Source organism: Prionailurus bengalensis, chromosome A1 (assembly GCF_016509475.1).
Source record: "Prionailurus bengalensis isolate Pbe53 chromosome A1, Fcat_Pben_1.1_paternal_pri, whole genome shotgun sequence".
NCBI lineage: Eukaryota > Metazoa > Chordata > Mammalia > Carnivora > Felidae > Prionailurus > Prionailurus bengalensis.
This window is the reverse complement of record NC_057343.1, coordinates 193655317-193798218: the sequence shown is the minus strand read 5'-3', so window position 1 is coordinate 193798218 and position 142902 is coordinate 193655317. Positions and strand designations below refer to the sequence as shown.

Sequence of the window (142902 nt, the reverse complement as noted above, 5' to 3'; positions counted from 1 at the left end):
CCCATTCTGGGAAAAATTTTAAATGGACATCCCTGTTCCCATTTTTTTGCCTGCAATTTCATTGGTCTGTGAAGTCCTGTTATCTGATACCCATCCACTGTTCTAGATGAACTACCTTATTTTAGAGATGGGGAAACTGAGACCTAGCAAGATGAGCCTTCTAAAAACACAAGCTTGCATTCTAAAAACACACAAAAAATACAAACAGTAATATTACAAACATCCAAGTCTCCTCCTCAGAATTGACAACTGTTAAGAATTAGTTATATTTGCTTAATCCTGTGTTTTTATTTTTTTAATTACAAATAGACTCAACGCCCCATTTGCCCCCATCTCTGCCCCGTCCCTCCTCCCCACGGCCCCTCAGCCAGCCCACTATCCACTATCGACTATCGTATGCAAAACACAATATGGGCAGTATTGTTTAGCACATGTATTTCAAAATTACATAAATGGCATCAAACTGCACATAACATATCATTCCACCACTTCCTTTTTTCCCTCCCTTCTCAGCATTATGTTTTCTAGGTATATCTGCATACATATATACTCGGAATCATTTCTCTTTAGTATTTAGTATTCTAGCTGGTATATCCATTCCCCTTTGAGGTCCATGTAGGTTGTTTCCAGATGACATTTCCAAGGTCACAGAGGAGTCAAATGCCCTTTCTACTACCCAACAGCACAGACCCATAGTCACTCTGACAAATACAGTTCAGAATTCAGAGCTCCACCACCGTACCCCTGGTCACGGGTGGGATCCAACTGTGTCCCTGGACCCAGACTCCTCTGTTCTCCTTATATCCTGGGGCCCCAGAGATTCAAGGCAGCTGGGCTTCACAGTATGGGCAAGAGGGGGTTTACAGGCAAGGGTCTTTCCTCAGGGACAGAATGCTGAGAGACCCCTGGGCACTCCTGGCCTGGACTTCGTTATTCCAAAATGTGGTTAGGATTGCCAGACTGTTTTCAATGATCAACAGAGGACAAGGCCTGTGGCAGTCATCCGTGCTGTTCACCAAATATTCCAGTTCTCTCCACTTGGGGCACACGGGAGAACACATGTCACTTCCCCTTTAGAGTTAAGCCTATAGGATTTGCTTCATCAAAAAAAAAAAAAAAAGTGAGAGGAAGTAACAAGTCACTTCCAGGTGAAGCTTGAGGAGCCAGTGTGCCTTTGACTACATTCTCTCTTGCCTCCTGGAACGGCAACCGGCAGTGTTCAGGTTGGGGACAACACACAACAGAACCTATGGCGACCCCATGACCAATGCCTTAAGCCCTTATCTCGGGGTTGTTTGTCACTGCAGCATAACCTGGCCTATCCTGCCTGCTACAGGGCCATGTCTGGTGGGCCCTACCTACTGTGAGCCTAGTGATAAGCTGTCCTTTTTATTATTATTATTATTGTTTATTTATTTTTGAGACAGAGAGACAGAGTGCAACTGGGGGAGAGGCAGAGAGAGAGAGAGGGAGACACAGAACCTGAAGCAGGCTCTGAGCTGTCAGCCCAGAGCCCAACGCGGGGCTCAAACTCACAAACCATAACATCATGACCTGAGCCGAAGTCAGATGCTTAACCGATTGAGCCACCCAGGCGCCCCAGGACCTGTCCTTTTTTTAAACACAGGTTTGCAGAGTGCAAGATAAGTACTCCTCAGGGGTCCTAGTAGAATAAAGAACTTTAGGGCTGAGAAAACAAGGAATTCTCCATCCTTAAAAAGCACTCTGAGTTAGACAAAAGCCTGAAAGTGTCGTTGTCTGGCTGAGTTTCCTTTGTCTGGTGAAGGATTAAATGAGGTACACAAACAATAGGTACCTAGGACAGCCCTCGGCACGTGATGAGCTCCAGGCTCCAAAGATGTTCACTGAAACCTCATTGGTAACAAGAAAAACTTAGAAGCCGAGTACACAACAATAGGGGAAATAGTTAACTAATCGTATGTCCATATACAGTCGTCCCTTACTTTTGGAAAGGTTGCATTATGCCACTTTGCTTTTACAAAAGATCTATGCTAGCACCTACCTTAGTACTCCATGAGCGACTACAAGCCAGAGCCTGTGCAGCTAACTCACTCCTGAATTCCTGATCCACAGGAACTTGGGAGATAATAAATAATTGTTTTAAGCCACTAAGGTTTGGGATCGTTTGCTACATAGCAATAGGTAACTAATACAATTACACAATCACAGCACAAGGAAAAATGATACCTTGGATATCTTTAAAGGAAAACAAAACAATTGCCACATGACTCTCTTGGTCCCCGAGAGTTGGAAGAACACTTCGGCACAGACCATCCTCTCTTATACGCTCACCTGACCGCGTTCTCACAGCTCCTGATAAGCACACCATCTTTCTCTGGCATCAGCTCTAAAACGGGCCTCCCGTCTGTCCCTGTGATGGCGTTCTGTACCTTTCCTACAACCCAATTCAAACAAAAAGCACCAGAACAATATATACCCTGGCTCGGAATAAAAATAAACTTCATACACTGATAAAAACTTGGCACCACCCCTCGGAGGTCATGAGACCACAGTCCACTGTGCTAGGGATTTCATCAAAAGCTGAAAAAGGGCAACTTTTAAGCTGACCCCCTCCTTCTGCCCAGGCACCTCCCTGCCTTCTCCATGCCTCCCATATTTCCTCTGCACACCCCAGCTGGAGAGAAGCCCCCCTTCCTATGGAGAAATCTGCTTTAAGCGGAGAAGATCAGGGTGGTTAGACTTTGCAGTGACAACACTCAGGTTCAGATTCATCTTAGCTCTGTCACCCTGAGTAAGTCACTTAGCATCATGGTATCTGAGCTTCCTTTCTCTGCTGTGAGGCTAATAATAGCACTTTCCTTCCAGAGCTGTTGAAGGGATCCAATGAGAAAAAAAATTGTCCGGGGCTTAGCACAGGGCCCGGCAAATAAATAAGTGCTCATTTGCATTCATTGTTCATCAAGAATCACAGCAATAGTGGTAGCTGCTATTTATTCAGGGCTCAGTAGATATCTTGTATCCTTTACGTGTACTGTCTCATTTAGCCCTACCAGATAGGGCCTCTCAGTATCCCCACTCTAGACATGAGGAAGCTGAGGCACAGAGAGGTGAAGCGCCTTGCCCAAGGTCACACAGACTCAGGTAATGAGGTGCCAGAACCTCCGTCTTTAACCACCTTGCTCTACAGCCCCCCCAAGAGGAAATGGACAGAGGCCCTGTGAACATAGAACACCGCGGGGATTGCAGGAGAATAGGAGTGCAGGGAGAGATAGCACAGTACAGGAACACACAGGCAAGAGATGAAAGTTTCCGGAGTGCCAGAGACAGGAGTGGTGTGAAAGTCGTCTGCGGGTGTTGTCGCCTCTGTCTTGTCTGTAGCAGGAGCCTGAGGCCTCCTGCTTGCCTGGCACTGCTACGGCTCTCCCCTCCAGCTGCCATCCAGGCCCTTGCCCAGCAGCATGGATGCCCTGCCCAGGCCTGGACAGGCCGAGAGCCCTGCTAATGGCTCCACCTTGCCCTTCCTGAGCACCTGCTCTGACTGTAACGTACTCTTGTAACGTGGCTCTTGCTCGTTAAAACCAGGCTCTGCTGGTGGGGAGAGTCAGGCTGTTTTATTTGCAAAAATGAAACTGCATAATGATGATAGCGTCAAACGGGACCAGTTTTGGCTCAACACTATAGCATTGTATTCTCACTGAACCAGGAAAGCAAACTCGCAGAAGCAGCAGCAGCGTCTATAGCTCTGGGCCAGAGAGAGCTGGCTGGCGTGGGGCCTTCTTTCTCCACATTCGCACCCCAGGAAACCCCTGTGACTTGAACGATAATAATAAGGGCTGTAGAGGTATCACTGAAGTGCCAAGCTTTCTGTGGCTGGGGTGCATAGAGGTTCAGTTGCTGAACAAGGTGGCCCAGCTGGTAAACCTTCTGTTTGTGGCAAAGGGAAGGGGCTACCTGCATGAAAATGAGGGTCGCCGTGACAGCTGCAGCCACTGGACCTGGTGGAGACAGTGCAGCCCCTCAGGAAATATTTATCCAGGGGGGCAGTGGTTCTCAGTCAGGGGGGAGGGGTGATTCTGTCCCCAGGGGACATTTGGAACTATCTAATGTTGATTTGTTTTTGAGAGAGACAGAGACAGAATGCAAGTGGATTAGGGGCAGAGAGAGAGGGAGACACAGAAGCAGAAGCAGGCTCCCGTCTCCAGGCTCTGAGATGTCAGCACAGAGCCTGACACGGGGCTCGAACTCACAGACCGCGAGATCATGACCTGAGCCGAAGTCGGACGCTCAACCGACTGAGCCACCCAGATGTCCCGACATTTGGAACTATCTGGAGACATCTTGCTTGTCACAACTGGGGAGGGAGCTGCTAATGGCATCCAGTGTGTAGAGACTGACGATGCTGCTGGACATCCCACAGTGCCCAGCGCAGCCCCGCATCACTGGATTATCTGGCCTCAAATGTTAATAATGCCGAGCTTGCAAGGCCCTGGTCTAGCAGTTGAGAAGGAGGCGGCCTCTGGAGTCCGAGGCACCAGAGGCACCTTCTTAGCTGTGTAAACAGGAATAGGCACTTGACCAACTCAGTTTCCCCTCTGTAGAACTGGGGATATTAGATTTCTGCCTCACAGAGCTGAACCAATGCCCATTCATGACTTTGGGGGTCTAGCATACAGTGAGTGCACCATAATGTTGCTATTGTTAATTACCAAGGACGAGCACTCTGCAGAAGAGCACTGGCAAGATAAACAGTGAGGAGGCCACTAGAGAAACAGACCAAGCACCTGGGAGGGCCCAAGGAGGCCGCAAAGAATCATTTTGGCATTCAAGGTCTTGCTTTAGCCTACATTGTTGGCCCAACCTGTCACTACTCTGGATGGTCACTGGGCTGGCACAACCAGATCTTTTTCCTACTTCCACGGTCCCCACCCCATGCCCGCCAAGGGCCTCTTCCTCCAAGAAGCACCTCCACTAGCCCAACCCTTAAGAATCACATGGCCATGGGGCGCCTGGGTAGCTCAGTCTGTTCGGTGTCTGCCCTTGGCTCAGGTCACAATCTCAAGGCTTGTGGGTTCGAGCCCCACATCAGGCTCTGTGCTGACAGCTGAGAGCCTGCTTTGGATCCTCTGTCCCCCTCCCTCCCTGTCCCTTCCCCCCTCAAAATAAAGATGTAAACTTAAAGAGTTACCCGTGGGGCACCTAGGTGGCTCAGTTGGTTAAGCATCTGACTTCCACTCAGTTCATGATTTCACAGCTCGTGGGTTTGAGCCTCTCATGGGGCTCTGTGCTGACAGCTCAGAGCCTGGAGCCTGCTTCAGATTCTGTGTCTCCCTCTCTCTCTGCCCCTCCCCTGCTCACGCTCCGTCTTTCAAAAATAAATAAACAGGTAAAAAAAAAAAAATCACATGATCCTTAAAAAAAACAAGGAAATCCTATCATTTGCCACAACCTGGCTGGATCTTGAAGACATTATGCTAAGTGAAATAAGTCAAAGAAACATAAATACTGTATAATCTCACTTAAATGTGGACTCTAAAAACAAAAATAAAAAACAAGAGATAGAAAAAGAGATCAGACTTGTGGTTACCAAAGTGGGGGGCAGAGGGGGAAATGGAGGAAGGTGGTCCAAAAAATACAAACTTCCAGTTAGACTAGGGATATAATGTACCACATGATGACTATAGCTAACACTCCTGTATGATACCTCAGAACATTGTTACGAGTAAATCCTAAGAGTTTTCACCACAAGGAGAAAATTTTTTTCCTTTTTTCTTCTTTCTTTTCTTTTAATTGTATCTACGTAAGAAGATGGATGTTAGCTGAACCTATTGTGGTAATCATTTCACAATATATGTAAATCAAGCCATCATGCTGCACACCTTCAACTTACACAATAATGTGTGTTAATTATTTTTCAATAAAACTGGAAACAAAGAATCCCATGCTCCTTATCTCAGACGGAATCCGCAGGATAGCTACAGAGATACATCAAGACACACACATAGTCACATCCATACAGACTCCGAAAAACACATACGTTCTCATTCATACACACAGACACACACTTGCAGCCTCAAGACATACTGGAGCCCTGGTCAGACTCGAAATGTATTCTCATACACACAGACACATCACCATAACACAGTCTCACCAAGACACATGCTCTCCTGCTCCCTGGCCCTGCCCAGATATGACATTGACACATAAAAGCAATACACACCCAAGGAGTACGTAGTCACATACACAAATATATAAATTCTTGTACATATATATATTTACATACAAACTCAGGCGTGCCCCTAGATCTCACCGACACACAAGTTTAATATTAAGGCACATAAACACCTATACATATACACAAAGACACATTCTGGGCACACAGATGCATACGCAGCTATCAATGCACTTACATGCATAAACATACGAGTACATACATCACCCAAGACACACACACACTCCTATACATCCTCCCAAACACACATGAACACACATAAAGACATTTAAAAAAAAATTAGCCCCTCATAGACACACAAGTATGTTCCCACAGCACGTTTTATTCATTCATAGATTCATTTATATTATCAGAAAGTTGCTAAGGAAACTTCCTTAGGGCACCTTCCAAATCCCACCTTGTGTTTCCAGCTACTTACTTGTGTAAGCCCAGCACAATGTGCCACTAGATCATTCCTCCCTTTAAATTTGCACTTGTGGATAGGCGACGTGGGTTTTCTCTCACCCGCAAGGCCCCAGGATGCAGGGCTCCGGCTCCTTCATCTCGGTCTCTAACTGCCCAGGACCCAAGGCCCCCACCTGAAGGTGCTCACTTTTAAAAGGTCCGTGGCTAAAGGTGCATTCCCTGGCACTGCTCCAGCAAGGGCAAGGGTGGCCTGTGGGTGTGGCTAGGGGGTGTACTTCCACAAGAGCTTTCGAGAGAGGGGATCAATGGGGGGTAGCATACGACCCTCCCTTCTCCTCCCAGCCGCGCCCCTCCACTATTCTCCACCCCGCTTTCCGCACCCTGCTAGCCAGCTGTCCGCAGGCCCCCAGCAGCGGGGGGGCGGGGCTTCGGCCTCCCGGAGCCCCGCCCCTTTCTCTCCTCTCGCCCCTCCTCTCCGCCCTCCCACTCCTTCCCCTCTGCTCCGCCCCTCTCCTCCCCCCCTCCCTCCTCTGCCGCCTCTCAGCCCCCTCCCTTTCCCGTCTACCCTCCTTCCTCCTCCCTCCCCTCCCCACCCTCGCCCTCGCCCCTCCCCCGCCGCGCCAGGGCCGCCAGAGGCTGAGTCATCGCTGCGGCGTACGGCGGCAGAGGGCGAGCAGGTAGGGAGAGTGAGAAGAAAGCGACGTCGTGCGCCCCATCACCGCCACCGCGAACGGGTCGGAGTCCCCGTGCAAGCCCCTCTGCCGGAGAGGCCTGGGAGGGGGCACCGATGGGGGCCGGGGCCGCGGTGGGGAGGGGCGGCCAGCCCCGGAGGGCGCGGATTCGGCCGCTCTTGAAGCAGCCGCTTTGCGGCTTTCTAAAAGAGCTACACGTAGAATGGAGTCCTAAGCTTACCACATTAGGGTGGCATCCAGGCCAGGCATCTAAAGCTGGCGGCCCACGGGCAGATGTGCCGTGCTCCTGATCTCTTATGTGACCCACAGAGTGTCTAATTTTTAGCCAGATGCCAGCATTGAAAAACCATATGATATTTCAGAGTGGGAAAATCAGATTCGCAACACTTGAGAAATTAGAATCCATAACAACACTGGACCCCTATTTCCCAGGACAACAGTTGCCTAATGCTAGGTGTAGCTGCCTTTTTTAGTCAGGGCATTGCCTTCAGTCATTGCCACAGTCCCCACTATTTCGGTTTCATCTCCTTCTATCCTTTTCTATTTCACCTAGGCCACTCAACTTCCTTTATGTTACCTGCCAAACCCTTGATCTAGCGACTCCTAGTTCTGTCCAAGCTACCCATTTCTCAGATGCCGGTGAGGAAGTGGAGGTGGAAGTTTCCCAGAGTCACACAACATGTGGCCTTAATGCTAAAGAGATTCCAGCTTTTTCTCGCCCATTAATCTTTTCTGACAAGCCATTTTGCCTCCTCAGATATGCAGACAGAGAAAGGGAATTGTCTTGTGAAAGGTGGGTCCCAGAACATGATCTGGGGGTCAGAGTGGGCCCCCAATGGAAGATGATTCAGAGCAGAAATTAGCCCAGAGAAGGGTCAAACAGCTTTATATTTATTCCTGGGTGAGATCATAGTAAGAAATTGAGCAGAAACCCCTCCCTGGAGTTGATGGTATATTCTAATAGTCTTTCTTTTGGAGTCACAACAGAAGGCAAAACTGGGGCAGGTGGATGGATGGAACAGTTGGCAATTCTGACAAATTTGGTTATAATAAGCTGTTTTCAAGTCACAGGAGACCTGGCCTGCGAGACACTAGGCTGTTGTGGAAGGGTTATTATTGCTTGGACTGCTTTCTAGTGCTTCTCAGCCTGTGATGTGTACAGGGGTCTTGTAAAATGCAGATTCTAAGTCAGTGGTACTGGGATAGAACTTGCAAAGCCTACACTTCTGACAAGTTTCCAGGTGATTCCAATACTGCAAGCCCCGAGTCCCCACCCTGACCGGCAAAGGCTCTGGACTCCTTGTGCCTTCTGTTTATTCATGAGGGTCATTGCTACATGGTAACCCAAAGGAGGGGCTCAGAATCCCGCAGACCTGGGCGTAGATCCCTGCCCACCCCTGAGTTGCCAGGTAATGTTGGGCAGACAGCTCATCCTCTGTGGGCCTCAGTTTTCTTCATCTGTGCAATTGGAATCAGAGAATACTGAGAATACTTACTTCCTTAGGAGGCTAGGAAAGGAAGAATGGACTGGACACGTGGCCCCAGCATAGTGTACGGTTCATGATGGATGCTCTTTAAAGGTAGTTTCTGGTATCGTGCACTCTATGGGCCTGCCCATGAGCGGTGACACCCATCAGTAGCATGGTTCGAGAGGGGGAGTATATAAGACATTTCAGGATAAAAATCAACCCCCCTAATATGGCCTTCTAGGCCATGCATGGTATGATCACTACCCAGCCCACCCCTTGCTGTCCTTCCCCTCTCTGTCTCATGCTGGACATTTATTAGGTGTCTGCCACAGTACTTTCCTCAGAGGCCTGGCACATGCTGTTGTTCCTCATACTTCTACCTGCCTGGCCTCTTATCCTGCAGCCTCAGTTCCAATGTCACTTCCTCAGAGATGCCCTCCTTGACCCCCAGAATCTTTCAAGTAAGGGTTTCAGGGGTATATTCTGGTAGAAAGGGAGAACGGTTCCATCTCTTGAGGCTGCACATAAATAGGGAAGTCACCATTTTTACTTAGATTCTACATTTATTTAGAGCAGCTTTTGGCTGGGTGAGGGAGGGAGGTCGGGGGGTCAGAGGAACTAAACACTGTCCCCTGCCTTTCTGCAAATTAGAAAAGGGCATGGCTTGGGCAAGCAAGCAGCTCTCGCCTGCCCTCTCAGCTGGTTACCTTTGTGCAGTATACAAACTATGCAACCTTATGTAGCAGCCCGAGTGCTAATGCTTCCTTCCCCCAAGCTGCCTCGTGACCTGCTTAATCCTCCTGCCTGGATTAAGCTCCTTTATAAACTTTCTTAACTTCATAAAACTCATCACAATTGGAATTAGGTATCTTGGGAATGGTTTATTTAAAATCTTCCCCCTGTAGTAGACTCTATATTCCATCAAGGCAACGTCTATCCATCTAGTTCTGGATTCCCAGTGCTTAGCCTGGTGCCTGCAACAAAGCAGGTGCTCCATAAATATTTGTTGAATATTTCAGGAGCTCATTATCTACCAGGGGAGATCGGACTCGTGGAAATAGCTATGGCATGAGATGGACAGGCACAGACCTGAATGACTGGTGCAGCCCCAAGGAGGGAGGTGTCCCTTCCAGCAGAGGTCATCCAGGGGTGCTCATGGAAGAGGTGTTTTAGCTGGACCTGACAGAATAGGTGGAGTTCACCAGATTCAGATGAGTGGGACGGTGTTCTTGGCAGTGGGAACAGCAAAAGCAAAGGTATAGAGAGAGAGAAGAGTTCAGTGTGTTCCTATGACCAGTCACAAATTACCATCAGCAGACTGACTAAATGTGTTTTGTGAATTAGCTGCCAATATTTTTTTAAAAATGATGAGATTTCACATAAAGATCCGGATTTCCTGATCTTCTTTAAAAAACTGGAAGATGCCACCAACGAACAATTGACTGGCACTGAAAAGTGACAGTCCCTTTGGAAAGTCTGTGCTTGCTGGAGTTCACCACAGCCCCTACCTTTCCCCAGTGCGTTCTTACACCCAGCTTTCCTTGCTCATTACTCTTCCTTCGTGGCCCACTGTGCAGCTGGCTAGAAGACCATTTGATTGACCCACTGGAGATGTAAGGAAACTTGGTTCAGAGGGTACAGGCATTGAAATGCCAGACTAAGGAAGTTGGCAAATACCAACTGAGGGAAATGAGAAGCCATTGAAGGTTTTTGAGCTGTAAACCTTTAGCTGTAAATCACAGTAAAGCTGTGGGGGGACTCAGAAGTTCCTCATGGCCTGTAAAGAACACCCAGAAAAGGCATAATAACCCAAAGTGAGGGAGCACGAATGCCCCAGCTCTTTTTTTGAACTGGTAAATAACAGGCCTCCTCAGTTAACTAAGTGAGCTGGTAATGGCCGGGATTTCAGGGTCTTCTACGGCTCCACAGAGCACAGCCCACAGCTGCCCTGGCCAAGCCAGGCCTGACTTCATAAGCAGGAACTCTGGGCCAAGGAGGCTGGTGAAGTTCTGGAAGCCAAAAGAGTGGGGAGCTCTGCATGGGGCTTTCAAAGAAGATAAAACATGGACTGACCCATGGTCGGGAGACAGGGTGCTTCCTAAAGGCAGAATATTAATCTTAAAAGGTTTCTGATTACTCACACATAGGTGACCTCTAACTTGCTTTTGCTTGGCCTTAATTGTTTTCAAACACATTAAAAAAAAAAAAACTGTAGTTTTCTTCTGTTTACAAAAATCGTATACTTATTAGAAAAAGGAAAATTTAGAAAAATAGAGGTGAAGGTAATCATCAGTAATCCTGCCACCCAGAGGTAACTCTGTTAATATGTTGGTGGATTTCCTTACCTTTATTTTTATTTTTATTTTTTTAAATTTTTTTAATGTTTATTTATTCTTTGAAAGAGAGAGAGAGAGCACGAGCAGGGGAGGGGCAGAGAGAGGGAGCCACAGAATCTGAAGCAGTCTCCAGGCTCCGAGCTGTCAGCACAGAGCCAGATGAGGGACTCGAACTCCCGAGACCACAACCTGAGCTGAAGTCGGATGCTTAACGGACTGAGCCACCCAGGCGCCCCACCTTTATTATTTTTTTCAGTGTATTTATACTTTTAAAAAATGAAGTAGGGGTCACATTTCATATACAGTTGATTGCCCTTTTTTGATGAACACTATCCCATGAATGTTTTACCGTGAGAATATAATAATGCATCTTTCTGTAAAAAATTTAAATAAGAAATTTACAATGGAGAAGTAAACATTGCATGTTGGCATCATTTTTCTGGGTTATTAAATATGCTTTGAAAAAAACATTTTATATGCTTGTTTCCTTCCATTCTCAAAGTAGTCAGGAATCTGAATTTTTTGTCTTGCAAGACAGATAAAGGAGGAATTATTACCCCCAATTGAAAGAGGATACTGAATCACAAAGATGAAGTGAGTTATCGGAGTAAGTAGCTAGTGGGGGGCTGCACTACAACCCCCAAGCCTTCTGAGTCTAGGTTAGTGCTGTGGGGAAGGGGGTAACCAGGCTGCTCTTCCCCACCCCAGTTATAGTTAGTTTAGATCATGTCAGCTGTGCTTTAGATTCTGTGAATCAAGGAAGGCTTTAAACAGTGCAGTTAATCTGGGTGGACTTTGTGGAGGAGGCAGGTTTTATTCAGGATCTGGAATGTTTGTCCTATTCATAGGTAAATGAGTGCCAGGCATCCAAGCCTCCCGACTCCCAGATTAATAATAATAACCAGCTTGGGGAACCTTGGGTGGCTCAGTCTGTTAAGCGTGGGACAAATGATTTCAGCTCAGGTCATGATCTCATGGGTTAGATCAGATGGAGCCTGGTTTGGGGTTCTGCATGGAGCTTGCTTGGGATTTTCTCTCTCCCTCACTCTGTGCCCCCCCCCCCCCATGCACTAAATAAATAAACATTTAAAAAATAAAAATAATAACCAGCCTTTATCATGTGGCAAGCACCTTGCTAGGCTCTTGAATACTTATGTTACTTAATCCTCATACCAAACCCTAGGAAGCACTGTTATTTTCACCAATTTAAAAATGAAAAAATAGGGGACGCCTGGGTGGCTCTGTCGGTCAAGCGTCCGACTTTGGCTCAGGTCCTGATCTTCCAGTTTGTGACTTCAAGCCCTGCAGTGGGGCTCTGTGCTGACAGCTCAGAGCCTGGAGCCTGCTTCAGATTCTGTGTCCCCCTCTCTCTCCGCCCCACGCCTGCTTGTGCTCTCTCTCTGTCTTTCCAAAATAAACATTAAAAATATTTTCAAAAAAAATTTGAAAAAATAGAAGCACAGAGAGGGGAAGTGCTCAGCTCAAGGTTGCATGGCTGGTGAGTGAGGACAGAGATTTGAACCAGGCAGCCTGGCCCCAGAGCAGTTCCACTCCATCCCTGCACCTTCCCTGCCTAGGCTGAAGGGAGAACAGCCAGAGCCCAGACAGCTGGGAGTCCCCAACACGGTGGGCACCCCCACCTCCCCGACTGGTCGTGCCCCTCGGGACACGCAGGCCAGGAGGGGATGACAGACGCACTGGCTGAGGGGCTGTGCCACAGGAGCCAGCCAGGGGTCTGCCCGGAACCCCCGCTTCTGTGGCCGCCCCGTCCCTCAGAGAGGCTTCCCCGTCCCTCAGAGAGGCTTCCCCAAATGGGGAGATAATAAATTTTAAAAAGGAGGTAGTCCCCAGAGTGTTTGGCATTCCCAGTGGCTAGTCCAAAGCGGTTTTGTCTTGATCCCTCTTTGATTCTGAAATAGACTCCATCCTGAAAAAGAATTGGATTTAGAATTAAGAAGCACCACGCAACTTCTAGTCCTTCCTCTGCTGAGATCTGACTGATCCTGGGCCCGTCGCTCCCCCCGCCCGCTGGCTCTCGGAGGTTGAAGCTGGTCCCTCCACCCGGTCTTTGCCACTCACGACTCACCGCGATGTGGCCGACCAGTTGCTGGGACGCGGAGTCGATGCGGTGGAAACCGGGGCGGCTCGCAGGGCGCTGGGGTCCCGGAGTGCCGCGCCCAGCCAGCTCCAGCCCGCCCCGGTGGCTGCGTGCGCACGGGAAGGCTGCAGGTGTCCCGCAGAACCTAGCCCACCCCACCCCCTCTTCCCACCTCTAATCCCTTCCCCCAACCCTCCGACGCCCGCCAGGGAGAGTTGAGGATCCGCGCACAGGTCCGGGAGACACTTGAATTCCTCCCTCGATCTCTGTTCACCAGGGTCCCGCTCGCCTGAAGGGACGCCCACCCTTCCCCCTAACAGCTCACCCCAGCAGCTGTCCACTCATCCTTCACAGGGCCGAGTTCCAGGGTGTGCGTTCCCAGACACAGCCATGCCCAAACCCAGAAACCTTCACTGGCTCCCCACTGCGGCGGGAAGAACACCCAAACTCAGAGTGACTAGAAGGTCTGTCTCCACCTGCCCCCAACCTGCCTCCCCAGCTGCTTTGCCCTGTCACCTCAACACAGAGCTTGGTGATTTTTAAATGCAGAGGCCCAGGAGTCAGGCACCCAGATTCAAATCCCGAGTCTGTTTCTAGCTATGTGACCTTAGGCAAGTTACCACATATCACTCAACTGTGACTCCACACCCTTAAAATGGGGGTGGTAGCACCCATTCCATAGGACTGTGTGAAGAATTAAATGAGTCACTTAGCATAGTTCCTGGAACATGGTAAACTCACCCTAAGTGCTTGGTGTTGTTATGACAGCTCTCAACCACATTTGGCTACCACCTCCTACTTCCTAAAGCCAATCATTCTCTTTCCCAACACTGTGCCTGCATGTATACCTGGAAAACCCTTCCTCTTCCCTTTTCTCCACCCGGTAGGCTCCTACACACCCTTTAAAGCCCTATTCAAATGTCACTGTGAGGGCGCCTGGGTGGCTTAGTCAGTTAAGCACCAGACTTCAGCTCAAGGCATTGACCTCACGGTTCGTGGGTTCGAGCCCTGCATTGGCTCTGTGCTGACAGCTAGAGCCTGGTGCCTGCTTCCGATTTTGTGTCTCCTTCTCTCTCGCTGCCCCTCCTTGGCTCACACTCTGTCTCTCTCTTTCTCAAAAATAAATAAACATTTAAAAAAAAAATTTTAAACATCACTGTGAAGACTTAACCATCCTTCCCAGTTGCTTCCTCCTCTACCTGCCTGTCACCACCTTAACCCAGGGACCACACAGTATCCCCAGTGGTGGGACAACCAGCATTTCATGCCTCCCAATAGGATGCAGTAGACTTCACAGTTCTACTTTTTTGGCTCTTGCCGAAAATGTTGAGCGTAAATATAATCAGGTCTTTAGAGCTGGCTGCAGTTTACTGGAATTTCAGGGGTAGAGGAACACATTAAATAACACCCAGAAAAGCAACCAGACAAATCCAGAATGTGGGACAATTTATAAGACAACTGGCATGATCTCTTAAAAGTCAATGTCGTGAAAACAAAGCAAAAGCAAGGAGAGGAGGTTCTAGATTTAAAGAGATGTAAGAGTCCAACAACTAAATATGAGATGTGATTCTTTTTAAAGTTTTTATTTTAACGTTTATTTATTTTTGAGAGAGAGAGAGAGAGCGAGTGCAAGCGGGAGAGGGGCAGAGAGGGAGACACAGAATCCAAAGCAGGCTCTAGGCTCTGAGTTGTCAGCACAGAGACTGACAAGGGGCTCAAACCCACAAACTGAGGTCATGACCTGAGCCAAAGTCTGACGCTTAACTGACTGATCCATCTAGGCCCCCCGTGTGATTCTTGATTGTATCTTGGTTCACTTTTCTTTTAAAGCTATAAAGACCATGTTTTTACACAATGGGGGGAATTTGACTATGAATTGGGTATTAGATGATGTAAGGAAATTATTGTTAATTTTGTGAGTTGAGATAAGTCTACTGTGGTTATGGAAGGAGAATTCCTATAGCTTTTGGAAATGCATGCTAAGTGTTTAGGGCTCAAGTGTTAGAATATCTGTAATTCACTTTAAAATGGTTTAGCCACTAATTTGACATATAGTGAGATGAGGTAAATATGGTGAAATGTTTACAACTGTTGAATCTACATGATCAATATGTATTCAGTTTACAATTCTTTCTACTTTTCTGTATGTTTCAACATTTCCTTAAAAAGGGTTTTTTAATACTGAAATATAATTGACATGTAACAGTATATTATTTCAGGTGTACAACCCATGATTCGGTCCATGTATATATTGCAGAATGATCACCACAGTAAGTCTAATTACCATCCATCACCATGCATAGTTACAATTTTTTTTCTTGTGATGAGAACTTTTAACATATACTCTCTTAGCAACTTCCTAATATACAATATTATAACTATAGTCACCATGCTGTATGGTATAGCCCCAGGACTTATTTATTTTATAAATATATATTATGTATATAAATACACACACACACACTCACACACACACACACACACACACACACATACAGGTATATACCTTTTTATAAATACATAAAGGTTTTTAAAAAGCTCCTTCCCCTGGGCTCCTATAGCAGGTTTCTGGGCCTTCATTAAAACACGAATCACAATATTTGGAGGTGATGTTTGCCAGTGGGTCTTGCCATTCAGATTACAGACTATGAGCTCCCCGGGGTAGGATCCAGATGAACTGTATTTCTCTCGTGGTGCCACATTCATAATAAACAGGCAATAAACAGGTGTTGAATGAATGAAGACTGTACTATTGCCATAGTGCATGATTCCTCAGTAAACTTACTCTTAGGAATCTCCCAGAATGAAAAATGATAATGCAAACTTTTATTGAGAACTATATACCAAGCTTGGTGCTAAGTTCCTAATTTTGTTCATCATGGATTTTTTGCATTCATTTTGGTTTTTAAAATATTGTGTTCAAGTATTATTTACCTAGGTTACTAACTTTGGGGGGCCTCCCCTATTTTAGTGCCTGAAGCAAGTGAGGCACCCTGATATGATCCCTATAAAACAGGGTTTGGGGCACATGTCTGAGTAATGCCCCATTGCCCTCTGGGAATCCTTCCAGATCCTATCACTTTATTTGTCTGACAGAATTGACATTTGTTTGGTCTCACTGTACCATTGCTCTTGTCATCTGACCTAAAGAGAGGGTTTGCAATCTGCAGTGCATATTTATTTTGCTGCCCCAGCAACATTCTCCCTGCTCTGGCAACAACAACTCTATGTTGCTTGGGGACCCTCCCCTCCCCATCCACCGAACTGACTCCAGCCTATTGCCTAGAGGTGGGCATGTGACTCAGCTCTGCCATCAGAGCCTTGCAACCACTGGCCATAGTCGTGGCTTCAGAGTAGTCATATGACTCAATTACAGCCAATGAGACTCAATTCTGGGGGTTTGATCTCAACTTTGGAGAAGGGATACTTTCTCTTTTCTGGTACTTGAGATGGGATGTAAGCCACATGGGGTGTTGAGCCTCTCTGAGACTGGAGCTCGTACAGAAGACAGCAGTATGGAGTGATGGAGTCAGGGAGGAGACATCCTGATAGTATTGGAGCTCCTGGATCCAGCTGTACATGAAGTAAGACTGCTATCTGGACTTAAGGGATGTGTTGGCCAACTTTTGCCTAAGTCAGTTTGAGTTGTCTTTCTATCACTTACATGATTCACTCCCTCTTGCCTGCTGTGTGGTCAGGTTGGTCCCAGGAGATGCTTTGGTGAAGCCCGGCACCTATCACCAGACTTCCACTGTGAAGTTCTCCATCCAAGGTGCCCTTCATCACAGGGCAGCTGTGGGAGGCAGAGGATTGAGAGCAACAACAGTAGCCCCACATAGCATTCCTGAGCACTGGTGCACTGTTAGGTCCTGTGGTTAAGATTTCCACATCTATTTACTCCTTTTGTCCTATAACAACTCTGCGAAGTAGATTCCGTGAACTCCAGGCTGAAATCGTCCATCTACTTCTATGCCAACTGTCCCAAATTGCCAACCAGAGGCAAAGAGAAGGCTCCAGTTAAACAGCAGGCAAAGGCTGCTTCCCACTCCATTTTGTCTCTCTTGTAAATGGGTAGACTTCCTAGGGGGCAGGCTCTTCTGAGCCTGGGTATTAGCAAACCCCTCTCTCTATGCTTTTTTTTTTTTAATTTTTAAAAATTGTTTATTTATTTTTGAGAGAGAGAGAGACAGAGCGCAAGCTGGAAAGGGGCAGAGAGAGAGAGAGACACAGAATCTGAAGCAGGCTTTGGGCTCTGAGCCTTTAGCACAGAGCCCGATGCGGGGCTCGAACCCACAAACTGTGAGATCAGGACCCGAGCCCAAGTCAGACGCTCAACGGACTGAGCCACCCAGGCGCCCCTCCCTACGCTTTCTCATAACACTGTCAGCATCTTGAAATAAAGGGCCTAAGGGCAGCTTCCTTTGGCCTGGTAGTGGACTCCGCACCTTCGGCAGTGTTGGCCCTCAAGATTGACAGATGGGTTGACCCACTGGCTGTGGCCATCTTTGCCATCTGTGTTCATTTATTCATTCAACAAATACTCATTGAGTGCCAGGTATATGCCACATCCCATTCCAAGCACTGGGGATACAATAGTGAACAACACTGGGGGCAGTCCCTGCCTCCAGGTTGCTGACAGTCTTGTCAGGGAGGCACACATTAAACAAATAATTGCACATGTAATTATTTAATTACAAGCATGATAAGCCCTGAGAAGGAACAGTTCAGGCTGTTGTGAAAGTGTGCAACAGAGACATCTAAACCCGTCGGCTAACTGTCTGACCAAGCAACTTCATTCGCTTCCTAGGTATTTTTTGATTGACCATTCGGTGCTAGGCACTGTGTTGGGGGCTGAGTGCTGGGCAGAGTGGGGAAGCAGACATAGCCCCTGCCCACGAAGAGATCGCTGTGCATAGCAAATACACCATCTGACCGGCTGTGTCTCCAGCCTGCAGCCTGTGAGCAGCTACAAGTCGACAGCTTTGATACCGGCTTAAAAGAACAACTTCGCTCCTGCTTCTACAGGAGAACCAAATACATTTAACTGGTTTCATTCATCTCGCAATCCTTTCTCTGATCCTTAATGGTTTTCATTCTCTAGGATTGGGGAAATTGGGACCGATGGTCACGGGGCCAAGTGGGAACATGTTTTGTTAGGCTCTGTAAAAATAGGGTCTTGGGTGAAAAATATGCGTGGTTTCATTGAGAGGAGAAGGCATCAGGAAAAGGAAGGAACTGGATATTGAAACTCCCTGTGCCCCATGGCTCCAGCATACCGGGGACAGGAGCTCGGCTTTGAGGGCAGGCCTTTTATGATATTTTTGGCTGCCTGGCCCCAAGGGTGCAGACCAGAGTGTGGTGCCCAGATCGCCGCAGGGAACTTTCTGGATGGCCTTATTATTCAGAGCATGTGATGCTTTGGCTCCAGCAGCCTGAGGTAGTCAGGGATTCTGCAGCGCTGGGAATGGGGTTCTCACTAAAAGAGGTGAAAGTGTGTGTGGGTTCAGACCTAGCAGGTCTGGCCTGGTCATTTTTAGAGCCAGCTTCCCTGCAGGATCAAACAGTCAGAATCACTTGGCCCCCTGGGCCCCAATCCGGGCCTGAAATGTGACAGCATGGGGAAAAATAGAAAGGAAGGCGTGGCCTCTGACTATCCCCCACTGGACTGAAGCACCCTGTCGGCGAAAAACGCAGCTGATTCTTTTTTGTGTCTCCTGACACCCTGGGATAGATGGCTTGCCTGGTCAACATCATAGCTCCTATATCTTGAGGGCTTACTCTGCAGTAGGGATTTGTTCATTTAACCCTCACAACAACCCCATGAGGTAGGTTCTACTGTTACCCTCATCTCACAGGGAGCTGGGGCTCCAGTTAGTGGAGCAGGATTGACAGAAATCACAGAGCTGTCATGTCTCAGCCAGAACCTCCGAGAGCAGAGACAGCAGAGTGAGAGGGTGGTGCAGAGTCCTTTACATGTGCCTTCTGTGGGGAGGGCCTGGAGCACAGAGCAGCTAACTGACCTGGGACAAGTCTGCAACTTGGTACAGAGCCTTGGCCATCCTGGCTGTAACAAGTGTGGATTTAATCATTTGAGAGCAACATAGAATGTAGCATTTTGTCCTTTTTGCTAAGGCTTTTCCTCGTATCAACAATAGTAAAAGCAAATAACCTATCCATTGAGGTTTTATTCCTTTACAGTCACTGGGTCAAGTGCTTTATGTATATCATTTCATTTAATCCTCCTATTGACCTAGGAAGTATTTATTGTTATACTTCTAAGGAAAGAGAATAACTTTGCCAAGGTTACAGCTAGTAAGTTGCAGAGCTGGGATTCAACTTAAGAATGTATGGCTCCAAGATCTGTATTCTGCTGAGCATCAGAGACCTGGTTCAATTCCCGCTTCCTCCACAAACCAACATTGTGCCTTGGCAAGTCATTTAATTTCTCTGGGCCTCATTTTCCACATCTGTAATATAGGTAGATTGGACTCAATGATATGTCAGGGTCAGGCCCTCTCTAGCTCTGATATCTAGACTTTAAACCCTTTGAGGGATATCGCGTCTATATCCTCAGCACTCAGAAAAGGGCCTGGCCCAGAGTGGGTAACAGGTCAACATAGGTTGAGCTTAATCTATCCTGATGGGACCCTGGCTCCTATCTCCACATGTAGTTGCTATTTCCAAATCTCTACATTTCATAGCCTCCCCCTACCTCTTATGGTCCAAAGATACCATAATTTATCCATTTGGGTTGTTTCCCATTTTTCCTATTAAAAAATGCTTCCATATATCTCTTAATGGGCTGAAGTTTCCTTGGAATGAATATATATATATATATATATATATATATATATATATATCTATCCAGATGGGGAATTTTTAGATCATGGGATGTATACAAAACCCTCTCAAAAATTATAGGAATTTATATTCCCACCAGCTGTGAGAGTTTACCTTTTCCCCTGTATCCTTTCCAAACTTAGAGTTTGTCAGATTTTTAAAAATTTGTCAACTGGTTAAGTGTGAAATAGTATAAATATATTTTAACTTTTCATAGTGAAAAGTTTCAAGTACCAGTAAAAACTCATTCCGGAAACATACTTATAATCCAAAGCACTTGTATATCAGAGCAAATTTCAAGAAACATCGGGTCAGTTGAGATCATGTGACATTTGGCTTCATGTGCTACTCGTATTGCAAGACATCACTCGTTTATCAAGTTAAAATTTATTAAAAATGTTTGCTCGTCTGGCAGACCGCTCTCAGAACAAGTTAGTCACAATCCAAAGTTTTACTGTATTTATAAAATAATAGAATCGGGTAATAAATTTATGTACCTGTCACCCACCATCCAAATCCTCACCAATTTTGTTTCTTTATATTTCACCACCCATTATTTAAAAAAAATTTTTTTAAATGTTTATTTGTTTTTGAGAAACAGATAGATCATGAGCACGACAGGGGAAGAGAGAGGGGGAGACACAGAATCTGAAGCAGGCTCCAGGCTCCGAGCTGTCAGCACAGAGCCCGACACGGGGCTCGAACCCACAAACCATGAGATCATGACCTGAGCTGAAGTCGGACGCTTAACTGACTGAGCCACCCAGGTGCCCCATCACCACCCATTATTTTTAACCAAACCTGAGATATTATTCCATTTTATCTTTAAATATTTCAGCAAATATCTCTAAAAGATAAGGATTTCCTCTTTTAAACATAACCACAATGTATCATCAAACATCTCCAAATGTCAACAATAATTCCTTCATATTACCAAATATTCGAGTCCATGTTCACATTTATCAAATTACTCTCTATATTTTTTTTCTTTTTATGCTTGCTTGAATTAAGATTCAAACAAGATCCATACAATGTGATTGGCTAACATTTCTTAAGTTTCTTTTAATCTAGAGGTGCTCCCCTCTCTCTCTACCATTCATTTGTTAAAGAAATCAGGTTGATTTTCCTGTTAGACTTTCCCCCAGTCTGGCTTTTGTTCATTATGTCCCCATGGTGTCATTTCACGTGTTCCTCAGTCCCTCTATTTCCTGTACACTGTAGTGTGGTCAGGATCAGTTGGGAAACCCATGGTCCGTGGGCCAAATCTAGCATCTACCTTTTTTTGTAAACAGGATTTTGTTGGAACACAACTCTGCCCGTTTGTTTAGCTATTGTCGGTGGCTGCCTTTTGTGTTCCAACAGCAGGCTTAAGTACTTGCAACAGACTCTAGACACTGTATAGCCTGTAAAATTTAAATTACCTGGCCCATTGGAGACGAAGTTTGCCAACACCTACTCTAAAGGCTTGTTCAGATTCCTGCTTGATTCTTGGGCCATGCTTTCTTCATAGGATATGGTGTTTAATTAGATCAACTAATTCATAAGGAGTTGCAAAATGGTGATATTCCAAGTTAATCCTTCTTCATTCCTGTTTCCTTTTCTTTATTGGAATGCTTACATAAAAAGCACCTTCTTCTCATCTACTACTTGGTTGCCTGAAGCACAGTTCGTACAGGAAAGACAGAATAAATGCTTAATTGTCTCTCTTGATTTTCAAAATAATGAATTGATTTCCTAATATCCTCCAAAGATGATCGCTGAGGTTTTTTGTTTATTTTTAAAATATCATTATGAACTCATGGATTTAAATGTGTTTGATATTTTCAATTCATTGCAGTTAATTAGACTGAAATTGTCTGGACTTTGGCAAGTGGGACTCCAGAGTCCCTTTGCCACGACTCTGGTTTCCTTGATTTGCGTTAAAAGTCTATGAACATGTACATTTTCTGCCCCAAAGCTGGAATCAACTATTTATTTATTTATTTATTTATTTATTTATTTATTTATTGGAGGAACCTGGGTTCCTTTAAGGGGAAATAGTATTTAGAGACCACAGTCTGGGCACTAAAGATGCTCACTCAAGTGTTGGTTGTTGTTGCTAGACCTGAAAACGATAGGCAGAGCTAGGAATATGGTGTGTGCTTTCAAATCAGTTACATCAGAAATTCATACTGGAACTTCCAATTTAAATCCAGGATTATAAAGTTTTTACTTAACCCCTGTTGTCTTTCACTTGTATCTCCTTTCTCTCACACCAAAAGTCCTGGTTCTCAACACCACCAGCATGAAACTCACTGGCTACCCCACACTACCTATCCAACAGTTTCAGAATAACAATCCCAGAGTTACCACCACAATACGATGACTGAAAACAGGCAGCCCTTTTTTTCAAAATCAGAGTAAAAAATTCTGAAAGTGGAAGTGGAAAGGAATTCACTGGGAAGGGTCTGTGCTGACCCCATGTCACTGTATGGCAGTTTGCATTGCTGCTGGGATTTTTAGTACTATATTCTGTTGGTGAGGATTTGGTTCCTCACTGTGGGAAACTCTTAAAATCGTAGCCCTTGCCCTTTGGGAACTGACACATGTCTACAGAGTTGGGGAAGCATGAGGTTAAAGTAGTGTAGGCTCATAGAATGATTGTTTTATTGGTAAATTAAGTGTGCTGATGAACTCCAGACTTCAGTTTCCGTCCATAATGAATGAGAATAAAGAAAGGAAGGAGAAATTTGCAAGAGGGAATCTTGGGCAAGCCATTGCTCTGAGTCATTTCCTTATTTACTAAAAAGGGAGTGCAAGGATTGGGCTATACTCTAGCAATGGCAGCGTCTTTCTCTTCTCCTAATACACCTGCCTCAGGGCCTTTGCACTTGCAGCTCCCAATGCCTAGAATACTCTTGCTCCAGCCTTCTAATGACTGGTTCCTTGTTATTATTCAAGTCTCAGCTTCAATATCACCTCCTCAGAGAGGGCCTTGCTGACTAGATAATCCAAAATACCCCTCCATTACTTTATCATATCAGCCTATTTTATTTCTTCATGGTACTTTTACCTATCTAATCTGTTTACTGGTTTATGTCTATCTTTCCTCTTCTAGAATGCAAACCCAATAAGGCCCTTGACTTTCTTGTTCACTGGTGTATCCCTAGGATCTAAAACAGGCCTGGCACATAATAGGAATGAATGCCTGCTATATGAATGGATGAGCTAGATAATCTCCCAAGTCCTTTTTAGCTCTAATATACACTCAATATATTGAGTGTAGACAACATGCAAGCATGACTGTACCGTCTTACAGATGTGGAAACTGAGACAGTGAGTGGCTTGCCAAAGGCCTCACAGGGAAGAGGGTGGTGTGGTCCAGAGGCACTGTATGGAAAGTCAAAAGCAACAGACTCAGGTTTGGGTCCTCATACCATCCTCCCCTGTCAACATTCCTTCCAAGAGCCGTGTGAGCTGAACAAGCCATTTCATCCCTCCAAAGACAGTTTCTCCATCAAAAGAGAAGACCTACAAATAACTCTGGTCTAGGGCTACCGTGAGATAGTGAAGCTTTGTGGACTGAATGGCCCTAGGCACTTTGCAGAACGTTTATCCGGTCTTTACCTCCAGCCGGTCCTGGGGTTGGGGCGGGGATAAGGAAGGAAGCCCGGGAAGAAAGCGCTGTGGAAGAAGGGAGAGCCAGCTAGTCACCATGGTTTGTTTTCTCACCTGAGTCCCCAGCCCTCCCCTAGCCTGGCTTCTCTCACCTGCTCAGGTAAAGAGGTAGGGGGAGCCTCGCTCAGCCAATGAACGGCAATTATTCTCTTAAAGGCACCCAGCAGCTGGCAGGGAAACCAGCCATGCCACCTGGAGAGCTCCCTGCTGGGGCCCAGAGGCAGCTGTGCCATTTAGGTGTACTTAAGCCCTCCATGGCCACTCTGTGACCCCAGGGCCTGGTCGTTTCATGTCCGGGAGAGTGCTTTCTTCAGAGACGCCTCCTTCGCCTGGCCCAGAGCTGGCTTTCCAGAAGGCTCCCATGCCTAGCTGCCCTGGCAGATGCCCAGGGAGGAAAGACAGCGTGGCCTTTGGCAACTGCTCGGCAGGAAGGAGCCCAGAGGTGTGAGGGAGAAGCCATTTCCCTGTCCTGACCCCCTTCGACAAACCCTGGTGAGTCCTGACGGTCTGGGTTTCTCGAACCTCAACAGAGCAGGGCCTGGTAGGAAAATGCTCCCGCCTGAGGGGCGGAAACCTCGGGTGCTGGTTCCAGCCCTGCTGTGTGACCTTGAGCAAGTCACTCCAGCTTTCTGAGCCTCATGTTCCCCATCTGGGAAAATGTGGAGCTCAGATCTCCATGTCAGCTTTCTCCTTTTCTTATTCCCACCCCCCTTACACCCATTGTTTTGCAAGATTTTTGTCTGCCAGGCTGTACCTGTTACATAATGTCATTAATTGTTTTTCCCCTTCTTTGTTAATTGGGACCATGTAATAGCCAATCAGTGTTTTCTGGTCAGCAGGAACAAACCGCAGTGATACCATTGAGCTGATATAAGTTAAACCAAAAGAAAAGAAATGTGGTGTTTTGGTCTGCCTGTGTGAGCTTATCTAGAGTCAATGTTTGCTTTCCATTTGGCCTTTTGAAATATGAGAAATAGGGCAATTTTCAGAGAATGGGGAGCCTTAGGTGGGATCTGGCTTGCGTGGTTTATGAGGGCACCAGGCAGAAACACTGCCATCACACCCCAAGCCCGGCTCTGGCCTCTACAATACATGAGATCCATTGTTGAAAATGGGCCTGCAAACTTCCTATTTGGGGTTGGACCACTCCTAGGAGACCCCACACTGGGTTCATTCCCCCTCTGACAGGCTGGACAACCCTGGGAGAGCTGAGGTGTCCCTCAGGCCTCTGCTAGGGGTCGGCCAGCGGGGTGATGGAAACAGGCAGGTGTGAGCACAGAGCCTGGAGTCCAGGAGCATAGGGTGGACACAGCTTGTGCTGGGAATCAGGGCACAGGGCTAATCTGCATTGACTAGCTCTGTAACCTCAGGCAAGTTGCCTAACCCCTTTGAACCTCCGTTTTCCCAGCTGTAAAATGGGGATTATAATCTTGACAATGCTTGCCTATCAGGATGATTCCTAGGGCCAAATAAAATAGTGTATATCCTGGAAGCTCAGAGTCCACAGAGTTTTAAATGCATCCCAAATTCAAAAACTGAAAAAAACCCCACAGACATGCATTTTAGAATTGACGAAATAGAGTAATGGATGTTTTATAAAATGTGACCTGCGTGATAGAGAATTATTCTGAGTATGATGGATTATGGTTGCTTGTTAAGTTCTTTTACTTTTTTTTACAATACCATTTATTGGGACTTTTTGAAATACAGACTCATATAAACAAAAAGCAGGTGGAAACAGCTCACTGAGTCATGGTATTTTCTAATGACTCCTGGAACTGAAACCCAGGCCGGGAATGTGGCCCTCATGTATGAGGCAGTCTAATAGGTGGTCGGAGCACGTGCTTCAGAGTCAGACGATCTTGTGTTCACATTCAGACTTTAACACCTACTGGTGACCTTGGGTGTAAGTCACTTTTCTCTACCTCAGTGTCTTCTAAATTCTAGAATGAGGTGGGAGTGGAGAAAAATCAAAAGAGTTGGCTGGCTAAGTGGTAGTGGTGGTGGTGGTAAGTTGGGGTGCAGCTTACAACAGGGACTCAGAACCCACACACTTGTTCCCTTAGAGTCCCAGGTCGGGAGGGCTCCCGATCCTTAGAGAGGACTGAATAAACGGATTCAGTGCAAGACATTTGGGTCTGTCTCCCCATCCGTAAAATGGAACACCTCCCAGCCCTGCCATCATCCAGGGCAGCAGGAAACTCCTGGAGACGCCGGAGGAGCGGGTCTTTGGAACCAGTCCATGCCCCTGAGTGCAGGGGTGGGGGTGGGGGGTGTTGTTGTTCCTTGCTTCGGGGGCCCAGTCAAGGGATAAGCCCCTCCAGTTCGGTCATTTGAACTTCTTTTGCCCTGTCCGTCTCCCGAGTCTCCCTGCTGAGCAAATCCGGCTCAGGGAATGCTGGTTCAAGGGTTGTGACAGTACCTCCCCTCCCAGTGAGCCTGCAGGAGAATGAGAGAATAGAAGCTTCCCAGGAGCAGGAAAAGCAGCCACTCTGGCCCAGGCTTGGGACAGATGGTGTGTGGCAGTGTGTATGTGTGTGCCTATTTGTACACATGAGCTAACAAAATTCAAGGTGAAAAATTCTAAGGCTATGAAGGCCCCCATCAGGTTTCATTAGCCAGCCCCCTGCACTGGGCAGGCCTCTCTTCTCAACAACACTAGAAGGTTGTAGCTGCACCCCAGGGAAGCCTCCTAAACATCTTTCCTTGGTAACCAATCTTGGCATCTCAAAATCCTCCCGAGGGTGAATGCAGGTTGTGTGTGAGCACGTTTGAGGGCCTTGGGTGTCTATGTTAGTTGCATGGACACTGAGCACCATGACCTTGCAGAAAAATAAGTCTGAGGTGGATAGACTGGGTGCTTTGGGGTTGGGGGTCCATCTGATCCATCACCATGAAGCTTAGAGGCACTTTGGTAGAGGAGCTACATCTACTGAGCACCTACTCTGGTCGAATGATTGTGCTAAGTGTTTAAAATTCATTACCTCATTTAATCCTCATGGTGTTCCACTTTAGTATTCCCATTTTACAGAAGAAAGCACCAAGACTCAGGGAGGCTACACATCTTGCATAAGATTGCTCAGCTAACAAATGGCAGAACCGTGATTCAGGTCTGTGTACAGCTAAATCTAGAGCCTGTCCCACCCAGAGGTGCAAATCAGGCCAAATACTAACGCCCCCAGATATAATTTGTTTGGTCTACACAGTGTTTTACTTTGTTTTAGCCCTTTAAATTTTTTTTAATGTTTGTTTATTTTTGAGAGAGAGAGAGAGCAGGGGAGGGGCAAAGAGAGAGGGAGACAGAGTCTGAAGCAGGCTCCAGGCTCCAAGCTGTCAGCACAGAGTCCAACGTGGGGCTTGAACGCACATACCGGGAGATCATGACCTGACCTGAAGTCAGATGCTTAACCGACTGAGCCACCCAGGCGCCCCCTGTTTTAGCCTTTTTAAAATTTAGATGACCACATGTGAAAATGGGGCTATTTAATATCAAAATCTCGATTCTGACTTCTCTTTAGAAATCAGGGGAATGTGGGGCTCCTGGGTGGCTCAGTCGGTTGAGCATCCAACTTCAGCTCAGGTCAGGGGATCTCACAGTCCGTGAGTTCAAGTCCTACATCGGGCTCTGTGCTGACAGCTCAGAGCCTGGAGCCTGTTTCAGATTCTGTGTCTCCCTCTCTCTGCCCCTTCCCCACTCATGCCCTGTCTCTCTCTGTCTCTCAAACATGAATAAAAATGTTAAAAAAAAGAAAAAAAAATCAGGAGAATGTGGCACTATAGATCCACACCCTTCCATGCCAACAATCAACTTAAACTGATTATCAGCTGCTGCCTTTCTTTTTTTTTTTTTTTAATTTTTTTTTCAACGTTTTTAATTTATTTTTGGGACAGAGAGAGACAGAGCATGAACGGGGGAGGGGCAGAGAGAGAGGGAGACACAGAATCGGAAACAGGCTCCAGGCTCTGAGCCATCAGCCCAGAGCCCGACACGGGGCTCGAACCCACGGACCGCGAGATCGTGACCTGGCTGAAGTCGGACGCTTAACCGACTGCACCACCCAGGCGCCCACAGCTGCTGCCTTTCAATAGAACATGCGACCTCTGGCTTGCTGCAATCCCCATCTACCCAACCCACTGTCTCATTTATGATACCAGCCCGGCCCCACAGGCCTGGAGAGACCTGGGCCCCAGTCCTAACACTTGAACTGGCTATGACCTTAAGTAAACTATAACATTTGTCTAGGCTTTAGCTGTAACCTGGGATAGTTAACACTCTGAAATAACTTTCTAAGTGGCTTTCTGTGCTGTTTGGGAGAGAAGCCACAAGTCTCCAGCATATCGACATCTTGCCCACCTGGCTGTGTGCATGAGTCCATGTAAATTACACTAGGAGCTGTGGGTGGTGTTCACTCTTTGTCACCATCACTCGGCTGCACTACATGTCTGATCTTAATTTTGTGACACGAGACATTTGGGGACAGGTAGGGCCTGGCGGTACTGATCCTGGAGTGACGCCCATTCCCGACACTGCTCAGAGTTTGACTTCCATGTGCCTCTGCTCATCTCTTCCAGGAAGTCTGACTGAGATTTCACCATCCAAGTGTCCTATTCTGACCCCATTTTTGCTATAGAGTGCATAAGAGAAAATCCACAGCCCATCTTTGTCTGTTACACACACACACACACACACACACACACAGGCCTATGAGTGAGAAATAGTCATGATTTAGGTGTCTGAACGTCTATCTAGGGTCTTACTTGGGTTCCTGGGATTAAATCTTTAGAGGCACAGACTAGTACAGATAGAAATGTGTAGATCATCTTGTCCAATAATAGCAAATATGCTTCACTTCATTTGCTAATTCCAATTGATCAGTAGAGTGTCGAAAAAGCTTCTGAAGCTGCATGGAATGATCGCACGCTGATACCTATCAGCAATGTCTACTGTGGGCATGGCAGGACTTACGCCAGCACTCATACCTGGGGAAGGGAGGTGACCTGCCCAGAGTCCCTCAGCAAGGCAAGGAAGAGTCAGATCCAGAAGCAGGGTCGCTCTTCCCCTCAAGGCCACTGTTGCTTCCACTATAGTAGCTCAGAGAAGAAAATGGAGACTGGGCAGAGAAATGAGAAACGAGATGAGGGCCCACAAGTCCTGGCTCCCCCAGAAGCCTGGCTGGGACTGGGGCTGAGGAATTCAGTTTTGTCCCACTAGACCGAGTCCTGCCAGCCTGGCCTGTTGGCTTCTGCTCCACTTCTCAGAGTCCCTTTGCTCCTGCCCCAATTTCCTGTCTCATTTTCCTCAGGCTCAGAGTGTGCACATCGGAGCACAAGGCCTCCGGAGATCCTAGGTCCTACATGCCCTCTTTTGGCAGCCTTCATCAAGCTCCCCAGCCCCCTCCATTCTGAAAGAGAAGTCCCAGGACAGGGACTCTTAACCTACTGATGCCATGGACTCCTCTGGCAATCTGTGAAGTCTGAAGGACCCCTTTTTCACGATGTTTTTAAATGCATCAAAGAAAATACTCAGGACTGTAAAGAAAACGAATCATATTGAAATATGGTTATCAAGGTATTTTTTTAAAATTGTATGGCATAATAATGTATACTTCTTTATTAACTTACAAATGAGATCTGGCAGCAGATATAATAACTATTGTCATTTTAAAGTAATGATGAGCATAAATGATAGTTTGTGAGATCTATGACAACTATAATGTGATAGGAAAATATCTGATTTCTCTTAGTGACATGGTCACAGGAACTGTCAATATTACTCTAGTCACTGTCAACATTTGTAATGGAATAAAGCGTTTAACTTGAGTTGGAGGTTAGTGAAAATGAATACAGAATTTTTCATTTTAAGTTCAGAGACCCCAGAATTCTATTTGTGGACCCAGGCGGAGAATTCCTCACTCTAGGATGTTCAAGTAGGAGTTCTCCAGTCCTGTGGTTTACAAACTCTGGGCCATGGAACCCTGGGGATTCTGAAAGTGTCACGGAGGTTGCCAGATGGTGGGAGCAGTCAAGACCTCTGCTTCAGCCTCAGCAGGTTCTTTTTTATTTGAGTTCACGTTAGCAATTCATGTAAGTTTCCTTTGTAAATAAGGGATCGCCTGTTTGTGTCTGAATGTTGAGAACCTGCACTTGGCCCCACCCACCTCTTCATAGGACATTAAAGAAAGCCCAAGTGGGGGTGTGAAGGTGCTAGAGGCAGGCTTGGGGCTGCGGAGCCCAGGGGAGGCAATGGGAAGCAGCTGGGCGGAGGCAAACTTCCCACCACCTCTGCCTGCCCATCAGTTCAGGAAAGACATCTTCTCTGGCCAAGTGCGGGGCCAATGATTAGGAGATCTGAGTTGGAGGTTCTAATTGTGCCACAATCTTAAGCTTCCCATCTACAAAACAGACAAGTGTTGGGAGGACCAAGTGAGAAAACATTTTAAGAAGCATAAAGAACTATTGAAGAGATTTTAATATATTTGTCTCTAAGCCTGAGACCCTTTTCTCAACTCTTCCTTGAGGTCTTGTTTCCCATACTAACAAAGCAGATAGTCCCTCGGGCCCATGACAGTGTAACTCCAGTCACCCAGCCCACGATACAGTTAGATTTGTGGTGGAACAACCGGGCACCCAGTCTGCCAACTCACCCCCTTAATTCCTCCTCTTTGCTCTCCCTACTGCCATGTCATGATCTCTGGCCTGCGTTCTCTAACAGCCCCCAGGCTCTCTCTCTCTCTCTGCTCCAGTCTGCCTTCCATGGAGCCCAAACACATTGTGACCTTAAGTTTTGGCCATGTCCTTCTTCTGCTTCAAGGCCCATGGTGTCCCTTCCCTGCACACCAGTCCTAATCCAGCCTCCAGAGTATTGTACCCCAGATTCCTCAGGGGATCTGCCTCTAGCCTCCCCACACTCTTCCTTTCCCTAGCATCCCTACCTCCTCTTACAGGGAGGCTGTTGTGCTTCTGCTGCTGGTCTTCCCTGCCTTCTCCATGAGCCCAGATGATAGTGCAAGCCCTGGGAGCTGTGGGGAGAAGAGATGATTTGGGACACTAGGAATGCTCCCGGAGGCTGAGCTAGCGGGCAGGGGGAAGCTGAACATGCACGGGACTCAGAGGAGTTCCGTTGACGGGGGCACCGGGTAGGTGTGGCTCTGCCCTCTGTCAAGGCCAGGCAGGGGTTAATTTCAGAGACCAGCCTGTAACATGTGGGGAAAGCTGGGAGCACCTGCACAGTCGGAGAGAGTCTACTATTTGCTACACTAATCTGAACCAGAGACAGGAACTAGGTCACCAGGAACAGAATACTGCTGAGTGATGGGGAATTCATAGAATCCCTGATTCTTAGAATGTCAGAGCCAAAAGGGACCATGTAGATCTTTCCTCTAGTCTAATTCCTTTCTGCTTCAGACAGAAAAGTAAAGCCCAGAAAAGGGTCATGGCTTGCCCAAGGTCACATGAGTTGAGGCAGAGCCTAGACTGGAGCCAACGCCTGATTTCTTCCCAATCTCCATGCTCTGGGCTCTGGCCTCTGGACTCCTACCCGGAGACTGAATTAGCTGGTCCAGGACTGATTTACCAACAATGGGTTAATGTGTCACTTTTGGGCAGTGCAATGTTGGCTCTTACTGGAGACTGTCAACATCTTAACCAAAAGATTCTCAGCTGGGGGACAGTGATAGGTTACAAGTATGCTGAAATATAGAGTCCTCAGTTCTCAAGTGGCCAGGTGGAGCCTGGGGCAGCCAGAGCCCCCAAATCTGATGAGATGGTCCCCTGCAGGCCTCAAGCAGCCTCATTATTATAGTCCAGAGGATGTCCAAATGCTATTATGTACTGTGATAGGAAAAGTTGGGAAATACTGCCTCAACCCCAGAGCAGGAAAATTTTAGGGGTGGTGTGGGCAAAGTGGGGAAAGGGAGAGTCTAAAGACACAGGTTCCAGTTGTAGCTATACTATCTCCTTCTGACTAGTATATTTTGGAGGAAAAATAAAAGGAGAAAAAATAAGAGATGCTATTTATTGTGCCACATTTAATCTTTCAAATAGTTCTGTAAGTAGGTACTGTTATCAACTCCATTATACAGACGAGGAAACTGAGTCAGAAAAATTAAGGGTTTTGAATAAGATCCCAAAGTTAGGAAATGACGAAGCTAAGACGTGAACCCAATCTGTTTCTCTTTGGATTCTGTGCTCTTAACTGCTCTGCCATAGGGACTTGTTGGGGGACTAGTGGAAGAGAAAGATTTGGAGTCTTTCAGCCCTGCTGCCCTGATTTCTGAACTGCTGATTCTCCATCCACCCCAGACTACCAGGCTTCAGGGAGGCCTTCAGCATGGGGGAAGCCGGCAGTAAGGTCCTGAAGACACCTAAGAAGACTACCCCCCCCCCCCAGCCTTCATGGGTTTGAGCTTATCAGCAGGACTTGGGGGTGGGTATTTTGCATGATTCCTCTGGGAGTAAAGCCCCCAGCCCTTGGGGAGGGAAAAGTGGTGAGATATCATTGGTTGCTGCACTACCCGTGAAACTCATAGAATTAAGGCACCTTGTTTATCATGCTGACACCCCCTAAAGAATAATTCCTATTTACAGACCCAGTGACCCTGCCAAGTACTTTACACACATTGGCTCACTTTAATTTTCACAGTAGCACTTTCTTGAGTAGCTCCTATTATCATCTCCACTCTACCAGATGAGGAATCTAAAAAGGTCCAAGAGTTCATGTAACTTGGCCAAGGCTGGACAGTTGGTAAGTGGCAGAACCAGGATTTAAACTCTGGTCTATTTGACATCCAAACTCATGATGGTCTTGACCATCACATTACAGAACAATCTGGTAGAGTGGGGGAAAGCACTGTTCTGGTTCTGTATTCAAGACCCAGGTAGGCCACTCACTTCTTAGTAGACCTTAGTCAGGGAACCTTTGGGCAAGTCTTCTCTGGGTCCAATACCTAGGACTATAGAAGGGTCATTTCTTTTCTGTCCACAGGTTAAAATTACATAAGTAAAAGCAATATATAACTGTTATCCATTTGTTCAAATGGTGCTATTAAGAACTTAAAGCAAGGGGGCCCTGGCACTATGGAGAGGGGTAAGGTATGGTTTTTGTCCACTTAAAAATATAACATAAATGTTAGATGAGCAAGGGTTTTGTATTTCCAACAGTAATGGAATAGCTTATTGAAGACCAACCTTCCCACTGAGAATTGTTAAAAGAGGTGGACAAAATAAATGTCTGTGTGTGTGTGTGTGTGTGTGTGTGTGTATGTGTGTATTTGAAGGTATTAGAGTGTTACCAAAGCAACATGGACCTGAGGGCTCAAGATTCCAGAGATAAGAGAAATGCAGGGAGGTAAGGCCCATATTCAGCTGCTACTTTGCCCTTCAAGGCATATGCCATTTCTCAAGATGATTAAGAAGGTAAGCAGAGACTGAAAATCTGAAGGTGTTATGAAGCTGAGATATAAAAAAATGGATTTCAGGGTCCACCAAGTAGGATTGTCCCTAATAAACACCCCAAGCTTTCAAATGGAACCCTACAAAGATTCTACCCTAGGAATAGAGGCGAATCAGAAACAGACTAGCTCCACAAAACTGAAGACTAGCATATAATCAATTAAACCCCTTACAAGACCTACAAGACTCTTGCTTGCCAAAAGTAAAGGTAAAAAATTCTCTGAAGGAAGATAATACCATTTGGGGTCTCAAATTTTCCTATAGTTTTTTCACACACAATATCTAGCATTCAATAAAAAAATCACCTGACATCTCAGTAGGCAAGACTAAACGGCTGAAAACCAAGACTAAAAGTAGATAATAGAAATAGGTCCACAGAAGATTCAGCTGTTGGCATTATAAGACATGGACTTTAAAACATGTGACTTACATATTCAAGAAATTAACTGACAGGATGGAGAATTTCAGCAGAGAACTAGAATCTACCAAGGAAAATCAGATGAAAATTCTAAGCCTGAAATACAGTAACTGAAATTAAGAAGCCAAGGGGTGCCTGGGTAGCTCAGTCGGTTAAGCATCTGACTTCGGCTCAGGTCATGATCTCATAGTTTGTGAGTTCAAGCCCCGCATTGTGCTCTGTGCCAACAGCTCAGAGACTGGAGCCTGCTTTGGATTCTGTGTCTCCCTCTCTTTCTCTGCCCCTTCCCTGATTGTGCTCTGTCTCTCTCTCTCTCTCAAAAATAAATAAACATTAAAACATAATTTTTTAAGAAGCTAATAGATGGAGGGGTGTCTGGGTGGCTCAGTCAGTTGAGCATCTGACTCTTGATTTTGACTCAGGTTATGATTTCATGGTTCATGGGATTGAGCCCTGCCTTGGGCTCTATACTGACAGAATGGAACCTGCTTGGGATTCTCTGTCTCACCCCTTCTCTGCCTCTACCCCCACCTCTCTCTCTCACTCTCAAAATAAATAAATAAATTGTTTAAAAGTCTATTTTTAAAAGATGGATATAACAGCAAAGTATATTAGCACAGCTGAAGATAAAATTAGTGAACTGAAAGACAAGTCAGTAGAAAGTACCCAGACTACAGCACATGTAATACAGAAGAGAGTCATATAAAACATGGTGAAAATGTCTAAATATGTGTAATTGAAGTCCCAAAGGAGAGTGGGAGAAAAAGAGGAGTAGGAAAAAAAAGGAGGAAGACGGAAGGAAGTGAAGGGAGGGAGAAGGAGAAGAGAGACCCAAAGAGAAATGAAGTGATACTGAAAACAGTATGTTTTGATGGTCAGTAATTTTCCAAACCTGCTGAAACACATCAGGCCACAGATTTAAGAATCACTTTAAACCCCAAGCAGAATAAATAAAGAGAAAACTGAACTAGGGTCTACTATGGTATAAATGCTGAAAAACAAAAATAAGGGGGATATCTTGAAGGTAGCAATAATGAAATTGACAGATTCTCAACAGAACTAATGAAAGCCAGGAGGCAATGGAATAACATCTTTAAAGTGATGAATGAGGGGCGCCTGGGTGGCGCAGTCGGTTAAGCGTCCGACTTCAGCCAGGTCACGATCTCGTGGTCCGTGAGTTCGAGCCCTGCGTCAGGCTCTGGGCTGATGGCTCAGAGCCTGGAGCCTGTTTCCGATTCTGTGTCTCCCTCTCTCTCTGCCCCTCCCCCGTTCATGCTCTGTCTCTCTCTGTCCCAAAAATAAATAAACGTTGAAAAAAAAAATAAAGTGATGAATGAGAACAGATACCGTATGAGCATAAATGAATGGTTCTCAAGTTTTATTGTGGGTATGAATCACCTGGCCTGGGGCTGGGAGAGGAAGGGTGTTAAAATTTTAGACTGCCAAATCCCACCCCAGATATTTGGATTTGGCAGCTCTGGAGTAGAGTCAAGGAATAGACTTTCAAAAAGTATTCTGCTGTTTCTGATGCTGTTGAACTATGGTAGGTTGTTTGCAATGATGGCTGCCATGTTCCTCCCATTCCTGTGCCCGTGCCCATTTGCAATGTGACTTTGCCACTTTTCTGATCAAGAGATAGAGTTTATTTTTCCTCCTTTTGAATCTAGGCTTGCTCTATGGCTTATTTTGACCGATAGATATCAGTTAAAGTGATGTTATGGGACATCTGAGCCTTGGCCTCCAGAGTCCTTACATTTTCAGCATTCACCTTTTGGAACCCAGCTGCCATGTTAAAAAAAAAAAAAAATCAAGACTATCCTGCTGGAGACATTTGGAGAGAAAGCCACAGACAATAGCCAGCATCAACAACCAATCTCACAGTTGGAGGGTTTGAGCCCCATGTCGGGCTCTGTGCTGACAGCTCAGAGCCTGGATCCTGCTTCAGATTCTGTGTCTCCCTCTCTCTCTGCCCTTCCCCCATTCACGCTCTGTCTCTCAGGAATGAATGTTTAAAAAATTAAAAAATAAAGAATTATTAATTATAACAGGGGGCTGGAGTAACAAGGGACTGACTAATAAGAAGTAAGAGAACTCTAAAGAATTTCTACAACAATAGCAAATATAAGAAGCAGCCACTATCCCTCGGGTGGACATAGAGCACCTGAAGAAGAGCCTCCCCAAGGCCAAAATCCAGATCTCATTGCAGAGGACATGGCTGTGGCCCACACAATGGCAGATAAGTCACTGTGGTACCACACCAGGCCAGTGGACATGGCAGAAATCATTCTTTTAAAGTTGCTGAAATTGTGTCCTGTTGGGTTTCAGAAAAGCCATTCATAGGGAAATGTCTCATCAGAGACACTTTGATACAAAATCACTTAAGAGAGATTCCTGGGGAAGCCTCGGGCTGCCAGGTACTGCTGGCCACGTGCACTCTCGGAGCCTGATGCTGGAGAAGCCATGCCCGGCAGGAGCTGGGCATGGGAGACCCACACATGCCTCAGGGAGGGTGATGAGCTGGCGACTAAAACTAGGAAGCAAAACACTTTCTAACTCTAATATCTCCCCAGCACCCTCTACTGTCAAAACTCAGCATCCCGCCAGCTGGCAAAATAAACAGATATTTAAGGGCCCAGATTCGTTTTCCCTGAGCAGGCAAAAAGGATGAAGTGCACAGGCCATCTTGGGCTATATAGCCCAAGTCAATCTCTCTGACTACAATCTCTTCAGTGACCTTAGAAAAGATGGCACTATCTAGCTAAGCCCAACCCAAACCACCAGCTTTCAGAATTATGAGCAAATAAGTGTGATTGTTTTTAATGCCTAAGTTTTGGGATCATTCGCTTATTCAAAATATTGTAATACCAATGTTGCAAGAAAGCTGCCTTGTTTTCCACTTCCCACTCTTGCAACTTTCTTTGTGCTATTTCCTCTGCTCAAAGTGACATCCTCGGCCCTCTCTACCTGACGGATTTATTTGCCTACAACCACTTCATTAATTAATGTTTTATTGATGTATAGCACATATGTAGAAAAGTACACAGTAATAAATGTACAGCTTGATACATTTCGCCAGGAGCTTATACTGTGTTACCTGCAGAGAGATGCCTCCCGCTATGGTCCCTCCCACTCACTAGCCCTGCCCCCAAACGTAAACAGTGTTCTGATGGCTTACACCATGGTTAGTTTTGCCTGGTTTTGCACTTTGTATCAGTGGGTCATTGTGTCTCTCTTGTGTCCAGCTTCTTCTGCTCAACATTATGTTTGTGGATGTATCCATGTTGTTGTGTGTAGTGATAGTTCATTTTCATCACTGTATACTTTCCATTTTGGGGAATTCAGCATAATTTATTGGTCCATTCTATTGATAGATACGCAGGTTGTTTCCAGTTTGGGGCTATTTTGGAAAATGATGCTTGCACAATGCCTTTGGGTGAACATATGGACGTATACATTTCTGTTGGTTATTCTTAGTAGAACTACTGGGTTGTGGGGCACTCTCATAGTATATTAAAACTTCTAAAAATCAAAATATAAATGACACACACAGATCAACAACCATGTGAGCAGAGAAAAAAACCAAATATCTGTGCATAGAATAAAGATATAAGAAGAGAAAAATAAAACAAAACGTTGACATAGCTTATGGGTAAAGGGAACAGGAGTGATTTTGCCTCTTGACATTCTGTCTTTTCCAATAATTGTGTAATGACCATGTATTACTTTTTTAATTAAAGAAACATTCAGTCCATTTGATCTCCGAAGTCTTGTTCAAATGCCACCTCCTTCCAAGTTGCCTTACCATGGCCAGATGACTGTAGCTAGCCCATGTCCTACTTCATTTTTATACTCTCTGGAGCAAAACCACATCACAGCAGGAGCACATTACCTTGCCTAGGGAAGGTGCTCTCAAAATATCTGACCCTTTCCCTACAGTCAGAGAAATTTTAGCAACGGCTCACATTCCTCAAAAGAGCACACCAGCGTGCCAGTAGAAGAGGCAGGAACATGAATCCAGATTGCTGTCTCCCTTTTCAACTTGAAAACACCCAACACACAAAGATTTTAAGCAATAGGCCTGGTGTCGCTCAGCAAATCATTGGTAGGGGCATTCTACACAGGTCATCCAAGAAAGAGGAATCTGCTGCACAACATACAATCTACCAACTATATTTTGAACAGAGCAAAAAGGCAGGGGTGGGAGGTTAAGAAAAAAGCGAAAATTTGGAAACCTCAGCTTTGCATTACCGGCTGTGTAGCTTTGAGCAAGTTAATTTACCTCTCTGAACTCCAGTCCCCTCTCTATCAGATTGGAGGGATGAGAGTGAACTAATTTCCAGGATGGCAAATAGGGTTTGACACTGATTAGGTGGTGGTAGCTGCCTAGAATGCTATGTTGAAAACGATTCTGAGGATAAGTCCAGGCTTAGTGAGAAAGAATGCTGTCATTGATTAATTTCTGCCATGAGCAGGGGGTTTTAAATTGGTTAGTACCAATATGTTTATTACATGTTTATTTGTCCTTTTTAAACAAATGGCTCTTCAAGATCCTTTCTAGGCCCTGTGTTCACAGTTCCTGGGTTTAGATCTGTTCGTGTGTCTGGTGGGCATCATATTGTTCCCATAGGCAATTCTCTTGATTCCAAAGGCAAAGGAATTTTAATTATCTTCTAAAACCTTAGACTTTTCTCCAGTAATGTATGTGGTATATATTTAAACAATCTGTAAGACTCTCAGAGATCCTTAGAGATGAAAATGTTTTAATAAAAAGTGTTAATTACATAATCACAATCATTCTTTTGAGATAAATCATATTATTACAGTTACCATATTTGACAGCCTTTCCTGTCTGCCCATTGCCCTCCCCTCAGGTTGGAGATGGCCCTGGGAGGTGGGTGGGTGTCCTTCTTGGTTGTAGTGGGCAGTGGAGTTAGTATCTAAGTGGATAAGGTGAATGCCCTGGATATAGTCCCACAATCCCAAACCACTCAGAATCCCTAGGATTGGCTCTGTCTGGACCCATCTGGAACATAATGTGGCCTGGAAATTCTGGAGGGAGGTCGACCTTTGTCTTATCTGTGAAACAAATATCCTACAACCATCAGGAGAGTGATAGGGGTGCTGACCGAACAATTTAACACATAAATTATATGTTCATGGCTGCTGAAGGGGCCCATGCACAGGTTAGTGCATCATGTGGGTCTAGCAGAATACCCAGGCTGTCAGAAACACGGGCTTTGGAATCAGACTGCTGTGGGTTTCAACACAGCCCTGACATTTATTTATTTATTTATTTATTTGTTTTTTGTTTTTTTTTTAATTTTTTTTTCACGTTTATTTACTTTTGAGACAGAGAGAGAGACAAAGCATGAATGGGGGAGACTCAGAGAGAGAGGGAGACACAGAATCTGAAACAGGCTCCAGGCTCTGAGCTGTCAGCACAGAGCCCAACGCAGGGCTCGAACTCACGGACCGCAAGATCATGACCTGAGCCGAAGTCAGCCGCTTAACTGACTGAGCCACCCAGGCGCCCCAGCCCTGACATTTATAAATGAGTTTGTACCAGCTACTTAACTCTGTTTCCTCATCTGCAGAATGGGCTTAATAGTGGTACCTATTTCGAAGAGTTATTGTATAGAATAATTCATAAAAAGCACAGATTAAGTTTTCCCTACATAGGAAATATCACTATTGCTATTATTATCTTAAAATTAATTATTAGCAGTGATTTCTAATTATATATACAATAAAACCTCAGAAATGTGAGTTCCACTTTTGTAAATTTTGTGGATAAACAGAGGGACTGGAATGGGATGAAGCTTTCATTATTGTTTTAATAAATAATATAACACTTCCTTTAAAAAAAAGTTAGAGGGGCGCCTGGGTGGCTCAGTCAGTTAAGCGTCTGACTTCGGCTCAGGTCATGATCTCACAGTTAGTGAGTTCGAGCCCCACATCAGGCTCCGTGCTCATAGCTTGGAGCCTGGAGCCTGCTTCGGATTCTGTGTCTCCCTCTCTCTCTGCTCCTCCCCTGCTTGCACTCTGTCTCTGTCTCTCTCTCTCAAAAATAAATAAACATTTAAAAAATTTTTAAAAAAAGTTAGAAAATACAAATGGTAGAAAAAACAAAATCAGTACTCAGAAATAGCCTATTGTTCATCTTCCAGTGTGTATTCTAATGATAATATATATATTAAAGTGGAAAAGGATATTTGATAAAAATAGGATCATACTGAACAGGCTGTTTTATAACCACTATTTTTCAGTGAGTAAAGGAAGGTCTACAGGCAAATGTATCGGTTTCTTGTTTGTTTTTTGTTGTTGTAATAAAAAAACATCTAACATAAAATTTACCACTTTGAAGTGTCCAGTTCAGTAGTGTTATACATCTATTGATATCGTTGTAAAACACATCTCTAGAGCTTTTCCATTTCGCAAATCTAAAACTCTATGCCCATGAAATAGCTCCCCCCTCCCTGTTTTTCCCCAGTCCCTGGTAACCACCACTCTACTTTCTGTTGACTACCTCATTATTTTTTTTAATGTAAAACTCCGAGGTCGGGAATTGCATGCTCTGTTGACTGAGCCAGCCAATGGATTTGATAGACTTTGACTAGTTTAGATGTGTCATTATAAGCGGTATCACACAGTATCTGTTGTTTGGTGCCTGACTTACTTCATGTAGCATAGTGACTTCAAGGTGCATCCATGTTGTAGCATGTGGCAGAATTTCTTTTTAAAAAAATTTTTTTAATGTTTGTTTTTGAGAAAGAGACAGAGCAGGAGCAGGGGAGGGGCAGACAGTGAGAGAGACACAGAATCTGAAGCAGGCTCCAGACTCCGAGCTGTCAGCACAGAGCTTGACTTGGGGCCCGAACTCACGAACCGTGAGATCATGACCTGAGCCGAAGTTGGACGCTTAACCGACTGAGCCACTCAGGCGCCCCAGAATTGTCTCCCTTTTTAAGGCTGAATAATATTCTTTTGTAGGTAAACACCACATTTGTTTATCCATTCATCCATTGATGGACATGTGGGTTGTTTCCACTTCTTGGCTATTTTGAATAATGCTGCTATGGCCATGGGTGTATATACCCATAGTGTGTATATATATGTGTGTGTGTGTGTGTGTGTGTGTGTGTGTATAAATATCTCTTTGAGACCCTGCTTTCAATTCCTTTGGGAATATATACACAAAAGTAGGATTGCTGGATCATATAGTAGTTCTATTTTTAATTTTTTGAAATTAATAATAGTAAGTGAACTATTTCACATTCCCACCAGCAGTGTACAAGGGTTTCAGTTTCTCCACACCTTCACCGACACTTGTTTTCCTTCCTTCCTTCCTTCCTTCCTTCCTTCCTTCCTTCCTTCCTTCCATCCATCCATCCTTTTTTGATAGTAGCCATCCTAAGGGGTGTGAGATGAACAAATGTATTGTTTTAATACAATTCTAGGGAAAATGTTTAAAGTCTTCAAAAGAACAAACTCTGACACTGAGAAGTGTGGAATCTTCCTTTTTATATATAAGCCACTAACAAACTGTTCTGAAACTTATCAAATCTAATCTCATTAAACATATTATGCTTTGTGGATTAACATCCTCCACCTCCATCACTCCAGACTTTACGGTGTTTACTTATTAAAGGATGCTTATTAGTTTTGTTATGCTGTAGAAGGTGACAACCCTATGTACTTAATATCTGCTGAAAATCTAAGCTGCCTTCAAACATCTCTCTGATGTCTTCCAGCTGTTTATCTCCTCCTTCCCTGTTTATCTCCTCAGTTCCCCACCACTGCCCTCTCATCTTGAATGAAGGGTTCTCCATCGTTCGGCTTCCCAGCCCTGCTCCAACCCCTTCCCCTCAGCCCTCCCCCTTAGAGGCTGAAATCCCCCTGACTTAAGTCACACGCTGGGTTCCAGGAACCCTCAGATCCTTGTCCCCAGATCCAGGCCTTCCCTTAACCTTCTCTGGCACCTGCTCGGGGAGATCCGTGTGTGTGTATGAGATGTGGTACCATAAACCACCATTCCCTTAGCAGTCTTTTTTCCTTTTTTTTAATGTTTATTTATTTTTGAGAAAGAGAGAGAGAGAGACCACTCCTGAGTGTGCACGTGTGTGAGCGGGGGGGGCGGGGGCAGAGAGAGAGAAGGAGAGGGAGAATCCCAAACAGGTTCCTTGCTGTCAGCTCAGAGCCTGACATGGGGCTCGATCCCATGAACCATGAAATCAAGAGGTCACTGCTCAGTTGACTGAGCCACAAAGGCACCCCTCCCTTAGCAGTCTTGGTCTCCACATGTGCCTCTCACCAGGCTGAGTATCATCCTTTTGTAGAGATACATTCTTTCTCTCACAACCTGAGCCCTACATGCCAGCCACAATCTAATCTGGACCTTCTGAAGAAGCAGCAGGCTGTTGCAATGCCCACAGAAACAGCTGAGAGACCATGTTGGCTCTGACATGCTGCCTTCCTAAGGGCTTTTCTTGAGTCCTTTACATTTTACATTATTTATGCCTTAATGCTGGCCTTAGACACTGCCTCCTTCCTTAAGTAGGACTTTGCCACACCATTTTATCATTTTTTTTATTAAAAAAAATTTTTAATGTCAATTTATTTTTGAGAGAAAGACACAGAGTGTGAGCGGGAGGGTCAGAGAGAGAGGGAGACAGCAGAATCCAAAGAAGGCTTCAGGCTCTGAGCTGTCAGCACAGAGCCCGATGCAGGGCTAGAACTCACAAACTGCGAGATCTGAAGTCGGCCGCCCAACAAACTGAGCCACTCAGGCGCCTCACCATTTTATTGTTTTAAAAACGTGAGTTAAGTTTAAAACAATATACTGTCCAGATTTTAAGTATATAATTCAATGAGAGGTTTTCTTCTTTTTCTTTTCTTTTTTTAAAAGATTTTATTTATAAATAATCCCTACACCCAACATGGGTCCCCACAACCCTGAGATCCAGAGTCCCATGTTCCACTGACTGAGCCAGCCAGCCTCCCCCAGTTCAGTGAGTTTTGACAAATGTGGACCCCTATGTATTACAAGATTTTGAGACACAGTAAGCTAATTTAGAGAAACTGCAAGACTCCATAGAACTGTTGGAAAGAGTACAGGGTTTGGAGTCAAGAGACCTGGCTACCTGGTCAAGCCTCTGCCATTAACCAGCTGTGACTTTGGGCAAATGCCTTCCCCTCTCTGGGCCTCTGTTTCTGATCTGTGCAGTAAAGTCGATTCTAGGGGCTTCCTCATGCTGTAGGCCCCCAAGGCATGACAGGGGTCGAACAGAGATCACACCAGGCTTCCTGAAATCATGCAGGGGTACTGTGTTCTGCCTACATTTGCAAAATGAACACACCTCACCTGGGTCCTTCAAACCAAATCCCTGAAGAAGAAAAAGGGAAGAAATAACAACAATAAGCAAAGACACCAGAGATCAGCCAAACCGAGCTCTACATCCTGTAGGAATGTACCAAATGGCTTATAAATAAATCCTTCTCAAATTTGTTTGCTCTGGTACATTAACGAAAGAAGATTCTGAAGGGATTAGCTTCAAATTCACAACAAGTATCAAAAACACACTGTTTGCCAAATAGGTTGAGTTTAGCTATTTTGCTGTTTTGGAGCGAATGTGCCTTTGCTAAAAGAGGAAAGAGCTCTCTAATAAAATAAGAGGGGCATGTTGGTGGCTCAGCTGGTTAAGCGTCTGACTTCAGCTCAGGTCATGATCTCCTGGTTGGTGAGTTCAAGCCCGACATCGGGCTCCATGCTGACAATGCAGAGCTCACTTGGGATTCTCTCTTTCCCTCTCTCTGCCCCTCCACTGCTCTCTCTCTCAAAATAAATCAATAAACTTTATTAAAAAATAAGATGAATCCCTCATATCTATAGAGCTTTTTTTTTTTTTTTTTTACTTCTCAAAGCTGCCTTGTTTATTTCTCATTTGATCTATACATCAGTTCTCTGACAGGAAGCAAGACAGGGATTTTTCTCTTTCCTTTTTTCAGGTGGGGTCCTGAGGCCTGGAACAATGAAGTGGATATTCTCATAGATACCAGCGAGCCCACCCCCTAGATTCCCAGCCCTGTGTGTTTGGGCTGGGCCCCACTATCTCTTTTGCAAACAAATCGATCAACACCAAGAACAGAGTCCAAGAAGATCTAAAAACAATAATAACAACAAGAACACTTCACAGGTAGCAGTTAACAGAAACCGACATTATCACCTTCACTCTTTTAATGCTTATGGTTTTCTCAACAGCCTGATGAGGGTTCTCCCTATTTTGCAGAAGATGAACAGAGGCACAGCGAGGGGTCATGGCTTGCTCAGGCTCACATAGCAAGTAGGTTACAGAGCTGGGATTCTGCAAACCCCCTGGCTTACAGTCCAGACTTTTTGCCCCTATGCTACACTGCCTCGTGTTCCACCAACCATCTGATTAAAGGACTTCCTAAAGCTGTTCACTGGTGAGATGAGCAGCCCTAAGAGCCAGCAAGGCCCCTATTCTGAGCACTACAAGTAGAACCCAGGTGACCATGACCACTAGTGAGCAAAGTTTAGAAGGCAGTTACCTTTAAGGCAGAGGGCCGGGCCAAACGTCCAGAGATTATAGGATTTGATGAAAACTCCCAAAGATTGCAGTCTTTCACATCAGGACAGTGACAAGGCCTCTTGGCCCTTAGGCTTCCAGACTGACCAGCCTCTCCCAGGTGGCTGTGCATAGATCATCCTGAAAATCTGACAGCATGGTTCCCAGCCCAGGGACTGAGGAGGAGGGACAGCAGAACACAAAATGACAGGGTGTCTGCTGCCCGATTAAACCAGTTGCGCTGTGTGCAGGGCCACGGTGCTGCAACATACTAGGCTCACTCCTGGGCCCGAGGCCCAGATATTAGTCACAGACCCGTAGTCAGAGCTCTAAAGGCTCCCAGCAGCACCCTGTTCAAGCACTGCTTTTCACACGTGGGGAGACGAAGGCCCAGAGAAGGGAAGCACCTTGCTAGAGGCCACACAGCATTCGTTCAACCAAATATTAAGTGCCTACTGTGCAAAGCACTGTACTTGGGACTGGGAATTAAGGGTGAAAACACAGCCACAAGCTTCAGTTCCGTGGAGTTCAGACATTAGTGAAGGAAATGGGCAAAAGGAGGTAAACACATAAAATCAGAGATTGTGATCTGTGCTATGAAGAACATGGAGTGCTTCAGCCAAGTTGATCGAGGAAGGTCTCTCTGAGAAGGGGCCCTCTAAAGCTGGGGCTTGAAGGATGAGAAGAGTATGGTGTTCGAGTGTGTGCATGTGCTGGGCGGGGGGTGGGGGGGGCATGTGTTCCAGGCAGTGGGAACTCTTTGCCCTAGAGCCCCCGGGCTGGAAGGAGCTCTATGTGTTTAAGAAGCTGGCATTGGGGCGCCTGCGTGGCTCAGTCGGTTAAGCGTCCGACTTCAGCTCAGGTCATGATCTCGCGGTCCATGAGTTCGAGCCCCGCATCAGGCTCTGGGCTGATGGCTCAGACCCTGGAGCCTGCTTCCGATTCTGTGTCTCCCTCTCTCTCTGCCCCTCCCCCGTTCATGCTCTGTCTCTCTCTGTCTCAAAAATAAATAAATGTTAAAAAAAAATTAAAAAAAAAGGAAGCTGGCACATGGCAGGCAGGGGGAGAGGAGCAGAGAGGGGGGAGTAGGGGGAGTAAGGGGTGGGCAGAGTCTCGAGCACATAGGGTCTTGTGGGCTGAGGTGACAGGTCTGGAGTTTATTCTTGTTGCAATACAAAGTCGATGGAGGGTCTTTTGCAGGAGAGTGGCAGGCATGCCTTAACATTTCCTGCTTTTCTTGTTTGAAGGGCCCCCTGGGAGCCCCATCACCCTGGAGGCTGGCAGAAAATGCATCAGGCAGTGCTACTCACACAAAATGAGCCTGGCTCTCCCTTGTCTCTATCTAGGGATCATCTCTACGCACTTTACCCACATTAAGTAATTAGACCACTCACATTATTTGAGGTTCCCCCCTTCCTACCATGTGTCACAAATCTAGAAACTCAAGTGCTGTGTGACCCTGTGGGAATTGGAAAACCTCTCTGATCCAGTGACTGTCACTGGGACAGGCAGTCAGGAGCCTTCATCAGCTTGCCACAGCCTTTTCCCACCTCATTCCTGTGACCAGCACTGATCCTCTTTGTCATAGAGGTATGAAACATTAGAAACTGCTATCAAGACTGCTAGGATGGGAAGAAACTTCCAGGACCTTCAGACTTTTTTTTTTTTTTTTTTTTTAATGGGAAAACTAAAGTCCAGAGAAGAAAGGGGACTTATCTAGGTTCCATAAGAAATAGCAGCAGGGCCAGACCTCTTCCTACATCCCTTTGTCTGAAACCACCCCAGCAGAAAGGGAGTTAGTGTTTCTCAAAAGGGGTTCTCAGATTTGCTCTGTGTCACATGAGTTTGGGGAATGCTCTCCTTCTGAGAGATTTACCATGAATGCTAGAGGCCCCAAGACACCCCAGAGCAAAACATTTATTTAACATTGCTTAAGTAAGCCCAATGTTTTCCCAAATAGTTTGATGGCAGATTCCATCTTGGTGGATTATCTATTCACATTCTCGGGAATTTCCCTTGGGAACTGCCACCCGGAACAAAAAAAAGCCCCTGTCTACAGACCCTGCCGTTATCATTATTATTCTGGCTATCATTATCATCGAGGGCAGGGGCCATCCTTCATACTCCATTCAGCTCATGTGATCACACCTCCCTCCAGGTGTCCTGCATGGTGCTGAGTACTCAGGGGTGATGACACAGATCAATTACTCAGAAACAGTGGCAATGCGTATTGACTCTGGACCTCCTGAGTCCCATGGCCTCATCTGAGATAAGGGGCAGCTTATTTCTTTTCTCTTCTTGACCAAGGGAAAGGCCTGCGGAAGCCTTGGCAGGGAAACTCATAAACATCCCTGAAGGTCGCCAAATGCTAAAGCAATCTGCCCCCCCACCCCGTTTATACTGGACAAAGCCCATTCCCTAATTTTAAGTTTTAACTCAAGTACAGCCACCTCCAGGAAGGCTTCCCTGACTACTTCGTCCCTGTCCCTCTGGCCTGTGCTCCTCTCTGCCTCCCCTTTAGTTTCCAGAACTTGTCTATACCATGTGTTTAGTGACTGGCATTGTATCAGCCTGTGCAGGGATCTAAATAAGGGTAGTCGGCTGGTTGGCTGGGAGTCACAAACACCAGAGGAGGGGTTGGGCCTGAGGCTCACTAGCGTGTGCTGGGCCCATCTAATCACAGTTAAATTCAATTAAAAAAAGAATACTGTGTGGGCCAAACAAAACATGCCTGTGGACTGAAATTGGCCAGAAGGCTGACAGCTTACAACAGCTAGAATATTATCTGGAGAAGGAAGGCATTGCATTTGGAATCTAGAGAAGTCCTGAAGCTGCCATCAGTTAGCATCAGGACTCTGGATAAACACCTCATCTTTCTGAGGATTGGTTTCCTCATCTATAGATTAGACACTTGCTCTGATTTTTTTATGGGATTTTTGAGAATGATTCTCTTGATTCTATGCTACTATAATAATAGGGAACATTTGTTCAGTATGTACTATTTGTGAGGTACTGTTCTAAGCACTTTGCATGTATTAACTCACTTAATCCTCACAATAACCCTAAAGGGAGGTGTTTTTTTCATCTCCAATTTACAGATGAGAAAACTGACACAGAGAGAGGTGAAGGAGGAACTTGCCTGAGGTTACAGGGCTGAAAGGTAGCAGAGCTGGGACTATAAAACTCTTTCACAGATGTTGGTTTATTTAATGTTCTCAAAAGCATAGTGAATTTTATCAGCTAACTATTTTCCTTTCACCATTTTATAGAAGGAAACAATAAAGCTCAGAGAAGTGAAGTAACTTGCCTAACATCACACAGCTAGAAAGCAGACAAACCTAAACTTGGACCTAATTCTTTTGACCTCAAACCCTTTACCTTTTTTCCTCTGTGCTATAGGCAAAGGACAGGCAAGTGGTGTGTGAACAGAACACCGTGCTGGTGTAGAGAATTTTGTTCCCTGGGGCAGAGACCATGTCTTGCCCTTTATTGTTTCCACTCTAGTCCCTAAGTCAGGGCCCTTCTCTTCTGGGAGCTCAGTACTTGTGACTAATTATGGTCATGTTGCCAGGAAAATTGCTGTCTGCTTTTGTTTTGGCTGCTAATTTCTACCTGCCTCCGTGAACTGAGATGTTTCCAGTCACTGGAATGATTGAACATGGTTACCTGAGTTTGTCTGACTGGTGTGGTGGGAGGTTTGCATTTCCAATGCGTGCTGTATCTCCTGTGGGATGGTGGAGGGGTCTGGAATGAGAGGGTGTGACCTATGTTCTCATCCTGATTCTGCTGTCCTGGGATCCTAGAGCATTTATCTGAACTTCTGTGAGGCTCAGTTCTTCAGCGGCCAATTGGAGACAATCACATCTGTCTTGTCTCCATGAAAGCCCTTTGGGAAATGCAGTGTGGCACAAACCGAAGATGGGCAGATGTGAGCAACCATAGGTGCTCAATAGATGACACAACTAACTGTGTGAAGGGCATTTGCAAATGATGTGGGGACAGTGCTCATAATACAGTGTTAAGGCAGGGAAGCAAGAAATAAAACTGCTGAATTTGCAGTACTGCCTCAATTAGATAAAATATACATAGAGAAAAGACCAGAAGAAAATACACCAACACGTTGCCAGTGAGTGCCTCTGGGTTGTGGGCTTATATGCACGTTTTGCTTTGTTAGACTTAAAATACTTTGTTTGTTAAAGTTAGCACATTTTATTTTCACATTATATTTTATCATTTCAAAGTATATATATAATTTATATAATTATACTAAACATTTATTATCTACATTATATATTAAGTATACATGAAAGTTAGCACTTGGTCCTTGACAGTATCATTCTAGTTACTGAAACACTGATGTGATCAGGAGCGATCCTGCACTCATTCATTCATTCATTCATTCATCCATTCATTTGTCCAGAAAATACACTGAGGGCCTGCTGTGAAGGCACCACTGATGACTACAATAAGAAACACTATGAACAATGGGATGCAATCCCTGCCTTCAAGAAACATAATCTAGATGGAAGATAAGACATACTTATAAGTAACCATAATTGAGGGCAGAAAGGAAATAAACAATACTATATGCTTTAGGGAAATTGCCACTAGGAGTTAAGACTGGGGAGAAATCAGGGTGCCTGGGTGGCTCAGTCAGTTGAGTGTCCGACTTCAGCTCAGGTCATGATCTCGTTGTTCATGAGTTTGAGCCCTGCATCGGGCTATGTGGTGACAGCTCAGAGCCTGGGGCCTGCTTCTGATGCTGTGTCTCAGTCTTTCTCTGTCCCTCCCTTGCTCATGTGGTCTCTCTTTCTCTCCAAATTAAATAAACATTAAAAAATTTAAAAAAAGAGTGGGGAGAAATCTATTCTAGTTCTGGAAATTAAATAAGATTTTGTGAAAAAGTTGGCATTTTGTGTTGAGCCTTGAAGGATAAGTAGAATTCTGGACAAATGGAAATGGAATGGCATTACTGGCAATAATAAAAGTAACGAAAGGTAATGTTTACTTATTGCATACTATGTGCAAGCATTGTCCTATTAAATTATACACATTATCTCCTTTAAAAATCACCAGAGCTCTATGAGATAAGTAGTATTATCATCTCCAGTGTACAGATGGGGAAACTGAGGCTTAGAAGTTAAATATTTGTTCAAAGTCAGCAGACAGTCAAGCTGGGATTCACCCTCAGGACCTCACTATGAACAGGAATGTCACAGTGAAAGAATTTACATGAATTGAGGCAGGAAAGTGTGGGGGCCACAGGGTGTAAGACCAGGAGCTTCCCAAAAGCAGGGAATTTGTGTATCTTGCTCACTTCTCTATGTCCAGGGCCTAGGCAGTACCTGGCACATTGTAGATGCTTAATAAATATTTGTGGAAGGAAAGAAACAGTGAGTGGTCCACTGCTGCTGGGGTATTGGGTGTGGTAGAGGCAGCAGGACAGGGAGGGGTGCAAATGGGAGTTGTTAAGCAGAGGCAGGGCTCGGTTCATGAAAGAGTCCAGAGAACTGGCTCAGGCAGTGTGGGAGGCTGCATCGAGGCGGGAGGCGGGGGACAATCAGTGGACAAGCTCATCATGAGACCATCTGAGGAGTGTAGGCATGCCAGGGAGGGGCGTGGGGCTGGGGGAAGGGGGAAGAATGGAGGAGAGAGAGGCTGAGGTGAGGCCTGTCTCTGCGTCCAAGTGGTGAATGTGTTGGAAGTTAAATTCTCTGTCAGACCTTCTTCATTACAAACCCATGCTCCTCTTTTACTAACCCCCTGGGGAGGCTTGGCTGCCTCTGAGCCTACTTCCTCATCTGTAAAATGGGAATAATCATATTTACACAAATTGTGTTGCTCTGGGGGCTAACGAGGTACTACGGGAACACACAGTACCCCCGCCATCCCACCTCAGTTAACTATTGCCGTTTGCATTTACTTCACAAGAAGAGATCTAGGCTGAGCCTCCTCCCATGAAGCGAAATAAATTTTGTGGCATGTGCCAAAAAACCCAAGAGTTCTCAGAGTTTGGAAAAACACTCCCCAGCTGGCACTGTTCGTATAGGCCAAGGCCCCTCCCTTGCTGACCCCACCCACTCCTCCATGTCTGCTTAGAGGCCTCCTGCCCAGGAGCCCCTGATATCAGAAGATAAGTTACACAGCCCAAGTTCTTCCAGAAACACAAGGTCCTTTGGAAAATCAAACTGAAAGAGGAGAAAAACCGTACATCTATGTGTATTAAAAATTTTCATCCTAACACAGATAACTCAAGGAACCTCACCACCTTTTACCAATGCTTCCCCGAAAAGAATGAAGTTTCATGGAAACTGTACCTTTCTTCACCTTGATAAGCCAGAAAGGCAGGTATTATGCTTCCCATTTTGTGGAGAGAGAAATGGAAGCCTGGGAAGGCAAAGAGGCTGCCCAAAGTCATTCAGCAAAGCCAGAGATGATCTGCAGCTTATCAATCAGGTCTCTAGGCTATCTGTCCCTCATGTGGCCTCTTCTGTCTTCAGGAAGTTGTCAGCACTGGGAGCAAACAAGCACATAATTAAATACAAATAGGTATTTGGACCCACTTTATAATATTTATTTATTTATTTAAAAAAATTTTTTTAACGTTTATTTATTTTTGAGACAGGGAGAGACAGCATGAATGAGGGAGGGTCAGAGAGAGAGGGAGACACAGAATCTGAAACAGGCGGAGCTCGAACTCACGGACCGCGAGATCATGACCTGAGCTGAAGTTGGATGCTTAACTGACTGAGCCACCTAGGCGCCCCCATAATTTTTATTTTTTAAGTTTGATTTTCTCACTGTGTGTCTCTGTGTTTTTAAGCACATGGGGTGTTGAAGCCCTGGGTGCCACACAAGTTAGTTTGCTTCTTGTCACTTTCTGCCCAAAGCAAATCTTGTCTTACCTCCTTTTAGGCCTGAGGTGAACTATTGCTTAATTACTTGCCCCTCTCCCCCCCATTAGAGTTTACTTTTGGGTGAAACAAGATTCCATATCTTTAGGATCTTCCCTAGGCTTATGTATTTGATGGGTTCTCCATAATTACTTGTGAATTTTGCAATGGAAGGAAGAGAGGCAGGCCTTACAGTGTGGTATGGGGGTAAGGATACGGTCTGGGAAGTTACACTGCCCTGAAAAAGGTCACTCTGATATTCAGCTGCTGCCTGTGACTCCAGACACCCACCTAACTTTCTTATTTTCTTTGATGAACTTCAGTCACCTTCATTTGTGATTGAAGATAACAGCTACCTGGCCTTGGCATGCCTGGCACATAGTAGGGACTCAATAATTATTTGTGGCCAGAATTAACACCTATCTCATTGCGTTATTGTGAGAATTAAGTGAGATAATGAATGTCAAGTATTTCTCATAGAACCTGGCATATAGTTGCTACTCAGTAAAAGTAACTACTAATTTTGGTCATTATTAACATTTAGAACTGAATATAGAATGCCACATTGGGTCAGGAATTTTTAAAAACTTGAATTCAGGGGCATCTAGGTGGCTTGGTCAGTTGAGTGTCCAACTCTTGATTTCAGCTCAGGTCATGGTCCCAGGGTCATGGATCGAACCCCATAACAGGCTCCACGCTCAGCATGGAACCTGCTTAAGATTCTCTTTCTCCTTCTGCCCCTCTCTTGCTCACACACTCTCTCTAAAATTAAATTAAATTAAATTAAATTAAATTAAATTAAATTAAATTAAATTAAATTAAAATAAAAATAATAAAAACCTGAATTCAAATCCCAATTCCAACATTTTATGTAGAAAAGGCTACTGGACGTAGGATCAAGAAATTCAGGTGTGAGACCTGGTTCTGCCATGAACTAGCTGTGTGACCTTGCTTAAATAACTTCCCTTCTCTGAACCTCTCTGCCCTCATCTGCAAAACAAGGAAATTGAGTAATCGTTGAGATTCCTTTTTCCAGCTCTAACAGCCTTAGTTTAAGATGTAGTCTTTTTATTTTGTCTCTGGCCCCAGTTCTCCCATTTGCAAAATGATGCACTGGTGTTTAGGAGCCCCTTTCTGGGGCAGAGCAGGCCCAGTGCATGCAGATCCCAGTGCCCCTCCAGCCTTCAAACAGCAGGCCTGGTGGTGCTTGTTCAGCTCAGACTGATGGCTGGGTAGTGTGAATGGGATACTTGTGCACACAGTCCTGGTCCCCTCACAAGTTACATGGGGGCGCCTCTACCCTCCAACTCCAACTATAGGCACATAGAAAAGAATGACCAATGACCATAATGTCCCTTATTAACAAGGTTCAGAGAAGGTCTAGTGTGAATAACCTCTTCAGGAAATACCAGTTAAGTATGATAAAAAATAGTGCATTCCAGTGGCAAGGTACAATAATTTACCTTCCGATTAAGGGCACATATAATACAATTATGAAGAATCCTGCTCAAATTCATTGAGATTCCTGTGATCATTACCTTCCTTGGTACCTCTTTTGAAGCACCAGTCTCAGTCTCTATAATTTACACCGCACTTTGACTAACGTCTCATTTGACCCCTCACAGAAGCTGAGAGGGTAGAAGCAAGTTAGGCATAATTTTACCCCCATTTCACCACCAGGAAAGGGGTGCCCATGGAAGGTTGGAATGCTGACCAATGTGCAGAGGCTAAGTTGCAAGTTATGGAAGAGCTGGAACTAGACGTCAGATTATCCCCCAACAGCACCTCTCCCCAATAGTCATGGTTACAACCAGCCTCGTCCCCTGGGGCAATTCCAAGAGGCTTTTCAATAAGCCTTTTCCCAAATCCAGCAGGTCATGTATTCTAATCCTTGCCTTGGAGATGGCCAACATTCCAGGCTGTTATGTCTTGAGGTGGTGGGATCACAGCCAGTCAGAACCAGGAATTCTCCAAGTGAAGTGTGGGACCACCAGATGGGTAAGCATCCAAGGAGGTTTGTTAGACTTGCGGGTTTCAAGGTCCCATCCCAGACATATTCCATTCGAAAACATTTGGAATCTGCATTCAAGGTTTTCCCTCATCATCCATACTGAAGTAGCTGATCAGGTTAACCAACCACTGTAGTAGTTATTGTCTTCATAGAAAGGAAACAAGCATTTATCACTGTTTATTGTCTTTCTCCACCTCGGAGTGTAAATTCCAGGATAGAGACCTTGTTCGCCTGATTGCCAAACTCCCTTTCCTAGAACCCTTCAGGCTCTCACAGTACGAGGTTAGTAAATATTTATTGAATGTGCATTGAAGTTTGAAATCACTGTCATTTACCATTGGTTCGTTTTACAATAGAGAAACTGAGGTCCACTGAGGAAATGACTGCTGCAGAGTTGGTAAGGGGCAGGGCCAGGGCCAGGATAAAATCTCAGGTATCTGAGTCCCAATCACGTTGGTTCAACTCCGCCCTAAGCAATTCTTTAGAAAAAAAAACATTTCCTGCCCATGAATATTCGGTTTCGGGGGCCTGGCCAGGTTGGGGGTTGGTAATTCCGTTCCCACTTCGTCGGCACTCTTGTCCCCGTGGGTTAAGGGCCTGCCTTCGGGGCCGGGCGTCGAACCGAACTCCGGGCAGTGTCCTGGCCGTCCGGGGCCGCGGGGAGGAGCTCAGTACGGCCCGGAGAGGTGAGGGCGACTCGCCCAAGGTCACCCGGGCGGGCCCGGAGGGGCCAGGCCCGCGGGGCGCCAGGCAGCTGGCGGCGTCGGCGCGTCCTCGAAGTGGATGGGCACCTCTCTCCTTCACTCTGTAAATCCGGGATGACATTAATGGCTCCTTCTCCCGAATTCGGTGCACTTAGCCTAAAGAGCGCGAGCAGGCCGGGTCGGCCGCGTGGCCCGTTCCCATGTGCTCCACCTGCGAACGCTCTGACGTGCTGGCCCTTTAAGACACCTCCCCCTCTTCCCCCACCCACCTCTTCTGCCCCCCTCAATGCCCTCCCTCCCGAATTGCATCAGGCACGTGCTCGCCCCCGTCCGGTCGGAGCACCCCTCACCCCCCAGCCCGGGAGGTGCTCCGAGGAGTCAGAAGCTAGGGGCGGGGTGAGGGGCGGGGCCGCGAGGCTGTGTGCGCGCGCGCTCCCGCCGCCTTCGCCCGCCCGCCCGTCGCCGAGGGCCGGCCTCGGCGGGCGCGTCCCCGCGGCGCCGTCCCCTCCCCTCGCCCGCCGCGTCGCGAGGCGCGCGCCCGCCCGCCGCCTGCCGCGGATCGCGTGGTCGCCTCGGCTCGCCGCGCCTCTCCCCCGTCCGTCCATATTGCTGCAGCCCCCGAGCCGGGAAGCCCGGGCCGCCCCGGCGGCGGGGGGGAGGGAGGGACGGGACGAGAAGCCTGCCGGGCTCGGGGTGGGGGCGCCCTGCGAGGAACGGGCGGGGGGGGACGCGCGCCGAGGAGGCCTGGACCGCAGAGTGGGGGGCCTTCCTCCCCCCCCCCCGCCCCGCCAGTGGGCCTCGGATCTACGGCGGCTGCATCCGACCGTGAGGGGGGCCGCGCCTAGCGTGAACCCCGACCCTTCTCCGCAGGGACTGGGGCCCAGCGCCCCGGAGGAAGGCGTCGCGGGTGCCCTGAAAGCCAAGTTCGAGGCGGGGGAGGCAGCCTCGGGCGCGCCCGGCTTCTCCGGGGGGGCGGGCGCGCAGATGGCCACTCAGGTGGAGCCGCTGCTGCCGGGGGGCGCCCCGCTCTTGCAGGCCGAAGAGCACGGGGGTCTAGTGAGGAAGAAGCCGCCGCCGCCGCCGCCCGAGGGCAAGGGCGAACCCGGGGCGAACGACGTCGGCGGGGGGGAGCCGGACGGCGGCGCCCGGAGATCTCGGCCGCCCTGCGCCAAGCCACACAAGGAGGGCACCGGGCAGCTGGAGCGCGAGAGCCCGCGGCCGCCGCAGCCACCCGGCGCCGAGGGCCTGGCCGTCAGCGACGGGGAGGAGGGCGGCGGCGGCGAGCCGGGAGCAGGCGGAGGAGCGGTCGGAGCCGCGGGCGCCGGGCGCCGTGACTTCGTGGAGGCCCCTCCGCCCAAGGTGAACCCGTGGACTAAGAACGCGCTGCCGCCGGTCCTGGCCACGGTGAACGGACAGTCCCCTCCAGGTGGGTCTCCCTGTTTGCTATCCTGGGTCCAGGGACCTCTTCCGGAGACTTGGGCGTCCCCTCCCCCAGCGGCCTTCAGGGCCCGGGGGTCCGCCACTGGTAGTGGTGACTCGGGATTTTTTTTTTTAATTGCCTCTTCGGTCGCCGTGCCCTCCTTCCCGACATACTCGGGAAGCTGCCCCTGCCGGAGGGCCCAGCCCTCGGGAGCCCGCGGCCACCGCTTGGGCCTCAGCGGTTAGTGGGCAACGGCGTGGTCCGGGCCTACCTCGCCAGGAGAGGGTGGGCGCTGGTTTCGGTGAAAAGGGCCCACCTACCCCCCTCCCTCCGCGTGTTGGGTGTCGAGGACGGTTTCTAGCCTAACCCCTTTTTGGGAAGCCCCTTTTCCCACCCCGCCCCATGCTCCCCGTTTTGGTAGCGTTGCGATCGTCCCCATGTTGTAAATGTTTAATGAGCATATGTCATGGGCAGCGAAGCGCCGGGTGATGAGTTGATACCGACCACACGGATTCGGGATTTAAAAGTTAACAAGTTTTGTTCTCTGGTAGACGATTATAGGCGGTAGAATCGCCATTGGTGACGGGTTGAGGGGTCGGTTACGGGGAGAATGATGAGAAGAGGAAACCCAACGTGTCATTGAATTCGGTGGTTTCCCTTCCCGATCCCGGGGACCTTCCGCCTCGAGAGGGAGCCGGATGGCGAGTGTGCGGGGATCCAGTTAGGGGCTGGCGGAAAATGTGAGGCGAGGAAAGGGGCATGCGGCGACACGAGGGGCGTGTGGCGACGGGGGAGGGAGTGGCCGGGCTGGGCGGGCGGGTGACAGTTGGGCGCCATGCGCCGCGCCGCCGGCCCGCGGACTGCTCGCGGCCGCTGGGCCTGTGCGTTCGGCGCCCGCCGCCGCGCTGGGGGTGGAAGGCGGGTGCGGGCCGGCGGCGCGGCGCGGCCCGGACTGTGCGTGTGCGCGAGTGTGAGTGCGCGGCCCCCCTTCCCGGCATTCCTCCGCAGCCGGGACAACGTGGTGCCTCCCCGCGCGGGGAGCGGCATGTGACTGCCGGCCGGCGCTCCCCGCGCCCTCCCTCTCCCCGCTCGGATTTTCGGTCCTAAGGACCCGGCCACTTGGGAGATCCCGGCGGAGCCGTGTCAGCGTGGGGAGGGGGGGGGCGGGGAGGCGGTGCAGAATTTGGAGGCTCGTCTGGGCCTCCCTTTGCCGAGACTCATCGTCGGCTTGGGTGGGGGGCGCGCCCTACCGCCTCCCTTTGCCGGCGCATAGAGCGGCACAGCGGATCTGTTTTGGGTCCTGTTGAAGTGGACCAGTGTCCAAACCCGCTTGTAGTATAATGACGGCCTGTGGCCGTAGCGTTACTGCTTTTTCAGTGTTCCTCTTCTGTAGTCGCTGGTTGAAGCTGACTGGTTTAAACCATCAAAATGGGGAAAGTTGAAGGAGATTAATGCCTTCACATTCAAGGGATTAGAATCACCCTTAGTCCTAGGGAAACCAGAGCAGCCAATTCTGAAAATGTCATGTTGCAATTTTATTTCTTTTAAGGTTGCTTCATTTGGAGGAGGGGACATTTGAGGTTTACTAATAGTACCTCAAACTGTGTTCTCTTCCTTCTGCCCTCTCCCCTTCCCCCCTTTCCCTTCCAGAACCCTCTTATGCAAAGGGCAGTGCTGAAACCTCCCATTTTCTTGCATATCCCTCCCGATCCACCCACAGTGGGAGGGAAGGCAACTTTTAAGACAGTCTTTGGTCCTTCCCCCCTCTTTAAACTCAAAGGGGTATAATCATCCCCAGGAGAGAGCACTCTTCAGAAGTTTAAATGGGGCTACTCACCCTGGCTGCTGCTGCTTAGCTAATGGTGAACCTGCCTTGTGGGTTTTAAATCAGCCATGACATCAGGTGGTATTGGGTGCCTGAGCTGGCATTTTGTGCAAGTGCAGGGGCCCTTGATAGGGTGCGTCACTGGGGTTATTGATCGTGGGAAGAAGACAGCTTGGCTGGCATCTTGCCTTTCCTTGGAGTGGAGAAGCCAACTTGCTTTAAATGCCCAAAGCAAAATTCTGAGTCTGGGAGTTTTGTTCTGTTCTTGTTTTTCTGGAATCATAAGGCAAGAAAGTGTTTTGTCTACTCATCTGTTTTTGAACCTTTGGACTAGTCTTTGACAGACTAACTCTCAATTAATTCAGTAGCTTCTCTGTTGTTAGGGCTTGGGTGCTTTTTGAGGGAGAATTTTGTGACTGAATTGTCTGATAAGGTTAGATGGTGGCCCTTTCTTTGGAGTCCACATGGATTGCTAAGGCCATTTTTTCAGCCCTGATATTATTTGCAGCTTGGACAGGTTTAAATGTGACACCAGTGCACAGTGTGGTCTTGGGAAATTGTGTGTTCTGTGATGCATATGTTTTTGGGAGTCTACAGAAATGAGTGCCTCATAAGCAAAGCTAAAAGCTTCCAAAGCTTGCTGCAAATGCCTATTTTTAGCCCTCCTTTTGGCTCAGATGCTAGTGTTTTAGTTCTTTAAGGGACACATGCAGTAACTAGTAATAAAAGATGTTTTTCAATATCCCCCTTTCTTGTGCTGTTTTCTATTCTGGTTTAAGCTTCCACATCTTACATTTGTAGTTTTCAAGTCAGGATTTGCATTTTGGCTCTTTGTATTTCCTTCCCCTAGAATATTTTGAAGTCGTTTAAAATTTTTTCCTTCTAGCCACAACTCAATTTTGAGTATGAGAGAAGCAGGATGGGAAATGATACATGCATAGCAAAGGTTCTGGGGTTAAAACTGCATTGGCTCAAATGTCAGCTCTACCACTTGGTAGTTGTGCCTCCTTGGCAAGTTGCTTAGCCATTATGTGTCTGAGCTCCATTTGTATAAGAGGGATTAAATTATGATTTATTTGCTTCCTGGGGTTGTGATCATTCACTGTGGTGGTAGCCCAGTGCCTGGGAGACTGGGAGACTATGGGGCTTTCCAGGACTTTTTCTGGGTCTCCGTTTTTTTCCACCTGTAAGATAAGGGCAGTGGACAATGCAGTACTTTCCTTTTCTGGTATTGTGTCACTAGTCTGTGAAATACATAGGACCCATCTCCTTAAAATGGAGTTTTGCTTATCCGCAGACACAAAGGGCATATTATGGATAATCTTAAAGGTTGCTGACCCAAAGAATTGGCTCTTTTTGCTCTGGAATGTGGTATGATGCATGTTTTAAAAATAAATTTTAATTTGTTTATTTGCCTTTCGTTAAAAGCTACCTTTGGGAGAGTGCCCATGTGCTCTTGGGGCAGTGGGGAGAGGCTATAACTGAACTAAAAGTTTGCTGTGGCTAATGCATGTGCAGTGGGTTGAGACTTGAACGTGTCATCACCACAAGCTTCTACCCACCCCAGCAGGGGGAATCAGTGGGTTGGTTGTGTGGCACCTTCATCTCCATGTCATAAGAAAATTAAGCAGTGCTGTGGTCTTTTTCTTGACTGTAAAGGAAAGCCTAGGCAGAGTCTCAGCCTTGAGTATTTATGTTCTGGGCATCACTTTTTTGTGTGTGTTCCTTTGAAGTGCAGCTAACTGATGGCACAAAATAAAGAAGACTTACAATCCCAGCTAACCCAGGGCAACCCCAGGGATTCTGTACCCCACCGAGCTGGCCCCAAATAAACCTCTACTCTCTTTCTTTACTTTTCTTCCTAGGTTTAGGCCCTTTCCCAGATCCCTCCTAGTTGCACTAGGGTGGGGCATCTCTGTGGATCTGGAGTATCAGTTTTCAGCATAGCATCAGAGCTCCTCCAGACCTTGGCCTCTTCCCTCCCCACCTTGAGAAGTGGACTGGGAGGAAGCACGAGCTCTCTCTGCCTTGGAATCGTACAGTCTGCGATTTTGAGTCCCAGCTTTACCTGTTTTGCTGCAGCTGCTGCTGTTTTTTTTTAAATTGAGGTATAATGGACATATTGGTTTCCAGTATGCAACATCATGATTTGATATTTGTATATATTGAGCTTTGCCTCTAACTTGCTGTGCAATCTTGGGTGAATTACTCAGCCTCTCTGAGCCACTATTTTCTCATTCTCAAAATGAGAATATTGATAATTAACTATTTCAAAGAGTTTTGAGAATTAAGGAAGATAACGTTTATAAAGCCCTTAGTATGATGCCAGGCACAGACCATCTAATAAGTGTTGCCTATCCAGTAACTGCTATTTAATACTTTTCTTTTTAATTTTTTTATTTTTAAAAAAAATTTTTTTTTCAACGTTTATTTATTTTTTTGGGACAGAGAGAGACAGAGCATGAACGGGGGAGGGGCAGAGAGAGAGGGAGACACAGAATCGGAAACAGGCTCCAGGCTCTGAGCCATCAGCCCAGAGCCTGACGCGGGGCTCGAACTCGCCGACCGCGAGATCGTGACCTGGCTGAAGTCGGACGCTTAACCGACTGTGCCACCCAGGCGCCCCGCATTTAATACTTTTTATAATAAGTGATGACCATTATTAAGCATGCTTGTTCCACTTCTGATTCTGCTGGTGACCAGCCTTGTGGATACCAGCCACCCCCATGCTTTCTCTGCCTCTGTTTCTTCATCTAAAAATGAGGGAATCTGATTAGGTCTAAATGTCTTCACAGTATTTTTAGTATCATAAAAACTTTCTTTCAAGAACTCCTTTCGCATGAAAGAAAGAAACCGAAAGAGAGCTTTTTGTATGTGTACGTGTATGTCTGTCGTGGTGGTTAAGAACTCCAGTTTTGAATCCAAGTCCTGAGAGGGCTAGACTCTTCTGGCTTCACGAACCTCAGTGGATCACTTGGGGTGCATATCAGACACTGCGGAGCAAGCAGACGTTATGTGCCTTGTAGTACACTATTAGGAAGCACACAGCACTGCTTATGAAAATCTCCCCCCACCAAAGAACTGAACCCAACCCAATAAAACCGTAGATGTGTAGATGTAGAGGAACAGATTGACCACGAGGTAGCAGTTATCTAATTTTTGAACGTGAGCGATTCTACAGGACAAACAACCAATAAATGACATTTTTTAAAAAGGGAACTGTTAACAGACAAAAAGACTTGAGACATCAGTTAGATGCATTGTGTGGATTCTGATTTGAAACAGTTTCAAGAAGATACTTTGGTGACAACTGAGGAAATCTGATGACTATTAAGGAATTACTGGTCAGGGGTGATGAGCTCCATAACTGTTTATATTGTGCACCCTTGGCTAAGAACTGCTAGGTTAGCCTCCATAAATGAGGGTTTAAAGCTGTTTTCCTGCAGTTCAAATTTCTTTCTCTTCTAAAGAAAGCACACAGTTAGGACCCTCTGAAGGGGAGGTAGGGGGTGGGGAGTTGAGTTGTATACTTCTCTGGGCAGTGAGTGCCTGCCTGGGGAAGGAGACCTTTCCCTGGTCAGGCTAGGGTTGGTCTCTGCAGTCTGACCCCTAGATCTCCTGAGGGGTGGAGTCTCTTGGCTGACCCACCCACTGACTGCTGTGGGACCTAGGCTAGAGTAAGCATTTTAGAGCTGTTACTCAGCACTCACTCCCTCCCAAAGGGAGGCCGGCAGGGAGAGGAGGAGGAGCGGGCCTGAAACCACAAAAACCTCTTTAAAATGGAGAGCTCGGCAGATGGGAGTGCCCCTGTTTGCAAAATCCAAGACAAGCTCACAAAGTGGGTAATTAGGGTGCTGGGGCCTCAAGAGGGCTTAGTCTGGGCTCACAAACACCCCTGGCTAGTCCAGAGTTACCTGACATAGTGGTCAGGAGAGAGGATGGCCTTACCTTGCTGGGGGTTCATGAAAGGAAGTAAGTTTTGACACCTGGCTAATGAAAGCATAGGAAAGAGCCAGGTGAAGGAGCAGAGGGAGAGGTGATTTAAATCTGAATAGGGGCAGAGTCCCTGTGTCTTCTCTCACTTGGTGACCTTAGCTTGCCTAACCTCTGTTTTTCTTACACACAGAATGGGACTAATCTCTGTACTGAGGTTGTTTCGAGGATCAAATTAATACAAGTATGGGGTAGCCTTGTTTATTAGATAAAATGTCCCACACAGGTGTAAGCGATTTATGTTCCAGAAGATGCATTCCAAAGCCAGATACGTGTACAGTGGTTTCAGTGACCTCATCTGAGGAGTTATTCGTGACTTTCCTAACTGAGTATGGATAATCAGGAGGTAGCTTAATTTTCAAGTAACACTGTTTGCAGAAGTTACCAGGGCCATTTGGCCGACTTGTGGCAGATAGCCTAGGGTGTCTCCCTGAGGGATTTTCTGAGAATTCCAGGGACGTTCTTGACTTGTTACCTTTCTGTTGGCTGTACCTCTGGACTGGCAAAGCTGTAGGTATAGGTGTGAGGAGCGTGGGTCTTTATTGATGAATTTTGTAAAGCCAGCCATCTAAATCTGTCACATGTAGTGAGGGGCTTCTCCATCTCAGTATGAGGTACTGTTAGTAAACCCAGATGAGCCCCTCCATCAGAGGTCCTGTTTATAGGGCACTTTGTAATAACCCTCCGTACTTGTGGTAACCACCTTACCCTCCAGACATGCATTCCAGTAATTCAAGGTAGGCTTTTCTCTTCTGTACTTGAAAATGAAGTTGCACCCCTCTCAGAGGAACTGAAGTCCCCCCATAGCCAGGAATCTTCTGGATGAATGGTCCACCTGGGCTCTATATGGTTTTTGCTCTCCTTTTCACCGGCTTAGTTAAGCTCCTGGTGATCGCAAGATCGTTAATAGTGATACCATAGTCCCCACTTACTGGGTACCTGACATGTTCTAGCCCATGTCATCTGCCAAACAGGTTATCTTTTTATCCCAGCTTCACAGATGAGGAAAGTGAGATTCAGAAGTTAGTATGGAACTATCCTCCTAATTGCTAGGATTGAGAGTCTTGGGGTCATCCTTGCCACCTGTTTAATTTACCAGTACATCCTTTTGGCTCCTAAAAACTGGATCCATAGCTAAACACTTCTTACCACCTCTTTTTTTGTGAGCCTGATCCATACGACATTGCTTCTCACCTAGATTGCTGCAGTGGTCTCCTACCTGGTCTCCTGTCACTCTTGCTCAAGATCCTCTCATGGCTTCTCATCGTGGAATAAAATTCCAAGTCCTTTGAGTTCATCCTCTCAGACTCCACTTGATGTGGCTTCCCACACCACCCATCTCCACCCCCCCCCCCACCCAGTGCTCTAACCTTATCTTTTGCCACTTTTCCCTTCCAACAGCATTGCACCTTGCTTTTCCTAGAGTAGGTTGTGTACTCTCTGCTTTAGGGCTTTAGTTCTGGAATGCTCTTTCCTCAGCCACATGGCTCCCACCGTCACTCTTTTCAGGTTCCTGTTCAAGTAACACTATGATGGAGAGGCCTTCCCAGACCACCCTGTATAAAACAGCAGGCCTCCATCCCGTACTCTCTATCCCCATCCTTCCTACCCTGCTTCGTTTTTCTTTTTAAACCCTTAATCACCATTGAGTCAGGGACTTGGATATTTGGCTACTGCTTATCCCTGCGTTTACAACATGACTGGCACATAGTAGGCAGCTCAGGGAACATTTAATTAGTGAATGAATGGATGAATCTCTTACTTTGACAGCCTCACAGCACATTTTGAGTTTGGTAGAGAAGATGCTGTGGTGAATAACAAATATGTGCTGGGAGAGAAGCACATGCACTCACAATCCAGTATGGAAGGTGCTGTGTAAGAAGGTGGTGAGATTCTCTGGGAGTGTAGCAGGGGCACCCAAGTCAATCAAGGTCAGAGAATTCTTTCTGGAGGAAGCAGTGGCTAAATCGCTTGAAATGGGAAGGATAGATAGGAGTTATTTGAGAAAAAGACTAGAAAGAAAGCTCATTCCTGGTGGAGCAAAGGCCCTGGGGTTCAGGGAATTGAGTAAATTCCCTGTGGCTGTACTGTAGATGATTTAGATAAATTGTGATTTTAACTGGAAGGCAGTGGAAAGCCATTAAATTTTTGTTTTATTTAAAAAAAAAATTTTTTTTTTCAACGTTTATTTATTTTTGGGACAGAGAGAGACAGAGCATGAACGGGGGAGGGGCAGAGAGAGAGGGAGACACAGAATCGGAAACAGGCTCCAGGCTCTGAGCCATCAGCCCAGAGCCTGACGCGGGGCTCGAACTCACGGACCGTGAGATCGTGACCTGGCTGAAGTCGGACACTTAACCGACTGCGCCACCCAGGCGCCCCTGTTTTATTTTTTATAGGAACCAGAGAACAGTTTATTTTTATTTTTTTACTGTTTATTTTTGAGAGAGCAAGCACAAGCATGAGAGGTGCAGAGAGAGACAGAGACACAGAATCCCAAGCAGGCTCCAGGCTCTGAGCTGTCGGCACAGAGCCTGACATGGGACTCGCACACAGCTGTGAGATCATGACCTGAGACAAAGTCTGATGCTCAACCAACTGAGCCACCCAGGCGCCCTGGAAAGTCATCAAAGATTTTAAATGAGAGAGTGGCATGGTCAGATTCTTTTTTGAAAGATTACTCTGGCCACATGAGAACCTCTTAAGAATAGATGGTTTGGGGTTTCCTGCCTGATCTTTTGGGGCAAGGTTCCCAGATTACAAAAGGGAGCAGATTCCCAAGTCGTTCCTTAACTGTTGGGCAATTATCAGCTGTCATCCTTTAGGCGTAGGGAGCAAGCAGCTCCAGTTTATGGGATTTCTCTGACCTTTTAGAAGGCCGCACTACTGGAATGCATCTCAGTTGTCGGAAGAAGCACAGTTTCTGATGTACTGGCCTAAGCTGAGCTCATGCTTGAGCTTAGAGCCACCAGCCCGCTTGACACTGATGCAGCAGGAGAAGCAGAAAGAGGAGGAAGCGCTGGAAGTAGTGGCAGGGGACAGGCTTGCAGGTGGCGTGGCAACTCCCATCCCCACCAGGGGAGGCGCCCGTGCCGAAGGACTTCCTAGGCTTAGGCCGCCTGCTGTCAGCCACTCTGCAGGCTTTTCCACAGATAGCCACATGCACGAAGTTTCTTTCCTTTAGAGGCACCTCCCTTCAGCTTAATTCAGCTGTTTTTAGACTTGTGCTGGGAGTAGTGGGTCTGCATTTGCCCACAGATAGGCTGCTGTAGTGAGTCCCTGAGGATGCTCACCCAGCCCAGTGTCCAGTTGTCAGCTCTGTCCCCATTGCTGTGCTCTCAGGGGCTGGGATTTCCTTTCCTTTTTTTGTGAGAGGAAGGAGCATGTAGAGCTGGAAGGGACCCCAGAAGTCATTGAATCTAAACCCTTCGTTTACAGGCTGTATACCTCAGGCCTAGAAAGGAAGTAGGAGTTGCTCAAAATCACAGTTCAGAGAAAGGCAGAGACTTGAACCCAAGCCTCTTGGCTCCCACTCTGGTTCAGTTTTCACTCCACCTCTGGAGGAAGAAGTAGAATGGGGTGGTTGAACGGAGCCTTGGGAGTCCATCAAGCGCAGTTTGCGTTAGCCCCAGCCGCTTAGCAACTGGGTGTCCTTAGACAGGTTGGTAACTTTTAGGCTTCAGTCAGTGGCGTTATATCTGGAGTCCTCATGTGCTGGAGTCTTTGCTGAAATGGGGTAGGTGAACATGAGAGCTTAGCCGGAGCCTGGCAGATAATAAGAAGTGATAGTTTTGAGAGTGTTGAGGACTTGGTTTTGACCTAAGTTGTCTTCTGGAAACAGAAGTCAGGTGCCAAAGCCAGCCTCTCTCTGTCTTCCTGGATCCTTTGCCCCTTGATCCCTTCTGTTGGGTCCTGAGCATACATGGGAAGACAGCCCATGCTATTTCTTAGAGCCAGCTCTTTAGACCCTGTCTTGGGGTGTCAGGCAACTCTGGTAGAGGGGGATCAAGGAGTCAGTGGGGGTTATAATCCTGTAGCAAGAAGCCCACATTGTGGTGCTTAGGAATGCACTAGCAGTAGAATGTCAAAAAAATGGACTCGTGGTTTGCAGTGAAATCCCGCCTACTCTGTCTTTGATGGCTTTCTCCAGCTTTAGGGGTGAATGGGGGAGTGGAGGCCTCTGCTTTTCCTGTTCTCTGTATATGTATTAACAGCAGCATGAGGAAGAGATACCAATTTATGTGCATGGAATAGCCTGGCTTAGTTTTTCTCCGAGGTGGAGCTGAGTGTAGGGGTAGAGTTTGGATGCGGTGAGAGCAGAGTTGGGTGTGCGAAGCCGGATGCTGCTGCTAGGGAATGTGGGAGGGGGACAGGAAATCAGGAACACACAGAGGAGGCAGCTCACTGGGATGCATGCACCTTTCTGTGAGGAGGGAATGGTTGAAGGAGCTAGGATTATTTTTCCCAAAGAATCAAAGCTTGGGGTGGGTGGAAATGCTGGCGGTTCTGAAATACAGCATTTGAATAGACCTACTTCCTGTGGCCCTATGGGTAGAGCTCTGATGGCAGGTGGGAGGTAGAGGGTCAAGTAATAACTTCCAGCAGTGCCCCCATGTGGAATCAGCTGCCATAGGAGGTACTGAGTTTCTTGATGTGGTGATAATATTTAAACAGGTTGGATGGTAATGTGCTGTAGGGCTCTCTCTGCAGCTGCAAATTTGCAAAAAGTACTTGCCCAGAATTGTTCATTCAGAAGTTTTTGAGTACTTATAGGTGTCAGGCCCTGAAATCCATGGGTAGACAATTCAGGGGCTGTCATTTTGGGGCTTACTTCCTGAAAGGCAGAAGTCACCAATGGGCATTCCTCACCTTATGTCCTCAGGCCCAATCCAGCCTACTGACAGGTTTTGATTAGTCTTGTGTTTTAAAAAGTTTAATCACCTATATTTTAAAATCAAGAAAATATATCTGGAAACCTAGAAATTTGGAGCTTCTCTTTAAGAGAGTAGACTCCACATGCAAAGAAACAAAGAAAACCCATTGAATTTTGTTTGTACTTTAGATAGATGAATAACATGGCATGTGAATTATATCAGTAAAGCTGTTGTGGGACACCTGGGTGGCTCAGTTGGTTTTGGCTCAGGTCATGATCTCACAGTTTGTGAGGTCAAGCCCCGAATCAGGCTCTGTGCTCTGCGCTGACAGTGCAGAGCCTGTTTGGGATCCTCTCTCTCCACCCCTACCCTGCTGGTGCACGGGCAAGCCTGCATCTCCTCCCCCCCCCCCCCCCCCCCCCGCCCAATAAATAAAAAAACTTAAACAAAAAAATAAGCTGTTCTAGAAATAAATGAGAAGATCTAGCCATACTGAACCTTTGTTCCTTTATGACTGCTGTCCAGTGGCAGTACCTACTCCACTTTAGACAAGGACACCAGCATGCAGCCTGTGGGCCCGGACTTTGTATGTTTCATCATACAAAGTAGAGAGAATAGTAGTCTGTCCAGCCCGCAAATTGAAAAACATCCTTATGGGAGAAGAGTTTGAGAGGAGAAGGTAGAGAAGACTTTAAGGCCTAGGGCAGAAATTGGAGGCCCTAGAGGGGGGCTCTGTACCCAGGACACCACTGGGTATTGTGTCCTGATGTTCCAGAGCAGTGATAGAAAGCTGTCTGAGGGCTAAGGGATGGGGAAACTGGCTTATGTTAGGTCCCATTGAGCCTTCACTTTCCTCCATCTGTAAAATAGATACGGAATCTAATCTCAATCTCTAAGGTCTCTTCCAGCTCAAACACTGTGTAGGTGTGGGAGCGGCTCAGGCAGATGTTACTAGGTCTCAGATGGAAAAGGAAAAAGATCCTGGCTTCGAATCATTGGTGTGTCATTGGTGCATTGAATTCTCGCTGGGGGCAGAGACACTGGAGAGAGTCTTCACCAAGGCAGGCCTGCTTCTCATACCATTTTCGGTGTGAGCGCTGTGTAGGGGTAGAATAGAGTAGAATAGAGAACTCTGGGCAGGAAACTGGAGACCAGCCTTCTAGTCCCAGCTGTTTGGCTCACTTACTTGCTAAAACACTTAGAGCAACTTACTGATGAACCTCTTTGGATTTCCTTTTCCTCTTCTGTAAATGAAAGTGGTTAAGCCTGAAGACCTTTCAAGGTCCTTTCCTGCTAGGGTTAAGTTCGATATATCAATTTGGAGATGAAGACTACAGTGTGTTGAGAAAGATTTCCTCTAAAGGGAATTGCTTTCCCTCACCTGATTGGACCGGCTTTAGTGTTAATTCTGAGAGCTTGGCCAGGGCTGTGGGATTTTTCTGCCTAGACATGAGGCATTCTGCCTTAGGCTTCTGGAAAATGCTGGGCTAAGATGAGCTGCCCCAGAAGGTTGTGAGTATTCATAGCAGTGTGTAAACAGTGGTGATGCCTTGGTGTCTCAGTCAGTTAAGCATCCGACTTCAGCTCAGGTCATGATCTCATGGTTTGTGAGTTCGAGCCCCACATAGGGCTCTGCACTGATGGTGTGTGGAGCCTGCTTGGGATTCTCTCTCCCTCTCTCTCTCTCTGCCCCCGTCCTGCTCATGCGCTCTCTCATTCTCTCTCTCTCAAAATAAATGAATAAACTTTAAAAAATACATACCAAAAAAAACCACAGTAGTGGCGCATCTGGTGACAGAAGTGTTCTTGAGAAGATTCGCCATCTCGTACCTGGTTACACCGGTTACTGTTACTGAGAGCTCCTGCTCTGGCCCTGAGATTTAGAACCAAAGTCTGGTGGAGGCTGGGATCAAAGTATTAACTGGCTCAGTGGAAAAGAAGCTGGCCCATCTCAAGAGACTGAGTATTCAGAATCATCAGGCTAGTCAAGAAAAACACTAGGGCTTGAGCCTAACCTTCTTTTGTGTGAAAGGAACTAAGTTGGCTACCACCAAAGTGAAAATCATTCATTTAACACGTTTATTTGAGTAACCTACTGAATATTAGACCAGGGCAATACTGATGGGAACAAGACAGAAGGGAGCTGCCTTCATAATTTACATTCTAGTGGGGAGACATAGTAAACCAACAGGGTGGTTCTTGCTATCTATTGCTGCCTACCCAGTCACCCCAAACTTGGTAACATAAAAAAACAACCATTTTGTTCCTCGATTCGTGTGTAGGTTGGGATTAGGATAGGGCTCAGCCAGGTGGTTCTTTTCTGTATGGCAGTGTTAGAGTAGTGGGTGTCCTGGTCTGGAGGGCCCACCAAGCTTCACTAACATTTTTGGTACCAAGGCAGGGATGGCTGGAAGTCTGAGTTTAGCTGGAAGTGGAGGGCTCTCAGGTGCCCTCTCCAATGTGCTGGTTTCAGAGCAGTAGGACTTACTGTGCAGTGGCTTGTGCTCCCAGACAGAGCTTTCCAAGAGACAGGAAGTAGATGTCAGTATTCTGAGGTCCCAGACCTGAGCACTAGCACAACGTCACTTTTACCGTGGCGTGATGATACAGGTTACGGATCCTGCTGGGAATGAAGAGAAGGGGTCATGGGCCTGGCCTTTCAGTGGGAGGAGTGTCAGTTTGCAGCCATCTTTAATACTACATGGCAGCTTCTGGTTAGCGGTAAGGGCCGTGAAAGAAACAGAGTAAGGCAGTGTGCTAGAGAAGTGTTGGGGATGTGCGACTGAGGACAGCTTCAAACTCCACATCAGGGAATGCCTGTAAGGGTGAGTGAGCCAAGATGGGATTGATAGCATGGTGTGGGTATTCTTGCCTGGAGGAACAGCCAAGTACTAGGTGGTAATGAGTTCAGAGTTCTCCAAGGAAAGGACCAAGAGGCCTGTGTGGATGACAGGTGAGAGGCTCAAAAACTCAGAAGCAAGAGGCCTTGGGAGGCCAGCTTAGGGAGTTTGGATCCTGTTCTGAAGGCATTGAGAGAGGTAGCATGATACAATTTCTGCCTGAGGGTTACTTTGTTTTATGCAGAATGGACTGATGGGGGGGGGGGGGCGGTGCGTGGGCAGGGAGAGGCCAGATCGGAAGCTGGGAGACTGCTTGGAGACTTCTACAGAAGTCCAGGGAAGAGGTGGAAAGGCATGGAGGATGGCATGGTGACCGGGCCTGATTTTTTTTTTTTTTTTTTTTTTTACTTTACTGTTTTCCTTTGAGCTTAGCCTACTTTAAAGAGGAAGTTTTCTGATTGCTGTTTCTTACTTCCTCTCGTCTGTCCAAAAGGCAAATTATTGTTGTATTGTGCCCATTAATAAGAAGAGGATGGCCTGAGGCAGGCAGAGGTCATTCCCCTGGTTCTGGGTCTCTGGGCTTCAGGGCCGCAGGGCCGGGAGGGGTGTTGGTGTTGCCTTGCTTGGCGGCTCCCCACCCCACCCACCCCCACGCCTGTCTCAGGCTCCATGCCCCAGGGTGGAGGTGGAGTGAGAGTGTGGGGGAATGGCATGGGGCCACCATCAGGAGCTCTGGGGCAGGGGTGGCAGGGCCTGGGGATGGGGAACAAGCCCGACACGAGCTCTCAGTGTCACAGTTTTCTGTTCCGACTTCTTGTCAGAAACTGCAGTGGCTTTCTTGTTTCAGGTAAGGTCTTCAGGGTGGGGTCAGAGCAAAGTCTGTGGGTCCAAGTTCTGTTTTCAGCCCTGCTCTCTTGTTTCTTCTGGCTGGACCTTCATTTCTTGACTTGTAAAAAGGGATTGGGTCCTGTGGTTATGAATGCTTTGCTCGTCTGTCACTGATGTGCCTTTATCATGTCCCTGGGCTTAGCCAGATGTCCTAGAATCTGCCTCATAAGTAGCTTGCCTTGAGGACAGATGGGCCAGGGAGCCAAGCCAGACTGCCCCAGACTCTCCACTCCTGACATGATTATCAAACTTGTGAGCCACCACACCATCTCATTCATTATCTAGGTTCATTTCCACAGTGCTGTGGGATCTGGAGTTATAATCCTCGTTTTACAGATGAGAAAACAGAAGAGTTCAGAGAGGTTCAGTAATTTGCTTAAGGCCATGCAGTGTTTTATACATAGCTAGGATTCCAGCCCATGGCAGACTGACTCCACAGTTCTGCAGTACTTAGCATCGGACTTTGCGTTCTTCCAGACCACAGAAGTATACATACTTCACCTGGAAAACTGTTTCTGGGAGAGGGAGGACCACACAAATCTTCAGGTAGCAAGAATCTCTTCGGGACTCTAGTGGCCCAGCCTGGAGTTCCCAGTTCTGCCCCCTGGCCACCTTTAGTGGGTGTGAGCCAGGCCCTGGAACTTCTGATCTTGCAGAGGAGCCCTGGCCCCTCTTCCCCCAGAGAGGTTCCTCTTCAGCTCTGTCAGGCCACGTGCAGCCTGCTGGAAAGGGCCCTGCTGACCTTGTGGTTTCTCAGGCATGGCCTCTGGGCCCATTGAGGGGTGGGAGGCGGCCCTCTACTGGCACCGGGAGGCTCTCTGGCTCTTCCCAAAGGGGATGGGAACTGCTATTATGTGTTGGGCCTTTTAATTTCTTTCAAAGGGAAAATCTTTTTAGCTTATTCAAGCAACACCAATTCATTGTAGAAAAATGTCCACGAGCCACCATAAACACTACTAAGCAACCACATCCTTTAAGACCAGTGTTGCCTAATAGAAATACAACACAAGCTGTATATATAATTTTAAATTTTTTAGTAGTCCTATTTCTAGAAAAGTAAAGACAGGTGACAATTTAAATGATATAACCCAAAATAAGAGATTATCATTTCAACATACAATGAACATAAAAATTATTAGTGAACTATTTCATATTCTTTGTACTAAGTCTTTGAAGTCTGGTGGGTCTTTTACACGCAAAACACTTTTCAATTTGGACTAGTCACATAACAAGTGCTAGTATCCACATGTGGCTAGCGACTGTTGTATTGGAAAGCACGTTTCTATATTTTGATGGAGTGATACATATATTTATGATATATATATATATACACACACACACACACACAAGCCTTTTTAAAAAATGGGATCATACTATCTCATGAGCTGGATTCTCCCTCCCACCCCACTTAGAAACATAGGCTTTCAAGGGCACTTAACTGCTTATAATCCTCAAAGCAGCCCTTGATAATAAAAGAACATTTTCCGGATGATGGAGGTTGAGGAGCTGGCAGGCGCACACACTCCAGCTCTTCCGCCTCTGAAGCCTCCACTCCTTCGCTGCCCCCTGCAGGCGCCTGGAGTTGATCTGAGAGCACTGAGCCCAGTCCAGAAATCACACGTACCACGTGCATATGTCTGCACACACCACGCACTTTGCTGACGAAAGCAGGCCCACATCGGGGAAGCTACTGACTGAGGCGGTCATGCAGGGATGCAGTGTTTCAGACACAAGCACACTGATGCCCAGGTCAGTGGTCTTTCCACCATACTCCTCTGCCCTCCAACAGCTTACTGCTTGGATTTGCAACCAGCCAGATTACGAAAAGAAAACCTGTGTGGGGTGGGCAGAGACTTTCACTTGGGTTTGTTCTGGGGTGCTCCCAAGCCCACAGTACATCCCCAGTGGAGGCTGGTCAGCAGTGGAGAAAAGAGCAGCTAGGCCACAGTAGGTGCAGAGAGGGGTATGGTTTGACCTGGATGAGGTTGGGACTTAGAAATCTGTAAATAATTGATTAGTTTGTCAAATCACCCTGCCCCCGTGATGCTATTGCAAGGATGTACCTGCTTCACACCAGGTCACTTGGGTGGCAGGAACCTCATTCCTTGGCAGGTCTGAGATGTTTAGGAGCCTGGTTTCATTCCCCACCCCACCCCCACCACACACACACACACACAATTGTGCTTTAGTTTTTCAGACTGTAAAATGGGGCTCCCTTCTAAGTGTTATCACTTATATGCCACTGGCCACCCCCTTTCCCTTTGTAGGAGGGCTGGGGATGAGCAACAGACCTTGGATTAGCCCTCAGGTAAAGGGGATTAGCTGAAGGTTTTTCGTTTTGTTTAGTTTATTTATTTATTTTGAGAGCATGTGCGCTGGAGAGGCAGAGAGAATCCTAAGCAGCCTCCTCACTGTCCGCACAGAGTCTAATGCAGGGCTTGAACTCATGAACCCCTGAGATCATGACCTGAACCGAAATCAAGAGTCAAACGCTCAACTGACTGAGCCACCCAGGCGCCCTCCCCCCACCCCACCCCCCCGCCCCGATGATTAAGGTTTTGAGGATCCAGGGAGGCTGGCCTTCTCCCCTTTTATTGTGACACCCAGGAGCACTGAGCCAAATCTCCACAGGCTGGGAGGGGCCTGCTCCAGGGAACGAGGAGATGGCTTCGTTTGTACTCCTTTGGGAGCTCTATTGCCTGAGGTAGGATACTGTCCAAGATGGCAGCTACCAAAGCTGAGGTTTCTGAGCCACCATCCATTTATTTATCGTAGGGTCTAGTCTTCTTCATCAAGTCCTTGGATTGAAAGGACTGGTACTGCATTTGGGATAGCCCTTAAGACTTCAGAAGACTTTATGTGTAAACACTTCTTTATTCATATTTCACAAGTGCCCTTGAGGTGGGTGGTCATTGGCCCCCTCTTAAAGATGCAGGACTCTTGTCAATCTTTCCAGGAGCTGTGAGCACAGCAGTTTGTCCATGGAGCCGGAGGCCCTCTGGCCAGGCATGGGGAAAGGAGTGTGCGGGCAGTGGCAGCCTGGGAATGCTGGACTGCTGGCTGGGAGTGGAGAGGCTGCTGAAGTTCCCCATTGGCTGCAGCTAGGCTTGGGAGTTCTCTGGAATGTTCTCTGCCATTCCAAGCCTTCTCTATCCCACCCCCTGATTTGCATCATCACTGCCATTGCCCCTCTGAGGTAGCAGCTCTTTGGAGATTGTAGACTTGAGGAAGGCCAGAATCCAAAGGGGCTCTGGAAGCCATCTGGCTTCTCCTTTTATAGAAAACTGAGGCTGTGTCTTGGCCAGAGTCTCCCACTTGGCACTAAGGGAATCATGATGCCCGTGCTGGGTCTTTTTTCATTCTGCCTTGTTCTTTTCAGGGAAGGAGAAACAGGAGCCCTTTGCACTGTCAGTGCTGCAAGAGTGTGGATGAGGAGAGGATGAGGTCTGGCAGCACCAGCCTCTAGGGCTGACAAGCACATGCTGGGACTCCTGGGGCTCCAGCTGACCAGCCTCCAGTTGGCTTCCCTCCCCCACATGGGCCAGCGGATGACACACCCTGAGCCCTCAGAAGGCCAGGAAGGCGTGCCCAAATGGAGGAGGTGTTGCCCAGAAATGCTCTAAATTTCCTGAAAACAGGCCCACCCTTCTACTCTGCTTTACTGATGAGCTCTTTAAGTTAGAGCATAAAGCATGGTTCTGGGAAGGGTGGGGGCACTGAGCAAACTTCCAGAACTAGGTACCTAATAGGAAGCTCACCTCAGAAACTGAGCTTGGGGTGGGGTAGAAAAATTTGTTGGTGGCCTTTTAAAAAAATCCTCTGCAGTGAATTTTATTGAATTCATGGGGAGAATTCCTTTATGAAAAATAAAAAATTAAAGTTGTACAGGCCCGTTTTGTGAGACAAACCAGTGATGAAGCCTGCCCGGATACACAGAGATACCTCTAAACTTCCAGGATAATAGCTAACAAACAAATATTGAATGCTTACCATGTGCTAGGCACGTTTCCAAGCACTTAACAAATATCAACTCATTCAGTCCTCACGGTCCTATTAGGTTAGAAACTATTCCCATTTACAGAAACCCAGAATTACCAAGGTAGAAGAGCTGTTGGAGTCCAGGCTCTTTTTCTTTTTTTAAGTTTATTTATTTATTTTGAGAGTAAGCGGGCACGACCAGAGGAGGGGTGGAGAGCAAGAATCCCAAGCCGGCTCTGCGTTGTCAGCACAGAGCCCGATCGGGGCTCAGTCCCACAAACAGTGAGGTCATGACCTAAGCCGAATCAAGAGTTGGACCGACTGAACCACCCAGGTTCCCCTGGAGCCTAGGCTCTTAACCATTGCACCACCCTGCTGCTGGGGGTGAAGTAGGCAGTTTTCCTGACTCCCAGCCCAGTGTTCTTTCCACAGAGGCACCCATTCCTTAATTCTCACTTGTGTTTCTGCTTTTTGTTCTTCCTGGGGCTTGCCTTAATTCCTCTAGAAGAGCCCATGCCTAAGGGTTGCAGATCTTTTCAGAGGTGAGGACCCAGTGGCTTTTGGACGGAAAGCATGTTGAGCCCACCACACCCATGTCAGCTCTAAACGTCAGCTACTAGTTTCATGGGCTGGGTCCTTGGTAATCTTACCTACTTTCTATATCCACAGTACATAGTGTGTGTCATATATAGTTGTTAAGAAGAAGAGCATTTTTTTAGTCATTACCAAATGACATTCCTGGGAGACTTGCTAATTGATCCTAGGCTTTTCTTGAGCCCATTTACTACCTGAGGATCCTCGATACAGCATCCCAGGCAGTCAAGATCAAGCAGTCACATGTGGCGTTTCACATTAAAGCCCTTGTATAAATTGAACCCTGAGAGCATAGAGACGGTCTTGTTCACCACTGCTTCCCTAGTGCCTTGCACACAGACCCCTCCATACCCAAGTTCCCAGTGGTCAGGTGACACAATAGGCTGGTCGGAACATAGGGCTGGGATCTCAAAAAACAAGTTGATATTCTTGGGACAAGTCAGGAAGCTCACTCTGGGGAGAACTGCATCTTCCTACCTCAGACTGTTTGAGACTTAGACACCGTGGTGCATGAGGAAGTATCTTAAAGCCGATTAGCCCTGGTCAGCAAGGGTAAGGAAGGGTAATTTACCTGGATGGGTGGTTTATGCTCTGTTCAGCTCTCCTGTGCCCCATAGCAGAAACTATACAAAGTCCCTGCTTTTTCCACCACGCTTTCCCCTCTATTCCCTGTCCTTTGTACTATAAGGTATTTACAGTTTTCTCCATCCTTTCCTTTCTGATCTGCTGGAGGAGGCAAAATCCTCTTGGGCTTGGTGCTGGCGAGGGCTCAGGCCTTTGGTTTGCCGGTGACCCTAGAGCATTGCCTTTCGATAAACAGTGCTTTGATTCCTGACTGCTTTGCCCTTTTCCCCCTGTGCTGAGGAATGGCATCCCCACCTGGCAGGTAAGCTAATAGTCTCAGAGAAGTGGATTCTGGTGGTGGTGGCTTCAGTCGCCTGTTGGGCCCACAGGTTTGAGCTGGAGACCTTTGAGAACCTAATACTGATCTCCTGCAGTGCTGAAAGAGGCCTAGGATAGTCTGAGATTTCAGATCCTTGAGTCAGATACTTTCTCACCGTGTGACTTTGGCTAGCTACTCAGTCACTGAAACTGGGGTGGTAATTCCACCATTGTGAGGGTCAAAATGCACAAAAATCCTGCAACAGGAAGCTTGAGGTGAATGCTTAGTAAGTGATAGCCATTATTGTGTAGCGGACCCAGGCCTCAGGGCGCTGGGTGAGCAAAGAGCAGGCTTAGCCTAAGAGCGTGGAGGCTGGCTGGCTGTTAAAGGAGGCAGGCAAGCTGTTCCCTTCAGAGCCTCCGTTCTTCTTCTGCACAGCCATAGTCCGGAGCCTGTTGTGAAACTGAACCCCGAACCCAGCCCAGATGGATCCTTTGTGACCTCCCATCTGTCAGGACGCTCAGCTTATGGCTTCTTGGTCTGACCAGTCTTGATTCCTGATGCTAGAGATTGGACTGGGGTAAATGGAGGGGATGTGCTTCTCATGTACCCCTCCTGTGGCTGCTGTTTGTGTGTGTAATTAAAACATTCTCCCTCCTGCTCTTGTGAGCCAGGTCATTTGTGTCTGCAAACATGAGGCCCTGGACTGGGGGTTGGGGACCAGGGTTCCTTCCCAGCAGTCTCCGTTCTAACATTAATTGGCATCAGCATTGCATCGGAAACTTGTTAAAACTGCAGATGCCCAAGCTCTGCCTTCCTCACCAGACTGATTCCTGGAGCTTGAGGGACTTCCAGGAGTATGCATTTAAACCAAGCCTGCCCCTCTTCGCCAAGTGGTATTGCCAGCCTGCTAGCTCACTGTTCCCAGTTTCCACAGCTGTGAGGTGAGGATTTTTCATATAGCCTTGTGCTCAGAAACCCCAGCTGAGTGGAAGGTTAACGGGTAGGGGGCTTGGGTTCCGTGTCCATCAGACCAGCCCTGCTACATCAGAGCATGCAACTCTTGATCTCGGGGTTGTGAGTCTGAGCCCCATGTTGGGTGTAGAGATTGCTTGAAAATAAAATCTTTAGAAGAGAACTTAAGTGTACCTTTTAAAAAGAACATAAATGTAAAATTAAAAATATTAAATATTTTAATTTTAATCATCAAATTAATTATATTAAACTTAATTATAAATATATGGATATGATAAATACTAATTTTAATTAATATAAAATATTAAAACAACCCATGTACCCACTACCAGTTTAAGAAGTGTAGCCCTGATTTTAAAATATTAAATGTGGTGTTGTGGTTCTGGTAACCCCTATCAGAATTAGCAGTTGAAACTCACTGGGTTAAGTTAAAAAATTTCCAAGTATGTCCAGAGAAAACCTGCCTTAGAATTAGCTAGCAGATTCCTGGCCCTACCATTTCTGAGCAAAAATCTCTGGAGGGTGCGGCCCAGGAATCTACATTTTGATAAGCTCCTCAGAGGATAGGTAGTTCTGCATATTAAAATCTTAGAGCTGATGTACTTTGTAGCAGTGGTTTTGGAGGTAGATTGTGCCCCTGGACATCTGGCTTCAATTAAGTTGTAGTTAGGATGATCAGTGAATACAGGGATAAAAATCAAAGCATGTTAGGCCTGGAAGGACCACAGATGACAGGCTCCCCTCCACCCCAACCACAGGCCTCTGAATGGCGAGACTAAAGACACCCAGGTGGGAGCTCATGGCCATCTCCCACCACAAGGATACCAGTACCAGCATCCAGTCTCCTGACTCCCTAGCCCAGGGCCCTGCTCACTACCCCACTGTGATGGAACATGAGCAGTAGTCCGTCCTTCCTTCCTTCCTTCCTTCCTTCCTTCCTTCCTTCCTTCCTTCCTTCCTTCCTTCCTTCCTTCCTGTGGTGGTCAGGTTTAGCAAATAAAAATACCAGACACTCAATTACATTTGATTTCGGATAAATGGTGGATAGTTTTTTTAGTATAAGATGTCCCAAATATTGCATAGGAAAAATTACTTGCTGATATGAAACACACATTTAATTAGAGATTTTTTAAAAATCTGGCAACCATTATCCATCTCTCTCTTTTTTAAAGCACTAGAGAGATTCAGGAGTTGCCTCAAAGAGCCAAAAAAATAGCCATGTATTTATGATAGTTCTGTGTTTCATGATGATGTCATTTAAGCTGTAAATCTGTGAGCTAGCAGCTATCATGAACCTCACAATGAGAGATTAAGTCTGATGCTAGAATTTCCCATGTAAATTGTCTTTTTGCCTCCATCATGAACCTGCTTGTTTGGCTCATTCTTGTGTGTCCCAGTGAATGCCTATCAAATTACAAGCTCCACAAAAGGTTGGTCTGATTTAACCATGTCCCCTGGTCTTGTGGGTTACTTATTTGATGCAGACTGGTGGTTAGAACATCTTTGGGTGAACTTGAGTCCATGCTCTTAACTGCTGCTCTGTCCTGTTCTTAGCCCAGCAGCCTGGTAAGTTGGTGATAGAGTGGGTTTTGGATAGGACTCAGACCGCCCCCCCCCCCCCCCACTACATTTGCTGAAGGGGAAGGGACTGTAGAGTAGAGTAATAGGGTACCTGGCAGTGCTTTGAGAACATCTGTGAGAAGGGGTGGGGTGTCTGCAGGTGGGGCAGCCCCTGTCTCCTCATCTATGGCATCCCAGCGCTCTACTCTTTTCCAGTCGGGCTGTAGCATGTGACACTGAAGCAGTCCCCTGGCCCAGACCCCTCAAGAGGGGCAGATCAACTGCTTCTGGGAAACAAGGCCTGCCTTTTTGAGCTGGATCAGTATAACTAGCCCATACCTAAGACCTCCCAACTTGCCATCTGTTTCTGGGGTACCTGGCAAGTCTCTTCCATTTCTCTGGGATTTCCTGTTGCCAAGTATACCTAGCCTGCAGGGCTGGAGCTGTTAGGGCTCAATGATTTCAGAGAGCAGGAAACTGAGGGCTAGTGAGGGAGCCTAACCTGGCATACTGCATGGGTAAGTGATCAGGACTTGCCTACCCCACATCTTCCAGAGGGAGCTGAGAGGTTTGGCCTTCCCGGGAGAAGTGTGAAGAAAAAAGATGGGGGCAGAAGTGAGGTCCCCCTCCTAGATCCATTTCAACAAGAGCACCCCTCCTTTTCTGTCATATATTACAATTTCATGTGAGAAATTGTTGATCTTAAAAACAGCAGGGTGGTTCCTGGAATGCTTGGGTTTCTGAACCTGCCCCCCCACCCCCCACCTCACCCATGCATGATATGCCCCTATGCCATGAGTGAGTGTCGAGGTGAACAGAGCGTATTTTGTTGAGGCAGGAAGTTGGTTTCCCACCAGCTGGAAAAGCTCTGGATTTAGAGGCAGGAACTGGATATTCGGTGCCAACTCCACAACAATTTACTAGGCACTTTGGGCACAGCCTGGTCCCTCCTGGGCTCAGCTTTCCTGTCTCTACAAGGAGAAGAGTTCTCAAGTCCCTTCTAGCCTTGGCTGGGTCTGAGAGCCTCTCCACTCCAATAAAGTGGTAATCCAAAGTAATTTGGGGAAGGTGGGGGACTCAGAAGCCTCTTGAGAATGCCCTAGATTAAGACAATAAAAGTGAATTTGCATTACCTGAAGTGGTGGGTTACCAGGGGAAAACCAGCTTTGAGGTCAGCAGCTTCCCACATCAGAACGATGGAGTCAGGTGGGCAGTGGAGGGTTACTTGTGCCTCAAAACCTTCCTGAAAGGGGTGGCTCCTGAAATCCAGGGCCCAGCTGCCCAGTGCTTGGCCTGTCCCTCAAGAGAGCATGCAGGAGCCCACTAGCAGAATATGATGCATGGAAGAGGTTTGTTTTTGTTTTTGTTTTTGTTTTTGTTTTTTTAATGTGAATTGATTAGCAGTATTTATAAAGCTAGAAATTTCTTTTTAATCTATTTTTTTACTTTTCTTGAAAACTCAGAAGCTCTGGAAACACTAAGTCTGTGTTTGAGGGTAGAGCCTTGGCTGCTTTTGCACAGATGCTACCCCCTTAGCTATAGCTGTGTTTCCCAGCTCGCCGGGGTTGCCGGCCAGACTTGTGATTTCTGGTGTGGCCCGAGGCCTGGGGGCTTAAGTCTGGGACCTCTGGGAAGTTCCTGTGCTGGCTCGTCTGCCACATACCCTCGCGGTCCTCTGTTTTCCACGGCTGGCCCGTGGTGTTTGGATTAAAGCACCCTGATTCCAATTCTGAGTACAGAACGCAGGTCTAGACCCCAAAGGGGTTGCAGCTGCTGGACTGTACAGCTGTGTGCTACTCAGTCATAATGCAGAGGGGCACTAACCTCTCTTCCCTTTCAGAGTTCTTTGAGAAGCACCTGTGCTTCTGTAAATTGCTTCATTTGGGAAATGTTTACTGTGGGCCTGCCATGTACATGCTGCAACCCTGGGTTTCAGAGGCCAGTGGGCACGGTGGAAGAGATCCCCACCCTATGGAGTTTGCAATCATTGTCCACAAAGGATGTGTTATAGGCCGACAAAGCCCAGGGGTAGGGTCAGGCAGTACCTGGGATTCAGTCCCAGCTCCGGAAGTTCATAGCCTGCTGAACTGTGGACAAGTCATTTAGCCTCTCCGAGCCTTAGTTTCCTCTATAACCTGGAATCAGCATCATACCTCTCTTGAACAGTTGTGAAAAAGAAATGAGTTACCGTATGTAAAGAACTTTGGCACCTTCCAAGGATGTATGTAATACAGGCTCAGTAATTAGTGAGGTTGAGATACAAGTGCAGCTGTTTCAGGGGGTGGCTCTGAAGACCCCAGGTTACAGACTGAATTAGGACTTGATCCAGAGTTGCTAGTTGGGTAGTTCTTTATAATGGGCACTCAACAGCGAAGGCTTCCTTGGAAGAAATCTGAAAATAATGCTGAGATGTGTGAATAACGTCACACAGAATATATACTGTGTGACCCTAGGCAAGTTCCTTGCCTCTTTCATTTTCTGAGTGACAGAACTAATAGTGTCTTTTTGAGGCAATTTAGTAAGATCACACATAACAAAACAACTTAGACTAGCACCCTGTAAAAGGGGGTTGTTACTACTATTACTGCTCTATTTAGAACCATATGTGCTCTTCAGTCAGAAAGGCTGTGTTAGGGTGCTGGCACTTGGAGACCAGGGGCTTCACTGGCTGTTTGTGTCTTCCAGTTGTAATATTATTAGTTAGCTTTTGGTCGGACTTTAGGGGCTAGGACCAGCTGTGGGGGCAGATTCCATGTCTGATCATGAAGAGTGGGGGCATCAGGCTGCCTGGGTCACCACAGGCTAAAGATAGTCTACTGAGGTTGGGCCTGGTCCAGGCCAGGCAGCATCATGTGACTGGAACCCAGCAATCCTGCCCCTCCTCTCAGGCCAAGGGGCTCACACTGGGGCTGGCAGCTTCCTTTGAGCAGAGCCTCTAGATGGTCTGATGTTCTGAAGCCCCCTACACACACACACACACACACACACTCACTCACTCACTCCTGCACGCAGGGATGCCCTCCAGTCCCTTCGTGTGTTTCATCTGCAGGTCTGGGGTCTGGGGGGAAGTCGGGGCAGGAGGGCTGGGCAGAGAGAGACCTCTGAGAAGTGGCGGCAATGGCAGCGACAAGAACTGGTGAACAAGGTGTGGAAGTTAACCCAGTGTACTTTTTACTCGGTAGAAGAGTGTTTCTGCTTAAGGGGTGTTAGGATGAGTGGGGTTAGGCTGAAAGGCCTGTGGTCCCCAAACTCTTCCTCCATGACTCTGCCCTCAGGCTGGCTTAGGAGGGATGAGCACAGTTGGGCGATGTAACCCAGGCTCCTTCTGCCTCACCTTCCCCTTAGATGGTTTTGCTCCCTTCCACATTTGGGGTCTCAGTTTGCAAATATCTTTGGCAAATAATCTTTCCACCATGTGCTTTAGTTTCCTCATTTATAAAATGAGACCAGTTATGGGGCGCCTGGGTGGTTCAGTCGGTTGAGCGTCCGACTTGCTCAGGTCATGATGTCACAGTTTGTGAATTCAAGCATCATGTTGGGCTCTGTGCTGACAGCTCAGAGCCTGGAGCCTGCTTTGGATTCTGTGTCTCCCTCTCTCTCTGCCCCTTCCCTGCCCATGCCCTGTCTTTCTCTGTCTCTCAAAGATGAATACATTAAAAAATATATTTTTTTTAATAAAATAAAATGAGACCAGTTAGAAAAACAAGCTCAGTGTTAAAACAGCACATGGCACCTAGTAAGTGCCTAGTACATACCGTGTGCACTTGTTAATATTATCACCACAGCTTGTTGCTAGCATCTCTTTGATGAGAAATCTCAGTGGTTGAGGTCTTGCCTTCTCTCTCCTCACCCCTCCAGATCTCATGTTACTACCTTTTGTTCAGTTGAGGAAGATGAGACGCGGAGAGGGTGGTCAGTAGTGCCCCCCAAGATTATACAACTGAAGAGTGCTGGAGTCTGGACTAGGACCCAGCTCTGATTTCAGGTAATCAGGTGCCTCAGAGTCAAGGCAGGGCTGGGCGTGGGGTTCCTCTGGAAGCCAGCGGTGCCAACGATACTTGTTCTTTGTTTCCGGAGAGCTGTGGCTGAAGGTGGAGGATGAAGCTGTAGCCTCAGGAATTAGTACTCGGAAAACAAAGCCTCTTCCCTTGGTGTGAAATCATAGAGGAGATGGGTTTTGTGAACTTACCACTCACTCAACAAATGTCAGCGCATTGCCAGGCCCTGAGCTAGACGCTGGGATTACTGCTGTCAGAACAGTCTGCTTCCTGGCCTCAAGGAGCCACATAGGGGGTGACGGTTCCAGCGCTGTGAGAACATGTAGGAGGGACACTTTACTTGAGGTCTGAGAGAGTCCCCGAGGAGATTGACCTCATGGCCACATACAGATTAGCAAGTTGGTGAGTGTCAACTCAAGAAATACAGCCTAATAAATAACCTTGTTCCCCAAAGTAGAAATTCTTTCTGGTTAGGCTAAACTCAGCCTATTCAGCTGCCAATCTCCAGGAGATGGTGCCAGCCCCAAAATAAACATTTGGCCCTCCCCATTCTTCTGGCACTGAGGCCGAGATCTCTGACCATCCATTCTCAGTCCCACAGGCTTTCTCCCATCCGGCCTAGGCCCATCTTGCCTTTTACCCACATTTGTCCCCCAGTCTCATTTCCAGCTTCTCCCTCGTACTAGTTCTTTGTTACCATGACCTGAAGAGTTTGACTCAACCCGTGTGCCTTCTCACCCTAAAAACCACTGGCTTCCCATTGCTTGACCAAGTCTTTGCTCCTTAGATTTCCTAGATCTAGTCCCTCTGGGTAGCTTTTATTTCACAGGGTCAGCAGCATTAGGATGTTTCTAGAACAAGACAGCATAGAAAATATTTCTTTTTATCTGGCTTTGTAGTGGGTGTTGATGGGTTTGGCCCCTGGGTAGGCTGAGAGAGATTCTGGAGGGCAAGCTCTGTCCCTCTTCCATGCTGAGTAAAAAGTTGAGTCACTAAATTTCTTCAACTGAAAGGGAACTCCAGGCCTTCCCTGTGCTCTTCCTTCCTCTACTGCAGCAGGGGCTGATGTCACAGCCCACCCCCACCCCCACCCCGCCCCCCAGGACTTGTGGTGAATCCTCTCTCTTTCTTTCCTCTTCCCCTGGGAAACCTGCCCTGAAGCCAGGACGGCTTCTGGAGGGCGGTGTCTGGAAGAAGGGCCAGGCTGGAGCTGGACAGGGGATGGCATTTGTAATCTGAATCAGTGATTTGAACCACTTGATTCCCAGGAGTTGCTCTGATTCTTCTCATATTAAGAGATTATTTGATGGTCTCTTTTTCTCTTTAACCCTGAGGATGAGGGTTACTTGGCCATAGTAAACTTGGTGTGTGAATCTGAATTGAAATATTTAGCATTACCGTATGCTGAGCTCTCTTATGCTCTGTTCCTTTAACTGTCACAGCAGTCCTATGAGATAATGGTGACTTTAGTTTTACAGATGAGAAAACTTAAGTTCAAAAAGCTTCTCTGGGTGCCTGGGTGGCTCAGTCGGTTAAGCATCAACTCTTGATTTCGGTCATGAATCTCCTGGTTCATGGGTTCGAGCCCCACAATGGGCTCTGCACTGACAGCACGGAGCTTGCTTGGTATTCTCTCTCTCCCTTCCTCTCTGGCCCTCCCCCACTCGTGTTTTTTTTTTTTTTTTTCTCTCTCTCTCTTACTCTCCCTCCCTCCCTCCTTCTCTCTCCCTCTCAAAACAAAACAAAACTCAAAGGGCTTGTTAAGGGGCAGAGTATGTAGGGCCTCCAGCCAAGTGCAGTGGATGACAAAGTCCAAGTTCTTATGATGGGCTGTCTGCTTTCCTAGACAAGTGTTTGAATGAAAGGGTGACAGTTGAGGAAGAGAGAACCTCAGAGGGTTAGATAGTCAGTGTTGTGCAGTCAGCCTCTCCGCTTTGCAGGGAGAGCCGCTCTCTGCCCTGCTCACCCTCAACGCCCACATTCTGCCCCCCTTGTTTCCCGGTATCCTCCATTAGCCATAGTGGTTTAGCTGCCTTGGTCCCCACCGCTCTCAGTAATCTGAAGGAAAAATAGTGGGTTTGCCACGCAGATACAGGTGCATAGTCTTCTGGTGTTCCACAACCACACACAGAGATTCTGGTGTGCTTCATTTAATACACAAATGCCTGTGTGTATTTAGGGAAGCCCCTTCACCCCCTGGAACTAGAGTCATTCAGTATTGGCTCCTGGCTCAGGATGTTCCTGTGGGACAGAAAGTAGCTTTTCTCCTTTTCCAGATGCCTGTTAGCCCCCGACTTGTTTTAATCAGGAGGAAGGTACTCCTAGGGCCTCTGTCTGCCATCTGGCTCCCTTAGAATGCTGGGCCTCAAGTAGGGTCCATCTCTCCACAGTTCTACTTCCTTCTGTACATGAGAACCTTTCCCTGTCTTCAGTAACCCTGTTTACCAGGAAACACCAGGGAAGCGCCCTAAGATTGCACCAGGAAGGAGTGGGTTGTCGTTTGTTTGTTTCTTTGTGAAAGCCAAAGTGCGAGTGGGGGAGGGGCAGAGAAGGAGAGAGAATCCCAAGCAGACTCCGCCCTGTCAGCACAGAGCCCGACATAGGGCTCAAACTCATGAACCTGTGAGATCATGATCTGCGTTGAAATCGAGAGTCTCATGCTTAACGGACCGAGCCACTGAGCCACCCAGCCGCCCCCAGGAAGGACTTTTGACCCTACCAGTGGCCACATGGGATTTGTGGCAAGCTGGAGGGAGCACTTAAACAAAAAGAGTGGAAACCTGTGGCTGTCATCCTGGTTCTTCCCTAGGGAAGCCCCTTGAGGGCCTCTGCTCCCTATCTGCAAACAGGGGGGATTAGAACCATGGGTCCTTTTTTCTCACCTTCTACAGTTGTTTTCTTGGGCAGATGCAGAGTGGCGAGTTTAGTGTTTTTTGAGCTGGGCTCTGGTCACTGGCAGCTGGCACAAGTTTGAGAATGCAGAAGTGGGAGGAGGCGGCTTGTTCCCTCTTTGGGCTGGGATGATGCTGGACTTAGGGACTGGCACCTGCGTAAAGGACTGGTTTTCCCTGGGAACCATTTCAGATGCTAGGCCCTGTATATTAGGGAGCCGGAGAGAGACTCTTGGTTGGTTACCTGGTGAAGGAGGATGGCTGGAAGGGGACCCAGAAAGGGATGTGTAATTGAAGTCAAAAAGCCGAGTGTTTTTTCTTGTCTCCCACAGGGCCTGAGAACAGTGCATCTGACTGAGCCCTCCTGCCTTTGCTTAAGCCCCACAGGATCTTAACAGGTCTAGGAATTTTACGTAAAGGCAGAAATAGTCCTCTCTCCCTAGTGGACTTTTCTGTCTGTCTGGGAGACTTTGTTCCTCCTTGGAGTGGGGGCAGCATGAGGATGTAGCTGTGAGCAGAGCAAGAGCAGGGCACTGTGGGTCCCGGGGGCAGAGGGAGACTAGCTAGGGATGGGCCTTTTTCAGCAAAGTTCACACAGGACTACGTGAATATTCCTGTGTATGCTCAGACTAGCCATATTCCCTCAGTCATCTTGGGGCCAGTGGGAGAATGGGGACATTTCCCAGGATGACAGGATGACTCTCCCATTAATCAGAGACTGAACTTTCAGTACTTTACCATGTCCCTTTGTGATCTCGGCAAATGGAGTGTCAGGCAGGGTGATCGCAGGGTAGGACTCTTTCCAATTTTAAGAGTTTTTCTTAGGTTTATTTTTTATTAAAAGAAGCAGACAATGCCCTGAAAAACTTTGCCTCACTTTTTCAAGGAAAGTCTTCAGGAACACCTTGCCCTATGAGCCTGATTCGCCCTTTCCACATCTTGTTAACGAGCTTGAAGTTGCAGGTCCTTTGGCCTGCTCTTGTCCTGATAGCAAGCAGGGGGGTCCTTGGAGAAGTGATTACTCCCGTAACTCAGGTATAGTCACGGGAGATGATCCTGGGGTGGCTCCCTCTACCCAGTTCTGGTTTTGTTTTTGTTTTTTTAATATTTTAGTTTTTATTTATTTTTTGCGGGGGGGGGGAGGGGCAGAAAGAGGGAGACACGGAATCCGAAGCAGGCTCCAGGCCCTGAGCTGTCTGCACAGAGCCTGATGTGGGGCTCGAACTCACGGACTGCAAGATCATGACCTGAGCTGAAGTTGGACCCTTAACCAACTGAGCCACCCAGGCACCCCTATGTGGTCCTGGTTTGAAGCAGCAGCCTAGTCTGGGAACTGGGTGGTATTAGGCTTCTCAGAGCCACCGAGGATCAGCAAGAAAGTCGGTGCATAATAGCTCCCTGATCTATGGGCTCCATCCTCTTGGCACTGAGAGATTTCTGGGTCTCCACTATCCAGTACTGGGTGTAGAGGATGTTGTGGGCTGGGTTCCATAGCTCCAGCTCTCAGAAGGCATGAGGGGTGTCTTGAGGGGGCAGTGGTTCTGGTAAGGGTTGGAAGCCAAAGATGCCATGGCCTCATAGTTAGGAGTCAGGCAGGGACTCGTTCTACTCATTAAGAGAACATGGGTGTGCTCAAGGACTAGAAAACTCCTTTTGAGACCAGCTAGGCAGATTTCTCTGTTCAGGGACTGTGGGGGCAACATGATGGGAGAGAAGTGGGTGAGTAGAGCCCCAGGATGTACCTTTCCCGTGGGTCTCTGAGGGAGGAAGGGTTTAGAAACCTTTGTTCTTCAGAAGTGTGTTGGGAAAGCAAGTGTAGGTGTAGAAGGGACCAGACCTATTAGAGTTCTTCCTTTAAACAAACAAACAAAAGGTTTTCTTTTTAAAAAGCCCATGTCTCATTGAAATGACTGGAAAATTCCAAACAGAATTAAATCACTGTTAACATACTACTTTACTCCTGATGATACTTAGTTATATGGCCTTCCAGAATTCTTGTGAATATGTGCATATACACATTTTTTCTTTGCTTTACAAAAATAGAATTGCAGCTTTTCTCACTTACTGTGTTTCACATCTTTTATCTCTAGTAGAACATTATCTTTTTAATGACTGCTCTAAAAATTGCTTAAAATTTTTTTTTAGTGTTTATTTTTGAGAGAGAGACAGAATAGAGTGCAAGCAGGGGAGGGGTAGAGAGAGAGAAGGAGACACAGAATCTGAAGCAGGCTCCAGGCTCCGAGTTGTCAGCACAGAGTCCAAAGTGGGGCTTGAACCCACAAACCGTGAGATCATGACCTGAGCCAAAGTCAGACGTTCAACCGATGGAGTCACCTAGGCACCCCTGCTCTAAAAATTGTTAAGCTTTAATTTCTGTAGCCAGTTTTCTACTGTTGGAAATGTAGGTTGTTTTCAATTTTTTGAACTTACAAACAGCACTTTTGTTATGGACGGCTTTGTATATAACTCTAAACACTTGTCTAGTTTGTACTGATAAATTCCTGAAAGGAACATTGAGTCAAATGGGTCTCATGTTTTCTTTGGGAACTTGGAGAACAGCAGAGTCTTTCCTAAGTGGCTAACCTTTCTATTGACTGCAGGTCATTGAGGACAGAGCTGGTCCTGGTGGGGGTTGGGGATGCTTAGAAGAGAGAGCCCTGGATTTCTTGACTGCCAGCTCAGGGTTCTCCCCTTACCTTCCCCATGATCATTAGCCCAGGTCTGCTCACACACAGACTTCCACAGTGTTAGTTAGAGCCAGAGAAGGTCTTTCAGATCCTTTCTTCGTGGAACCTGCTGGGATTAGGGAGCCTTTAATTACAGAGCCAGCTCTGGCATGGCCCCAGTCTGTTGTAGACTTACCCTCTTCAGGCCTCAGTGCTCTCTTTACAGGAGAGTAGAGAGCTGGGAGGGCCCTCCTGCCTCACTTCATGGGTGTTCATGGGGTGTTGTCCATTGGTTGTTTCCATGGTCTCATTTTCCACGACTTCTTCAGAGAGAGGCTGGTATACTTGTTACTGGTGTTTGAGCACGTGTCCTTCCCTCTTCACCATGTCTTCCTCCTTTGGAAACCTGCAGGTTGCTTGATGGAGTAGAGGCGGTCATGAGGATGAGCTAGCGGTGGCCACCTCCGTGGGCTGTGCATAACCATCTCTCCCTTCTTGTTCCCACAGAACATTCTGCTCCAGCTAAGGTGGTGAGGGCAGCAGTTCCTAAACAGCGCAAAGGCAGCAAGGTAAGGAGTAGGAGCGGGTTGCCTAAAGGGGGCTTCCTTGAAGAAAGAGGTGGTGGCCTCTTCTGAGCTGTGAGGTAGTTCTGGATCCTCTCAATAGCGGGGGAGCCCCTCTGGGCCTCCACTGTGGATGGTCCTAGTGGACAGATGATTGTGGGTTCTGATCTCTCGGGGGAGCTGTATTTTGTTTGGGTGAGGGGCTGAATGGCAGGGGCATGGCCACCCCAGGGCCTTCACAGAACGTGCCTTGCAGGTTGGTGACTTTGGAGATGCAATCAACTGGCCCACACCTGGAGAGATAGCCCACAAGAGTGTGCAGGTGAGTCTTTGGGGAAGAGTGGGCAGGTTTAAATGCTATGTACAAATGCACATTTGGCCTAAGTTCTCAGAGCCTCGGGTCTTAACTTTCTCGGTTTTTTCTTTTGAGAGGAGTGGTTGGTACAGTATGGGCAACTCTGAAATAGCTAAGGATCATCATCATTTGAGCCCTTGCTGTATGTCAGGGACTGCCAAGTGCTGCTTACCATTTCATCGAATCCTCACAGTGACTTAAAGATAGGTCCTTTAGTAATTCCCGTTTTACAGATGAGACCACTGGAGCTAATAACCAGCCATTGGGAGAGGCTAATAACGAGCCCTTGATGGTCAGGTGGGCCTTGGAAGTCAAGTCTGTTGTATTATTATTCCAGAGCCTGTGTTCTCCATCAGCTATACTTGGGTTGCCAGTGAGTGAAGCAGGAGAGTGGTCATTAGGCCAGGTACCCACCTCCAGACTGTATGTCTTGGGGAAGCTTATGTAGTGCTCTTTAGTCCCAGCAGAGGAACTCCTGATCAGTCCCCCCCTTCCAGTGCTTTTGTTCTGGACTGATGGCCTAGATCACTCCCTGGCTGTGGCCATTGGCCTTCAGTTCACATTAGGGTTGCTGTGGACAAGCCAAGGGCTAGCATCTCTTTCGTCCCACAGACTGCCTGGACGGTCTGGTCCTATAGGGAGTAAACGTATGGCTCCTGTATCCTGGTGGGTTGTCTCAGTTACTGAGACTCAAGGAAGATGAAGAAACAGGTTGTTTCCTACTTCCTGCCTGTTTGAGTACACTTCCCAGTGGAGGCATCTCAGGCATAAAAACAAGACCTAAGAATATATGTAGTCCAACCTGCCGTTGCATGCTGCGTCTTCCCTGCCCCACCTTTCTAGTGGCAGGGGTCCTTCTGCCCCATCCTAGGAGGCTCTCTGATTCACCTCACCCCCTGTTACTCTGCTTCCTACTGCAGCCACAGCCCCACAAGTCCCAGCCTGCCCGGAAGCTGCCCCCCAGAAAGGACATGAAGGAACAGGAGAAAGGAGAGGGGAGTGATAGTAAAGAGAGCCCGAAAACCAAATCGGATGAATCTGGGGAAGAGAAGAATGGGGACGAGGACTGCCAGCGAGGGGGCCAGAAAAAGAAAGGTGAGTGGCTTGGAACAGGCTTGGGAGAAGTGTGCAGGCAGAACTGTGAAGTATCAGAACTCGGGGCTGCTGGATGAGTTTTAGGAGCCCCGAGAAGTCCTTGGGAGGCTGAGTGGTGTAGGCCACCGGGCCAGCAATCTTCACTTCTGCCTGCTGTCCATCAGTTCCTTCTCTTACTTAACAAGCATCCGGTAAGCCCTGTTCTCGGCAGTTGGGCTCCAGCAGTGCACAAGACAGATGAGGTCCCCGCCTCAGAGGAATCTTAATGTATCTTGTTGTATTGCTGTCCCATGTAAGATTTCATTTAAAACAAGAGTTTCCATTGCCCTTGCTAAGATGTTTAGGGTACAAGTTTGGCTGCTTTGACAGAGATTCAAAGTAACAGTAGTTTAAACAAGATAGAAGTTCATTTCTCTCATCTGACAGCTGAGTGTAAGTAGGCCAGGCCTAGAATGGCAACTATTCCTTTCCTTTCATCTTGCTGTGGTGTCTTGGCTCTTTTCATCCAAGATGGCTCACTCTTTCCCTCTTCATTCCACTTAGCAGGAACGGGAAAGGGGAGAGCAGTTCCCTTTTAGGGACTTGGCCTGGAATTGACTACTTTCACGGAGCTCTCCATAGACAGAATTTTGACAATGTCTACAGGGAGCCTGGAAGTGCAGTCTTGATTTTGGGCAGCCATGCGTCTGGCTCCGGAAAGGGGTTCTCTGACCATGGAGAAATTGATATTAGGAGTCAGCTGTGAGTGTCTGTCGCACTGAGGTCCATGGCTTCCTTATTTTAGAGATGAAAATGAGGTCTAGTGTGGGTCATCAAATTGTGAATCAGGTTTGTTGCTCGAGACAGCAAAGAATGGTTGGGGGTAGGGATGGCTAGGAGAGACCTCTCCTTCAAGCCTTCCTCATGTGCCCATGCTGTCCTCCAGGGAACAAACACAAGTGGGTTCCGTTGCAAATAGACATGAAGCCTGAAGTGCCCAGAGAGAAACTGGTCTCACGCCCTGCTCGCCCGCCAGAGCCACGGCACACGCCTGCCAACCGCGGGGAGATCAAAGGTATGCGCCGCCCACTGTGGAGGGCCTGGGCATGGGGGTCGCCCTCAAGCCTGACCCAGCGCCCCTCTCCCCATAGGGTCTGAGCCTGCCACCTACGTGCCCGTGCCCATGGCCCCCCCCACCCCAGCCTGGCAACCAGAGACCAAACCGGAGCCTGCCTGGCACGACCAGGATGAGACATCGAGTGTGAAGAGTGATGGGGCTGGTGGGGCGCGGGCTTCCTTCCGTGGCCGTGGACGGGGGCGTGGTCGCGGCCGGGGACGCGGCCGGGGTGGCACTCGAAGTACGTGAGGCCCCTTTGGGCTCCGGGATGTCCGAGGGAGCGTGGCGGGGGCGGCGGGCAGGGCTCTCCTCTCCCTTATGGCGCCCATTTCCCCCATAGCCCATTTTGACTACCAGTTTGGCTACCGAAAGTTTGATGGTGCAGAGGGGCCTCGCACCCCCAAGTACATGAACAACATCACCTACTACTTTGACAATGTCAGCAGCACTGAGCTTTACAGCGTGGACCAGGAACTGCTCAAAGACTACATCAAGCGCCAGATGTGAGTGGACAGGAGCCTTCTTCCTGGAGGGATGCGTAGGGGCCTGGGAGCCGTCAGAGGTGGCTGCTGGCAGAGTAGGGATGGGCAGGTCCTTCTGGTGCTAGGGACAGTGCCTGCCCCTGGCTGGAGCTGAAAAAGTTAACCGCTGCTCATCCTTTAAAAAGTTAAGTTTTCTTGGGGCACCTGGGTGGCGCAGTCGGTTAAGCGTCCGACCTCAGCCAGGTCACGATCTCGCGGTCCGTGAGTTCGAGCCCCGCGTCGGGCTCTGGGCTGATGGCTCAGAGCCTGGAGCCTGTTTCCGATTCTGTGTCTCCCTCTCTCTGCCCCTCACCCGTTCATGCTCTGTCTCTCTCTGTCCCAAAAATAAATAAACGCTGAAAAAAAAAATTTTTTTTAAAAAGTTAAGTTTTCATAATAAAAGCTAGTTTTTCATAAAGGTAATATTTATTGCAGAAGTAATACCATATTTGCCTAAAGAAAATTTAAAACACAACAAAAAGGAGAGGCAGTGTCCAGAGTCCAGCCCTTTGTGCACTTCTGTTTATAATGGCAGCACGGTCAGAACGCTAGCAAACACCTAAGGAGTCCACACAGTTAGTAAGGTTTGCTATTAAGTGCTTTCTAGGCATCCTCTTATTTAGTCCTGCGGCTATCTTGTTCCTACGAGCTGGGTCTTCTCTCCAGTTCGTAAGTGAACAAACAGACCCAGAGTGTTGCCCAGAGTTTCATGGCTAGTATTTCAAGGCACAGATTTGAATCCATTTCTGTCTGATGGCAAAACCCTAGCTCTGAACCACTCTGATGGTCCCTCAGTCGGGGGAGCCATACAAGGAGGTGGATCATTTCAGTAAAGTGCAGTAGTATTTTAGGAGCAGAGGAGAAAGTGGCCAATAACATTGGAACTGGGTTTTTTTTTTTGTTTTTTTTTTTCAACGTTTATTTATTTTTGGGACAGAGAGAGACAGAGCATGAATGGGGGAGGGGCAGAGAGAGAGGGAGACACAGAATCGGAAACAGGCTCCAGGCTCTGAGCCATCAGCCCAGAGCCCGACGCGGGGCTCGAACTCACGGACCGCGAGATCGTGACCTGGCTGAAGTCGGACGCTTAACCGACTGCGCCACCCAGGCGCCCCTGGAACTGGGTTTTAAAGGAAGATGAAGGGTTGGCCAGGCATACGAAGAAGCCGAAGGGCAGGGGGAATGGTTAGGGAGCCATAAAAAGATAGCATCTCTTTTCAGCCTGCAAAATTGTACGTTCAGCTGGGTCAGGGTCGGTCAGAGGCTATGTGTGGTGGCCGGGGTGTTCCGAACAAGAAAAGCAGACTCGTAAATGATGCTGCAGCAATCATCTGTCTTCTCCCCTCCACCTAGTGAATACTACTTCAGCGTGGACAATTTAGAGCGAGACTTCTTCCTGCGACGGAAAATGGATGCTGACGGTTTCCTTCCCATCACCCTTATTGCTTCCTTCCACCGAGTGCAGGCTCTTACCACTGACATTTCACTCATCTTTGCGGTAGGTCTCCCTTCCTGGTGCTGGGGTGCAGGGGAAGGAAAGGTCCTTACTTAAGGAGCTAGAGTTTGGGCCACGGCAAAAAACCCTGGAGGAGTCCCCATCTGATGAATTCTGCTAAAGTCGCAGGGCTTGGCCAGCCTCTCTGCCTCCCTTCTTGCCTCTCTCTCTCTCTCTCTTATTATGGAAAATTGCAGATATTTCAGAAGTAGACAGCATGGTATGATGAACCCAGCCTCAGCAATTACCACCTCATGGTCCATCTTACTCCATCTATCCCCCATCTGTGTTTCCTCTTTCAAATTACTTCGCAGAAAATGTCAGGTAACCTGACATTTCATCCACGTTTCAGTACTTATCTCAAAAGATAAATACCTGCTAAAAACCTAGTCACCATGTCGTTATCACATGTACAAGTATTAATTCCTTCATATGTCCAGATACCCAGCCAGTTGCAAATTCACCCCACTCGTCAAAACTGAGACTCAGGATCCAGACAAGACCCATATGTTGTCTTAAGTCTCCCCTTCCCTTCTCTTTTTCCTTGCAGTTTATTATTTCAATAAACTGGGTTGTGTATTTTGTCAAATTTCTCATGGGACACAGTGGTGTCATTTAGCATATTCTTGTATATTCCAAATTTTTTGTAAATTGGTGGTCCAGAAGCCTGATCAGATTCAAGATTCAGGTTTGGGGGGTTTTCCTCCCGTCTTCATCGAGAGTAAAGATCATGATAGATTCTCTCAGGTGGCACATAGCGTTTCATTTGTTCTCTTGTGCTATAAGCTGCTATTGATGACTGTCTGGTATTTCATTAGGGATTGTAAAATGGTAAGATTCTAATTCTGTCAATCTGTCTTCATTTGTTACCTGGAATACCTCTTTAAGGAGAAACTTTGCCTCATCAGCTATTCAGTTACCAAGAGGTATGGTTTGTACAGAAAGGGCGGATAAATGCTTGAACTTTCCTTTGTTAACCAGTTTTCAGAATTATGAGTTGATCCCTAATAGCTTTAAAGGTTTGGCGCTTGGGATTGTTTTTTTTGATTTGTTTTGTTTTGTTTGTTTTTTTCTTTTTCTTTTTTTCCTTTAGTATCTTTTAGTACCATTACAGTGTTACAACCTGTGAATTCAAACATACTGCAGTTTTTTCAACCCATTGCAGTTCATATGCTGAATCAAATTGTCCCATCTTTGGCTAGTGGAGCCTTGGTTCATCTTGTGCGTTTCCTGCCTCAGTTAGGGGATTGGCCATATTTTCAAGAAATTCTGGGTCCTCACTTCTGGGGAAGTGGTATTTATATACTACAGTCTGAGTTGATTGTTGCTGTTTTGATTGGTCATTGTTTCTGGAGTTTTTTGTTTTTGTTTTTTGTTTTTTTGTTTTTATGCATCATGAGATAATATTGATACTTTCTTTTTTTTTTTTTTTTTTAAAGTTTGTTTTTTATTTATTTTGAGAGAGAGTGAGCCAGGGAGGGGCAGAGAGAGAGGCAGACAGAATCCCAAGAAGGCTCTGCACACCCAGCACAGAGCCTGATAGGGGGCTTGACCTTCCAACCGTGAGATCATGACCTGAGCTGAAATCAAGAGTTGGACACTCGGCTGACTGAGCTACCCAGGCACCCCTCTACTAATATTTTCCATTATAGTTCAGGACTACAGGATCTTTATTCAACCCCAACTATCTTCTATTTGTAATAGTCCTTTATCCTGTGCCCCAAATTCTAATTGCTGATGACATCAACATAATTATTCATTTGTTTTATTCAGCAATTTATATAGCCTATTCTTGTAATAATAACCTCTACTACTAAAAACAGGGTTTTTTTCTTATACACTCAAATGACTGTATTTTCAAGTTATTACTTGAAATAATCTCTGTGTGGTCATGTCTCTAACTTGATGTGTATTAGTTTTGTTAGTTTCATTTTGCTCTCGAGTTTTAGGGATTGCTTTTTTCCCCTCTAATTTCTAATTTGTTTTACATTTAGGTAAAACATTTACATGGTTCAAAGTCAACATGGTATATTCCGAGAAGTCTGATTTAAAATTCTCTCACTTCCACTTTTTTCCCTTTATTTTCTTGTAGGCAACTTGTTTTGAATCCTTCCATTAAAAAAAAAAAAAACCTAAGTAAAAGTCTCTCTGTGCATTTATATCCTACCCCTTTCTTAGTTAAATGACAGCATGTAGTGCCTGTATTTCTTCACCTGTTTTTTGTTTTCACTTACTAACTCTGGGAGCTGACCGCATAGTAGTACATAATAGGAAGATGCTCTTCATTCCTATTTACAGTTGCATATATATCTTTTCATATATTTGCCAGCGTATTCTTTGGTATACATTTCTAGAAGTGAGAAGCCTGCACTAAAGGGCAAATGGCCGGATTCCTTTTCTCCAGAGGTTGGCCTTTGCATTCTCACCAGCAGAATAGGAGAGTGCCTCTTTCCCCAAACTGTCTGTGCCAGTATTTCTCTGGGGGCAGATTCCTGGATGCAGAATGGCAGGTCGAGGGGCAGGTGGGTTTTTCATGTTGGTACCCTCCTACAAGTTTGCACAGCTCCTTTGCCCACCAGCTGTGGAAGATGGTGCCAGTTTTCTTATACCCCTGCCAGTACCAGACTCCTGCCTGAGCTCGTGGGGCCCAGTCCTTCGTCTGCCAGCTTCCAAAAATCTCATTCTGTCCAAGTCTTTTCTCTGCATCGTCTCCCTCCTTCTCTCCTGCAGGCCCTAAAGGACAGCAAGGTGGTGGAGATCGTTGATGAGAAAGTGCGCAGGAGGGAGGAGCCGGAGAAGTGGCCTCTTCCTGGTCCCCCAATAGTGGATTATTCCCAGACCGATTTCTCCCAGCTTCTCAACTGCCCCGAGTTTGTGCCCCGTCAGCACTACCAGAAGGAGACAGGTAGGTACTGCAGACCTGTAGGTGCCTTCCTGTTGTCCTTGTCACCCAGCCAACTGGCATCAGGAGGACTAGAAGGTTGAGGGTCTCACCTTTCCACCCTCCAGAGTCCGCACCTGGCTCTCCCCGCGCAGTCACCCCAGTGCCAACCAAAACAGAGGAGGTCAGCAACCTGAAGACACTGCCCAAGGGCCTGTCTGCCAGCCTGCCTGACCTGGATTCTGAGAACTGGATTGAAGTGAAGAAGAGGCCGCGGCCGTCCCCAGCACGACCCAAGGTGTGTGGGACGTGGGCTGGAGCATGGAGAGGGGATATCGCCTGGGTACAGGGCTCTGAGGGGCTAGCTGGCAGGCTGGGTGGCTCAAGGTGGCGATGTGATCTGAGGTCAGCAGTGACTGCAGGAAAGCTGGTAGGACTGTTTCCCTTTCCAGTGAGGACCACTGCTCAGGATAGCCCTAGCTGAGTGGGATTTTCCATGGGAAGAAATCATACAGCCCCGGGCAGCAGTGTCCCAGGTTTCTTGATATTTGGCTCTTATTTTTGCCCCATCTAAATTGCTGGGGCTGCTTTAATGCCTAAGTGTGTCCTCATTGTCCCCTGTATAAGCCCCTCAGGCCCTCTGAAGAAGGAAGGGAGAGGAAACAGACACAGGGCCTGGATGTAGCGTTAGTCTAGACTAGAGCACCAGTCTCCTGTCACCGATGGCTGTTGACCTTGGGCAGCTCGTTTAATATCTCAAGTTTTTAGTGTTCCCATCTTCACATGAAAGAAAGGAGGGCTTAGACTGCTCTAGAAATTATAAAGCAATATGCCAGTAGTGTGCATTGAGTCCACTGTTAGAGAACGGTTTCCATTTCCAACTAAAATGAGTGCCCCCTTTCCAGAAGCGGATGTGTGCTCTGTCCCATCCCCCACCTCCTCTTTTTTTTTTAAAAAAAATTTTTTTTTTTCAACGTTTTTTTTTTTATTATTATTTTATTTTTGGGACAGAGAGAGACAGAGCATGAACAGGGGAGGGGCATAGAGAGAGGGAGACACAGAATTGGAAACAGGCTCCAGGCTCCGAGCCATCAGCCCAGAGCCTGACACGGGGCTCGAACTCACAGACCGCGAGATCGTGACCTGGCTGAAGTCGGACGCTTAACCGACTGCGCCACCCAGGCGCCCCCCCCACCTCCTCTTAAAGATCTCTTTGGTCTGAGGCTTGTAAGGCGGCTTCATAGATGACCTTGGACTTTGGGGTCTGAAATTCTATGCCCCCTTTTCCATTGTGCCACTGTGACTGTCTCCCTTGTCTCCCTCTTGTTCAAACCCCAACTTCCCTATCTCTTCTGGCTGTGATCCTTTGACCACAGAGTGTCAGGGATCAGGCCAGAGTCCTGAGGACCTTTAGGAGGTCCAGGCTTACAGACTGTGAAGACTTTGGAAAGACAGGCAGGCTTAGCCCCCATTCCAGAAACAGAGCCCCGCTCGCACCTGGCCTATCTTGAACCTTAAAATCGAGTAGGTTTGGTGTTTACATGGAAGCTTTTTGCAAAGCATGGAATTGACTTTTTGGATATAGATTATGAGGTAGACAAATGCTTCTGCGCCAAAGTCTCAGATAAATTCAGTCTAGCAACGGTCTGAAATATTTTCTTTTGCTGAAAGCACCTTGTTGTCTCTTGCATCTGGAACATGCTGTTCTTCCTGCCTAGCACACTCTTGGTCCCTGCCTTCACCTGGCTTACTTACACTCATCCTTCAGTAATTACAGCTCCCCGGAAGCGTTCCCTGACTGTCCCCACCTCTAGTCGTTAATAAGTGCCTCTCCCTATGTACTCCACAAATTCTATTTATAGTTAGTCTTTACCAATACCACATTACACTTGGCTGGCTGGTTGTTTGACTTTTTCTCCCACTAAACTGTGAGCTCCTGAAGTTCAAGAATTGTGCCTTGTTCATTATTCTGCTTTTAGGTTCTTCATTCAGGGCCTGGTGCCAGTGGGTGCTTGCTCACTCATCAGATAGTTGAACATCTGCTGTTGCTAGGTCCCAGTCTAGGTACTGGGGATATGATGAAAAGCAAGGCAGCTGTGGCCCTTGCCTCATGAAGCTTCTGTTTTCTTAGATTTTGGATAGATGGAACAGATGGATCAACCTGTTGAACTTCTGCTGTGTGCTCACTCCCAGGCTAGGTGAATGAGAGCACAGGTGGCTGCAGGGAACTTGTCACCTCATTGTTTGTGAGTGACTGTGTTGTGAGCCGGGAGAGAAGAAACCTGGAGTCCTAGGGGACTGGCTCCAAAGCTGACAGCTGCGGCTTGGTGGCATGGCCAGTGCCTCTCTCTCGGCGGACAGCTACAGAGGCCAGTCCGAGGGCGCCCCGGTGATTCCCTCTCCCCTTGGTCTGTCCCCATTTTAGAAGTCCGAGGAGCCCAGGTTCCTCCACCCGACCTCTCTGCCTCCGCAGCTGCCCGCTCAGCAGCTGACGTCCAAGGAGCAGGATGAGCAAGAGGAACTGGATTTCCTGTTTGACGAGGAGATGGAGCAGATGGATGGGAGGAAGAACACCTTCACCGCCTGGTCTGATGAGGACTCTGACTATGAGATCGATGACCGGGATGTCAACAAGATCCTCATCGTCACCCAGACGCCACCTTACATGCGCCGGCACCCCGGGGGGGACCGCACTGGCAACCACACCTCTCGTGCCAAGATGAGCGCCGAGCTGGCCAAGGTCATTAACGACGGGCTCTTCTACTACGAGCAGGACCTGTGGACTGAGAAGTTCGAACCTGAGTATTCCCAGATCAAGGTGAGGCTCGGACACGGCACTGGGGGTGGAGCCTGGGGTACCTGTAGTGCGTGGGACAGGGGAAGGCTGATGAGCGGTGTGGCCTTGGACACAGAGCCTCAGTTGTCCTCGTGTATGGAAAGGGGGTGGTGATGGACGCCCTGCTGGAGCATTCGGTGAGAAGAGACATGTAAACACTTTTGTAAGCTGTGCCAGAGCAGGAGATGACTGTTGTGCCAGCTGAGCATTGCGTTTAAGGTCGTAACAGTCGGCCAGATGCCAGTGGGGAAGAGAATGAGGATTCGATTGGCACTTCTGGTCTCAAATATTTAGGCCCATATAAAAGTTGAAAGGCCTTTTAAGGCACTTGTTTTGAGTAGAGAAGATAGAGAAAAGACAGGCTTTTTAAAAATCACTGTTGCCCGGAAACAGTCAAAACTTTCTGTAGGTTTTTACAGAGCGACTGTGTGTGGTGGTAGGTGGGCCTGAGGGGAGCCTGTGGAGCAGGTAGCGGTGTGTTTGGTGGAGGTGAGGAGACAGTGGTGGGAAGCAGGTCGGGGGTCTGCAGTGAGTTCCGGAGAGCTGAAGTCCTCGTCTCGGTCTTGCCGTAAAGAGGGCCGGGCGGGCCCTAACCCCTTCTGGGTCGGCACGCTCATGCCCTGGTAACTGGGGGTGGGGAGTGAGGAGGCTGCCGCTGAGAGCCTGGGGACCAGAATTCCACGTATGTGGACGTGGGAGCTGCCCTTTGCAACTTCCTGCAGGTCCCGATTCCTAAACAGGCTGGGGCAGTCTTCTTACTAACCTCTTCTCCCCACCCATCTTATATCCTCTGCAGCAAGAAGTCGAGAACTTCAAGAAAGTCAACATGATCAGTCGGGAGCAGTTTGACACACTAACCCCAGAGCCCCCCGTGGATCCCAACCAGGAGGTCCCTCCTGGGCCACCCCGCTTCCAGCAAGGTGAGAGGTGACACCTGGAACCCTGGCCTGGGTGGGAGGGTCTGCAGCCCTTCAACGGGGAGCCTTCCAGGGACAGACGGTCACAGGCCTACCCCTGCTTACTGGCCTGCTCTGCCTCTGCAGTTCCCACTGATGCCCTGGCCAACAAATTGTTTGGTGCTCCTGAGCCCTCCACCATCGCCCGTTCTCTACCAACCACTGTCCCAGAGTCACCAAACTACCGCAACGCCAGGACCCCCCGCACTCCCCGGACACCACAGCTCAAAGACTCAAGTCAGACATCACGGTTTTACCCAGTAGTGAAAGAAGGACGGACACTAGATGCCAAGGTGAGGCTCTCCTGCCGGGCTGCTAAGAGTCTTGGGCTCACTTCACCTCTTTCCCCTGCTTTGCTTTTTACCCTTGCTTAAGCCAGGAGACTGCCAGATCCCAGACCTGCTCTATATTCTTAGGCAGCTGGGCCCCCCCAGGATCGAGTGGCCACATCTGAAGAAGGGACCGGGTGTGGGAGTGGTGATTCCATGTAGCCAGGATAAGGCCTCAGGAGGATGGACCAGGAGTGGGTCCTTAGGGTTCCCAAGCCTCAGTTTCCTCACCTGTGAAATAGGCATACCATTTCCTGACTCATAACTGTGGACATCATGTGAGAGAATAGATATGAAAATGCTTTGTAAATTGTGAAATAACTCACACACATGAGAGGTCTTAGTCCTACAAGTGCTTGGTGCTCCTAGAGTTCTGTGACTGCAATTAATAACAAAATCTGGACTGGCCTTTGCAGATGCCTCGGAAAAGGAAGACAAGACACAGCTCGAACCCGCCCCTGGAGAGTCATGTGGGCTGGGTGATGGATTCCCGTGAGCACAGGCCCCGGACTGCTTCCATCAGGTGCCAGGGCAGTGGGGAGGAGAGATGAGGCTGACTGCAGGATGGGTGGGAAAGCCAAGCAGCTGATGGGACCAGGAAGAATGAACCTCTTCGGTCTGTAAATTAAAGAAAGGGACCGTTAATCTAAATCCAAAAATCTGGAGGAGTCTAGAGAACTTAATCCAGAGCCTGGGAAGATTTTCCTAAAGAAGTGGTGTTGCATCTACATGGGACCAGAGTGTCTTCAGAGAGAGAATGTTTGTGAATGATTTCAAAAGTGTGTATCTGCTGCCTGCCCCAGGATGGGGCGGTCATTAAATAAAAATACAGATTCCTGGGCCCTGCCCTCGATCTACTGATTCAGCTTCTGGGGGTAGGGTTTAGGTGGCTTCCCCCATCCCCCAACCCCCAGCCCCAGGAAAATTGTCCCAGTGTTCTCTGTTCAAGAGCAAGGTTTGGAAGCCATTGAGCTATATATGCACTCTACTCCCTGCAAAGATGGCACAGACTGAGAATGGTCATGGTTTTAAAGAAAACATATAGATGGATTAACCCATAATAGCTTATCAAAGAAAGTTGAACGTGAACTCTGGATAAATAAATGCTTAGAAGCTCAGGTTTGGGCATTGTGCCGATCTGGGATGTTAAACAGCCCCGTGACTCAGGACAAGTCTCCCAGTCTCTGTAAGCCTCACTGACTGCTTTGTAAAACGCACCAAAGGTCTGTGCAAAGAGTGATTTGGGCCCGTGGATGTAAGTTAAGGACCTAGCACAGTACTTGGGTCTCTTTGCTGCCCTACGAGAAGCTAGATCTTGGCTGAATGAAGGACCAGAGGGGCCCCTCCTAAACTGATGGCTAGCTGCTCCAGGGAACCTGGTGACATTGTCTCTTTCCTGACCTCTAGTTCCAGCCCCTCAGAAGGGACACCTGCAGTTGGCAGCTATGGCTGTACCCCTCAGTCATTGCCCAAGTTCCAGCATCCTTCCCACGAGCTGCTCAAGGAAAATGGCTTCACACAACACGTCTACCACAAGTATCGTAGGCGCTGCCTTAACGGTAAGAAGCACAGGGGCAGAGGGGCTGAGCCTCTGGGTCCACTACTTAGATCCGAGTGTAAGGGTGGTGGATCAGGTGATTGTTTTCTCTGACCTTAGATCAAGAAGTGACACGACATTGCAACAAGAAGGATTGGAGCTAGACTCAGGCCACGTAGTTGGGAATACAGAAAGCTAAAAGAATCTGCTACTCAGAATATTTTGTTCCTTGATCTTCCTCTACGGATAATAAAAAAAATATCAAAAGTTTACCTTTTTTTACATTTTTTTACATTTTTAAGTGGTTGTAAAGAAGAAAGAGAAGAACTTTTGACAGAGACAATATCTGGCCTGTAAAGCCTAAAACATTTACTCTCTGGCCTTTTGTGGGAAAGAGTTTGCTGACCCCTGCTCTAGAAGATGGTATAGGGAAATAAGCTTTCTAGATACTCTCATGTGTTTCTTTTTATCACAGAATGAGATTTTATTTTATTTTATTAAAAAAAAATTTTTTTACATTGATTTATTTTTGATAGAGGTAGAGCACAAGTGGGGGAGGGGCAGAGAGAGAAGGAGACACAGAATCCGAATCAGGCTCCAGGCTCTGAGCTGTCACTACACAGCCTGACTCTATGCGGGGCTTGAACTCACAAACCGCGAGATCATGACCTGAGCTGAAGTCGGAGGCTTAACCGACTGAGCCACCCAGGTGCCATGAGATTTTTTTCTTTTTTTTTTTTTTATTTTTTAGAGAGCGAGTGAGTGGGAGAGAGGGGCAGAGGAGGGAGAGAGAGAATTTTAAACAGACTCCATGCTCAGAACAGAGCCCATTGCAGGGCTTGATCTCACAAACCCTGGGGATCATGATCTGAGCTGAAATCTGGAGTTGAAGGCTCAACCGACTGAGCCACCTGGCTCCTGAAATGTCTTTTAACTATAGATTTCTGTCAGGTTGGCTGTAAAGATGCTCAAAAGCAATCTCCCCCCCCCCCCCCCAATTTTTTTTTAGAGAGACCAGTGGGAGGGGCAGAGAGAGGGGAAGAGAGAATCCCAAATAGTCTCTGTGCTATGAGCACAGAGCCCGACGCAGGGCTTGATCCCATGAACCATGAGATCATGACCTAAGTTGAAAGAAATCAAGAGTCAAGACGCTCAACCGACTGAGCCACCCAGGGGCCCCACAGAAGCAATCTTTAAAATTTTTCTTTTTAATGTTTGTTTATTTTTTGAGAGAGGCAGAGTGTGAGTGGGGAGGGGCAGAGAGAGAGGAGACACAGAATCTGAAGCAGGCTCCAGGCTCTGAGCTGTCAGCACAGAGCCCGACATGGGGCTCGAACCCACAAGCTGTGAGATCATGACCTGAGCCGAAGTCAGACACTCAACTGACTGAGCCCTAGGCAACCCCCCACAGAAGCAGTCTTAATGCTCCCTTGTATTAATTTGCCTCACCTCTTTTCATTTAGCAAAACATGGCTGCTAAGTGCTTCTTTCGTCTGCCTTACTTCCCTCTGCGTTTGTGTATGACAGTTTTATTGAGATAGGATTCACATACTATACAGTTTACCCATTTAAAGTGAAAGGTGCTGTGACTTTTAGTATATTCAGGAGTTGCACGTCCATCAGCAGAATCGATTTTAGAACGTTTTCATTACCACAGAAAGAAACCCTTTGCCCCTGACCAGTCATTTCCCATCCCCGCCCCCACAGCTCCTTCCGGGCCTGCACAACCACCAGTCTGAATGGTTTGCCTTTTGTGGGCTTTTCGTATAGATAGAATCCTGTATCACACCATTCTTTGTGACTGGTTTCTTCCCTTAGCATACTGTTGTCACATTTCATCTATATTGTAGCATGATGTCAGTACTTTATTCCTTTTCCTTGCCAGATAATATTCCATTATTATGGGTATGGCCTGTTCTGTTTGTTTGTTTGTCAGATGATGGACATTTGGATTGCCACTTTTTGTCTATCATGAATAGTGCTGCTGTGAATATTCGTGTACAAGTTTTTGTGTGGACATAGGTTTTCATTTAGCTTGGATAGAAGAGCGGAATTGCAGGGTCATATGATAGCTGTGTTTAAACCTTTGGAGGAATCGTGAGACTGTTTGCCAAAGTGGGGGCACCATGTTTTCGTTCCTGACAGCGGTGTATAGGGCTTCTGGTTGCTCCAGTCCTCCCAGCACTTGATATTGTCTGTCTTTTTTATTACAGCTGTCTTCATAGGCTTGAAGTGATAAGTGATACCGCCTTACGGTTTTGATTTGCATTTTCCTGGAAGCCATAACGTTGAAAATTTTTTTCATGTGTTTATCGGCCATTTGTATACCTTTGGAGAAATGTCTGTTCAGATCCTTTGCCTATTTTTTGACTATTATTTGCCTTTATTAACAAGTTATAAGAGTTTTTTATAGATTCTAGGTACAAGTCCCTTACCAGATTCATGAGTTGTAAATACTTTTTCCCCACCCTGTGGGTTGATTTTTCATGTTGTTGATAGTGTTCTTTGAAGCACAGAGGTTTTTAGTCTCTCTCTCTTTTTTTTTAATTTATTGAGAGAGTGTGCATGCACACGAGTGGGGGAGGAGGAGAGGGAGAGGGAGACAGATTCTTAAGCAGTCTCCGTGATCAGTGCAGAGCCAGAAACGAGGCTCGATTTCATCATGACCGTGAGATCATGACCTGAGACAAAGTCAAGAGTCAGATGCTTAACCAACTGAGCCATCCAGGCACCCCAGGTTTTTCGTTTTTAGTTTTTAATTTTTTTAAATGTTTTATTTATTTTTGAGAGAGAGAGAAAGAGCCAGAGTGTGAGTCGGGGAGGGGCAGAGAGGAAGACACAAAATCTGTAGCAGGCCCCAGGCTCTAAGCTGTCAGCACAGAACCTGACACAGGGCTCGAACCCAGAAACCATGAGAGCATGAACTAGTTGAAGTCGGATGGATGCTTAACTGACTGAGCCACCCAGGTGCCCTTTTAGTTTTTTTAATGATACTAAATTTATCTATTCTTCTGTTGCTTGTGCTTTGGTATTGTGTATTTTTAATGGCACCATTTTGTAATTGTTAGATTCCTAAAATAATTGTTGGTGATGACTAATCAGTGTAATTTGTTGGGTTGTCGGATTATTTGTTCATGCTTTTCCTTATTCTGACTACACTTGAGAGCAGTAGCATTTGAGATGAAGAGCTAGACCAGGCTGGCCTGATTTAGAAGCTGATGCCACCTGCTTGTGGCGAGGCTCAGGCACTGCCTGGCAGCAGGGCCTGACATGGAATAGCGCTTAATGACCGTCTCCTGAAAGACTGAAAGGACAGGGGATGAGCAAGGGAATTGGGGGGGACAGGAGAAAGGACCAAAGTCTGACCCCAGGAGCATTTGTCCCCTCAACACGGGCAGCCTGGCCCTGAAAGGTCTTTCCTCCTCTGTCCCCAATCAGAGCGGAAACGCTTGGGCATTGGCCAGTCTCAGGAGATGAACACTCTCTTCCGCTTCTGGTCCTTCTTCCTCCGAGATCACTTCAACAAAAAGATGTATGAGGAGTTTAAGCAGCTTGCTCTGGAGGATGCCAAAGAAGGCTACAGGTGAGCAGGATGTGAGGAGTGTGGCCAGGGTGGGGGGCTGCTGGTGGGTCCTGTGGGAGGTGAAGTATTCCTGGTGGGTCTGCCTCCAGAGCTATAACCAGAAATCTGTTTTGCATACACATTTGCTGTATAAAAACATGATTATTTTTGAATGAGTAATACGTTTACATGGTTCAAAATTCACAGAGGACAGAGGTTATATAGTGAGAAGTCTCCTCATCCCTGTCCCCATGCCATCTAGTTGCTTTCTCCACAGATAGCCAGCATGGTCAGAATCCCGAGGGGCTTTCCTAAAAATATTTGCTTGTGTGAGCAAGGACATACCTGTAGTCTCCCACCACCCTACTGTTGTTTACCCAAAGTATAGCCTCTATTAGATAATAATTTGTACCGTACTTTTTAATGTATTTAGATCATCACATGAATGCCTTTTTGTATCTTATCATTTATAAGCATGAGCGTGTTTCCATGTTGTTAAAGTATTTAACTTTTAAAACTTCCTTACAGAAATTCTTACATACCTTTTGCTGAAAGTTTAGAAAATATAGATAAGATCATTTGAAAATTCCAACTCCCAGAGATAACCATTGTTAATATATTTAAGTGTGTGGCCTTCTAGACTTTGTATGCATGGGTAGATGTAAAATTTACATATTTGTTTATAAAATGGGCTCATTCTGATGTAACACTTTGAAACCTGTCTTTTCCACTTGGTGATATATCATAAGCATCTCAGTATCCATCAGTGTGTATTTACGTTATAATTTTTTTTAATGTTTTATTTTTGAGAGAGAGAGACAGAATGTGAGCAGGGGAGGGGCAGAGAGAGGGGGAAACACAAAATCTGAAACAGGCTCCAGCTGCTCTGAGCTGTCAGCACAGAGCCCGAAGCGGGGCTCGAACCCACGAGCCATAAGATCATGACTGACCGAGCCACTCAGGGGCCCCATACGTTATAATTTTTAATAGCTTATATTCTGTTGTACAGATTTACATTATTAACTGTCTCTTTAAGACATTTAAGTTTTGTTGAATAATGTTAATGAACATCTGTAAAATAGAAACAATGTATTTTTGGTCACCTCCTTGACATGTTCCTAAAAGTAAAATTTCTGAAGTCAGATAGATAAACCTGCTAATTGACATGGTCACGTGACTTTGCAGAGCGCTCATCTCAGGGTATTGGCAAACTTGTTCTGTGATGGGACGGATAAGAAATATGTAAGGCTTTGCAGACGTAGGGTCTCTGTCACAACTCCTCAGCTCTGCTCTTACAGCAATTGAATGTGGGCAGAGGGCTGTTGTTTGGCTGAAGTTTGCTGACCTCTGGCAAACAAACCATAAACTGCTAGGCCCACTTAGACTAACGTTAAATGTTAGCCTTTTTAAGGATTTTTTACCATTTTCTCAATAATCCACGTGCTTAAACCATTTCCTCATTCATTTATTATGCAGGTGCAATCCCGTTTTACAAATAAACTGTGTCCTGATTTCACTGACTTGTGCTCTCCTACAGATATGGTTTGGAGTGCCTTTTTCGATACTACAGTTATGGCCTGGAAAAGAAGTTCCGGCTAGACATCTTCAAGGATTTTCAGGAAGAGACGGTGAAGGACTATGAAGCTGGTGAGAGCCAGAGTTGGACTCTGCAAGCCCCAGTCATCTAGGCCTTTTCTCCCTCCTCTCTCCCCGGGGCCACCTGGGTCTGGCTGTGTGTCAGTCACCTCACACCTCCCGCTCCCCTGAACCTCTTAATTCTCAACTCCTCACCAGCCCCGCTTCTCTCTACCTCTCTCCACCTCTGCCTCCTCTTTCCTGCAGGCCAGCTCTATGGGCTGGAGAAGTTCTGGGCCTTCTTGAAATATTCCAAAGCCAAAAATTTGGACATTGACCCCAAACTTCAAGAATACCTCGGCAAATTCCGACGTCTCGAAGACTTCCGAGTGGATGTGAGTGAAAGTCTCTTGTCTTTCTCACCCTCATTGTCCTGGAAAGAAAACTGGACCAGAGGTCAGGATACCTGGGTTCTGGTCCCAGCTATGCCACTAGCCCAGAGACCCTTTTCCCCCATTTTGGCCTTAGTTTCTTTGCCTGTAAAATAGAGAGTGAGAAGTGGACACTGACAGCCAATTGAAGGGGATTATGCAAGTTGCTCCTCCCTCCTTCCCATGGTCCTATAGCTAAACCATCATAATGCTCTCTCTCTTTTATCTTAGTATGCCCTGGTTAGCCTGGGATGAGTGCCCTAGTAAATGTACTTGCTTTTTCTGGAAGAGGCCAGTTCCAACCCCGCACCAACACAACCCGTCTTCTTGGAGTGGGTGACTCAATGGTGACATCCAGTGGTGGGTCAGGGTTACTGCTACTGGGTATAATCAGGGAAGCGGTAGCTTTGAGTCATGGATGTCAGTCAGAGACTCCAGAAATGAGTGAGACTCGTTCTTTCAAAGACTTTATAATATAGTAGAGATGTGCCAGTCATCTTATTCCCTTCAAACCTTTTAGCCAAAAGACAAATAGCAATAATAGTCCTCTCATCTATTAAAAAATTGCCATTAATTGAGTGATTACTGTGTCCCAGGGACTGTGTTAGGCCCTTGATATTGACCTCATTTTAATCTTTATAATGTGGTGAAGGAGACAGAGTTCATTGTTACAGTTGCTGTACCAGTGGATAAATGAAAACCCGTAACCACCCGGTTAGATAGTGGCAGTGCCCTTCAGGCCTCCCAGTATAAAGATGAATCTGTTGTTTTCTGTCCTTAAGCATTTCCTCCTCTGGGGGTTGGAGGGGCATGTGTGCAGAGAAGCCTTGCAGTGGGAAGACTTGTGGAAGTGGGACTAGAAGGGCTCAGCTTTGACCCTCAGAAAGAGAAGGAAATGTCCTTGAGGTCACCAGACGTTTGGCAGAGGTAAGGCCAGACTGGATCATGATCTCTTAGATCAGTGTCCTCTTTCTGGCCTGGAAGGGGATAAGGCAGAGCCCAGGAGCATGTGGGCCTTCTGAGCTGAGACGTCTTAGCATATTGCATATTGCCACATTCCATGCATCATTGCCTGAGAAGCAATCCCTTCTCAGAGGGGAGCAGAAACTTGTGTGGGTGAAGGCCTGGGCTTCAGAGTTAGATAGATGGGCCTAGTCCTGCCTTGTCTCCACCAGTTATGTAATTTATGCAGCCCTGGGCAAATTATTTTTCTGTGCTTCACTTTCCTCATCTGTAAAATGGGATGATTGTGTCTCCATCAAAGGGTGGTGTAGACTCCCTGAGTGGGTTCTGGTGCATAAAATAGCATGGGGCTTTGGCATCTTGGCATGGAGATGTGCCTCATAAACTGGTAATTAGTTTTTAAGGTTATAACTGTTATCTGCATTTGGAGGTAAGAAGTCTCTAGAGAGCCAGCCATGGCAAGGAAAGGGGTATGGGTAGTGGCCCCTGGTCACCTGTGACTTCCTCCTCTGTTACAGCCCCCCATGGGTGAGGAGGGCAACCACAAACGACACCCAGTGGCGGCAGGAGGTGGCGGCGGTGAGGGCAGGAAGCGGTGCCCTTCCCAGTCTTCCAGCAGGCCCTCCACCATGATCAGCCAACCCCCCACACCACCCACTGGCCAGCCCGTCCGGGAAGATGCCAAATGGACAAGCCAGCACTCGGACACACAGACTTTGGGAAAGTGAAAAAGCCCCTTAGCCCTGGGGTTTTGGAGGGGGGATGGGGGGTTGGGTAAGAGTCCATGGGGGTGCCCAGTCCCAGGAGAGGGGACAGAGAAGGGACAGGCCTAGAGTCATTAGCATGGGCCTTTGTGCTGAGTAGCAACATGTATACCATTTGGGCTATCAGAGGTACCCCTGGGCAGGAGCCTCCACACACCCCCTTCCCCCTCCTCTCTCCATGACTCTTCACATCCTAGCTTCTTCTAAGGGGGGAGGGAAAGGGGGGAGATTTTTTTTATATATATATATATATATATATCAAGTTTTAAATTATTGATAGTTCGTCTGGATTACCAAAATCACTCTGCAGCCCTGCCCACGGCTGGTAAGCCGTAACCCTGGTTCCCACCCACAGCCTCCTCCTGCTCCCCCTCAACCAACTATGCAGCCCACAAGAAGGCCCTGTGGGCCCCATTGCCCAGCACTGTCCCATGGAAGGCTCTGGCAGCGTCCCTGGGCCCCACGAGCACCAGCCCCCTCATCATCTGGGGCTTACCATCACCATGTTCTCCCCCTGCTGTCCCCACCATGCCCTTCTGCCGTGTTCTGGGAGAAGGAAACCAAAGGATCTAGAAGTGGGAGTGGGGGAAGGTTTCAGCCTCTCTCCACTCCCCTCTCCCCATGCCCCTTACTCCCCAGCCCAGAGAGACGCTGCTCATACCAGAAAAGACTATTGAAAGATGATTTATTTTATTTTTCTCTGACCTTTCCATCCTTGGAAAAATGGAAAAACAAAAAAAAAAAACCAAAAAACAAAAAAAAAAAAACAAAAAAAAAAAACAAAAAAAAGACAAAATCGACCATAAAAGACCAAAAAAATAAATCAGAAAACCCCCACCTAATCCACAGAAAGTGATGTATTTCCCCTGCCCTTGGATTTTGTTTTGTTTTGTTTTGTTCTTGGAAATAATATTTTTTTAAAAGTTGCCTTATTGTGGAGCGGGAATCTGAAATACCCAAATGCCTGTTTTCCTCGGTGGAGTCAACTCGAAGAGCTCACACCTTCTCTGGATGTGCCTGGGCTGGATTGGCTAGAATCTTTCTCTGGACTGAGTTGCATGTACAGTGCCTCCTGCCTATAGGCAAGAGGGTTGGGGGCGGCTCAGATCAGAGCCTTGCCTGAAATACCCCTGCTGTTGCATCGTTCGAAGCTGACGTCCTGTGTCTATACGCTGCTGCCACTGTCGTGTCCTCGCTCTGCTTGCTGTTGCTTCACGACAGGCCCCGTCCTGCCGTGACACCCTTCATCTGCCCTCGGATCCCCAAGGCCAAGCGTGCTTCAAACTGTTGAAGAAGAGCATTGGCCTGGATCTGGGACACACTTGGCCTCAGCTTGACCGTCTGCCCAACCTCAAAGGGGAAAGGTGAACACCTGGCAGCTGAGGCTTGGAAATACGTTGCCCTGAAAGATCTGAGGCCTCGAGGAGGCTCTGTCTCATCAAAGGTGGAGAAGGATGCCATTCTCCCTGGGGTCTGGTGGGGTCTGCCCATCTTGCATCCCCCTTCTGCAAGCCATCTCTGCCCATCCTCCAACTGACCCTGCCTGGGAACGAGGGACAAGGAGGATTTGGGGGCTGGGGGGAATCCTGCCAGTTGGAGAAGCCCCGCGGCAGGAAGGTATATGTGGACATAGAGTATACCTGACTTCTCTTCTCCAGCCACTGACTGCTTGGGTTGGGCCGTGAGTGATAATGGACTGGCTGGAGTCTACTGGCATCCGAAGCTAGGGAGGGTGACCGAAGGACTGACCCACACAGACTGGGCTGTGTGTTGGGTGCGGGCGTGATGACATAGTCACCCCCAGTGTGGACCGGGCAGCACAGAGAAGTTGATGGTAGTGTTGCTCAGTTGCTGACACTTCATTGGCCCTCTTTTTAACTGTTTCCTCTGCTGGGCCCGAAGATTGGGAGTCGGAGACAGTATCCCAGGCTGGCAAGGGCTTGCCCTCTGTCACGGGCACCTCATTGCTTTCAGCCTGTGCCCTCTCCCACCTCTGCCCTCCCAGTGGTTATTGTGTGGGGAGCCCACCTCAGTTCCTGTTACCCGGTTGTCTTGAAAGCCAAGGATGAGTGTGTCTGGTCACTGCTCTAAAAGTGGGATCTGAGGCCTTTCCCTGCCCAGTCTGGTGCCTGCCCCCCGTTGTGCCAGACACTGGACTCCTGCACCCCCTCCTCCTTCCCTTTATCCCCCTTCATTCCTTCGGGTCGCTCAGCCCAGTACTGTATCCAGCACCATAGAACCTCAGTGTTTGTCCTCTGCTGGGTTTGGGGGCACAAGGAAGCCTTGGGGGTGTGGGGGAAAGGCTGTTCTTATCTTGAGTTTACTCCCAGGCCAGGGGGCTGCCATCCCCTCCCTGATCCTCCCACAGACACCCCAGAGGGAGGAAGCCCCTTTGGGGTGGGGAGGTGAGGACTTCATCTCAACGTAGGCTGAGGATGGGGGGGGAGAGGGCTTTTTTTTTTTTTTCTTTCTTTCTTTCTTTTTTTGTAACATGTTAGGAGTTAATGTTGCAGAGAGTAGTTTACATCTTCACTTTCTGAAGACACTTGAATTTAGGACCGACGTATCTGTGACAGGCATGCCGGGAGCGGCCAGAGCCATCAGGGTTGGCCGCTCCACACCCACCACCCTCCTGTGGGGGTCCAAGACCTGAGACACAAAGCAGCAGCCTGCCCAAACCCTTCTCATCCTGTACCCTTCCACGATCGGTCCATACCAGGACGACCTTTGGGCATCAAACATCACAAGGTCTGTGTGCCTCAGCCCTGCTAAGGGGCCGGTTTCTTTCGCCCTCTCCTGAATCTGGGAGCAGATGCGCTACCAGAAGAGAGGGGCTGCCTGGGCCTGCCCCAGCCTGGACCCCCGGGGCTCAGGTCCAGGTGCCGAGCCCCCATGTCAAAGTTGTTAACGTTTTTGTTTTGTTCCATTGTAGCTCTTTTTTTTTCCCCTTTCCTGATGATTGATTTTACAAAAGAAAGTAAGCTGCTCAGAAGGCCCTAGAAGTGGGGAGGAGGGGCAAGGAAGACGAGCTAGGGCGGGTGAGGGTGGTTTTTTGCCAAAAAGCCTGGGTACAACGGTCTGGGTCATCTGGTGCCCTCCTGAGTGGGACCCCAAAGTGTATCCTGTCTGGAAGGGTCCCTGGATTTATTTGCCCCAGCCCCCACCCTCTCCTTCAGCCATGTTGATGGCAGAGGCAGAGAAGATCAGAACTTATAGCCCATTTCTCACTGGAGAGGAAAACTTGTCATCTGGCTTTGCGGAGAAGGTTCCACCTTATGCTCATAGTACATTATCTTTACCATGTGCTAGGATATCACATTTAAAAGGACAAAAAAAATGTAAAATACTTGAATGAGCTTGTATTATAACATTAATATTATTGAGAATATCTGCTTTCCAGGCTGAAGTGATTCATTCATTATTCTAGTCCTGCTTTAGTCCTTTGTAATTTGTGGTAATTATGCTTTTCTTTTTAATACAAAAAAATGTATAAAAATAAAAACTTGAAAAGGCAAAGTACTGGCTGGTCTCCCATCTGGGGTACAGCTGTTGAGGGATGGAGCCTGGTTAGGGCCCCCTCAGATCCAGGGGAACCCTGCACTCAGGATGTGTACATGAAAGCTTTGCAGGGCTCTGCCATTGCGCTTTTGGGGAATCTGCCCGGGGAATGGGCTCCAGAGGCTGCTAGTGAATACATCCAGGAATGTATTCATCCAGGAATTCTCCGTGGTTTTGAGAGCGTCTGCCAGCCTGGAATTCACGTCCACCATGTGTCTTAAAACATGGCAGCTATAGCCAGTGCTAGAGAACAGAGAGATGCCAGTCCAACAGAATCCCAGGGTTTCTGCCCACTTGTCCCACTCTCAGGATTTCCATCCTCTGGCTGTGGCCTGGCATCTTGTAAGATCACTAGGAAGGTTGCTGTGATTCCCTGTGGAGGGTCACCACAGCCCCTCTCTGAACAGACATCCCTGCCAGAGTAGAGGAGAAACAGGTCAACACTCTGGCCTTACAGGAGTCCAGGTCAGCCACTGAGCCCAGAGGATTGAAGCTAGGAAAGGATGGAATGATGAACACACCCTAACCTACTGAGGACTGGCCCCTGGGTTGTTGGTGGCTTTTCCCTGACTCTTGAGGCCAGGTGCTGGCAACGGTAACATTCTCAGTGCCAGTCTGGCCTACGTGTATATAAAACTAGAAGTGAGGCGTGTCCTTCCTTAACCATTAGTCTGACAGCTGTCTCCCATGCCTGGTGCTTGAGCATCCCATCAGAAATGTTCTTCCAGAGAATTCCGCCATTCTTGAGGTGGGCAGTTACTTTAGAACCTCCAGTGGCCTTTGTAGAGTTTAGGAGTTGGGAACCAGGGCTTCTGCAGACTGACTTGGGGACAGGAAGACAGACCCACTTCACAGCCTGGTAGGGATGCTCATGAGGTTGGCCACCACCAGTTGTTTAATTGCACTGCAGTAGCTACCAGATGCCATGTGATCAGGAGTGCTGGAACTAGGCATGTAATGGAGAGGAAGAAACGGAAGCATCTACTGGCATTAAAAGGAGCCCAGTTTATTTTCCATTCCTTTCACTTTCACGTGATCAGCTGGGAATTTTGAGACCTCAGCCCTTTTTTTTTTTTTTTTTTTCAATTTTTTCAATTTATTTTTTAAGTCTGTTTATTTTAAGGGGGAAAGCAAGCAGGGCAGGGGCGGGGGGGGGGGGAGGAGGGGAGAGAATCCAAGCAGAGTCCACACTGTCAGGCACAGAGCCCACTGCAGGGCTCCAACTCCCAAACCATGAGATCATGGTCTGAGCCAAAATCAAGAGTCAGATGCTTAATCGGCTGAGCCACCAGGCACCTCAAGACCCCAGCCTTTTCTTAAGCCTCACTTGTTTACCAACCTCAGGGCCATTCTGTTTGATGAAGAAAAGGATAGGGCTGGGACCCTCTGCCAGAGCCCAACCACCTGGCTGCCAAAAGGGATGAGACACCGACAGCCTCTTGCCCCTCGAAATCCAAAGACCTCAAAGGGGAAAAGAAATGCATCCGTTCTTCCTCTTTCTCCACGCTCCTCATTCCCTACCCTTCTTAAGTGTACAGAAGATGGACTATTTTCCGTATGTTTACTTGTGTAGGAACAGGCTGCAGGAGCAGGCGAGCAGCCGTGAAAACGGACCATCGGTGCCGCAGAAGCTGTGCTGCAAGCTCAGGGCATGAAGTGTCCTGAAGAGCTGTCCTGGGGACAGAGCCAAGCCCACCAAGGCCTGAGGAGGGTGGGTGGGGTTTGGAAGGCCAAGGAGGAAGCTGTAAGTGCCCAGTTGGTCCACTAGGCAGATTTCGAGTGGCAGGGCCAATAGGAAGGGATCTTAGATAGTTCTGCTTCAAGAGTTGGCCTTATCCAATGCTAACGTATTCTAAAACAATGGATGGTTTTCTTGATGGAAGAGAACTGAGAGTTCAGGAACAGACCCAAATATACATAAGAACTGAGTAACAATATGGTGGCCTTGCAAGCCAAAGATTGGTCTTCAAATTGTTCTTGGGAGCCACAGGGCTCCTGGCAATGTCTGCTAAGGGAAGGCCAGGCTGGGGACTGCGGCAACCCAGGCAGCTCTCTGGTTTTGTTTCAGGTAAGTTTCATTTGAAATAAATGGTGTTGAGACAACTGGTTAATCATTTGGGTGGGGGTGGGGGGGTGGGGGAGGGTGGAAAGAGGGTTCTGCCCTTTTTTAGCCATGTTTTTCTTTGTTCTTTTTTTTTTTTTAATGTTTATTTTTGAGAGAGGAGAGAGAGAGAGACAGCACGAGCAGGGGAGTGGCAGAGAGAGAGGGAGACACAGAATCTGATGCAGGGCTCAAACCTACAAGCCGTGAGATCATGAACTGAGCTGAAGTCAGACACCTAACCGTCTGAGCCACCCAGGCGCCCCTCAGCCATGTTTTTCTTGCCTTCTCACTGGAGGAAGAGGGTTTCAGCCTCTTTGGTCCTACTTCAGGGAGGCTAATAAGGGGGCCTCAGGTGGGTGTCCCCAAAGGTCAGGAACTCTGACCCTTCCCTCAGTGGATAAAAGGGCCCCCAGCGTAGATCAACAGGGTTTAGCCTTTGGTTTCCGCATATGGCTGAAGGTAGGTGTCAGGGTCTGGTCTGCACCTCTTTGGTATCTCAGTTTTAATCCAGGGAGGGGCTCTCTCTGATTGGCATTTTTCTTTTCATAGAGGGATGATGTCTGTAGTGGAGCAGAGTTGAAATGGGGCCTTTGTTGGCTGACTCAGAGTGTGTGTGTGTGTGTGTGTGTGTGTGTGTGTGTATTGGCAATCGGGGTGTCCTGGCCCTGGCCAGAGTAGGGTGTAAGAAAAGCTTTTTGGTGCAGGAAGGGGCAAAGCAATACCTTCTGGTTCTCTCACCCCCTGGCACCAGAAGGAGCTCTCTCTGGAGTTGGGAGTGGCTTCCAGTCTTACTGCCACCTTTGCATTCTTTGTGTCTTGCCTAGGCCATAAAAAAGTCACCCGGGGTCTCACCTCTCCCTTTCCACAGCAAAGGACCATGGGGGACTTGCCCCGAGCCCTAGTGAGGTGGTTTCTTCCTTCTCACTGGCCTCCATTCTGGGGAATTGTTCTTGTTTCTCCCCCTTAAGCCAACTCCTGGTCCTGTTGAGGGACAACAGAGGCTGTTGGGGGAGCCCTGGCCCCATCCTTGGCCCTACCTTTCTGGGAAGCTGTGCTTCCCCTTGCCACAGTGGTGCTGTCATTAGAAAATGCATGGTTGGGGCACCTGGGTGGCTCAGTCAGTTGAGCATCCAACTTCAGCTCAAGTCATGATCTCACCTTTCATGAGTTCAAGCCCCACGTGGGGCTCACTGCTGTCAGCACAGAGCCCACTTCGGATCCTCTGTCCCCCTCTGTGCCCCTCCCCTGCTCATGGCTCTCCCTCTCTCTCTCTCTAAATAAATAAACCTGTAAAATAAGACAGAAAGAAACTGCATGGCCTGAAGGAGCGAGTTAGATACAGTCAGCACGCCTCAGGCCACCTTAGCAGTCCACTGAGGGGGACAGCCAAGGTGGCACTTGGGCCCTCTCTCAATCCATCTTCTTCGGGGGATCCGGGATGCTCTCAGACAGTGGAGTGAAGCCCAGCAGGAGTCTGTGTCTCTCGTAGGCCTTGGTCTGCTTAAACATGGTGTCAGTCCCATGGAGGTGGTCCAGCACCCCCAGCACCCCGTAGCACTGGTTGAACCTGTTGGAGAGAGGCAGGTGCTGGAGGTTGGTGCGCTGACTGACTTTTCATTTGCGTCAGCCTCACACACTTCTAGGCCCCCCTACCCCACAACCGTTCCCAACCATGCTGACCACCTACATTGGAATATTCCAGGGAGTTGCACACATCCTGGGGCCACTCTGGACTGAAAATCTATGATCTGCCTTTGAAAAGCTCTCTGTGTGAGTCCAATACTCATAAGTCAACCTGTGGCAGAGCTTGGCTTGTCCAGGTAGGTTCAGGGACCACCTCCATCAGCATCCCCTGGAACACTCACTAAAATGCAGATTTCCAAGTCCTCCCCCCTGACACACACACACACACACACACACACTTTGATTCAGCATATTTGGAGTGGAACCCGAGAACCTGCATTTTATCAAAGTATCTCAGGTGATTATGGTACTGGAGGTTTGTTGACCACACTTGAAAAAGCCTGGAGGCTTTCAGAGAGCACGCAAGTCTCCTTGAACTGCATACAGGATTCTTATGCATACATGCATTGTTGTGACAGTGTCTGTAGCTTACGTTTGATATTCAAAGGGTCCAGGACCTAAATAGAGGTTAAAAACACACAGCTGCTGGAAGACCCGGTGTGAGAAGGAAAAGAGCAAGGAGGTCTAGGTCCAGCATGGTCATTATTTTCCCAACCTCCAGACCTCTCCCTTCACTAGCACCAGCACATTCCTCCCACCCCCAATGGAGCCCAACACAGGGTATGAACCCACAATCCTGAGATCAAGAGCTGAGCTGAGATCAAAAGTCAGACACTTAACCGACTAAGCCACCCAGCCGCACCTAGCACTGGCACGTTTAAACTGAGACACCAGGGTCTCTACTAGAAGCCTCAGGGGTGAAGGTGAAGGCTGTTGCCCAGGCTATTACCCACAGTGGGGAAGGAGGCCTTACCTGAGATGGTGGTAGTCATGGAATTCAGGTGAAGGCAGGAAAGGTAGGTGGTAGCCACAGTGGGAAACAGTGGCGCAGATGAGGGCCAAGGAAAACCACACGGCAATGGAGGACAAGTGGGAGCCCATTAGGATGGGACCCAGTACCACTGGCAGCATGTTGGAGGCCTGTAAGGGTAGGACTGTTTGAAGGTGGACCCAAGAGAGATGGAGGGGACCAGTTGTGTGTCTACTTTGCCCCAGGGTGTCTACTTTGCCCCAGTCAAGACTTCCTTGACTCAGATCTGGAGAAGCTGAAAGAGTTGCAGAACCTTGATTTGCCCGCGTCATTTAGCTTTATAACTTTGGGACAAGTAATTAACTGTTTGAGATAAGTTATGTTGGGCATCTCACATAGCCTACCATAGGCCAGGCCAACAATAAATGGTAGCTGCTGAATGGGAAGAAGAGAGAAAGGGCCAATGTCTAATTCTCTGCAGGAGACCTTAGGGTAGGGGGTTGGGGCCCTCTGCCCTTTGCCTCTGGGGAGAGCAGAGCTCTACTGACCACATGCTCGATAGGGTGGGTGTAGAAAGAGATCACGCCAATGGGAGCTGTCCACTCATGGTGTTTCTTATGGATTTTCTTGTACAATGTTGGGTGGTGAAGGAGCCTGGGAAAATAGTTAAGTTAATAATCTGCCAATCTCCCTTTTTCCCTTTCCCACCAGGCCATGAGAAACCAAAGGTAGGAACTAGGAGTTCTACCTATCGAGAAAGTTGCAAACACATTGGACTGGCACTCAGACCTGCCTTCGAGCTCTACCCCCACCTCTTATGCTGCATCATTTGGATTACTTTGCCTCTCCCTACCTCAGTTGCATCAGCCATGGTGGGGATGATGCCCACAAAGGATTCAAAAAGGAAATGAAAGTGCCCTGCTGCACACATGAATGCAGAAGGCTCTCTTCTGGACATTTCTCACTTGTTCCAACTTGTCAGTTGTGGCACAAAGAGATGTCTCCATGTTAACTAATAAGAAGCTTTTGAGGCCCGGTGGTGGTGGTCCTACATCTACAATTCTGAGGCCTCCATTTCCTCCCTTAAAAGTGAGCCCTAGGAGAGGGAGAAGCCAGCGGTGCTCCGGCAGGGCCCCACTCACCGGTGTGAGTAGTAGAATAGGACTTCGTTAATCAGAGTGAAGATAGCCAGCTCCAGAAGGAACCAGTGGAAGGTGGGTAGCTCTCGGCGATAGGGGTCTCCCCGCATCTTGATGATGGGATAGAGGAAGATCACCATGGGGACAGATATCATGCACTGGTTGAAGAGAACTGTGCGCATAGACTGGCGTAGTTTCATGGTGTCCACCTGCATCAGGGAAGGAAGGAGGGAGATGGACAAGATGGACTTTCCCGTCTAGAAAGTAGGCTGTACTGTGACCCGCTCACAGGAGGCCCTCATTCAGGGTGGATGCTAGGCATGATGTTTGGCCATAGCTGGCAGCCCCTGACTGCTGCCCAAGGCCTGAGGTGGAACCATCTGGCAACACGCCTGCCCTTGGAAACTCCCTTCCCGGTAGCCGTCTCCTAGGCCTGAGCCTGCGTTCTCCTCCCTACAACTGTCACCGCTGTTCTCCGCATTTCTCTGGCCAGGCCCCACCTATTCCTGACAGGCACCTTAGGGCGCCTCTAGGGTGCTTGGAGAAGGCTGTCAGCTCTCAGGTTGATATCCTTATTCAGCCTCTGGGCCCCTCCTCATCCAGGAAGATCAGAATGCAGAAGATCCAGGATCAGAATGCAGAGATCAAAGTCCTCTGCCTCCTTATGTGGCCCAGCCCCCTAGACAAGGCCCAGAGTGAAGCATTTGTGCAAGAATCAGTAACCCCCTGACCCTTCCCTTCTTCAGAGCACTGGGGCTCCCAGGAATAGCCCCATGACCACAGGTCACTTCTCAGGTCCTGAGGAGCTAGTGTCAGATTGGTCATAAGGGATACCTTATTGGTCATAAGGGAGACCTGAGTTCTCTTTGTGAGCTGGAGGGGTTCCAGCTGCAAGGTAAAGCTGGGTTCAGAGTGATCCTCAGTCTTCAGGCCTTCCTCTTCCTCTAACTTTTGCAGGCACTGCGTATATTGACTGACTAGAATCCACTCTCTACGCTTTCAGTTCCATCCCATGGTGAAACCAGGTCTGGCCAGCCTGGTTTGAGAGCACCGTTAGACAAAGCCGTATACCTCTTCTGGAAACCTCGACCAAGAGGAGTGTGTCACATCTGTTTACTCCTTCATTTATTTGACCGATACTTCTGAGTACCCTCTATGTCGCAGGCAGTGTCCCATGTGCTGGGAAGGAAGCAATAGTCAGAATGGTCAGGGTAAGCTTTGTGGAGATGGTGAGGTTTGAACAAAGAGATGAGGAAGGTGAGGGAAACAGATACCTGGGGAAGAGAGTCTTCAGGCCAAGGGAACAGCTGGTGAAAAGGCTCTCAGGGACATTGCAGGTATACTTGACTGGGGAGGAGCAAGCGAGTGAGGTGGGGAGAAGTAGGAGGTGAGGCCAAAATGGTGGGGAGGAGCCAGAGCAGATAGGGCCTTGTAGGTCATTGGGAAACTTTGATTTTTACTCCAAGGGAAATGGGGAGGGGGGGGCGGTCACTGTGAGAAGAAAGTGACAAGCTCTTAACAGGAATCCTCTGGCTGCTGTATTGGGAACAGGCTGTAAAGGAGCAGGAATAGACACAGGGAGACCAATGACAGTTGCGGTAATATTGACAGAAGACAGTGATGGCTCAGACGAGGGTGGTGGCAGTGGAGGTAGTGAGAAGTGGTTGGATTCCGGAACTATTTTGGAAATAGAACCAACACGGTTCCTGACAGATCGGATGTGGAGTATGAGGGAGAGAAAGTAGTTGAGGACCAACTAGAAATTGAGGCATTGCCATGAACTCAGACTGGGGAGGATGTGGGTAGCAGTCTTTGAGGGGTTGATCAGAAATTCTCCTGGGGACATGTTGGACTGGAGATGTCCGTTAGACATCTGCGTAGAGATGTCAAAGAAGCATTTGGCAACTTGAGCCTGGAATTCAGAAGAGAGTTCCAGGCTAGAGACAGAAATGTGTGAGCTGTGGGGATATAGGTTGTATTTAAAGTCATGACACTGGAACAGATAAGTGAGGGTATGAAGACAGAGACAGGGAGCAAGGCCTGAGCCCTGGGACACTCAGCAGTAGGAGGCTGGGGGTGGGGGGCGGGGGAGAGGAACCAGAAGGGCCGGAAAAGCCAGGTATGAGAAGATATAATAAGGATATAACAGGCCCACTAGTTCTGATGAGATAAGCCCACCTGCCGAGAGCTATTTAGGCAAAACAGTGCCGTGGTGGGAAAGGCCCCACCAGAGGAGGTTCAAAGAAGACTTGAGATGATAAAGGTTTGTGGCTATTTAGGAGATACAGGCTGAAGGATTTAGGGTGAAGTTTTGTAATGTCTGGAACTTACTTTCAGGTGGTTAAGCTAAAAAGTATAGATGCATACATAGCTATATATTTTTACATAGAGATAAAGCAAATCCTGTAAAATATTTAGAATTGGTGGAGCTAGGCGGTGTGTAAATGAGTGATCATTGTACTGCTTTTTCAACTTCTGCGTCTATGCTTCCAGTTTTTAATGATTACAAAATGTCGGGGGTGGGGGGGGAGGAAAGCGGATGGAGAGGAACTGGAAACTATACAGACAACTCTTTCAAAGAGGCTGGTTGCCAAGGAGAGCAGAAATAGGAGTGGTATTGAGTCTGGAGGATGGGGGCAAGGGGGTTTGCTTTGGTTGGATCTTAAGATGGGAAAAATTACAGGATGTTTAATAATCCAGAGGGAAAGAGCCTAGGAGAGGGAGGGGGAGAGGGAAGAGAAAGGAGAAATTTCCTGAGGTAAACAAGAGGTAATAGGGCGTAGCACTCAGAGAGGGGAGGAAGGGGTTAGCAACGGAGCAAAGAGAGTGCACCTGTTGTATCAGGTGGAAGGCGGAGCTGGAGTGGGGAAGTCTGTGGGATCTCTCTTAGGCTTGCCCCTGTTTACTTAGCGAAGTAGGAAGTCGGGGATGTGAGGAGGGAGGAGGAGCTTCGAACTGGCTATCCTGGAGAGTAGAGAGCAAGCAGGAGCGGGGAGCTGTGCGCCTGAGGTGGGAGCACCGGACCTTGAGTCCAGTGAGACGACGCCCCGGCTCTGCTTCCTAGTGACGCTCTGACCTTGAGCTAGTCACTGCACCTTTCTGCGCCTTGGCTTCTGCAAAATGCAACCCGCCCTTCCCTGTGTGCCTCTCCGATCACTGTAGACGGTCACAATGAATGTCGTCATGGTAGGTAATACTCTTGACAGCTGATGTGGCCTGGTGGTTAAGAGTATGAGTTGGGTCAGAGAGCTTGAGTGTGAATCGTCTACCCATGTCCCACCTCAGAGCCTGTTTGATCGTCTGACCCATGAAGGCTATTATAGTACTTGGCCTTGAAGACCTAAGCCTGTAGCCAATGGTGCCTGGCAAGGAGACCGCCATGGTCTGACAGATGAAGGGCTCTCGACAGCCAGGCACTGGCTTTGATAGGCTCCGGTCCATGCCTGCCACGCTGGATCCGGGGGAGGCCCCCGGCTGGCTGGCAGCTATTGTGTCCAGTGAGGGGGGTTGTAAGCCCGGCCAGCAGCCCTGGTTCAGGAAGGGGCTATTCCGAAAGCCTGGGTCCTGGGCACTATTTTTCTGCTTTCTGGAGTGCTGGGCTGGGGCAGAATGCCCTGAATGCTGAGATGAGCCACCCAGGCACCTGGACAGCTAATTAAAAGATAACTGTCTTCTCCGGGAAAGGAGCCAGAATGTGTTTTGGGTGGAAACTGGACAAAGAACCCGGGGTTTAAGAATCAGCTCCCCACTGCACAAGAAAAGGCTCTTGGAGGTTGTCAAAGCACCAATGGGGTGACTGGGCTCCGGGCACAGTGGGGCTCATTTCCAGTGGTGTGTAAGTCAAAGATGTATGTACTGGCCTTCTCTCCCTTCCCGAGCCAGGGGTTCCTCATAAGCAGAGTCCAGGCCTTGTTCACTCTGGATCTGCCACGCACCAGCAGTTAAATGACTGGGGAGAAGGACCTGCTTAAAATCCAGCCACTGCCCACACATTCAGAACCCTCTATTCACAGTGGGCTAGCCACTGTCTCAGCAGCTGTGTCCCTCACTCATGACAGCTGTCATCCGCGCTTTCAGCCTCCAGCCACTGCCATCCCTGCTTCGGGTGGCCGAGGTGGGGCCACCTCTGCACCTCTAACACCTCTGCACTCAGCCCAGTGCCAAGCTGACCCCATCATTTTGGTTCCCCAAATGCTGACGGCAGTGCTGTGGGGGCAGTGCAGGCAGGCGCAGAGCTGGGGCTGGGAATCAGGAGACTGGAACATTCGTCCTGCCTGGCTGGCTCTGAGAAGTGGGGCAGATTACTTCCTCTCTCTAAGCTTCTCAGCTGGGAAAGCCTTGTGCACAATAACTTGGCTCACAGTGGCCATGCTCTCTCCTGGGCCTGCAATCAGAATTTTCTTTAAGTTTATTTATTTATTTTGAGAGAGAAAGAGAAGCAGGAAGGGCAGAGAGAGAAGGACAGAGAGAACCCCGAGCAGGCGCCACACACGGTCAGCACAGAGCCCGATGTGGGGTTCGCACCCATGAACCGCGAGATCATGACCTGAGCCGAAACCAAGAGTCAGACCCTTAACCGACTGAGCCACCCAAGCATTCCTGCAGTGAGAATTTTCAGTGTGGCTTCAGCTCTTGCTTTCTGTGCTTTGACCAAGAGAAGCCACAGCAACACTCACTGGTTCATTCTGGCCAACTTGAATTCGGTAGCGGGAGATGAAGTTTGGTTTTCTGGCTGTGTCAGCCACCAGCAGAAGCCCGTTGAAGCTCCAGAAAACCAGAGCAGGTACTAGGATGGTAGCTAAGGTTGGGAAGTAGAAGGCAACAATCAGAACAATTAAGGTTCTCACAGCACATGTATTAACTGAACACGAGCTTGATGGTGACGAAGGCTGCATTGTAGATAGTCCCTTACCAGGGAGGTCTTGGAGCTCCGGGCCATATGGCCTACCTTTAGTCCTGGGGTGACCAGCTAGCTGGGGGAACTCAGCCAGGTCACTTAAGGAGTCTATTGTCTTAGTTGTAAAATGGGGACAACAACCTTCTAGGTAGTTGAAGACAAAAAAAAAAAAATACAAAAATTTGTTAAATATAAATAAAATTTATAATACATGTATAACCTATATAATACAATAATAAACAAATAAACTACAAATAAATTTAGGTTGACATCTGGGAGTCTGTGCCCACTGAACCCTTTATGAATTTGAAGGAAGGTAGAAACAGAGGGAGCTCCTGCTATGATTCAGTTCCCAATGAGCCACTGGACTAGGAGTCAGTTGGGAACCTAATCCCTATTAACTGAGCAGTGGGACTTCGGGAATCCAGTCTGCATTTCCCAAAGTGGAAAACTCATCTCTCAAGGCCCTCCTTGATTAAACAGCGTTCATACCTAAGTCTCTTGGAGAGCCATGGTCCAGACTAACATGCCAACGGCTCTAAAAATCCCTGCAGTGGAGAAACCTATTTGACTTTGTTAAACTCAGCCTTTCCCAGTCTTTTTTTTTATCCTAGAACTTTTGTTTTCTCAGGCCACCTAAGAATAGGGTGGCCATGCATCCCTGTCTGCCCAGGATAGTTTCAGTTTACATCTAGCAGTCTAGCATAATTGTTAACAGTGCCTCATTTACTCTCACAGATGTCCCTATTTGGATGATAAATTGTATGGCCACCCTACCTATTCACATCCCACAGCACTGATGTTCTACAGGATACTTTCAAAAATGCTGATCAAGATTTAAAATTTAGATATGGGTTTTTTTTGGATCCACATCCCACTTTCCTGGCAAAGTCATTCCAAGTATCTCTGATATCCAACTGTGAACACTTTGTCCCCCCTGTTGGCAGTTATTGGAGTGACAGTACAATGTTACCTAACTCTTGTGCTGTTAATGCTGCCCATGGTTTGCCTCTTCCTTCTAAATATCCCAAGGGGCAAGGACATTTTACTTAACTCTATGCCTCTGTACCGCTCCTCCAGTACCCTTCTTGCTGCCACCAGAAACCCAGTGCCTGTGGCAGGTGGGATCTGAGAAATATTTGGCCAGCACTGTGGGGAAATATGATTAACACAATGTCCTGGAGAGCAGTTTGACAGTATCAGAAGGTATTAAAAAAAAAAAGCGAGTGTAACAGAGACAGGAAAAAAGAGAAAAGGACACACATATATCCATACACACATCCTTTACTGCATTATAAAAAAAAAATCGTAGTAGAACACTTAAGGAGCCTGAATGTCCATTTATAGGGAATGGACTAAATAGAAGAGTATCTCTATACAATGGATTAGATGAGGCAGCTTAAGATAATAAGTCGGTCTATACTAACTGACATGGAAAGATGTCCACAATCTATTCAATGAAAAAAAAAATGGTGTCTTAAAAGTTCAACCATATATCCAATATGTAAGACATTTATACTTATATATTAACTGTGGTTATTTCTTGGGTATGGAATTGGGTGAGTTTCATTTTCTTCATGCTTATTTGAATTGTCTGATTTTTATTTTTAACACTGAACACGTATTTACTTTTATTCTCAGAAATAACAAGCTTTCTTATTTTGGAAAAAAAATGTTAGGTCGGTAGTTGCCTGGTGGGCCATCCATCAAGGTGGCTGCCTGCTTGCGAATCCAAAAGCTCCTTGAGGGATATGGAATAAAAGCCCCAACAAGAGAAGATCTTGAACTTTCTTCCAGTTGTAACACTTAAAATTGCAAATACTTAACCTCCCTGGTATTTGCATATCATTGGGGTGAAAGGTAGTTTTCCTATCACTGCAACAGAAATATATCAAATGTTTCACCAGCACTTTCCCCATATACATTTGCAATCTGCATTGTTCTTTTCAATGACTGCATAAGATTGCATTGAACCTGTCATAGTTAATGTTTAGCCTGTTCTCAGAGTTCTCCTTCCAGCTGGAAAAAAATTGTCAGGGACGTTTTATTTGTACTTTTGCTTTGTGACAGCTGGCACTTTTTAAAATCTCCCCTTCTGGACTATGACATAGCTTTTGAAATGAGGGAAACATTTCATCTTAAATACCTCTATGTCCTCCATATAAGTTTGGCACAGACTAACAGTAATAAATATTATTTGAGTGAATGAATGCGTCATTGAGGACATTCACTATTGCAGACAATGCTGTTATAAATATCTATGTTGAAATGATACCTTTTCTTTGGCTTGTTGACCGCCATTCACACTGCCGGTAAATATTGATTAAGTGACCACATGCTGTCAAGCCCCGAGAGCTAGATTTCACTAGATACAAGGACATAGTCTCACAGGATATAGAGCAGCTCTCTGTGCTGTGGACCTGACATCCAGAAGCAGGATTATTACTCTAAACATGCATTCAGTTTTACACAAATCACTTCTTTTTTTATTTTTCTATTTTGGGAGGGGGAGATCTCAAGTTCTTTTCTTAGATGTCCTTAGGCATCCATTACAGATTGCCCACAAATTTAGCACTCTTTGGGATTAACACTGTCTTAAATTGTAAGTCTTCATTCCTTGGAATAAAGAGCTGAGAAATCTCAAAATAGAGAAGAAAACAACAGAAAAAGAATTAAGCTATAATCATGTACCCAAGCCCTAAGCACTGGTGGTCTGGGAACCTCACCTATAATGTAGAGGATCCACTCCTTCCCTTCGAATGTAGACAGGAGCCTCTCCCATTGGGCTTGCTGAAAACAGCCAGAAGCATCCCAAAATCTCTGAAGTTGCCTTGGGAGAAAAATCATTCAGGTTTCTGGGTGAAGCTCCTTACTCCATGCTCTGCCTCCAGACCAGCAGCACCCTGCCCTCAGCTCCAGAATTAAAGCTGGTTGTGTAGACTTACCCTGAGACCGAGTTCGAGAAGGCCACAAGCAAGAGAAGGCCAGAGCTCAGGATGAAAGCCGCCCTCCTCATGGAGCCCCAGATGCGTTCCTCCTAGAGGAGGACAAGAGAAGTGTGAGGCCCCAGCAAGCCTCCTACCATCATGGCAGAAGTCACAGCCCACAGTAGTGAGCTGCTACCCAGTCCTGGCAGGAATGATGTGGGATCAGGATCTCCACCACGTCAACGTGGTGCATCGGCTGACCTTTTCCCAGCCTCTATGGGAGGTTCTTCCTGAGCAAGAGCTCTCAGGCTGTATTTGGGTGTGTTTAAATTTTTTTTTTTAACATTTTATTTATTTTTGAGACAGAGAGAGAGACAGAGCATGAATGGGGGAGGGGCAGAGAGAGGGGGAGACACAGAATGGAAGCAGGCTCCAGGCTCTGAGCCATCAGCCCAGAGCCCGACACGGGGCTCGAACTCACGGACCGCGAGATCGTGACCTGAGCTGAAGTCGGATGCTCAACCGACTGAGCCACCCAGGCGCCCCATTGGGTGTGTTTATAAAAATAACAACTCAAGGTTGGGGGAGGGAAGAGAACAAACCTGACCCCAGAGAAACTAGCGAACGGTTTTGTCACCCCGAGAGGGTCAGGTGAGCCTCCCGCAGTGGTAGACTTTCATCACCAGTCCTTCTGTGGAACAGAAATGCCCATCACTTATCCGGTGGAATCACCCGGGAGCTTTTAAAAAATCCCGATGACCGGGTTCCTCTGCAAGCTGATTTCCTAAGAGTCTCCAGGGTGAGACCTGGGCTTCTATGTTTCTGAAAGCTCCCTAACTAATTCCAGTAGGCAGGCAAGGCTGAGTCAGTCATCACAGAAAGATCTGCAGTCTGTGATGAGGGCATAGGGACTTCACTGTGTTCATGGGCCAGGCCTCTTTCCCCATCCCCATCACCCTCCTGCTTGTGAAGAAAAGAACGAACACATGTTTTGACTTTTAATAAGGCCTCTGTTTCTGGTGAGATTAGCCTGGGATGCCAGTGGGACAGGATAATGAGAAGTTCTAGGGGCAAAGAACAGACCCTTGGCAATCACTGGTCCCTTACCTATGCTCCTCCAAAAGTCTAAAGCAGAGACAGATCATTGCAAGCTCGAAGGCCAAACAAGGTGCCAGATTTGGAGAGGGAAAAAGACTGGCTGTCAGGTGTGTCACCAATTTCCATTGTACCATGGACAGAAATTACAAACGTCCTTTACATGTTCTATTCTAGATCTAAGCTCAGATGGAGTCTGGTTATATTTCATGGGACAGAACTGGATGGTGGCCTACAGGTATGTGCCTGAAGCTTATCTGCATTTTGTGACTTGTACCACGTACACAGGGTCAGGGGGGTGCTGTTGGGGGAAGCCGATCCCATAGGGACACTACATTTTAATCCAGACTTTGGAGATCTGAAGGAGCAGCTTGTTTTGACTGACCCATTCACAGCAATCTGAACCTGCACTGGATTATTTATTCTCAGCGTACCCCATCCCACTTCCGATCGGAAGACCAAGAAGAAGTAAATCATTTTCCACGGCTGGTGAAAAGTTTTTGAAGCGCTGGTGCTCCTCAGGGTCTTGAACTCTGGAAGTGAACTTTTCCCTCTCTCCTGGAGGGCTTGATGGGCAGGACCAATCAGAGGAACTTGTTCTTTTAAATAGGCCACTGAAAGGTCGCCCTCAAGCTTGCCAGACATTTAACTTGGACTTTGCCTTTATTCCTTTTTTAGTATTCAGAGGACCCTTTTCATGAACTTTTCCGGATTCACTAGGAATTTTTCATTTCAGTGTAATCAGATCAAGCTAAATGAAATTAAAAACCTCAATTTTAGGGTCACCTGGGTGGTTCAGTCAATTAAGCATCCGACTGGCTCAGGTCATGATCTCACAGTTCGTGGGTTCGAGCCCCGCGTCAGGCTCTGCACTGACAGCTCAGAGCCTGGAGCCTGCTTCAGATTCTGTGTCTCCTTCTCTCTCTGTCCCTTCCCCACTCCCACTCTGTCCCTGTCTCTCTCAAAAGATAAATAAACAATAAAAAAATTTTGGGTGGGAATGCAAACTGGTGCAGCCGCTCTGGAAAACAGTGTGGAGGTTCCTCAAAAAATTAAAAATAGATCTACCCTATGACCCAGCAACAGCATTGCTGGGAATTTACTAAGGGATACAGGAATGCTGATGCATAGGGGCACTTATACCCCAATGTTTACAGCAGCACTTTCAACAATAGCCAAATTATGGAAAGAGCCTAAATATCCATCAACTGACGAATGGACAAAGAAATTGTGGTTTATATACACAATGGAATACTACTTGGCAACGAGAAAGAATGAAATTCTGCCATTTGCAACAACGTGGATGGAACTGGAGGGTATTATGCTAAATGAAATAAGTCAGTCGGAGAAAGACAGATACCATATGTTTTCACTCTTATGTGGATCCTGAGAAACTTAACAGAAGACCATGGGGGAGGGGAAGGGAAAAAAAAGTTAGAGAGGGAGGGAGCCAAACCATAAGAGACTCTTAAAAACTGAGAATAAACTGAGTGTTGATGGGGGGGTGGGTGATGGGCATTAAGGAGGGCACCTGTTAGGATGAGCACCGGGTGTTGTATGGAAACCAATTTGCCAATAAATTTCATATTAAAAAAAATAAAACCTTAACTTCATGATAGGCTTAGCCATTTTTTTTTCAGTAGTTGTGGTGTTTTCTCTCTCTCTGGCAGCCCAAGGGAACAGAATAGAAACAGCCCAAAGGGCTCTGTAAAGTGCAGAAGTTAGCTGGGGTCGAGAGCCGCTTCCCAGTCCCACTTTCTAGCCCCCCACTGGGCCTCTCCTGTCTCTGGAGCAGTTACAGAAAGGGGTGGTTTCAAAGGCCTGAGGCACGGGACATTCTTAGGGGCCAAGAGGGAATGGGAGCACAGCTAGCGGGCTTTTGGGCCACTCTCATGCGGTCCTGCTCCCTCTCACAGGCAAAGGGGCTACGGTTACATGGCAGCCTGAAGTCCAAGGGTTTCTGCTCAGCTACTGAAATGAGCACCACCACCACCAATGTGTCAGCTACCCCTAAACCTTGGGGGAGACCTCAGATACGCAGCACCTGCAGATATGGAAAGAGTCACGGGCTGCGTTCTCCCCAGCTTGGGGAAGCGGGGGTGGTGCTGGCATTTACCTGTTTGGGCTTCTCCTGTCGCATACTTCCGGCTTCTCCCTTCATCTGGAATAAGAAAGCACCCCGTGAGTCATGATGTCATGTTCACGTGCAACCAAGCAAGTAGAGAATGAAGAAAGTCAAGGTGAATGGCTAGCCCTGATTTAAAAAAAGAAAATTAAGTTTATTTATTTATTTTGAGAGAGAGAGAGAAAGAGAATCCCAAGCAGGCCCCACACTGTCAGTGCAGAGCCCAACATGGGGCTTCCTCCCACGAACCATGAGATCGTGGCCTGAGCCGAAATCAAGAGTCGGACACTTAACTGACTGAGCCACCTGGGTGCCCCACCAGACGTGATTTTTAATGCTGGGTACTCATTAAAAGTCACCTGGGGAGTTAGAGAACCTCTGTCTGGGCTCCACCTCTGGAGACTGAGTTGGTGTGGGCATAGGTAACATGAATCACAGAGAGCAGGCAATGGGGGACTCGATCTTCGTGGAACTAGCTTTCCAAGAGATGGGCTGTGACTAATCCTTCTTTTGAATAGTTTCACTCCCAGCCTCAGCACAACCCTGTCTCACTCAGAATAGATCTTTCCTCCACATCTCCACAGTATCCTAACTGCCAATGGCCCACAGCCCCAAGGAGCCAGGACTGAAGCCAGGACTCTGCCTGGCTGGCTGGGACAGCTTACACAACCTCCGGAAGTCAGGTTACCACACACGTGGGCTGCAGTTTTAATGCCGATGAAAATTGAAGCATTTTGCAAACTGTAATAATGATTCAACGTCTCCAGGACACTAGGTTTGCCAGGAGCATTCAGACCAGAAACCAACTGTGTATTTATATATAGGAATTGTTAAGACAGCCAGTCTTGAAATCTGATACCTTCCTCAAGGTCATGTCAGAAACGTGTGTCTATCACTTATTAGTTTTATGATCGTGGTCAAGATGTTCTCTCTGGGCCTCAGTTTCCTTAGCTGTGAAATGGGAATAAGAACAGGGTATCCCACTCATGTGATTTCTGCTGGGAAGCTGTAAGCGCCATGAGAACAGGCTCTCTGTGTAGCTTTCCATGGGCCTTTGCTGAGTAGGTGCTTAGCATATGTAGCATGGATGAATCAAGCAGAGGGCCAGTGTTTCCCTAGATGTATCTCAGGAACTCCTATGTCTGAGTCATCAGAGGTTTGCTGAAACCCAGATTTACCGGCTACACTCTAAAGCAGGGTCTCTTAGTGTGGAGCCTGGACACCTGCATTTTAGACTTGTTCCCGAGGTGATTCTTCTGAGGGACTTTGGTGCCAGCCCTGGCTAGGTATGCCATGTGCTGTGAGTTGGTCAGGATAATGGTAGGAGAGTGAGATAAAAACTGGCAGCAATCACCTGAGGTGTATGGGGCACAGGCTGGCCCCGGAAAACATCTTCTCACCCACTCCTACTCCCATTCCCTCTTCTTGGCAGAAAACTGAAGCTGGAAGTTTTGACTGCTGCAGGACAGTACTTCCCTAAGTCTACCAACTGGGGGAGATATCACCAACATGATGAAATTCAACTCACGTTTAATCAACTAAGTAAGCACCATCCATTGGGTCCTGCTCTGAGCAAGGCCTTGTGGTGGTACTGAACTCTTTATATACTATGTTTTTTCCTATACATGCATACCTGTGATAAAGCTTTATTTACAAGTTCAGCACAGGAAGAGATCAACAACGATAAAAGTTATAACAATATACTGGAATAAAAGTTATGTGACTGTGAGTGATCTCTCTCTCTCTCTCTCTCTCTCTCTCTCTCTCTCTCTCATTCTTTCTCAAAATATCTAAGATCCTTCCGGACAGAAATCTTTTGTCCACGTTCATACTCCCCAGCATGGCAGCCGTGATCCAACTGCACCTGCCACAGACTTGCCTTTGCTCATGGTCACTACAGTTTGGTCTCAGGCAGCCACGGCATCAACGTTAGCCTTTATTCTCAAGAAATTGCTTGGTTTTCCTGATGGCTTGCGTCTTTGGTATGTGTTCTTGCAACTACTGTGTGCCCTTCTGAATGCATTTCCTAATCTTGGCCTTTTCCAGTATTATCTTGGCATTCTGATGAAGTGTTTTTGTGATGAACTTAAAGCGTTTCTCCATATGTGAAACAATGCCATGACTTCTCTGGGAACGTGGCAGCCTGGACCGTGACTGGATTTGGCAGTCGGGGGTGGCTGGGGATTGCACTTGCCCTGAGTTGCCAGCCAGCTTGACTTTGTTGAGTGTCTCACCACCTGTTTTATTGTAAAGCTTTAATAATGACAAATGTGGTGCTAGCCTATCAGTAGGCAGACATATATAACAGGTTAGAAAGTCCAGAAACAGACCTAAATCTATATATGTGTATACACATATATATGGGAATTTAGTAGATGATAAAAAGAAGTCAATATAAATGGACTTTGAATTGAACAGATGCTGAACCTCCCCTATGATAAGAGAAGTGTGAACTGAAACTACGAGAGATTATTTCTCACCCATCAGCAGGGCAACAATCCAAAAGTTTGATCGCATGAGCTGCTAGTGAGGCTGAGGGGACTTTGAAACTGTATTTGTTCTCTGTGTGTCAACTATACTCAAAATAAAAAATGTCTTTATTGATATGTAATTCACATACCATACAATTTACCCATTGAAAGTGTACATTCATGTGGCTTTTAGTATATATTCACAGAGTGGGGCATTCACCACCAGGACTGATGTTAGAACATTTTCATACCCCACAGAAAAACCCTGCACCCTTCAGTCATCAATCTCCAGTCCCTCTCTCCTTCCACCCCCACCCCAGCCCTAGGCAACCATTAATCCACTTTCTGTCTCTATGGATTTGCCTATTCTGGGCATTTTTCTATAAATGGAATCATATACTATGTGGCCCTTTGTGACTGACTTCTTTTACTTGGCATGTTTTCAAGGTCCATCCAGGTGGTAGCATGTATCAGTATTTCTTTCTTTTTTTTTTTTTTTTGCCAAGTAACATTCTATTACATGGAGAGATCGTATTTTGTTTACCCAATCATCTGTTGATGGACATTTGGGCTGTTGCCACTTTGTGGCTATTACGAATAATGCTGCTATAAACATTCAAGGACAAGCTATTGCATGGATGTATGTTTTTATTTCTCCCAGATATGTACCTAGGGGAAGAATTGCTGGATCATCTGGTGACTACATTTAACCTTTTTGGGACTATAAAGTGGTTGCACCACTTTACATTTCCAACAGCAACGTATGAGGGCTCTAATTTGTTTATGTCCTCACCAACACTGATTATGGTCCCTGCCAAATAGTGTCATAACTATGACTGTATTTGTCATCACTATTTCTAGCTGAAGAGCGTTACAGGGCACCTGGCTGGGTCAGTCAGTAGAGCTCGCAACTCTTGATCTCAGGGCTGTGAGTTGGAGCCCCATGTTGGGCGTAGAGATTACTGCATACGTACATACATACATAATACATACATAAGTAAGAGCATTACAGATCATCTGGTTCTGCCATGTGACGAGGGTGAAGAAACCTAGATAAAGGAGGCCAGGTGACTTCCCAGAGTTTGTAGAATGCACAGCCAGGATCAGAGCCCGGCTTCCAATATCTCTAAGGATATTTTATTCTTTTGTGTTTGATTGTACTCAGTTTTATTATTCTGGATGCACGTTTACCAGCTATGTCCTTAGGAAATACTGCTTCCCTTTGACTCACACTTCTTATAGATTACTTAGGCTGGAGAAGGGAAGAGAGAACAGTGACCTATGAAGTGCCTTTAGGGGGTTAAGGAGTTAGGACAGCAGAAGGAGGTGAAATAAATGTAAGCCGCTTGCCATCTCCAGGAGATGACGTTACGCAGCAGGGATGCAGTTAGTTCAGAGGAAAGGTCTGTCGAGGAGAAAAACTGGGACATTGGATACCCAGTCAGTGAGACAGCCTCTGATATAAGAAAAGGCACCAGAGTGGGGCACCTGGGTGGCTCAGTTGGATGAGCGTCTGACTTCAGCTCAGGTCATGATCTCGTGGTTGAGAGTTAGAGCCCCGAGTCGGGCTCTGTGCTGACAGCTCAGAACCTGGAGCCAGCTTCGGATTCGGTGTCTCCCTATCTGCCCCTCTCCCGCTCACATTCTGTCTGGCTCTCTCTCTCAAAAATCAACAAACACTAAAAAAAAACCCAATAGCCAAATAATGGAGAGAGCCCAAATGTCCATCAACTGATGAATGGATTAAGAAGTATATGTATACACATGTATACATGTATACACATATATATACATACATATACATGTATACACACACACATATATATATATATAATGGAATACTACTTGACAATGAAAAAGAATGAAATCTTGCCATTCCCAACATGGATGGAGCTGGAGGGTATTCTGCTAAGCGAAATAAATCAGTCAGAGAGGGGCACCTGGGTGGCGCAGTCGGTTGAGCGTCCGACTTCAGCCAGGTCACGATCTCGCGGTCCGTGAGTTCGAGCCCCGCGTCAGGCTCTGGGCTGATGGCTCAGAGCCTGGAGCCTGTTTCTGATTCTGTGTCTCCCTCTCTCTCTGCCCCACCCCCGTTCATGCTCTGTCTCTCTCTGTCCCAAAAATAAATAAACGTAAAAAAATTTTTTTTTAATAAAAAAAATCAGTCAGAGAAAGATTATGGTTTCACTCACATGTGGAATCTGAGAAAGTTAATGGATGAACATAGGGGAAGGGAAGGAAAAATAAGATAAAAACAGAGTCAGAGGCAAACCATAAGAGATCTTAAATACAGAGAACAAACTGAGGGTTGATGGGGGTGGGTGGGTGGAGGACTGGGTTAAATGGGTGATGAGTATTAAGGAGAGCACTTTTTGTAATGAGCACTGGGTGTCCTACGTAAGAGATGAATCACTGGGTTCTATACCTGAAGCCAAGACTACATTGTATGTTAATTAACTGAGAAAAAAAAAGGATTCCGTTGACCTCTCCCTTCGATAACAAGTTTTCTCACTTGTCCTGAGCAATTCCTGTTGGCCCGATTCCGAGTTCGATCCACATCCTCAATGTGGATAAGGGCCCATTCCAAGAAGCCACCCTCTCCCCAGTGATAAGATTCTTTGACGATCCAGGGTTATTTTTAATCTGGCAGTTTGCTGCCTGGAGTTCTGAAAAGCACAGATCTCTCAGCACGAGGAAGGAAGTGGTGCTAATACCATTTTGGGGCTAAGCCTGTCAAGTGTCTTAATGATGAGGAACCAAATGTCAAAGGAAGCACCTCAAGCTGAGAAAGACTTGGGGACCTAAATGTCTGCAAACCGTTTGCAGACAGGTAGAACCTTCCTATCACCATGAATTTCCCTCTTCAGTTCTTGTGACAAAATGGGAAAGGTTCCATTGACCTTGTTGAGATAACCATCCCTTTGGGGAAAGAAATGGAGGAACTGGGGTTTGTCTGTTAAACTTTCAAAACTAACATACCAGGGGAACTCTGCTTACAAGTAAGTCTCACCATTATCTTTTCAAAGAGCTTGCAAAGCTAATTTGATCTTTAGAAGCTCATCCATTCCTTTCAGGAATTTTTATGAAGAACTTATTTTGTGCAAGGAACCCTGGACATGTAAAGATAAATGAGAAACTTTCAGTTTAGATACATAAACCCATCATTCCAAAGTCCATATGGAAAGTACTGGGCTAGAGGTCTGGACCTGAACTGAGTAGATCAGGAGATCTGACACACCTAAGAAATCTTAAGAGGAGGACAATGCCAAGATTTTCTCTGTGCTCTTAGACATATGGTCTCCAACCTTAAAACTGAATCTTTTCCTCCTATATTTCATTTTAGCTTATCCAAGGGATGCTAGGTTTTAGTCAGATCATACTTAAAAAAAAAAATCAAGATAAATGTCACAAAAATAGACACAAAAATCAATGGAACAGAATAGAAAACTCAGAAATGAACCCACAGTTACACGTGGGTAATTAATCTTCAACAAAGCAGGAAAGAATATGCAATGGGAAAAAGACTGTCTCTCCAACAAATGGTGTTGGGAAAACTGGACAGCAACATGCAGAAGAATGAAACCGAACCGTTCTCTTTCACCATACACAAACATAAGCTTAAAATGGATTAAAGACCTAAGTGTGAGATCTGAAACAATGAAATTACTGCCTTTGCTTTCCTTGAAGAAAGTAATTTCTCAGACATTGGCTACAGCAACTTTTTTCTAGATAGGTCTCCTGAGGCCAGGGAAACAAACGCAAAAATAATTGCTGGGACTACATCAAAATAAAAAGCTTTTGCATAGTGAAGCAAACAACAAAACTAAAAGGCAATGTATGGAATGGGAGAAGATATTTGCAACTGACATGTCTGATAAAGGGTTAGTATCCAAAAAATATAAAGAACTTCTAAAACTCAGTAGCCAAAAAATTAATGATCCAATTAAAAATGGGCAGAAGACATCAGCAGACACTTCTCCAAAGGCATACAGGTGGCCAACAGACACATGAAAAGATCCTCAACATCACTGATCATCAGGGAAGTGGAAATCAAAACTACAATGAGATAGCACCTCACACCTGTCAGAATGGCTAAAATCAATAACACAAGAAACAACAGGTGTTGGCGAGGATGTGGTGAAAGGGGAACCCTCACGCGTTGTTGGTGGGAACACAAACTGGTGCAGCCATTGTAGAAAACAGTATGGAGTTTCCTCAAAAAGTTAAAAATAGAACTACCCTATGATCCACCAATTGTACTACTAGGTATTTACCCAAAGAATACAAAAACACTAATTCAAAGGGATACATGCACCCCTATGTTTATAGCAGCATTATTTACAATAGCTAAATTATAGAAACAGGCCAAGTATCTGTTGATTGATGAATGGATAAAGAAGGTGTGAGAGGTGCCTGGGTGGCTCAGTCGGTTAAGTGTCCGACTTTGGCTTGCATCATGATCTCACGGTTGGTGAATTCAAGCCCCGCATTGGGCTCTGTGCTGACAACTCAGAGCCTGGAGCCTGCTTCGGATTCCGTGTCTCCCTCTCTCTCTGCCCCTCCCCCACTCACGCTCTGTCTCTCTCTCTCTCTCTCTCTCTCTCACACACACACACACTCAGAAATAAATAAAACATTAAAAATTTAATTTAAAAAAGATCTCTCTCTCTCTCTCACACACACACACACACACACACACACACACACACACACTGGAATATTATTCAGCCATAAAAAAGAATGAAATCTTGCCATTTACAATAACATGGATGGAGCTAGAGAATTTTATGCTAAGTGAAATAAGTCAGAAAAGGACAAATAGCACATATTTTCACCTATATGTGGAATTTAAAAAACAAAACAAGTGAGCAAAAGGGAAAAAAAAGGGGGGGGGGCAGCAAACCAAGAAACAGACTCTTAACTATAGAGAACAAACTGCTGGTTGCCAGAGGGGAGATGGGCAGGAGATGGGGGAGACAGATGATGGGGACTGAGGAGGGCACTTGTGATGAGCACATGGAAGTTTTGAATCACTATATAGTACACCTGACGCTAATGTTACACTGTATATTAATTAACTGGAATTTAAATAAAAACTTTAAAAAATCAAGATAGATGTATGAATCTACCACATGGATATCAAAACTGCCATTGGAAATATTCCCTACTCCATTATTTAGTTCTCCGAAAGAAGCAACATACTTCGTATGAGGATACAGATGATAAATTCCTACAAAGACATTAATGTACAGTTTTCCTCTTTGAAAGCAATGGTAAGTTTTTTTTGTAAAATGCAAACAAATTTTAGGCAATCCATTTTGGTCCCCTGATCCCTGCCTTTTTGCTTTGACTGCCAGTAAGCTCAGAGTTAAATTTAATATTCAATTACACTTTGGGATATTTTTTTCTATTATATAATCCTGTATAAAAATGATGTATGTACAAAGATGTTCAGTGTGACAGTTTATAATGGCTAAAGATTAGAAACAAGTTAAATATCCATCAGTAGTGATTGGTGAAATAAACTATATAGAACGTCCAGGAGTGAAACATTTGTAGCCAGTAAACGATGTGTGGAACATATGCATGCGTGCGTGTGTGTGTGTGTGTGTGTGTGTGCTGTTAATGCAAGCACAGAATAATACACAGAATATTAGACTATTGCTGGAAGAATATCTAAGAAACCGGTTACAATCGTGGCTTCTGGTGAGGTGAACTGGGCGGCTGGGGGGACAGGGGAGGAGGAAGCGTATCTGTTTGCTACGTGCCTTTTGAATTCTGTGCCATAAGTTATATTTTACCTATTCAGAAAATTAAAGAACTGTCCAAAATTTTTAAATAAATTCAATGCCCATTCATAGGAAACATTGTATTGAAGCTTTGTAGGGTAATTAGCTCTCCCTGTAATTAGCTCTCCACTTCTCTAAATCAGATTAATTTCAATTTCTGAAAGGCTTTGAGAAGTCTTTGTTTCCCCTGAAAGTGTACGCCAATTTTTCCGTGTTCATTTTCCAGAAGAGAAAGATTCATAGCTTTCGTTAGATTATTAAAGGTGACTATGATGAAGAACTAGTGCCCTGTTTCTTCTTCTTCTCTCTCTGTCTCTGCCTCTTTCTTTTTTTCTTTTCTTTTCTTTTCTTTTTCTTTTTCTTCTTTTTTTTTTTTTTTTTTTTTTTTTGCTAACAGCTTTCCATGATCCCAAAGCAAAGCAATGGCAATAAAGCAGCTGGTTCTTTTCTCTACAGATCACAATGCAAAACAGTATGAAAGGTATTTATTGAATGCCTGGTGGTTTCTAATCAGTTTTTACTTATTTGCAACCGTTCTATTGTATATATCCCTTATTGGAAGCTATCTCAAATTCCTTTGAGATGGAGACTGGGTATAAAGTATAAATAAACAGAACCAGATATTAAAATTAAAAACAAAAACTAAGAGAGCCTAGGGTGACTGTTCAGTGAGACCTTGACCCTGGGAGGAGGCAGCCCTGCTTGATTCCAAAAGGCAGAGTGCTGACGCCCAATGTATCCATGTTATGGAAACTGAGTGTGGCTGGCCTGAGTGATTAGGGGCTGATATATAAGCGGGACCTGGGAACCCTCTGCTCCAGGTAAACCTTCTGGCCAAAGGAAAGGTGACTGCTTACCTTCTGATGGTGGGAAAGCTCTTTTTGGCTGCAGGAATCACAGCATTTAACTGTTGACCTCTGATTTCACTAGAAACAATGAAACATTTCCCACTAGGCCATTTGTTCTTTGGCTAGGCTACTATGCCCACATGCTATCTCCCAAGATACTTGTCTAGGTGGTTGACCCTTCTAAGCTACACAACCCCACATTCTGTTGACTATTTTATGCCAAAGCAGCTTGTCTTCTGTGTCTCTCTACATGCTAGCAGACATGTTTTCAGTTTTAAGTGGACACAGTCTGTCAGAAAGGTTCTAGGAGAGACCCCAAACATGGCAGGCCGATGTGTCTTCAACCAAAGACATTCCTTAATGTTGCTTGCCAATGGTCGTGCTCAAGCTAGAAATTCTGGCAAACAAAATCAACCACAATGATTACATATTTAATTCAATATCCTTCTACTTTAGAACAATGAATTGATTTTGCTTTAAAGGGAATTTGATATATATTGTGAGATTATCCAAATTAGATACTCTTAAAGTATGGTTCTTTTGAAAATAAGATGATTCTGACTAGGCAAGCTTCTTACTGCAGAATCTCCAGCCTAGGAAAGTGATAACAGTGAGGCTACAGCTGATGTTCATGACCTCCGAGAATCTGAGCAGAAGAATGGGAAAGGCAGAGATTGTTTAATTTTAAGTTTTATCTGCTGCCTGGTTCTTTCAGATTTTCTCTCAGATTCTAGGTCCCTGAATATTCTGCATGGTTGATGAGTGCTCCCATTTTCTAGGTATAAGATACAGCATCTTTATAGGACTGTGCACTGTTCGTTTGTAGACATCTTGTGAAATTGTTAGAATTATTTACTTTTAGAGGAGAAAAAAAGAAACAAGACCTCATTGATCACCTAATCTACCTCTTCTATTTTGTAAGCCAAGAAGATAGGCCTCTGTAGCAGAACTGGCTTGTTTCAAACTCCACACAGTTTCTGGAAAAATCCAGGCTTCCTGAGACTTTGCCGGACACTGCATGTGTGTCTGGAATAACACAGATTCTCCTGTGTGAGTGGGAAATGACACTGGGAGAGGGCTACGGACAGGACTAGAACTAGCCCATTACTTCAGCAGGGCTGTTCGTATTCTTGGGAAAAGCTGAGCAGTCTGCCTCCAAGACTGAGGACACTGACTGGAAATGTACTTACACAGCTTAAAGCCTCTGGTGAGGAAGATTCTAGGGAGCTGCTAAGAGCAATGTCTGTATGCAAGTGAGGATTTTCCAGATGAAAAGACATGCATTCAAGAAGATGAAATGCCTGAAGGAAAAGGTTAAGCTCCGAGCCAAAAAGACCGTGAATCTGGATCATTCTACAAGTGTTCCTCTCACTGCTTTTGCTTGCTGCAGGGGACTTGCACCCCTTGAGTTAACTGTTCCCACTTGATTGCGTGCCTGTGACAATGAGCTTGCCTTTGTTTACTGTGAGATCCGCAGCACCAAACAGATACTCAGGAAGTATTTGTTGAATAAATGAAAGAAGGGGAATTGAATAAAAAGCATTGTTTTTTGCCCTCGTAAGGTGTCTAACATTTGCTATTAAATACATCAGCCCCTTTTCCTTGTCCTTATCCTAAGGCCTTTCCTTTCTTAAAAAAAATTTTTTTTTAAGCTTATTTAGTGAGAGATAGAGAGAGAGAGAGAGAGAGAGAGAGAGAGAGCACTTGGGGAAGGGGCAGAGAGAGAGAGAAAGAAAATCCCAAGCAGGCTCCACACTGTCAGTGAGGAGTGGGGAACTCAGGAGCTGTGAGATCATGACCTGAGCCAAAATCAAGAGTTGGACACTTAACTGACTGAGGCACTCAGGTGCCCCAACATTTCCTTTTCTAAGGCCAGAGGCTGATGCTTGGAGCATTGCTGTTTTACCAAACTGAATTGAATCTTGCTATCGCAACCAGAGAAATCTAGTTGGAATTGCACATAAAACTGAAGCAAACCCCAGTCTATATCCTGTCTTGCTTGCCTGAAGCCCCAGAGGGCCTGTGTGAGCACCCTGAACACCACCCCCATCTACACACACTGGCTGCACCCTCTCACCCAGTGAACTTGGGAGAGTCCTTCCAGAGGCAGTGCCTACCTGCTAGTAATTCTGAAGCTGTTGATAAATCCTTACTTAGGACGTTGCAACAAGACAGCGTTGACGTGGCTGCCCACTCCCAGCTCACACACATTTCTTGGCGCTTTACAGTTTTAAGACATTTAAAACGGGCTGCGTGCCTTCCAGGTGATCCTGGCAGGTTCAAGAAGCAATTTGATGGCAGTTGTGGGAGCTGTGTGAGAAGCAATTTGATGGCAGACTTCCCGTTGGATTTTGCCCTTTCAAGTTCTGACATGAGAGCTTCTCCTTTATTCACCTGGTTGTGAAGCCAAACCCAGTCTAATCTGACAGGCCTGTCTGTCAATTGCTAGAAAAACAAGACCACTGAGGAGGTGAATGGTACAAAGGCAGAGGATGCATACCTTAGCGGGAGGCTTGTAGGGACTCCACCCTAAGAAAACGTCCCAGGACGTTGGTCGGAGGCAAACCTCACCTGTAGGGTAAGTGGAGAGGCCAGGGAGGCAGCAGAGGTGACCAGAACATTCTTTGCCTTTAAGTGAACTCCGATGCGTCCTGACCCTGGCAAACCGCTGCCTTCCCCAGCAGGTCCCACTCACCTGCGCAACGGGCCGATTCCCAGCTCTGCGGAGGTCACAGCTCAGGCTTTCCCTCTCTTGCCTTCAGCCCCTACCTAAGCGGCTGCTGGCTGTCACTGCACCGCCCATCCTGGCAGCTCTTCGGTGATCGAGTTACGAAGCAGCCCACTGGCCCGGGCCAGGCACGTGACGAGAGAAAAAGTTTGGGTCTGTGTGGACTGGAGACAAAAACGCCCTTCTGGTCGAAGGACATCTCTTGAAAGCGGAGAGGAAATGCGCACTTCAAGTAGGAGCCTCGAAGAGCCCGTTCGGCCAAACTCTGAGCTTTTTTAACCCCCTCTTTTTAAAAACTTCTTTCATCTTCCCTAGCTTAAGAAAATGTTGCTGTCCCGTAGGAGGCTGGTGCATTAAAAAATGTGGTTATATATAAAAAAAATCAAATCAAATCAGATTTTTAAAAATAGGGCACCTGGCTGGCTCAGTTGATGGAGGCTGCTACTCTAGATGTCTAGTGAGTTCCAGACCCACGTTGAGCATAGAGATTACTTTAAAAAAAATAATAAACTTAAGATGTGGGTATCCTATACTGTGGAAGGCAGAAAGTAGGCAATTCAGGTGGACAAAAAGGTTACATGGACCAGAAGATCTCATTTTCTCATTTTTATTGTTTCTGTTGCTGCTGAGGGCAGGCAAGGAGGAGAAATTCATCAACTACTATATCACTATATATTCTGGTGAATCTAGATGCAGGAAAGGTACCCCTGTAGAGGTTAAGTTTACATGTTGACTGAAACAGCTAACATTAGGATACGGGATCCATGACCTGAAATGGTGAGCTCTTTTGAAAAAGAATGGAGTTTTATTTTTAAATTTCTAAAAACTATTTTTGAATAGGCAATATGTGTACCTGATATAAAATACAAGAAGATCGGGGCGCCTGGGTGGCGCAGTCGGTTAAGTGTCTGACTTCAGCCAGGTCATGATCTCGCGGTCCGTGAGTTTGAGCCCTGCGTCAGGCTCTGGGCTGATGGCTCGGAGCCTGGAGCCTGTTTCCGATTCTGTGTCTCCCTCTCTCTCTGCCCCACCCCCGTTCATGCTCTGTCTCTCTCTGTCCCAAAAATAAATAAATAAACGTTGAAAAAAAATTTTTTTTTAAATAAAATACAAGAAAATCAAAGAGTGTCTATAGTAAAAAGTCTTTTTTCACTCTTTCCCAGTCCCTTAATTCTCCCAAGAGACACCTTCTGTGACCAGTGTTTTGCATATCCACCCAGAGCTTGTCTGTGTAAATATAAACATGTACGTCTCCCCCTCTTCTTTAGAAACAGCACACTGTACATGCTTATTCTGCTCCTTGCTTTTTTCACTTAGCACGCAAACTTGGAGATTGTTATATACAGTTCCTTTAAGAACTACCACATTCTTTTTAATAGCTTCATGCTGTCCCATTACCCACATGTGTCATTATTTGGCCAAAGAAGGACTATATCTTAGTCATCTTTCCCTGCCTAATTCCTGGCACCATGTAAGGGCTCAGGAAACACGCAATTCTTGCTCACAAATTAATTAATTTTGTATAACTTATCCATGTTTTTCCTCCTCTCTCCTTTCAGAGGTAGCAGTATTTTTTTTTTAATACTCCAGATATTTCTATAACGTATAGATTTCCCTGCAGACCGAGTCTGCCTTCGGCACTGATCAAACCTTGCTACCTGATCCAATGCCCACCTTAATCTAGCTCCTTTCATATAACAGTACTCCCCACTACTTCCTACTTTTTTTTTAAGTTTATTGGAGGGAGAGAGAGAGTGAGTGCACACGTGTGTGCATGTGTGTGTGCAAGTGGGGGAGGGGCAGGAAGCAGAGAGTGCTGAAGGGAGAGGATCCCAAGCAGGCTCCACACTTGAGTTCAGAGCCTGACAGGGAGCTCGATCCCACCAACCACAAGATCATGACCTGAGCCAAAATCCAGAGTCGGATGCTTAACTGACTGAGCTGCCGAGGTGCCCCTACTTCCCACTTTCTAATGCTCTGGGCATCACTGTTATGTGGACACATTGTTGATCACTTACTATGTGGAGAATTTGTTTTTCTCTATCTTCTGTTATCCCGACCCTTATATCATTGCTCATAGAGTTTCCCATCCAGACTTTCCTTCCTGGTCCTGTCCACGATTCTACCTCTGGTTCTTTTCTTCCTGAACGTTTTTTAGCTTATGTGGTCAGTGTTTCCCTGGAGTAGCAGGCAATTTTTTCTATAGTCATTTCAAGCAGGAGCTTTGTGTATCTCGGTGGTATAATTCTGGTGCATAGTAGGTCCTCAGTAAGGCTTGCATAAATGAGAATCTCTCTTTGGTCCTCCTGGGTTTTCTCTTCATCCTGTCTTTGAGGAATTGCTCAGCTTTCTTGTCACCCCAAGGTTGTGTAAGATGCCCCTCTCCTGGCTGCTCTCCTTTAAAGGAATTGCTCTTGAGAAGAGGTCCTGAGATCCTGGAAGAGGGTGGGTCTGGGTTCAAACTGACACTGCCACCCACCAACTTTGTATTTCAAATCCAAAAACAGTTGACTCTTAAATAACACAGGTTTGAATTGTGTGGGTCTGCTTATATGTGAATTTTTTTCCATATGGTACAGTAATGTGAATATATTTTCTCTTATGATTTTGTTA

The 142902-nt window shown here is 47.0% G+C and overlaps 2 protein-coding genes across 5 annotated transcripts; one reads left to right on the top strand and one right to left on the bottom strand.

Moving 5' to 3' along the window:
• Positions 1-54439: 54439 nt before the first annotated feature.
• LARP1 (La ribonucleoprotein 1, translational regulator) lies at positions 54440-111630 on the top strand. Of its 4 annotated transcripts, none has more exons than XM_043597640.1 (19): positions 54440-55196; positions 87663-87724; positions 87975-88040; positions 88994-89168; positions 90094-90222; positions 90299-90406; positions 90605-90767; positions 92139-92283; positions 95011-95185; positions 95290-95459; positions 97587-97979; positions 98794-98917; positions 99041-99246; positions 99699-99805; positions 100690-100841; positions 104258-104402; positions 105919-106028; positions 106224-106351; positions 107869-111630. In XM_043597640.1, exons 1-19 carry the CDS (start codon positions 54755-54757, stop codon positions 108076-108078), a joined length of 3210 nt encoding a protein of 1069 aa, XP_043453575.1. In that variant the 5' UTR covers positions 54440-54754; the 3' UTR covers positions 108079-111630. The 4 variants fall into 4 exon arrangements, with proteins under 4 accessions (XP_043453575.1, XP_043453564.1, XP_043453553.1 ...); XM_043597629.1 differs by having other exon boundaries at positions 90299-90427; XM_043597618.1 differs by having other exon boundaries at positions 90299-90505.
• A 2429-nt stretch (positions 111631-114059) lies between these two features.
• FAXDC2 (fatty acid hydroxylase domain containing 2) lies at positions 114060-140391 on the bottom strand. The gene is made up of 9 exons (XM_043597604.1): positions 140257-140391; positions 128445-128489; positions 125252-125343; positions 125033-125136; positions 122086-122207; positions 117413-117618; positions 116819-116924; positions 116274-116440; positions 114060-115343 (listed from the first exon to the last, which is right to left on the bottom strand). Exons 2-9 carry the CDS (start codon positions 128487-128489, stop codon positions 115187-115189), a joined length of 999 nt encoding a protein of 332 aa, XP_043453539.1. The 5' UTR covers positions 140257-140391; the 3' UTR covers positions 114060-115186.
• Between the last annotated feature and the right edge of the window lie 2511 nt (positions 140392-142902).

Coding starts and splice junctions, on each gene's coding strand:
- FAXDC2 (XM_043597604.1), bottom strand. CDS start 128,489: ATGAAGGGAGAAGCCGGAAGTATGCGACAGGAGAAGCCCAAACAG. Junction 125,344..128,444: donor GACAGGAGAAGCCCAAACAG/GTAAATGCCAGC, acceptor GTCCTCCTCTAG/GAGGAACGCATCTGGGGCTC. Junction 125,137..125,251: donor TTCTCGAACTCGGTCTCAGG/GTAAGTCTACAC, acceptor TTTTCTCCCAAG/GCAACTTCAGAGATTTTGGG.
- LARP1 (XM_043597618.1), top strand. CDS start 54,755: ATGGCCACTCAGGTGGAGCCGCTGCTGCCGGGGGGCGCCCCGCTCTTG. Junction 98,918..99,040: donor GCCACCCCGCTTCCAGCAAG/GTGAGAGGTGAC, acceptor CTGCCTCTGCAG/TTCCCACTGATGCCCTGGCC. Junction 106,029..106,223: donor GGTGAAGGACTATGAAGCTG/GTGAGAGCCAGA, acceptor TCTTTCCTGCAG/GCCAGCTCTATGGGCTGGAG.